This window comes from Balaenoptera borealis (genome assembly GCF_965194805.1).
Source record: "Balaenoptera borealis genome assembly, chromosome: 3".
NCBI lineage: Eukaryota > Metazoa > Chordata > Mammalia > Artiodactyla > Balaenopteridae > Balaenoptera > Balaenoptera borealis.
Window position 1 is genome coordinate 157,693,447 of NC_138866.1, and position 144,179 is coordinate 157,837,625.

At 44.7% G+C, this 144,179-nt stretch overlaps 2 long non-coding RNA genes across 3 annotated transcripts; one reads left to right on the forward strand and one right to left on the reverse strand.

Annotated features, from left to right (window-relative positions):
* The first annotated feature begins 5,356 nt into the window (after positions 1 to 5,356).
* Positions 5,357 to 32,317, forward strand: LOC309625962. Of its 2 annotated transcripts, XR_014242837.1 has the most exons (5): positions 5,357 to 13,814; positions 16,647 to 16,781; positions 18,338 to 20,872; positions 24,349 to 24,467; positions 32,285 to 32,317. It is a non-coding gene; the product is annotated as an uncharacterized lncRNA (long non-coding RNA). The 2 variants fall into 2 exon arrangements; XR_014242838.1 differs by lacking the exon at positions 32,285 to 32,317 and adding an exon at positions 31,148 to 31,852 and having other exon boundaries at positions 18,338 to 24,509.
* A 6,115-nt stretch (positions 32,318 to 38,432) lies between these two features.
* Positions 38,433 to 106,626, reverse strand: LOC309625977. The gene is made up of 6 exons (XR_014242862.1): positions 102,502 to 106,626; positions 84,162 to 84,245; positions 77,544 to 83,505; positions 76,436 to 76,613; positions 53,015 to 53,060; positions 38,433 to 38,512 (listed from the first exon to the last, which is right to left on the reverse strand). It is a non-coding gene; the product is annotated as an uncharacterized lncRNA (long non-coding RNA).
* Positions 106,627 to 144,179: the final 37,553 nt, after the last annotated feature.

Here is a 144,179-nt window from a genome sequence, read left to right on the forward strand (position 1 = left end):
ACCATATTAGCTATCCCCCTCCTTTCTTCAGTATTTGAGTTCAGTATTTAGGATTCACTATGTCTCCCTATTTAGGAGGAAGAGGGTCAAATGTTGGCTCTACCTGGTGGGGGTGGGCTGTGTACTGGGGAGGACTGGAGCCTCACACTGGTTGAGTTTAATCCTCCAGAAGGCAGGGGACGATCTAGATGTCACACCCTCTGTATGGCACCTCGTAGGAGGCCGTGTACGGTTACAGAATTATATAGTCATCATCAAACCACAATAAAGATTACTGATTACTGTGATGATGATATATGTTGCCAGAAATGCTTTCCATCTTTTTTCCCCTCAGTGGGTGGGAAAGAATTGGGAAGAATTTTCATTTTGTAAAAGCAAACAGAAAATACAGCATTTTGAAGCAGAAACAGACTCTATAATATGCCCACAACATAGTACAGCAATAATTAAAAGTTACCAGACTGATTAAAGTGCCAACTGTCTGACAGGAAACAGTAATTACACAGCCTCCAGGGTGAGGAGCCATCGCTGAGCCGGCGGAGGGCGGGGGGTGGGGGTGGGGGATCATTCGTGAGGCTGGTAGGGCAGCCCCCTCCCGTGCAGGCGCTGCCCTGGGGGCGCAGCTGGAGAGAGGCAGCTCTGGGGCTCTTGACATGGTGATGCTTAGAGGGAGGAGGGGGAGATAACACAGCTGGAGGCAGGAGGAATGCACGTAGGAGGTCATCAGGTGTCTCCTCCCTGTTTTCAGAAATCTCCTTTTCACTTCGTTTCTGTTCTTTGCACCAAAACTATGATCACGAACTAAGCTTGCAGGACCACTTGGCTCCTCTTCACCCTGACTCTCTGTTTTGTATTCTTTTATGAGATGGTCCGGCAGGTGCTGCCACAAGAGGACGCAGAGGAGAGGCTCAGGAGAAAACAGATTGCATTACCCTCATGGGTCCTGCAGACAGGAGGCAGGAGGCATGGACGCCACGCAGGGCCAAGTGGGGAAGCAACAGGCTGGTCTGGAGGGAGGGGAGGGCCACAGCCTTGGGCTTTGCTGGGGTGTCTGCAGGAAGCGGAAGGCAGGCAGGTGAACAGCTTAGGGCTGGCTAGTTTGAAGAATTAAGGGGTTTTGGGCTATAGGCGTGGGCCTGGTCACCTGGCTCCTGGTCCTGGATGATGCAGGCAGAGGAGAAGTGCCACCCCGGGGCGCAAGGGCTGGGAGAGGGGGTCTGGCTCTGGGTTGGCTGGTCTGCGTTTCACAGGCTCCTCCCACTGGGCCCTTTGCCATCTCTAAGAACTGGTTCATCCCAGGAGGGCAGTCTCCCCAGCCAGGAAGGTTCTCCAGGATTGCAAAACATCATAGTACACAGAACATTAAAAATATATTCAATACACCCCCTCCCCCAATCAAAATGCCATTCCTCCAGATGGCAGAAGTGAGAACAGGAAATATGACTGTTTAGAAATTCGAGAGACAATTTTTATTCTGCCTCCCTCTAAAGAAGATCTGAGGGTCTCATAATGCTGTAACGTAGTAGATGAGGACGATCAGATGTCAAATGTAAAAAGGATTTTCATGTTTCCGGGGCTCTGAGCAAGCACAGCTTCTCATCCAGCCGGGAGCCAAGGGCAGTGTGGTGGATTTAGGGAACGTGACGGGTAGAGTGTAAGGGCATCTGTGAAGCACTAAATTCTAGGAGGAATTTACCAAGTGGGTCAATGTTTCCACCTGACCGGCAGGAAGACAGGAGGTTCCCGTCCTTCCTCTGAGGGAAGAAAGCAGGGCACTCACTCTGTTCTGCTCCACCCGCTCCCGGCATCACACCTCTGGGTTTGGGGATGGCTTTGCTTCTTGGCCTTGCCACGTGAGATGCAGTGGAGACGGTGCAAACTCCGGAGAGCAGGAGCACAGAGGGCCCTCTGCACATTGAACGGCTGCTTACGTGCCACCAGCCTGGCTTGCAGAGGAGGAAACCGAGACTTGGAAGCCAGTGTGGCTCACGCACAATGCTTGTTCCATCCACAGTGAAGAGGGGGCCGGACCACAGGTGGGCTTCCTGCGGGAACTGCTAGATTCGTCACACCCGACATCCTTCCCCACAATCCACAGTGGCCCCCAGAGCTGGCCTCACCACGTGCCGGGCGCCGTGTGGGTGCCTCATCATTGGATCTTACGGCATGTCCTTGGAGTGTGTGTTCTCACCATCCTCACTTTACAGGTGAGGAAGCTGGGCCGGGGGGTTCCAGACCCCGCTCCATGCGGCACAGGTAGTGGTGGATGTGGGGGTCCCACCTGTGTGGCCAGTGGGCACATGCCGGTCTGTCACGGAGCTCCAAGCTGACCGTCAGGAGTCTGCACCCCGCTGGCTGCCTCTTCTTCTCCCCCCGAGTGTCTCCCACCTTTCCCGGTGCCTCCCACTTGCAATTTCTGTGATTTCTTGGCCCTGGGAGTTCAGGGATGGTGAGGCAGGTCCCTCTGGGCTACCCTCGAGAGCATGAGTGCTCTTATAAAGACACCCAGAAGTGTTTTTACAACAAGACTAGGATCATTTAATTTGGATGCTATTAAATTAATAAAACTCTAAGAGCTGGCCAGTGACAATCTAATTAAACCTACAGAATGCAATTCAATTATGTAACAAGGTAGGCTGACTTTAGGCAGATTAGTTTTGGATGCACATCAGCTGGTTAATCACCTGCCTGCCAGATCACGTGACCGGGAATTAAACGTTTCATCACAGGAGACCCTAAACCCGTCCCAGCTCCACGTCAGGGTCTCTTGTGGGTGCAGGTCAGCTCTCTCTGCTGCAGAGATTATTGGTTAAGTTACGATTGCCACCTGCCCAGTTATGATCTGGAGGCGCCTGCTTGTCCGGGACACATCTAGTCAGGTGTCACTGAGAGCGTCCTGTGAGGTCAGATCGCTGCTCCAGGAAGCAATTTGGTGACACTTAATAGGCTGGAAGGTGCACACCTGTGCGCCAACCAACCGCGGGGCTTCTAGGAACACTCCCCAGAGCGGCACTCACCCGCGCACACTGGGACGTGCCCGAGAGCACTGGCTGCAGCTTTCCCTGTGCTGGATAGAAACTGGGAATGACTTTAAGTGACCGTGGGCAGGAGAATGGGTACTTACAGTTTGGTACATTCACACAATGGAATTTTTTCAATTGTTAAAACGAGTGAATTAGAGCTTAAGTATCCAAATGGATAAATCATAGAAAATATTGAATGAAAAATATACGATGTAGACTGATACAGTATCAGGCCATATACATAAATTGTAACATACTATTCATGAATATGTACCCTCACATAATGCAAAAACATCAAAGCAGTATTGGGGCTAATTAAGCACGAAAACCATGATAAGAGTTATCTTTCAGAAGGGATCAAACGGAAAGAATTGGAGAAGCATATAAGGGAGATTTAAACTGTAATTATAGTGATCTATCTCTTTAAATTAATAAGAACTGAGGTAATGATGCAAAATACTGTTTTTAATGATGTGAGGTTATGAGTCTTCATTCTATTTTTCTCTATGTTTTTTGTGAGCATTGAAATAGTTCGTAATATAGAAAGAGCTTCCTGTGAGCTAAGCATTAGTAAGACCAACACCTGCAAGGAAGGTATAGGCGCCCCAAAAAAGGGCATCACATAAAACACCCATCCAGCCGGTAACACGAGCAGCAAAGGCGAACAATGATTTAATCCTGTCTTTGATACGAGCAGACTTTATATGACAACCTTTCTCTTGAGCAAAATCTATTCCCTAAATAACTCACTTTCCTGAAGTTTTCTCTTTATAAATATGACATACATATGAACTAGCATTCCAAAGAAAGGTCTGGAGAACGGGGTAGAAGTACAGAATGATAGTGGGCTTGGAGAGACGTCCTCCCTGGGGGGTGCCTGGCTGCAAGCCTTTTGATTTTACTGCTCATTTAGAATTAATTTGGCTGGTTATATAAGAAAGAAGAAATCACAGGTGGCTCTGGGATCCTGCCAGGTTTTTGATGGACTGAAATCTTGGCTTGAGGATGTCACTTTCCACAGCAGGTCGCAACGGCTGGTTCAGCTGATGGCACCTGATTCAATGTTTCCTGCTCAGGTTTTTTTCCCCCAGCTATTTAAAAAATGCTTGAAACTCGACTTTTTCAATTCACTTCACGTTTAGATAAATTTGGCAAAAGTCAGAGAAACAGTCGGTAGCCAAACAAATGGGAATAGTGTAAGCCACCAATCCTAAGCACCCAGTGAGTAAGAACGAAGCTGTCATCTGTTCCCCAAAATGTTCAGGAAACATTGTTTGATGCTGATTAGCATGACTCCCAGGGTCCTCTCAGCTCCTGCAGTGACAGGTTTGCCCATGCTGAACAGAATCATTCAAACTTTCTTGATGTTCCCTGGTTCTGTCTAGAATGTTTTGATACTCGTCCAATATAGCATTCTCATACGTGGGCGATGTATGTTATTATTGATTATTAGAGACCTGTTCTCCAAAACAAATGAAGGCCATGACTTTGTGAAGAGGTTAACTGTACACAGAGGTCTAAGATGATATTAGCAGTTTTTTTGTTTTTAGATAACACTTTTTAACGAGTTACGTAGCAAACACGTCTGGTTCCTCGCGTCACATCTCCGTAGCCCATGTGTGATTTTGACTCAGCTGTGGTACACAGGTCACATGAGCTCACCTGCGGTGACAGCATCCCACCTGGAGCACGGGCTGCAAATCTTTCCTCTTTGCTTCAGCATCTTCTCCAGCGTCCTGGGGGCTCGCTGGTCCCAGACTAGTGCAGACCAGATGTCAGAGGGATTCACTTCCTCAACCAATGGTGGATAAACGCTAAGGCCCCACCGTGCATCAGGAAGATGATTCTGGGGGCCATTCTGCACTTAGGTGTGGTTTTGTTTTGATTTTACCTGGTTGGATTCTGTATGACTCTCACACTGTGGCTTGATGTTTTTTCTCAGTTTTGAAAGTTTTTCAGAAAGTTTTCTCTCCCTTTCTCTCTTCTTTCTTACTGGAACTTGACTTACACCCTTGTCTCTTTGTGCTGCAGTTAGCATACTTTTTTCTTGACCTATCTTCCAGCTCACTTCCAGCTTTCTTTCACCTCTCCTCAGCTGCTGTTAAACTCACCAATTCAATTCTTAATTGTGGCTATTGTGTCTTTTTGTTCTAGAATCTCCCTTTGGTTCCTTCTTGATAGTTTCTCCTTTCTTTAACTCTTCTTATGGTTCCTTAAACATGTTGATCATAACTGATAACACCTTCACCTGAATCCCCTGTTTCTATTGTTCATTGTTTCACATTATTTTTCTGTTATGTGCCCTATAATTTTTGACTGAGTGCTAGACATTGTATATGAAAAAATTAAATCCAATCTGATGTCCAGGATATTTTATTTCTCTAAAAAGAATGCACACTGCTGTTTCTCCTGAGGTCTCTCTCCTCAGCTTGCAGATGGCGACCTTCTCACTGTGTCTTCACATGGCCTTTCCTCTGTGTGTATGTATTCCTGGGGTCTCTCTGTGTCCAAATTTCCTGTACTTATAAGATACCATATTGGATTAGGGCCACCCTAATGGCCTCATTTTAACTTAATCTCTTTAAAGACCCTATCTCCAAATACAGTCACATTCTGAGGTACAGGGGGTTAGGGTTTCAACACATAAGTTTGGTGGGGGGGGTCACAATTCAGTCCATAACACTAGTCTGCCATTACTGGAGGGAGAAGTTTCTTACTTGAAATGCAAAGGAACTATTCATCTTATCACCCTAAGTGATTTAATTCCATTTTAATAAAACAACTTGTGTTTGTATATGTGTGTGTGTATGCAAAAGCTAAAAATAGTGTTTAAAGAAAAAATTATTGTAATCTCTGTGTATATAAACTCAGATTTTCTGTATTCATATACATTCCATCTATGTAAAAACATATTTCAATTAAATTTTTGGCAAGATTGACAACTTTGCATAGAGAAAATGAATTCCATTAAGGCAATCTAATTCATTTCTAAACATTGTATAGCATTTAAATAAAAAATATTTATTTTTCATGAAATTATTCTATTTGCTATTATCTTTTTTCCGTGTAAATGCTTATTAAAAGTTGATTCATTGAGCGATGTTTTGTCCATATCAAGTTTTATTGGTTAGAGCCTCTGCATTTTCAATGTCCATGTAAGCATGATTTCTGAGGAATTGAAATAGAGCGCTGCAGTGTGCAGTCCTTAGCACTCGGCCATTGCTGCAAGCCGTTACCACCCCCCAACCCCCCACCCCATTACCAGGCAACGGTTACCCGGAGACCATTAATGCCGGCTGGTTAGAGCAACGTAGAGGTCCAGCTCAGGCACTGGCCGGTGCCACAGTGGGCCCCATTCAGCCATTGGTCGGTGCTGCAGTGGGCCCTGCCCACAAGCAAGCAACTATCAATGAGCGACCGTAGGAGGGGCATTGAGCCAACATCTGCGGAGTGGTGGTCCTCAGGTGGGGAGTGAGGTAAGAGGCAGATCCTGGCCTTCTCCCCAGGGCCCTCCAGCTCACCCAGCCTAGGGCTGGCAGGTGAGCTGGGGGGCCCAGGGAACAGGCTGGGAGTGCGTCCTGCAGGGCTCCAGAGCCCTCACCAAGACTGCCCACTGGCCGGGCCCAGGCCCTGAGGTGGCAGTGAACCTCTCCCCCATCCCTGCCTCTGTGACCTAACGGCAGCAGCAGTCTGCATAAGACACAGTCTGGGGGACCTGGCTCCCACCGTTTGGGTGGCCTGAGGAGCCTGAAGGCCAGTTGGGTCCTCGGCGCCTGGCTCCCTCAGCGATGACAGCTGGGCAGGGTCTGGGGACCTGGTTCTGAGGGAGCGACCAAATGAGATCTGCCTCTTCAGCCAGGCCTGGTTACTGGCAGGAGGACCCAGACTGGGTGCTAGATGAACGCTCCGGGGCAGGGTAACAGCCCCTCGCCCCACCACAGGGACCCCCTTCTCTTAGCCAGGGCTGGACCTCGAAGGGTGAAAGTTGTGCCTTGGGACCTTCCCCTTTTTTGTCAGAACAGAGAGTAACATTTGTTTGGTGGAGATTTACAAGGACATCGTCACCTTTGACCTGACCTCAAGAACAAAGGATCTGACACTAAGAAGTCTGCAACAACTAACCACGCCCCTCCCTCACCTTTCCTATAAAAGGGCTTTGCTAAAAGCTTTCAGGGAGTTTGGGTTTTTTTGTTGTTGTAATTGTTTTTTTTTTTTTTTTGGCTGCGTTGGGTCTTTGTTGCTGCAAATGGGCTTTCTCTAGTTGTGGCAAGCAGGGGCTACTCTTCACTGCAGTGCACGGGCTTCTCATTGCAGTGGCTTCTCTTGTTGCAGAGCACAGGCTCTAAGCACACAGGCTTCAGTAGCTGTGGTGCATGGGCTCAGTAGTTGTGGCTCACGGGCTCTAGAGGTCAGGCTCAGTAGTTGTGGCGCAGGGGCTTAGTTGTTCCATGGCACGTGGGATCTTCCCGGACCAGAGCTCGAACCCATGTCCCCTGCACTGGCAGGCGGATTCTTAATCATTGCACCACCAGGGAAGTCCTGGGGTTTTTAAGGCATGAGCCAACCATCTCCTTGCATGGCCCTGCAATAAATCTTTCTCTGTTCCAAACTCTGGCATTTTGGTATTGTTTGGCCTCACTGTGTGTCAGGCACACAGACTTGCGTTTCGTTAACAGAATTAGTCCGATTTTCCTTTAAGTAACCTATGGAGTTTTAAATTTTTTTGGAATTTGATCTGTTTGTTTTAAGCCAACAAAAACCTTAGCATATGCAATTCTTACTATTGGCATTTTTCTATGTGTTTATTTTATTCAACAACCAATAAATGGCTGAGAATAAATAAATGAGAGTTTTATTAATTTCTTAAATGATCCAGGAGAAAATATTGAACAATGTTATAAGACAGACATACCAAGAAAGAAGGAGAAAGACAGGGACGGATGGAGAAAAGAGATGGAGAGAGAATGGAGGAGACAGAGAAAAGCGGGCGAAGTCAAATCTTGAGTTAAAAGTGTTGGATAACACGTCATTCCTCAGCTGAACCAGTCCTGAGTACCTGTGTCTTCATGTGTACTATGAACCATTAAATAATGTACTGAACTGTCCTTGTGGCCTTTAACAAAGAGCTCCTTCGCCAAGTCTGTCACCTGGCTCTGGGACCCTGCCAGTCTCTCCACAGCAGCAGCAGTTTCAGACGACACGGACTCTGATGGTTTTGTAATAGGAAAATCTGATAAACATCTTTCCCACTTCTCCAACGGTGAGTTAGCAACTTTGAAATGTTTAGAAATGCTGGTATTTCCATGTTTTCCAAGGTTTTATTGTCGCCGTATCCAAATTCACTGGCTCCTGGACCCACATTCTGACACAGAAACTTGACACCCTTCAAAGTGAGCCCCAAGCATTCCTGGCTTGTCAGACATGTGCCGGTCAACAGTTCTGGCCAGCTGTCAGGTCAGATGCTTTGTGACATCTGCTGTTTCTTTAATCTTTTTGGCTGACTTGCTCTTTCACTTGGAACTGCCCTGCCCACTAGCATAACTGCCTCACTCTGGGCATCCCTTCACAGCGAGGCCTATAGACAAGTGGGCACCTGCATGTCCTGACATGACCTGGCTGTGTCTCCCCAGCCCCTGGGAGACCAAGGATACCCAACACCAACAGAGGTCTGGAGGGGGAAAATGATAGGGAAGTGGGTAGATTTGGGTGAATCACCCCAGGGGCTCTTAGAAGTAACTCGAAACAGCCTGGAAACTTAGGTCTAGCCAGTAGAAGTTGAGTTATGACTGCTACATCACCCACACTAGTGTTCAGAGGCTGAGGAGGTCTGGATAAGCTTGAGTGTTAACAGTGTTTGTTGAAACACTTGAGTTTCTGCATACAGGGGCAATGGGCAAGAATATAGACCCGGTTGATGTACACTAGGTCCCCACCTTACTAGCAACCAGAGGTTTGGTTACGAGCACAGCTGCTTGTTTTTGGGACCCTGGTCTACAGGGTGAGTTCTCTCCTAGAAGTCCTCACAGCCCTTCACACAGCTGGGCTTTGGGATGGCCTGGCCAACCAACGTGCCAATGAATCCCCCAGACATGTCTGAATTCTAGCCATGGGTTAACTTAACTCAAGCTATGCTACCCACTCAAGCAATGACTGGAGGCCAAAAAAGGGTCAACAACTTGCTTGATGTTAAACATTTCACTTTGGAATAAGGAATGAGAGGCTCTTCATTATAGAACAAAAAAGGTAAAACTGGAGTTGCTAATATGAGTGTCAGAACATTGTTCTTACATCACTGACGCCCACTCATTTACAGTGGTGATACCCCAGTGTTATTTGATTCCATGGCACCTCCTCCTTTATGAGACTTGCACTTTACGTCTGGTTTTTTTTAATTTAAAATATAATTTCTGTAGAGACTGTTATAACTTTTGTGCCCCTTGTGAAATTTTGGATATCAAGATTCATTGCAGAACTAGGGTAAATACTGAAATTCCATTCCAGGTGTGGACAACAAAGAAGAAAGTCTGAGGTGTCAGAAAATAATTTGTGATTGTTCCGGTTTGTTTAGACATGGTTAAATTGCTAAATCAATGGATTCTCAGCTTTATACTAGTTGCCAAACCCAATCATGGCAAATGTTGGCATCCTTGATAAATAATTTTTCTTATTTTGACACCACTTTTTATTTTAAGGAAAGAAAGTCACTACAGAATATGGTAGCTTGATTACGGGTGACTGACAGAGAAAAAGAGACTGGAGAGGGATTGTAGAGCTTGGGTTGGAAGAGACACAATTTTCAGTGGTAAATGCTGAAACTTCTTGTTTATCATGTTTTACCTTAAGAACAAGTAACAGGGGCTTCCCTGATGGCTCAGTGGTTAAGAATACGCCTGCCAATGCAGGGGACATGGGTTCGAGCCCTGGTCTGGGAGGATTCCACATGCTGTGGAACAACTAAGCCCGTGCGCCACAACTACTGAGCCTGCGTGCCACAACTACTGAAGCCCGCGTGCCTAGAGCCAGTGCTTTGCAATATGAGAAGCCATGGCAATGAGAAGCACGCACACTGCAACGAAGAGTAGCCCCCACTCGCTGCAACTAGAGAAAGCCCGCACGCAGCAATGAAAACCCAATGCAGCCATAAATAAATAAATAACAAAAAACCCACAAGTAACAAATATTGGATTATATTCGAGTAGCTCAGAACACACAAGGCTGATGGAGTTAGATGTTTATGGAGAATATTTTTCTACCCCTTGAAGAATTTGATACGTGACTGTGGCCCCCAAGGCCTCCACCTTTTTTCAGGAGGTAGGATAACTACCCCAGAACCTGGTTCCTTAGAAATTCCTCTTTTAGGGACCCCTCCTGTCACCTGTCTCCTCTCTATTCATCTTCCGGCATATGGGGGCAGGGGTAGATAATACTTTAGGAGTAATGTGTTCTGTATTTAAGCATAGTGTTTCACTTGATATGCGAGTTTGCTTCTTGTTAGCAGGGGCTGTGTTGATTCACTGTCTTTTTCCAGCATCTGACCAGAGGCTGACACATAACACACAGCCAGTTAGTGTCAGGTGACTGAGTGGAGAGATGAACACAGGCACGAACGAATGTGTCCACCTAACCTTTCTATGGGAAGATACTGGATATTGCTCATGAAAGATACCCTGTTCTTAATACATGAACCTCTTCAGGGATGTGTGTACAGTCATTTGGCAAATACTTATTGAACACTTGCTAAGCACCAGGCACAATGCTGGACGCTGGACCTGGAGGAGAGTGAAGGGTTAGTGACTCAGGGGTCTTGGTGTCAGCTTTGGGAGAGTGGATGGCAGGTGCGGGCAGGACAGCAGCTGGCTGCCACACGCAGGTGGCGAGGAAGTGGAGGAGCAAGCGGGCGAGATGCTCTGAATGCACGTGGACATGGGCAGGAGACGTGGGCAGGGGAGTGGCTGCAGAGAACATAGGGCTGGAAGAGGTGAAGTGGGAGGGGCAGAGTATATTTAAGTGCTGATGGGAAGGAGTCAGTAACAAAGAGGAAGTTAAAATTCAGGAGGAGGACCCAAGATGGGAATTGAGAAAAAGGTGCCACTGATGGAGTCAGGGATTGGAGGTGAGGAGGGCACCGATTTTCCATCTGGTGATGTCCATTTTCCCCACAGTAGGAGCCCTGGTAAGAGACAGAGTTAGGGGGATCGAGGCACAAACTTAGGTGTTTTAGGGTGGTTTCTCTGATGAACAGGAGGATGGAACAGAGTGACTGTGCCCACAAACACTGGCTTATGGGGGGTGGACAGCAGTCAGAGCTTGTTCTCTCCTAAAGCAGCACATGGGACAGGGGTGAGCGGGAAGGGAGCCCTGTGGAGGCCAGCAGTCACAGGACACTCAGCTCACCTGGCTGGCTCGCCAATCTCTCCAGCAGCTCTAAGCAGCCTGTGTGTATGTGTGCGTGCAGGCACAACAAAGTGGACAGTTGAGTTCATTCAAAAGTGAGGCATTTCAAATGGACACAATGAAAAGACACTTTAGAATGTTACCAAGAACCTGCTGTCATTGCAATGCCACACAGCCCTGCCGACATGGGCAGCAGAGCGGAAAGTAAGGGGCTATGGAAAGGGATGGAGAGGAAAGTGTACCGACGCCTCCAAGAAGAAGGAAAGAGAGCTGCAAAGGCCTCGAAAAAGCTGGAAGGACAGTTTGTTGTGGGCAGAGCAAGCAGCTTCAGCAAAGCAGTACTTCAGCCCAGTGCCTGCCTACGGGAGGGGAAGAATGAGTCCTGGGCGAGAGCAGGTAACTGGAGAGACGAGGCCAGGATGGAGGGCAAACACTCAGATGAGTTTTCACATGAAAACACAGGTCATGCAAAAGCATGGCTGAACTTGGAGGAGAGAACGTGCCTGTGAAGAGAAGTCCAAGCCTTTCACGAATGAGAAGGTGGGACATGGCTGTAGGTGTGCAGTGGTAAAGCAGCGACAGGGCTGCAGGTGTGCAGTGGTGAAGCAGTGATGGGGCTGTAGGTGTGCAGTGGTGATCATGCAGTGACAGGGCTGCAGGTGTGCAGTGGTGATCATGCAGTGACAGGGCTGCAGGTGTGCAGTGGTGATCATGCACTGTCATGGCTGTGAGCCATGTTGCTAGAAGAGCAGGGTGTTCCCATGAGGGCAGAGGAGTGGAAAAATGAAATGAAATGGACCCAACTCCACATTTTCTTCCTGAAGTACATGAGTGCTATGGACTAAATTGTGTTCCCTCAAAATTCAAATGTTGAAGCCTTAACCCCCAATGTGCTGGTATTTGGAGATGAGGCCTTTGGGAGATAATTGGGGTAATTGAGTTCATGAGGGTGAGGTCCCTGTGATGGATTAGTGCCCTTCTATGAAGAGAAACCACAGAGCTTGCTCTCTTTCTCTCCCCATGAGTGGACACAGTGAGAAGGCGGCCATCTGCAAGCCAAGAAGAGAGTCCTTACCAGACACCATCCCTGTTGACAGCTTGATCTCAGACAGGTATTTAGCTCTGGCAGCCCGACCTGACTAATGCAATGAGAGAACAACCAGTAGCTTCTCCAGGATCATCATCTGCAGAGTTCTAATGAATAACCCAGCGTTTCTTAAGTACTATAAGGTCTCTGAGAGGGTGGAGGACCCTGCAATCCTTAGGGTATATTTCTGGTGGGAACATCAGGTTTGCTAGTAGCCTGCAGAAGCACACGCTCATTATTGCGGGATTTCTGTTACATGGATAGTGAGTCAGGGAGAGGGAGGGAGAGAGCGATTAGGAGGGAAGGTGGGGAAGAATGAAACTGTGTGCTATTCTCATGTGCACAACGACGTGTTTTTCTAGGTGTCTGAGTAATAATACCTTCCACCCACCTACTTTTCAGGTTGTTGTGAAAGTGTATGAGAAAGAATGAGTTTGATCTCCTCTGACACAGGGGTTGTGTTTGCACAAAGCACTGTACTAGCTCAATCCTGGTAAAAATAGTTTTTGTTTTCAACAAGGCCAGAATTGTTAGAGGGAGAAAAGTCTGCCAGGAATGAATTATGCAATTAGGTACCTCTTAATACGCCTGAGAAGAACCCAATTTATGCCTCCAGAAAGGCACAGGCAGACCCTGGAAATGAATCCCTGAGCCCCGCCATGCGCATCTATTTCTGCAGGATGAGCAGAGAGCTGGGGCTGAGCTTCCTGAGAGAGAGGCACGGAGGCTGCATTTACTGTCTGCGCAGGAGCAGAGAAAAGGCACCAGTCCTTGCAACAACTGCTCTGTTCCTTCTCCCTGGCTTTTCTCCTGGAGATGGTTATGCTGATCTCACGGAAACGTAAAGTGGCCTGACTGGTGCCTCCCCTAGCCTCTCAGGTTAAGCCCTATGCAGACAGGAAGCCAGCGATTATCTGAAGAGGCTGCTGCAGAAACAGCCCCCCATCTGCCCCATCCAGGGTGCTCACCACTAGTGACAACTTCCCTCCAGAAGGAGGCCAGTGCCTGGCTGGTTTTCACTTGGGAAGACAGCACATGGGCCAAGCAAGCAGTATTTATGAGTCCCTCTGATCACTGGGGCCCTGAGGAGCTTTAGTGAGACTCTGATCCGTTGGTGCTCACCTTCAAGGAACATGAAACTAATTACACACATGTGATTGCAAGCCCCTCCCATTCAGGTTTTAATTATCTTTGGATCTAGAACTATCCTAGTTCCAGCTGCTCTGGGCAGCTTAAACCACAAACATGTATTTCTCATGGTTCTGGAGTCTGGGAGTTCAAGATCAAGGTGCCGGCAGACTTCGTGTCTGGTGAGAACCCTCTTCCTGGTTCATAAATGGTGTCTTCTTGCTGTGTCCTCACGTGGCAGAAGGGGTGAGGGAGCTGTGTGGGGTCTCTTCTATAAGGACTAATCCCATCATGGGGGCTCCACCCTCATGACCTCATCACCTCCCAAAGGCCCCACCTCCTAACACCATCGCTTTGGGGGTTAAATTTCAACATACAGAATTCGGGGGGACATAAACATTCTGTGTGTAGCAAGGAACAAGTCACAGAACTCTTGGTATCTCCAGAGCCTAGAACTTGGCGTAGTAGGGTCCATCAATCAAGGTTCAACCAGACAAGCAGAACAGTAGGATTTGTTCCAGGGAAATGGTTTACCCAGGGTGGGGCTGGGGAAGCAGTCTCTGTAAGGCTGTGTCTCTATTTCTGAGGCTGGGGTTTGAAGTCCACCGTGCAGGCAGACAGGAAGGGAGGATCTCAAGTAGGCGGAACCCATCTAGTCTTTTTTTCTGTTCCACTTTAACACTTTCTACCATATGACATAACTTACTTACCACATTTACTATTCATTGCCCATCTCCCCTAGTAGCATGTAAGCTCTGGGAACAAGGGACTTTCTCTCTTTTGCCCAGTGGTGTGTCTCATGCATCTAGAACAGTGCCTGGAACACTGTAGGAACACTGTAGGTGCCCCATAAATATCTGCTGAATGAATGGTTGAACAAATGAATGCATCTATAAGTGTGTTTAATAAGACAACTTTGTTCATATACAATGATGTAAATATATCTGTTATAAATATATATATAAGATATAAATATATTTGTTGCATAAATAAAAGATAAAAAGTAAATCCAATTATAATGTTACACCATATTATTCCAAGGGTACCAGTGGCAAAAATTTAAATATTATTGAATATGTATTTATATATATGCTATAGAATATATAAATTTAAATATGATGTATGTAAATTTAATAGATTTTAATCTGCACATTAACTCTGTGGGATGGTTTCTATGAGCTCTGTTTTACAGTTTAGGAAACAAAGACTCAAATAATTTATGTATTTACCCCTAAACATACAATTATAAAGTGATGGGGCTCAGAGTTAACGCTTATCTTTGTATTTACAAAGAGTGAAGTTTTTGTCTAAATCAGTTAAGCAGGACATTTAGTTTTGTTTTTAGTGTGTGTGTCTACTTTACTGAGTTTAGATATAAAGAAAAAAATGAAGTAAGTTTTGATAGCTAATGAAAATCCAGAGTCTAGAATAAGTTTTTAGTTCTATAATCGTTAGAATTATGACTTCTAAATTTCAGATTCAAAAGTCCTTTTGAATTTCATTTTAATCAGATAATCTTTAAATCATTAAAACATTCAAACTGCTCTCCAGAATAGTATTATCTGGTCTTTCTAACAAGCAAAGAAAATATGAAGTCCCATTTTCAAAAGTCAAGTCCAAAAGAAAAATTCAAATTGTATTTAGGAAATCCATAAATAATTCACTATTTTTAATCTTTTTAAAAATGATTCTGCCTTTATGGAAGTTACTGAATGTCAAATTGATTTCTACATAGTTTACTATAGATTTATTTTTAGTAATTGTTCATCTTCTGAAAAGCTCATGCCAAAAGTATGGAAAATGCATTTTCCAATAAATTATATAAAAATAAAGTTTGTTTGGATAATTTCTACATTTTGTAATTTCCAGGACAATTTATGTTTAAACCTAGACTCTTGTAAATTGTTTAAAATCGTCTAGGTTATCTACTTTATCAAGATCTAGTGCTTATGGAAAAAACCCTTAGAAACGCTGGTTGCCTCTACAGCAGTGCCGAGTGAGGAAGGGCACCGGGCGCACGCACCAGGCCGCTCATCTAAGGCAAATGTGCTTCGCTGAAGTGTAACCTAAATGATTTTCCTCAGAAGTGTTCAGGTTGGCAAACTAAAGAGGTCTGCAAAGCTTGGAAATCGGTTGGTCCAAGCACAACAATAGTTAGAAAACTTAGAGAAATGACAGCTCTGAAGAGGAACGTACTGGAAAGCAATTAAAGTCGAGCAAGATACTGGCATCTCAACAAGGGGATGAGAAATAAGTACGTAAGTTCCCACTGGGAAGACTGGGATCCTAGCACCATGGTGTCCAGACAGGGGTTTGCTACGGAACCCTCTCCTCTCATGAGCTCTTACTTGGTATCCCAATATAAGAAGCATAAATTAGTCAGAAAATTGTTTTTTTCCCTCCCTCTCTCCTGCCTTCCTTCTTCCCTTCTTCTCTAGTTTTCTTTTTTATTTCTTTCTAGAATAAGTTGTTTTACATGTTGAAGCTTCTAATATTCCCTTGTTATTTACCACCTATGGATATCAGGATTTACAGATGATGGATATAGTCTTGTATCAACCTCAACCTCCAAATTTTGTCCGCAATGTATTGTTCACACTACATCAAAATAGTCGTGATTCACATGGGCAAGTAGTTACTTACATACTCTATTGTATGGTGGTCATGCTTATCTTAAATTTACACACATGCACACAGATATACACATACCCAGGAGAAAAACTATAAACTTCCTAACCAATGTCCTATTTCAGGAGTTCAAAAATTGAAATAGAAACAGGAAGAAAAGACTGACTTTAGCCTGTGCTTCAAACAAAATGAGGTTAACATGGCAGTATGACAGCGTAAATCCATTACATATTCTCCAATGTGTAAGCTTTGGTGTGTAACATATTCTAATTTGTAACTCAAGTATGTGTATGTTTTCATTTACATGAAAAAGTTAAAGTACATTTTAAAAATATGTAAATTAATGACTGCATAAAAAATAGTGAAAAGAGATGCTTTCCTTACAGAAGAATTCCAAAGAGCAAATGTGGGAGGAACAAAGGAAATAGAAAACCACCATTAGACACCACAGTCATCACTGCACGAGGGAGATGAGCTGAAGAATGCTAGAATCAAGGGGCAAAACTTTAAGGAGAAACACGGTACGTGCACAGCCTCAAGGGTCTCCTTCAGACGTTTATTAAACACGGTGGGGATCGAACACGTGTCCCCAAACTCCGGACACTAGGTCAGTGTGAATTTCTGACACTTTCCTGCGAGCGTGAACTGCACGCCGTGACTCTAGAGAGGAGGGCATGGAAGGGGAAGGACGACTTCACCACCCGCACCCGAGCCAAGTCAGACAAACCCAGACTGAGGGATGTCCTACAAGTCCCCTGAACAGTACCCTCAACACTGTCAAGGTCATCAAACACAAGGGAATTCTGAAGAGAATTCGTCACAGGTGGAAGGGGACATGTGAACGTCAAAAGGACATGAGTGGGAAAATGATGAAATCCCAGAGTCTGCAGTTTAGGGAAATGTATGCATGTTAATTTCTTAGCTTTGATAAATGGACCATGGTTATGTAGATGCTAACATTATGAGGAAATGTACTCATCCATACAATGGAATATTATTCAGCCTTAAAAAGGAAAGAAATTCTAGATATAGAGAATGAACTAGTGGTTACTGGTGGGGAGAAGGAAGGGGGGGGGCAAAATAGGGGTAGGGGATTAAGAGACACAACTACTATGTATAAAATAAATAAGCTACAAGGATATATTGTACAGCACAGGGAATATAGCCAGTGTTTTATAATAACTATAAATGGAGTATAACCTTTAAAAATTGTGAATCACTATATTGTACACCTGTCACTTATATAATATTGTACATCAATTATACTTCAATTAAAAAAAGGAAAGAAATTCTGACACAGGCTACAGCATGGATGAACCTTGAGGACATAATACTAAGTGAAATAAGCGAGATACAGAAAGACAAATGCTGTATGATTCCACTCATGTGGGGTACCTAAAATAGTCAAGTTCATGGGCACAGAAAGCAGTGTGGTGGTTTCTGGGGGTCGGGGGAGGGGGAGGAGGATGGGGAGTTGTTTAATGGGCTCAGAGTTTCAGTTTTTCAAGATGTAAAGGCTCTGGAGATCTTTTGTACAACATGTGCATTTAGGTAACACTGCCACACTATTCACTTAGAATGGTTAAGATGGCAGATTTTACATTATAAGTTTCTTTACCACCAAAAATTTTTTTTAAAAAGTAGTCTCTCTTCCCAAGAAAACAACATAATTTAAAAGCAATAACCCAGGCCCTCTTGCTTCTCACCCCACCCCCGCAAGCTGCATATTGTATATAAAAATCTCAGAGACAAATTCTTGCACGCTGCTGGTAGGAAGAACCACATACCCTCCGCCTGGAGTCCCATGGAGGCCTCTGGATCCCAGACAGCAAGAGCAGCACCCCAGACTTCGCCTTCGGTTCTGCAGCTGCAAATGCTGTGCTCAAAGCCCACCCCCCTCCTGGGCACCGGCCCAGCCCACCTGCCCTGCCTGCGGTCCTAACACCTCCACCAGACAATTCCTGTTTTCATCTTTGTGCCATCGTTCTTTATTTCACTGCGGGTCAACTCAGCTTCCCATCTTTAATCCCATTATTCAAGGAGTCCTAAACTCAACTGCATTTTCTTTCTTTTCCAGGGAAGGTATGTGACCCGAATGCCAGCAGCTTTCATCTCTTCTAGGTACGAAACCACGGGAAAGCAGATACAACCTAAAAATAGCCACACACTTCTTAAATGTCCAGACAGAAATAACACGTCCAAGGGACCAAAATGTTTGTAGTTGGGATATCTAAATAAAGATATTTCGCCTTCCTGTTTTTTGCCCATATGTTTGAGTTTCCAAATTGCCAGATGTTTGGCGTCAGGGGCCCTGACACACCCTTGGAATTGGCACTGACATTCCCCCAGGTGCTCAGACTGGGACTTGGGGCCGTCCTGGAGCCCTCACGACCCTTCCCTCCACAGTCTTTGTCACCATCTCCATTGCTTCCACCTGCGTTTGTTCACCATGAGGATGAAGACCAAAGCCTCCTAACTGCCCCAGTCCCAGGTCCTCATCAGCCGGTCCAAATTCAAACCGTTCTCCTCAAGGAGCCACACAGTCCTCCTAAAATGGAAATGAATCTGGTCAACCCATTTCTTAGAACATTCTGATGAGTTCCCTTTATCTTTTAGCAGGACCGGCATGAGACATACAAGCGCCGCATTTAAGCCTGTAACCTGGCAACCCTCAAATCCACTTTCTTTAAAACTTGTTCAACATTTAATGAGGGAGAAAGAAACCCTGTTAACAAAGATCTTAACAAAGATTATTGCCTGTTCTGTATACAATAAGGGATTTACTAGATGCTCTAAATATTAACGAACTAATCATCTTATATAGAACTGTCCCTATTTTAAACAAAGCTTTTGTTACCTTACTTTAGTGTCCTGTTTTTACATTTTATTTTTATTTTTGGCATGTCCTGCAGTTGTACTGAAAATCCAGAACAAGGCATCACAAAGATGCCTCCGAAGTCTTGGTTTGCGCTGGCTGAGCGGGGGTTGATGACATTTCGCTAAACCATTTTGCCATCAAGGTCGCTTCCCAGTCGCGTAAGGCAGTAAAACAGAGGAAACCAGGGTTAGTGCACAGCGTCTCTCCAGCTTATTCCAAAGATTGTTCCTGGAGCAACTGCTCGCTGGTCCACCCTGTAATCCGCCTCTGGGCTTTAAGGTAAGCTCCCGGCTCCTCAGCAGGGCACCCAGGATCCCCACATGTATCTTGCTGGCTCCCTGGTTTTCCTGGGCCTCATCTGCTCTGTGTCCCAGGCAATGGAATTGCTTGACACCTCACCAGAAGCCGAGCACTCTCCACAGTGAGCTGTGCCCACTGCCCGGCGCCGCCTCTCATCTGCTCATTCTTACCCATCCTGTGGAAACGGGGAGCCACCAGAGCTGCGTAACTAAGGGATGTTTAACAGAGGGGCTGCATGCTGAGGTGTGGAAAGGACAAGGTACCAGCAAGGGGTGGGAGGCACCCGAGGCCAACACTGCAGAGGCAGGGGCGTGAGGAACCCCACGCTCTCGACCCCCAACCCCAGATCTCCCTCCGCCGTCTCTCACTGGGGGCTCCCCCAGAGCCAGGGAGGCCGTTATGGCAGGCCCCAGGCCAAGCTTCCTGGGGCACAGAGCAGGACAGAGAAGGATCCAGAGTGTTTCTGGTGGGCAGGCACCCCCATCCTGTTTCACATCAATATAGTTTCCATAATGCCTGTTCTGTTTGACAAGGTGGCAAAATGCTTTCCCCACGCTCCTTCCATCACTGCAACCTACAAAAATGTATTATGTAATTGCTCACTTGTCGGCCTCCCGCTGGGTTTAAGTTCCTCGAGGGGAGGGTAGCGCTTCATGTTTCCCGGACCTTAGGAGTTGCTGATCTAGTCTGAGGGCAGAGGCAGTGCCATCACACTGCGCCTGCAGAGCCAAGGCCTCAGGGCTGGGAGAGCCCAGGTATTTGAAGACTCAGGAAGGGGGGTCTGGAAAAGATTACACCACAGAGTAGACATCTGAACAGAGTCTTAAAGGGAAGGAATCCTTTTCTCTTAAAAACAAAGTTTGAAAACAAGCTATAAGAGCCCTTATAGAAGAGTGCCATAAATAATTTGTACATAGGATTTTTTTTTTTGCTGAAATTACTTTAGAGGTAATGTGTGTTGTATTTATATACCCCCTTCCCAGTATTTAAGCTCCATATACGACACTCTCTCTTTTCATTCTGTGCCCGTGGGTTCCAAATAATTTCCTGTGCTTCTTCCCATTCGAGCGCAGACCACTTCACTTCCTGTCTTCTTTATGGTGGACCCACATTGTTTCGTATGATGAAATTCATTATGATTCATTAAACTTGTTCATAAAAAGAGCTTGATATCCCCTGGGGCAAGTTCATTAAAAGAATCTCTTTGGTTCAATTATGAATCATTTTCCCCTGTATCCAAAGGCAGCTCTTGAGATACAGCACGGCAAGGAGGCCTCACAAGGCAGATTTAGGAATCCGGCAGCCAAAAATCAGGGCCTGCACGGTAATTTCTGAATAAAAATATCACCGTGGGAGAGGGAACGCCATATGGCTGTCTGGTGGTGCTCTCTGCTCGGCGTCAACTGAATTTCCAAGGATGGACTTGCACAGACGGTAATTATACCCTCGTGTGTTGTGCAGGGCTGTGTTTCATGCAGGGTCTGTGTGAGCTGGTGGTGCGGCTCCCTGCAGATCAGAGACAATCTGCTTTATTATCCACTGAAGGATCGTAGACACTTATCTCCTGAAAACCAGTTTGGAAGACAAAAATTTAGATCCAAGACATTTCTCCTGTATCCCCTTTTCTTCCAAAATTAAAGGGAATCCCCCTCCTTGAGACAGAGATTTCATTCCTGCTTCTATCCCTGGGTCTCTCTTTGCAGAGTAACTGACGTGGGGACATTTCTCCGGTTACTTCTCAGATGAGTTTAATAGTAATATCAATAATAATACATTTTTAAGAGCCACATGCAGACCTAATAGTTGGTTTTCAGAATGCATTTCCCAGGAAGCTCTCTAGGTGACATTTGTATGCCATTTCTGCAACTTGTCTCCACTCTGTAGTAGCCCTGACAATATTTTCACACTTAGTGAAACATGCACCATTTGCCCCTTGCCAAGTGTGTCACATTTCTGAATCAGAAGGTTATTTATTCATCCGATTTAGTGGCCTGTGGCTGCCAGCACAATGGCGGGATACTGCCAGGGGCAGAGGGAGGGGAGAGTGACAGCTGATAATGTGGAGCTGGGGAGCCCCAGGCCAAGTGGATGCCCCCTGGAGGAGCAGAGCAGAGGAAGGGGCTGGAAGGAACCGCCCCCAGCAGAAGGGAAGGGGCACCCCCCTCTGCTGTTCTCTGGAGGGGCTCCTCTCCTGCTGTCGGGTCCCAGCTTAATCTCAGGGTCCTGGAGACCCTGCCCCCAGCCCACGCTCGGCTGTCCTGTGGAACCTTCATCCCCTCCCCTCCACCCCATCCTCTCTGCCACAGCCGCCCCAGGTGGAGCATCCGAAGTAGAAAAGGACACACCCGAGAGAGTCTTGGGAGGCTTGGGTTGTTGTTGTAGAAGCCTTTGAGTACAGCAAAAAGTGGAAAATCCGAATAAATGACCAAAATATTTTTTTCAAGAGGGTCACTTTAGATACGTTAGTAAATAGTATCTGACGCCAAGGAATTGTGCTGTGGGATGTGTCCCGGGGTTTCGGGTTGTGGAAAGTGTCCCGGGGCTTCGGGTTGTGCTGCTGCGGATTTCAGGGCATCAGCCCCACCTCTCCTAAAAATAAAGCTTACCTGGATGTGTTTTGTAAATAACACATTTAAGTTATGTTTTCTTAGGTTTTTTTTTTTGGTTTTATTTTTACAGCTTTATTGAGGTCTCATTGACCCATACAAGTTGTATGAATTTAAGGTGTAAAACGTGATATTTTGATGTAAGTATATATTGTGACGTGGTGACCACAGTCAGGATAATCAGCACATCCCTCACTTCACACAGTTGCCGTGTGTGTGTGTGTGTGTGTGTGTGTGTCCCAGGCCGTCTTCTCCCGTGAATAGTCTCTGTAACCAACACCACAATCACAATCACAGAGAAGCCCCTCCAGCTGCCCCTTTATATCTGCGCCATCGCTGTCCCCTGGCAACCACTGACCTGCTCTTCATCTCTAGGGCCATTTCCAAAAGGTTTCAAAAATGGAATCTTTCAGGAATAGCGCCTTTACAGGTTGACATTTTCCACCAAGCAGGATGCCCCTGGGGTCCATCCAGGCTGCTGCGTGTACCATGGGTTTGTTCCTTTTTATTGGTGCATTGGGTCCCATTCTACAGATGAACTCCAGTGGGTAACCTTTCACCCACTGAAGGAAACTTGGGTTGTTTCCAGTTTTTTGACTCTTACAGAGAAAGCCATCATGAGCATTCACGTACAGCATTTCTGTGCACGTCAGTTTTGATTTCTCTGTGATGAATGCCCAAGAGCACAATTGCTGGGTTTTAGGGAGAGTGCACGCTAGTGTTACAGGGAACAGCCGAGCTGTTTTCCAGCGCAGCCACACGGCATTCATCCCCACCTGCGATGAATGGGATGAATGGGAGTTCAGTTCCTCTCCATCCTTGCCAGCCAGCCTTTGGTGCTATGACTATTTCAATGTAAGTGTCCTACATTGCTTATTTGCCACCCATGCCTCCTCTTCAGTGAATGTCTGTTCACGTCTTTGCTCACTTTCCAAATGGGTTATTTGTTTTTTTCACTGTTGAGACTTGAGAGTTCTTCCCATCTTCCAGATACAAGTCCTTTCTCAGACATGTGGTTTGTAAATAGTATCTCCCAGCCTGTGGTTTGTCTTTTCATCCTCATAAACCGGGATTTTCACAACATAAAAGTTTTGAATTTTGATGAAATCCACTTTATTAATTTTTTCTCTTTATGGCTCATGCTGTTGTAGGTCTCAGAACTCTCTGCCCAGCCCTAGATCCTGAGATGATTGTCTTCTATTTTTTCTCCCTAAAGTCTTACAGTTTTATATTTACATTTAAATCTATGACTCATTTTGTGCTAAATTTTTACACAGCGTGAGGTTTAGGTCAAGGTTTTGTTTTTTATTTTTTCTCTCTCTATATGTTATAGTTCCACCACGTAACATAAAATATACCATCTTAACCATTTTAAAGTGAACAGTTCAGTGGCATTAAGTACATTCGCATTGATGTGCAGCCATTACCACCATCCAGCTCCAGAATTTTTTCATCTTCCCAAACTGAGACTTTGTGCCCATTAAAAAGGATTCCCCATTTCCTCCACCTCCCGGCTCCTGGCAGCCACTATTCCATTTTCTGTCTCTAAGAATTTTACTACTCTGGGTACCTCATGTAAGTGGAATCACACAATATTTGTCCTTTTGTGACTGGATTATTTCACTGAGCATAATGTCCTCAAGGTTTATCCATGTTATAGCCTGTGTCAGAATTTCTTTCCCTTTTAAGGCTGAATAATATTCCATTGTGAGTATATACCATATTTTGCTTATCTAAAAAAACTGAAAGCAGGGTCTGGAAGGGATACGTGCAGACCCATGTTCATAGCAGCATTATTCACAATTGCCAAGAGGTGAAACCAACCCAAATGTCCAGCAGCATTCTTTGAAAAACTACTTTTCCTCCATTAAATTGCTTTTGCTCCTTTAACAAAAATCTGTTTGGTGTGTTTGTGTGGGCCTATTTCTGGGATCTCTACTCCATTTCATTGGTCTATGTGTCCATCCCTCTGCCAACATCATGCTGTCTTGGTTACTGTAGTTTTTTAACAAGTCCTAAAGTCAAGTAATGTGCATACTTTCACTTTATTCTCTTTTTTCAAAATTGTTTTAACTGTTCTAGGTTCTTTTTCTTTCCGTATCAGTTTTAGAGTAAACTTGTCTATATTTACACAACAACGTGCGTGATTTTGATAGGAATTGCAGAGATCAATTTGGGGCCAAATGGTATCTTTACTAGGTTGGATTTTCCAATCCTTGAATACAGCATGGTTTTCCTCTTACTTAGATCTTCTTTGATTTGTAATACAATTTTTGATTACATGTAGCTCCTCTGTTTTTACAGAGAGGTTGAGATTCAGGAGATCCTCAGCAACAGCGCTGGAGTCATATCCAGTGATGTGCTGGAGCTGGTTCACACCAACTCAGGCGGGCCCACGGTGCACGTTCCTTGCCAGCTCTGAGGTCAGTGATGTCACCGTGGTGGCTTGAAATTGGCCATGGACGGTGAGTGGACAAATGCTACAAAACGGGTTTTTCCTTCCTCACTTCCTTCTCTCTGTCTCTCTGTCTCTCTCTCTGGAGGGAATTGTTAAGGGATGGGTGAGAGGCTGAATTTAGGAGTATCCCTTTGATGGAAAATCATTTGAGATTCAGACACTGAATTAATGTGAATCAAACAGTCTGTCTAGCATGTAGCTGGTATTATGTTGGGAATTCTTGAATTCAATGGCCAAGACTTGACCTAAACTAGTGTTCACATTGGCAATTTGTTAAAAACATTTATAATTAGAATAAGGCAAGCCGGTCTTAGCAAAGGTATGGCCATAATTACGCATCCTCTCCCTCTTCAAACCTTAACCCCAGCCCTACTGATTGCTGAATACAATCCTGTTAGCTAAAATTAGATCTTTTGATATTAACACACGTCAAGCTATTTGGTCATTTAGGCAGTAATTCTGATCCCAGTAGGGCATTTGGAAATGGAGAGAAGTGAACTGCACCCTCCTTTCCTCCCCCAACAACCCGTGAGCACATGGCCCAGACAGAGAAGTGTGGCGTGGAAAGACCTACCAATTCAGAATCAGCCCACCCGGGTCTGAACTCAGGTTCAGAATGCTCCCTTGGTCTGACTTTAATCAATCTCTTTATTCAATTTATTGTAGTATTTTAATGATTACAGTATTAATGCTATAACTCCAAAATATGTCCAGAGCTTTCAAAATATGGCAAAAAACCTAACAGATTACCCTCTTACTTCTGGTACCTGGAGCAGTGACGATTAATGTTGGCATGTGTCATCCTCCCACTATACTTTCTCCATATATTTAATTATTTAACTGCCTTGTTTCCCCCTTTTTGCTGGCTTTCCCCCAGAAATATGAGGTTATTTTTTTTTCATTTAACCACATTTTGTGAATATTTTTCTTTGTCATAAAATAACGTTGTATGTGAACACTAGGAGACTTAATCACAGCTGAAGATCAAAATCATGGGCAAGGGGGCTTCCCTGGTGGCACAGCAGTTAAGAATCCGCCTGCCAATGCAGGGGACACGGGTTTGAGCCCTGGTCCGGGAAGATCCCACATGCCACGGAGCAACTGAGCCTGTGCGCCACAACTACTGAGCCTGCGTTCTAGAGCCTGCAAACCACAACTACTGAGCCCGTGTGCCACAACTACTGAGGCCCATGTGCCTGGAGCCCATGCTCCGCAACAAGAGAAGCCACTGCAATGAGATGCCCACACACCACAAGGAAGAGTAGCCCCCGCTCACCACAACCAGAGAAAAGCCCACACGCGGCAACAAAGACCCAACGCAGCCAAAAAAAAAAAAAAAAAAAAAAAATTCATGGGCAAGAGACAGTGAACAAATCCTCTCCACGTATCTGAGCATAAAATAAGAGGACGCTGAGTTAAAATGTAGTAGGAAAGACTATCACAAGATTTTGGCAAGGAATTCCCACAGCTATGATTATGTTTAAGACACAAGAAACATCTGGATTAAAATTTTACAGGTGAGGGTGGAAGAGAGCTTGTGTGGAACTACGGGGAGCTGGAGAGTGTCTGTTCGGTAGCGACTGCTGTGACGGATAATTCATGAGGGATGAGGATGAGGCCAGTCTGTCCCGGACATTTTTGCCTTCCTTTTTCTGAAGTATTCAGTGACTCACTTATAGTTTCAGGTCATACCCATACCTGGAACAACTACATTATTAGCTGACAGTCTCAGAGATAAAAATGAAAGACAAAAACCCTTACTTTGGTCTGCAAGGGAAAAGCAGACACTGCACCCGTCAGTCTCAATGAGGGAGTTCCCTGGTGGCCTACTGGTTAGGATTTGGTGCTGTCACTGCCGTGGCCGGGGTTCGATCCCTGGTCAGGGAACTGAGATCCCGCAAGCCGTGCGGTGTGGCCAAAAAAAAGAAAAAAAAAAAAAAAGAAAAGCTCAATGAGAAAGTCTGTGCATCAGACTTGCAGTCCTATCACTGGAGTCAATGCATTGCGACTCAGGCACTGAGTCAGGCTCTGGTTGGGCTGTAGTGTGTGGAAATGTGGTTAAGAACAGGACCTTATTGCACAGGTTAATGACATAAGAAAGGAGGAGGACAGGGAATTGCTCTCTGGATGAAGGACAGACATACGCTCTCATCAGACATGGACCCAGTTTATTGAAATTGGTTATTTGCACACAGAGGTGTATAGTGGAAATGCCATTCCTATACAAATAATATGTTATAAATAAATTAGCCAGTTAAATAGGCAACTTAAATAAACCTTATTAGGGTTAATGATTTTTTACTTTCTAAAAGCCCACTTGAAAAATATCAAATTAGTCCTATCTTACTTTATTTGGTCATTTGAACAGGGAGATTTTTGCTGCCACAGCTGTTTACAAGGCTATAAAACCTCTTTGTAGATGAGTGGTTTTGGAAGGCCAGCCAGATTCCAGATTCACCTCCAGTATAACTGTCCTGGGGAGTCAGGTCCCCTCCCACTCCCAGAAACTCTACTTCACAAACGGCAGAAATGCAGGAAGCGGGTGGAGAGAAGGACCAATGATTTCCTTCAGAAAAAGAAAAAAAGACAGAATTCTTAAACGTGCCACCATTTTTTGATAAGAAAAGGCAATAAACATTAAAGAATAATTAAAAGGAATGCTTATCAGGAATCAATCCAGCTTAGAAAATGAAAGGCGTTATAGATGTAACAAAGCTTCCTGTTTTTAACAAGGGCAGGAGAAGGAGGAACGGGGGATCTCTCAGCTGGAAGGACGGCCCCGGACTCCTCGGACCAAATTCTAGGAACTGGGCTCATGAGACCTATGCTCTCCTGCTTCCACCTCCCCTCCCTGCAGATGTAGTCGCCTGCATCTGCACCCTTGCTTTCAGAGGGTCACGGTATCAGTCTTTATTTGCTCATTTACAAAAATTTTTCCAAGGTGACTCAATGTATTAAAAAACAAAAAAAAGCATTAGAGCAAGGAATTGAGGATAGGATTTTGCTTGTGAATCAGCTTTTCTCGAGGGCAGGGCAGGTGATGAAAAGCAGAGCTGGATACAGAAAGAACTGGGTTCCGGTCCTGCTGTCACTGAAGACCAGTGAGCTGCTGATGGTGAGCCCATCGCTCAGGGACCACAGATAATTTCTGCATCTGACATGAGACATGTTGGGGGGGCATCGAGTAGAGATTAAACACAGTGCAGGTAGAAAGCTCAGCATAGAAACTGTGGTGTGTTCGAGCTTAGTAAATGAGAGCTGTCTTCACTGTCCTAATTCCCACAGCCCAGTAATGCAGACAGATCATGGGGAATTACGTGGGTGAAGACATGGAGCTGAGGTGGAAAAATCCCTGTGCTGAAGGACACAGGAACCTCAGAGATAGTCCAGGCTTGGTGCAGTGCTCTGCCCTCGCTGTCTGGAGACTCTTAACGCTTTCTGAACAAAGGAACCCACATTTTCACTTTGCTTTGAGCCCTGCGAATTTGGTGGGGATCTCATGGCAAGTAAGAGAAGGTGCCAGCTTCGCATCCAGCTGTCTGGCCTCGAAGCCCAGCTCTTCCATCTCAGTGGCTGATAAGGACCTTTGCAAAGATGGATAGAAGCTGACCCAGGAGCCACCCAACCCAGCCAACTCAGCACCATTCCTGGCCTCTGCTGGGATGGGACTTCATGATCCTGAATGAGTTTAAGGGGCAGATTAGATCTTCCGTTCTCATGGCTGCAGGTGGCTTGGTGAAAAGGGCTGGTTTTTTTTTTTAACATCTTTATTGGAGTATAATTGCTTTACGATGGTGTGTTAGTTTCTGCTTTATAACAAAGCGAATCAGCTATACATATACATATATCCCCATATCTCCTCCCTCTTGCATCTCCCTCCCACCCTCCCTATCCCACCCTTCTAGGTGGTCACAAAGCACCGAGCTGATCTCCCTGTGCTATGTGGCTGTTTCCTACTAGCTATATTTCACATTTGGTAGTGTATATATGTCCTTGCCACTCTCTCACCTTGTCCCAGCTTACCCTTCCCCCTTCCCATGTCCTCAAGTCCATTCTCTACGTCTGTGTCTTTATTCCTGTCCTGCCCCTAGGTTCTTCAGAACCATTTTTTTTTAGACTCCATATATATGTGTTAGCATACGGTATTTGTTTTTCTCTTTCTGACTTACTTCACTCTGTAGGACAGACTCTAGGTCCACCCACCTCACTACAAATAACTCAATTTCATTTCTTTTTATGGCTGAGTAATATTCCATTGTATATACTGCCACATCGTTTTTATCCATTCATCTGTCGATGGACACTGAGGTTGCTTCCATGTCCTGGCTATTGTAAATAGAGCTGCAATGAACATTGTGGTACATGACTCTTTTTTTTTTTTTTTTTTTTAAATTTTATTTATTTTATTTATTTATTTTTGGCTGTGTTGGGTCTTCGTTGCTGTGTGCGGGCTTTCTCTAGTTGCGGCGAGCGGGGGCTACTCTTCATTGCGGTGCGCAGGCTTCTCATTGCGGTGGCTTCTCTTGCTGTGGAGCACGGGCTCTAGGCGCATGGGCTTCAGTAGTTGTGGCACTTGGGCTCAGTAGCTGTGGCTCACGGGCTCTAGAGTGCAGGCTCAGTAGCTGTGGCGCACGAGCTTAGTTGCTCTGCGGCATGTGGGATCTTCCCGGACCAGGGCTCGAACCCGTGTCCCCTGCATTGGCAGGCGGATTCTTAACCACTGCGCCACCAGGGAAGCCCACATGACTCTTTTTGAATTATGGTTTTCTCAGGGTATATGCCCATAGTGGGATTGCTGGGTCTTATGGTAGTTCTATTTTTAGTTTTTTAAGGAACCTCCATACTGTTCTCCATAGTGGCTGTATCAATTTACATTCCAACCAACAGTGCAAGAGGGTTCCCTTTTCTCCACACCCTCTCCAGCATTTATTGTTTGTAGATTTTTTGATGATGGCCATTCTGACCCATGTGAGGTGATACCGCATTATAGTTTTGATTTGCATTTCTGTAATGATTAGTGATGTTGAGCATCCTTTCATGTGCTGGTTGGCAATCTGTGTATCTTCTTTGGAGAAATGTCTATTTAGATCTTCTGCCCATTTTTGGTTTGGGTTTTTTTTTTTTGATATTGAGCTGCATAAGCTGCTTGTAAATTTTGGAGATTAATCCTTTGTCAGTTGCTTCATTTGCAAATATTGTCTCCCATTCTGAGGATTGTCTTTTCATCTTGTTTATGGTTTTCTTTGCTGTGCAAAAGCTTTTAAGTTTCATTAGGTCCCATTTGTTTATTTTTGTTTTCATTTCCATTTCTCTAGGAGGTGGGTCAAATAGGATCTTGCTGTGATTTATGGCATAGAGTGTTCTGCCTATGTTTTCCTCTAAGAGTTTGATAGTGTCTGGCCTTACATTTAGGTCTTTAATCCATTTTGAGCTTATTTTTGTGTATGGTGTTAGGGAGTGTTCTAATTTCATTCTTTTACATGGAGCTGTCCAGTTTTCCCAGCACCACTTATTGAAGAGGCTGTCTTTCCTCCATTGTATATTCTTGCCTCCTTTATCAAAAATAAGGTGACCATATGTATGTGGGTTTATCTCTGGGCTTTCTATCCTGTTCCATTGATCTATATTTCTGTGTTTGTGCCAGTACCATACCGTCTTGATTACTGTAGCTTTGTAGTATAGTCTGAAGTCTGGGAGCCTGATTCTTCCAGCTCCGTTTTTCTTTCTCAAGATTGCTTTGGCTATTCAGGGTCTTTTGTGTTTCCATACAAATTGTGCAATTTTTGTTCTAGTTCTGTGAAAAATGCCATTGGTAGTTTTATAGGAATTGCATTGAATCTGTAGATTGCTTTGGGTAGTATAGTCATTTTCACAATGTTGATTCTTCCGATCCAAGAACAGAAATAAAAGGAATCCAAATTGGAAAAAGAAGAAGTAAAGCTGTCATTGTTTGCAGATAACATGATACCATACACAGAGAATCCTAAAGATGCTACCAGAAAACTACTAGAGCTAATCAATGAATTTGGTAAAGTAGCAGGATACAAAATTAATGAACAGAAATCTCTTGCATTCCTATACACTAATGATGAAAAATCTGAAAGAGAAAATAAGGTAACACTCCCATTTACCACTGCAACAAAAAGAATAAAACACCTAGGAATAAACCTACCTAAGGAGACAAAAGACCTGTATGCAGAAAACTATAAGACACTGATGAAAGAAATTAAAGATGATACAAACAGAGGGCTGGTGTTTTGAAAGGAGGCAAGTGTATGTACAGGATGAGTCATTCTCAAAATAGTTTACTCAAGAGTAGCTTAGGTAGGGATTACTGAGTGTAGCAGAAGGTTCAGGAAAATTCCTTCAAGTGCTTTCCAAATATTTTAGGCTCAGGAAAATCCAAGGTCTTTTGTGCCAATGGCTTTTTTACTTTTAGGCTGAAAGCCATGTTTATTTAAAAAGAAAGGTAATGTAATCCATATATTCATCACTATTGTTTGTCAATGTCTGTTCCTATAAATGTTCTGAGCTTTTTTTTCTTGCTGCAAATCTCACAGAAATTTTTTCTTATATATTTTATGGTGCAAAATATTTATGTCTCCTAAAGAAATTAATACATCAGTTTTCCTCTTTTTGCTGAAGCTCTGCGAATGTAAGCTGTGGTACCACACTACCTGGCAGCGTGCTGTGACTGTCCCCAGTCTTCCGGGGCAGCCTCCCCGAGACACAGCCTCATCCCCCGTCTTTTTCCAGATACACTCTCCAAGTCCCCCCAGCATCTGTACAAATGCAACCCTTACCTCAAGGTTAACTTATGTATTAGGACTTGTGAGACCAATGGAACTATGGGTTTCTAATAATGACTCCTGGAATTCATCTGCTATTTCACACATTCTTTTCCTGTGTTTTAAAATCATTAAATGATCATTTTAAAGACTAGACTGATGGGTTTAGTTATGTTTTAGTTAATTGGGTAAGTTTGTTCTGGTTGTTTTAAGTGTGGGTATCGATGATTTATTACTTAGAAACTATGGATTGTTTAGTACAGGTGTCCCCAACCCCCGGGGCCACAGACCCTGTTTGGAACTGGGCTGCAAAGCAGGAGGTGAGTGGCGGGTGAGCGAGTGAGTGAAGCTTCATCTGCCGCTCCCCACTGCTTGCATTACCGCCTGGACCCACCCTCTCACCCCATCCGTGGAAAAATTGCCTTCCACGAAACTGGTCCCTGGTGCCAAAACGTTTGCGGACCGCTGGTTTAGTAGATCGTAAGGTTGATTAACTGAGTGTTGTAAAGTGCATCACCAGCAGGGCCTGCCTCACTGGTCGCAGCTTCGCCCTCAGGTAACAAACACAGGATCCTTGTGGATTTGTCAGAAGATGCAGTGTGACAGCTAGTTGAGTCTGAATGAGACTGAGCCAAAGATGAAAATATTACTTGACTGGTTTCTGAAACTGTTTACTGTGGAAAACTGGTGTTTCAAGGAAGATTTATAAAAGTTCTACCAAATGGAGTTTAGAGGTGAAGTTGTGGAGGGAAGTGCTGGGTGCCCCATCTTCTAGGGACACGTGAGGCAGTTAGCACGTCAGAGATGCTGCCTGGTAGAAACGCAATGGGATTCACAAATGCCATTTAGGATTTTCTTGTAATCACATTGAAAAAAGTAAAAAAAAGGCGAACGGGTTAAATGACTTTTAATAATATATTTAACCCCAAATCTTATCACCTTAACATGTAATCAATATAAAAATATTAATTTACTTTCCTTTTTTCATATAAAGAAATCTGGTGTCCATCTTTGCACCAGGCACACCTCCATCTGGACTGGCCATGGTTCACGTGTGGCCAGACCCTCTGGGATGCGGCGACCCTTCGCTGAAGAGGCCTGTTTAACGCCTGCCGTTTCACACAGGTGCTTGACCTGAGCAATCTCTGCCATTCCCAACACACTCACCCACTTTGATTTACAAAACTACTGGCATCTCACTAGACCCTCCTGTACACTGAGCTCATTTTCAGGAAGCCACGCAAGGCTGCAAATGTATGAAATTAGAACGTTTAGTCCACCTGACACCTTCCTCTAGTCTCCTTTGCTCTTCAAGCATCAACTATTTTTCTGAGAAACTGGGTGTTTCTGTGCTGCCTTCAGCACCCTTGGGGTCCCCAGAGTGCAGTCTCTTTCATCAGATTTCTTTACTCCCCGCAGTTCTCCGCTGGGTGGTCGGGAGCTGCAACGGGAGGTCCAGGCCCCTGCTCGCATGTAGCTCATATTTTCGGTTCCCTTAAGAGGATGCGCCCAGGATGAAGTGTGGACACCCTCAGGCACCAAGTGTGGATGACCCCAGGGTCGGCTCCTTCTCCAGGCCTGAGGCTGACCAGCTCCACCCCCCGTAGGCAAGGCCCTTCGTGGAGGAAGGCACCCTCAGAGATTTGTATACTGAGTACAGCACCCCCAAAGAAATGGGCTGCTTTCTAAATAGAACTAATCCAGCGTAATTAAAGAAAAAATCAGGGAGAGACTCACTTCACAGATCCAGAGATCTGAGCGCTAACTAACAACTGTTAGGAGAAACCTCGTGTGACAGAACCCTCTGGAAAGTGTTTGAAGATTCTTTTTAAAAAATGCTCTTCATATATGTGTATGTATAACCGAATCACTTTGCTGTACACCTGAAACACAATATTGTATATCAACTATACTTCAATAAAAAAGTTTTTTTTAAATGCTTTTTGACCCAGAAGAAATACAATGAGACTGCTAAACCAGCAGAAAAGGAAGACGCTGAGGAAACTGGTCTCAAATACAGTTCTAAGGTGGCAGGAAGGGCGGGAGGGGAAGACTGAATAATAGGATTACTCAGAGCTGCTAATGATCCTGATTCAATCATTTTCTGCTTATAAAAGGGCACTTCGACACTTTCCAAGCCCAAATATACGTTTCCTGATGGAAGGTCGCTCCCATGCATAAGCTACTGAAGACTAGATTTATCAGAAATTCTGATAGATTCCTAAACCCAGCAGGGGAGGTGGCACTGCTATCATTAATTGAGTCAATGATCTATTTTATCCGGTACTAAGCGTACATGCATATAATGCATAAATTACACAAAACAGTTAGAGCATAGTTAATGAACTTGCCCTAAGGCTAATAAAAAAGCGCTTAGCTAGGTCCTTCTATTTATTTTTTTCCTTTATGCATAACAGCATTTTACTTAACAGCATTAATCAAGCTGAAGGACCATCTGAATTAAGATGTAAAGACCTTTTTTAGGCTGTGTGTCAGCATAAGTGAAGTGCCCAGGTACCAGTCAGGGTTAGGATGCCCTGACACGAAAGGGCTTCCCTGTGACACACATGGCATCATCGGGGGGTCTCTTCTATTTGGGATGATCTAAGTAGGAACGAGCAGTTACGTGGTTGGGGGGTTTGCTTTTTCACGGTGGTGAGTGCCTGTGAGGCTTATCAACACAGTGAGCACAACCTGTTTACCCAAATAAACTATGTTGGTGTCGGAGGCCCAGAGCTTGATTTCCAGCAGGGCTGGGAACTAGTCATGCTGCCTTGGAGAAGTCACTTAGCCTGTGTCACCCTCGTCTATAAAATGGGGACACCAGCATGTGCCACTCCCAGTTTGGGGGAGAATCAAATGAGATGACAGACGCAAAGCTCCAGGCACCAGACTGACAACTGGTCAACATGTAATCGTGTGAGAGTAACAAACCATTCAGGGCAGTAATACAGCGACTAAGTTGTTTGACTAAGAAGTTCAAATAACCATCTGTGGGGCTGACTATCATAAACGCCTCATCAAAAACATAAAGTATTACGGGTGGCCAATGAGAACATGCGGAGATGCTCAACATCACTAACCGTCAGGGAAATGAAAATCAAAACCACAATGAGACACCACCTCACACTCATTAGGATGCTTACTATCAAAACCCAGAAAATAAAAGTGTAGTGAGGACGTGGAGAAATTGGAACGCTGTACACTGTTAGTGGGAATGTAAATCGGTGCAGCCACTACAGAAAACCGTATGGAGGTTCTTCAAAAAATCAAACATAGAATTATTGTATGATCCAGCAATTCCACTTTTGGGTGTTTAACCAAAAGAATCGAAGGCAGGGATTTGAACAGATATTTGAACAACTATCTTCAAAGCAGCATTATTTACAACAGGCAAAAGGTGGAAGCAACCCAAGGTCCAGTGGTTGCCAGGGGCTTGGGGCAGGGAGATGGGGAGTATGTAATGGGGACAGAGTTTCATTTGGGGAAGATGAAAAAGTTCTGGAGATGGATAGTGGTGATGGTCGCACAACAATGTGAATGTACTTAATGCCACTGAGATGTACCCTTAAAAATGGTGAAGATGGTAAATTTTGTGATGTGTATTTTACTACAATTTAAAAATATAAAATATAATAAAATGTTTCCAAGCTTCAAAGGCTGAGATAGTGGTAAGCTCCTTTTGTTGTTTTGTTTTCTAATTGACAATCCATTTCTTCATTCCTGTATTTCTTCATTCATTTATCTCATCATCAAAGCTGTATTGAGCTCCTATATTATATCAGTTACTGTGGATAAAGAAATAAAAGTAGCCTGGTGTCTGATCTCCCCAATCTTAAAATCTAGAAAGAAAAGGATAATCGTAGGATTGATAAGCACAGCATCGTGGGACAAAGGCAATTCATAGAAGCATGTGTAAGATATTGAAATAGTAAAAAGAGAAATACAGGGATGAGAATAAGAAAAGTAACAAAGAAAAAGACATTTTACATAAAAATCAACAGATGACTACAGGCATCTCATTTTTTTCTATATTTTACCAAAAAAAAAAAAAAGACTGGATTTATGTTTTTCTTTCTGCCATGTGGTTTAAACTTTTCTCCTAAGAAAAGACCATTGAATCGCTAAGAATGTTAACTTTAATTTAACCTACTCCTTAGAAGTATTTTGCACAGGAAGAAACTGAGGCCGGTAAAGCTGAAAGGTAGAGTAAAACTTCATGCAATTAAATTAGTGACAAATATGAGTCTTGAATCTAGCTTTTCAGAAGTGCCTGTTTCTTACATACACTAACTTTTCCAAGGCAGCCAGACATACATTTGTGAACGGTGATCCAATACTTACTGACATCACATGATCTCATATTTGTGTAGATAGCACTGTCATAAACTTTTCAAATCATAGTTGATGTCAGAGAGACTCCCTTTATATGAGGGGTTAGGTACGTTTCTTACTTCTGAGAGGACAAATGACTTCATTCTGGTTAGAAAAGACAGTCATGATCTGTGCTGTTCACATGAAGGTCAGGTCCACTTACTTGACTGTAAATGTGTACATTCACCCCTTTAACAAAGAGTCAACACACACTCCGGGTCAGATGCTGTTAAATGCAGTGGGGACACAGTAATGAAAGGACAGACATAATTCTGCCCCCAGGAACCTTACCATCTGGTGAAAGTAAATTTTATCTTTTTAATTGGTTACTGGAGGTGTGCACAGGATCTGGAAGAGATGGTAAACCAGCTGCCAGAAAACCAGAAATGGCAAGAGAAAGCTCACCCATCTTTGTTTTTTAAAAAAGAACTGTTCATAAGGGCCGCCCTGAAGCTTAGGAACAGAAGCAAGATTTAGGAAGGGCTTCTAAGAGATACTTTAAGAAAAATTGTATTTAAAAGAAATTTTGTTTAATATTATGAATGAAACACCTTGATAAAAATTGAAAAAAACATACACTGGATTTCATTTATTTTTAAACATTTACAGAGAGCATTCTAAATATTTTGCTTTGTCTAGTCTTTAACTTTTTATATAAAAAGTAATATTTTATTTTCATGTTTTAAAGGGTAGTAAGGTAGACTGTATTGTATTGACCCAATGACAATGTCCAGAATATAAGTCATTTTATTTAGTAAGTAATTTCTAAGCCTTGCTGGTCATCAGTATCACCTGGGAGAGTTTCTTGTTTTGTGTTTTTCATTACAGATCACGCTTCTCAAGTCCCAAATCTTCTGAATTAGAATCTCAGGGATGGTGCACATTGTGGGGACCTGAGAATCTATGTTTCTTAAAAGAAAAACATGAGATGAAAGAAAAAGGACTCCTCCAGTGATTCTGATGGAAATCCAGTCTCAGAAACTATCTGTTCAGATTATAAGACTATTGTCAAATACTGCTATTACCCATGTCCTAGCTGAAGATAAAGCAAGAGGAAAAGTATCTTTTCAACGCTGAACTGAAGACCTGGGCAGAGAGGTGCACATGAGAGAAGAACATAGCATTCTCGCCGCCTGCGACTAACATTTCAGTAAGTGGCATCTTCCCTCCATTTACATTGATGGAAGGATCATTCAAATGGTGAGGACAGGTCAGTATGAATTTTACAAAGCTAGGATTTCTCAGGGTTTTAAATAGAAACATATGGGAAGAAAACAGCTGCTTTGGGCAATATTTCCCCCCAAATTAAGTCTTCACATACGAAGAGCACCATCATCTTGTGCTGCCATATTCCTGAACTTTAAACATTGGCTGTCCTGTTGTTTTTGTTTGAAATTGGAAGAAAATGAAATTAAGAATAATAAAGCCATATATACTGACAAAGACTGTCTCCTTGACCAAACCTGGGTTGGGCTCCTCTGAGGCCTCTTCTGGACCAGGCCCCAAACTTGGGCTCTGACCCTCGGCAGCTTAGTTCAGTTTTAGCAAGAATCCTGGTGGGTCAGTTTAGTGAAAATCTCCCACCATCAATATCTGGTCAAATTCCTCATTCTCCACCCTTGATATCTTATCACCCTCATCACCAACTATCACCTGCCTTCTGCAAGAATCCGGTCGAGTTGTGCTAGCAAGAGTCCCCCAGCTCTGATGTCGTGTTCCATCCACTGACCCCCACCCTGCTCCTTGCCAGTAAATCTCCACATGTCTTTATTTGGGGTTGAGCCCAATCTCTCTCCCCTACTGCAAAACCCCATTGCAGTGGTCCCTTCTTGAACAGACTTTCTTACCATATTTAACAAGTGTCAGAGTAATTTTTTGGACAATACTCAAGTAGAATTTCACACTTGGTTAAGGGCTTTGGTGTTCCTGATATGTTATCTAGCAACTTTCAGCCCTTCTATAGGTTTCCTTTCCTACTTAGAGCCTGAGAGACCAGAGATTTATGTGAGATGGGAGCTGCAGGAAGCAGAGAAGACATTAAGGGGGAAAAGATGATGAGTTTAGTTTGGGACAAACTTTATTTGGATTTCTAGCAACATGGCATCTGGGAATATTTGACAGGCATTTGAAAACCTGAGTATAATCCAATGAAGAGGTCAAGGCGAGAAACAGAGATTGGAGAGCTGTCCCCCTGGAGATGGGCTGAAGTGCTGTGAGTGACTGAGTGCCCGTGGAGGAGCACGGGGCCCACAGCTTCCAGTCAAAGGCCACCAGGACACCCCTGTGGTCAAAGGAGCTGCAGCGAGGGACAATCCACTCTGGGGGAGGGGGTATCTCAGCAAGAAGGTATTAGAAGGACCCCTAGGATTGGGTTTACGTTAGGTGGTTTTGCGGACCGCTGAAGGGAGTGGGGGTCTACTCTGGACTGGGTGCTGTCAGGAGGCAGGGATAATTTTATGACTGAGGAGATTCACAAATCTTATCTGGAAGCAGAGCAGACAATAATAGTAAGACTAAAGCTATAATTAGTAAAGAAGAAGCAGTCTTGCCTATTTGCCAGGAAAATGGCATTATTGGTCATTTTTGTGGCTTGTATGATGCTCGTACTTTTCAGTGTTCAGAAATAACCACACGGAGGTCTTGCTTTTGTCTTGCTGCATCCTGGTCTCGGGGTGGCCTGGACTGATGCTGACATGCAGTGCAGCTGTTATACTCATGGGGAGAACAGCAAGGCCTGGCTAAGAGTCCCAGACCAGGTCCAGGATGGCAAGGGCTGGCTTTCTTTCTCAGGAGGAAGGAGAGAGAAGGTTCAAGACAGCATCTTGGTCCCTCTCCTCCACGCTGTAATCTGAAGAGTGGCAAAGAAAGTGAAAACAGAATGAGACAAACCTGGGAATGCAACATCAGCTTTTCCCACTTCACATCTTGAAATACTTGTACTCCTATGTGAGGAAACAACAAATGAGACACTACAGCAAAGTGGGATTATTTGGAATTGCCATCTAGTAAGATGGATGTCATCTACTTCTTTTAGGTCATGCAGAAGACTCTGTTAAATCCATTTGATTTAATTAATTGCAGTAGGTTTGTAGTCAAGCAGCACCTACCTAAGAAACCAGAAAGTTGTTAATGGTTTGATCTGTTATCAAGACTTGAGTCATATGTAAGAAGTTGCAGCAAGGTGATAAAATCATGTCCTTTTTTAAAATGTAGTTTTCCTTTTGTCCATAAGTGACTGATTTCTCTTGGTCCATTCTGACCTGGTTGGTTCTTGTTAAAATTGGATTTTAACACTATTGCCTCTTGCTCAGACTCACAAGGGATTCTGTTAGGTCGTCCACCTGGGTAAATGGACCACTGTGCTTTTGAGAGTACTTCCCAGACTTGGTTTTCTCAGACCAGACTTTTAAAGTTCCTACATATGCCATGGTTACGGCTCCATTCTTCGGTAGCTGATTCTACGCGCTTGCACGGGGTGGGGATCTGGCTCCTCAGACAGGATTTTGTGCTGGGTCCTCACTTGCATGTGAACGTCTTCTGACCTTGACCCACACCCTTCCCCTGTTCGGTGTGCCACATCCTGCGCCCTTCATCTCGGCACCACAGGCGTTTGAACATGTGTCTCCTCTCCGCCCTCCAAGGACACAGCCCAGGGACATCCTCATCACAGCGCTCACTGGGATTTGTGAGAGGCCCAGCCACTCCAGCCTCCCTGTCTCCCTGGGAGTCCCCACAACTCCCAGGATGAACTCAGTGAGGGCCACCTGGCACGGAGCGGGCTGCAGCCTTCTTGGCTGTGTCCCAGCCTCCTTCCAGGCCCTTTTCCCCTGGGAAAAGCCCTGATGGGGACTGTGCAATCTGTGGGTGTTTTCAACTCAAGACTTTCAACCGATTTCTTTGATGGCTCCGTTCCTTACGATCCCGTCGACCTAGCATTTGGAGTGTGAGGACAGTAAGCACAGGATTGCCATAATAGAGCCACTGTTGCTATGTTTCTCTAGACCAAGAAAGAGGCCTATGGATCGCTGGTGAGATGCCAGCAACGGCCCTGCAAGGCCTCTCCCTCATCTTGGGTCTCCAAGACATGAAAGTGCAGAGTCAGGAGTGGCCTGGAGCCACCAGGTAGGAAGGTTTCTTCGCAGATTAGGAATCAAATCTGGGCAGTTTGGGAGCCTAACAGATATTCACAGGTGGCCAGTGTCATTTAAATCAGGTCCTTTCTGCAGTGCCCATTGATCCAGCCCTTGAAAGGCTGTGCTTTCCCCACTGACAGAAGCAGTCGTGCAGCATATGCAGAGTTTCCTGCAACGCCAGAATTACATGTAATTTGTCAACAGCTGACACTGCTAATAAAGGGTTTACACATATCATGTGCAACATCTACACACTGCTTAAATGCAAGCCAACTGGATAAATTTAATGTTACAGCAATATATTTTGGAACTCTCCTTTGAGCTTTCCTGGGGTAAATTGGCCCTTAAATGAAAACATATGGACGGTAGAAATCCCAGGTGCTTTAGATCAACAGAGACTTGGCTAATCCCATGGATTTTGGTATATTTGACATAAGCAAAGTTCATTAAACCTGGGGCCAACCTCATACCTGATGTCAGCAGGCTAACTGGAATATGTACTCATAATCCTCACACATGTCTACAACTGGCCCTCGACTGGGCTACTTTGATTTGTTCTCCTTCCTAAAATGCCTGGAATATCATGGGCTTCCAGGTTTACAGTCTTCAAGTTTTTCAGTTGGGAAGTTCAAATTTGGATCCAGCAAATGGAAAAAAGAAACGTGTCCATTTTACGTATCAGGAATATATTTAGGTTCCTATGAATCCATATTAACAAAGACACACAATTTATTCTAATATGGTTGGATGTTTATTTTATGAGAGTCATTCCTGGAGATGCAGTGAATGCAGGTCTGTTACGGTCAGCATCATTAAGTGGAAACCCTGAAACTACCAGGGAACTGGTGTTACAGACAAACGGACCTGTGAGATAAGAAGCAGTGAAAACAGAGACCTACAGCTTTTTCCTCACTAACTCAATGCTGTTTTTCCTGTTTCCTCTCAAAACATGAGAGGGTTTTTCTTTTCATGTATAATAGCTACAGTTAAATTTTATTCCTATAGTGCCACTCTTGGAAAGCATCTCAGTGGATACCAAGTCTAAAGGAGACCACTTGATATTTTAAAGTGGGGAACCTAGATTCACATGGTATCAGAAAATCTACTCTTAGTATCTGAATCCTATGAAATTTGTACATAATCCACGTTTATAGTTCAGAATGCAGAAAATGTTTCTTAAATTAGAAATATATTCTGTAAATGCTGTAGTCTATTCTTTTCCTTTCATTTTACTGGTAGGTTCTGCTTTAGTAAGGCAAAGTTAAAAATAGGGTTAAGGTGAAAAATCTAAATGAATGTTATTATGCACCATGTATTATAGTTTTTTTTCTTAAGCAATAGAAAATGCTTTCTCAAGAGTATCAGTCAAGAAAATCATCAGAATACATCTAAGCAAAAATTAATCTAAATGAAAAAATATATATATATATTCTTTATAGATATGGCAAAAGAATCACATAAATACTTTGTGTAAATGCTTTAAAGCAAGTTTTGGAAATGTTATTTTTTATAAAGATTTTTAAAATTAATTTATTTTATTTTATTTATTTATTTTTGGCTGCGTTGGGTCTTCGTTGCTGTGCGCAGGCTTTCTTCTAGTTGTGGCGAGCGGGGGCCACTCTTCGTTGCAGTGTGTGGGCTTCTCATTGCGACGGCTTCTCTTGTGGAGCATGAGCTCTAGGTGCGTGGGCTTCAGTAGTTGTGGCACGAGGGCTTAGTTGCTCTGCAGCAGGTGGGATCTTCCCAGACCAGGGCTCGAACCTGTGTCCCCTGCATTGGCAGGTGGATTCTTAACCATTGTGCCACCACGGAAGCCCAGGAAATGTTATTTTTTAAATTATGAGAACAACTGTTGTGCATTATCCAAACAATAATGGACTTGCATATCACCACCTACAAAGATTCTGATTTAACATTTTTTCAATCGGAAGGAAATTGATGTAATTACTTTAAAAATACTGATGTTATATTATAAGGCACAGCCATTTTAAACCTTATGTCTTGTAACTTCGTCTCTCTTTAGGGCTGAATCTCAGCACTTCCACTGTAAGTAAATGCTTTGGAAGAAAAAGAAAACATTGCTCCCCAAATCCCAAGACTCTTACATTCTTTTATTATTTCAAGTAATTTGAGGAAAAAACCAAAATCTTCCTTCTAACCTTGGTTGACCACAACTCATTTTTTGTTCCAAATTCTTCTACTGATCCCCTTTCCTCACTGGTCTTTTTGGAAAGGCAAAGATGAGGAAGAGAGGAAGAAGGAAATCCGCATCCAGTGGGGGCTTTGGAGAGCACCCATTCCAACACCTTCAATGGACCTAAACAAACTGTGTTTGCAGAGGGTAAGTGGGCCTTGGAAAGGCAATGGCGAGAGAAGCGGGGGCCCAGGGTGGTTCTGCCCGGTGGGAGTCGCACCTCCCTGTGGACATTAGCTGTGTGTGTGCCATGTGAGTTGGGCACATTGCTACATCTGCCTGCTCACTTCCCCAGCTCTGTGATGAGCATAATGTGACCTGCTCAGAGGCTGCGTGAGAGGACAGGCGAGACAAGACATCATATGGTATCTATTTGTGGCCACTCAGATTTCTAAGGAGGAGAAAACCTGAAGACAGGTTTGTGTGAGCTTAGGAAAGAAGGAATGAAGAAAAAACCACTCAACAACTGAAAATATCCTTCTTCTGCCTCTCTGATCCTTCAAACACCCCCATATCATGCCTCAAATACTGAAATTAGGAGGGTGCCAAGGGAGTGAGGAGTGAGTGGGGCCAACCGGTCACCCCAGGAATTTGCAGAGCCCTGGAAGGAGGCTCAGATATGAGAGGAGTCCAGTGCGGACAGGGATTTTTCTGGGGCCAGGTTGAACCAGCCAGGAAAGAATAAACAGTGTCATTGCCTGAATTTCCACTTTTAGAGACTCAACACCTTAGCTTAGGGATTGATCTTTGACATAAATCGTAGCAATGTTTTATTGGATCTGTCTCATAAGGCAAAAGAAATAAAAGCAAAAATGAACAAATGAGACCTAATTAAACTTAAAAGCTTTTGCACAGCAAAGGAAACCACCAATAAAATGAAAAGACAACCTACGGAATAGGAGTAAGTATTTGCAAATGATGTGACCAACAAGGGATTAATATCCAAAATATACAAACAGATTATACAAATCAATTAAAAAACTGAACAATCCAATCAAAAACGGGCAGAAGACTTCAATAGACATTTTTCCAAAGAGGACACACAGACGGCCAACAGTCACATGAAAAGATGTTCAACGTCATTAATTATTAGAGAAATGCAAACCAAAGCTACAATGAGGTATCACCTCATACCTGTCTGAATGGCCATCATCAAAAATTCTATAAATAACAAGTGTGGGGGAGGACGTGGAGAAAAGGGAGCCCTCCTGCACTGTTGGTGGGAATGTAAATTGGTTCAGTCACTACGGAGAACAATATAGAAGTTCCTTAAAATACTAAAATTAGAACCATTTTACGACCCAGCAATTCCACTCCTGGGTTTACATCCAAAAAAACCAAAAACACTGACTTGAAAAAATATATGCACCCCAACCCCAATGTTCATAGCAGTATTATTTACAATACCTAAGACATGGAAGCAACCCGAGTGTCCATCAATAGATGAATGGATAAAGAAGATGTCGTATATATACACGATGGAATATTACTCAGCCATAAGAGGAAAGAAATTCTGTCATTTGCAGCAACGTGGATGGACCTAGAGAATATTATGCTTAGTGAAATAAGTCAGTACGCTCTCTCTTATATGTGGAATCTAAAAAATAATACAAATGAATGTATACACAAAACAGGAACAGACTCAACAGATATAGAAAACAAACTTTCGGTTACCAAAAGGAAGAGGGATGGGGGAGGGACAAATTAGGGGTATGGGATTAACAGATACAAGCCACTATGTATAAAATAGATAAGTATACTGTATAGCTCAGGATGTATTACCAGTACCTATAATAACCTATAATGGAATATAATCTGCAAAAATACTGAATCACTAACTGAATACTGAAATTAACATAATACTGTGAATCAACTATACTTCCATTAAGAAAAAAAAGTCTTGTCTTTCAAAGTCTTAAGTCTGGTTCTTATCCTACCCGTGCAAGTTTTGTACATCTTCCTGACAGCAGCCCTCCTCTGGTTTTCCGGTTTCCACTTCCTCTGCTCAGCACATCTGAGAGTCTGGAGCTTTTGATCTCCTCCTTCCCCCTTTGAATAACCTTCTCAATCCAACTCATTATTCAAGGATCAGCCCACACCCTGGGCAAACATTCTATCTTCTTGAAATCTTCAACAACTCCAGTCCAAACCTCTCTCTCATCTCTTACATACTGTTGGTATTTATTTTACACACAATTTAGCATTGTATGTGGAAATACGAGGGGATCGATGACTCCAAAGAAAAAGACTGTCTCATTCGCTCCTCTAGGTTTAGCTGTTGGTCTATGAACTGCGGAAGTCACATGCTGAAGTTGAAAAAGCAATTAGATTTTTTTTCTGTTTCCTGAGCACAGAAAATATGTTAGACCCTTAATAAATACTTCATTAGAAAAGAAAAAAAAAAATGAATGGATGGATAAGTGAATGAATGTAAGGCCTGTACCGAGGTACTCTGATTAATTAATTAAATCCAGTTCTTGTCTCAAGGAACTTGCATTATGAAAAGGAAGATAAACTCTTTGCAATTTTCTCTAATACAAAATAGAATGGCCACAATATCATAAATAATCTGGGAGATGACAGGAGAGAAAGACTAATTATGATTTCCTCAGAAAAGCCCTCATAAACAAGACAGGATTTAAGTTCATTTAGAAAGGAGTTAAAAGGTGGAGACAGTCTTGAAGAACATTCCAGAAGGACATTCTGGGAGGATACAAGTATGGGACTGAAGCAAAGACAAGGAGGGCTGGGAGTTCCCTGAAGTCTGAGTCTGTGTCCTCATCCTCACCTCAGTGCCTGGTGTGCCTGGAGCTGCTACGCAAGCTGGCTCTACGTACGTGGGCGTGTTCTGAAAGGCAGGGGTTTGGTTATTAGAGCACTGGGGAGGTGGGGGTGAGTCTCAAACAGTAGGATGAGGGCACAAGGTCTGGGATGCTCGTCTCAGGAAAACAATACCTGATATGGTGGGAAGGGCACTGACTAACTCTGTTCAGGCTGCCATAACACAACACCGGGCAGCTTATAAACAATAGACATTTATTTCTCACAGTTCTGGAGGATGGGAGGTCAAGATCAAGGCACCTGAAGATTCAGTGTCTGGTGAGGACCTGCTTCCTGGTTCACAGACGGCATCTTCTCGCCGTGTCCTCACGTGGAGGAAGGGGTGAGGGAGTTCTCTGGGGTCTCCTTTAAAAGGGCACTGATCCCATCATGGGGGCTCCATCCTCATCACCTCCCAAAGCCCCCACCTCCTGACACCATTCCCTTGGGGGTTAGGACTCAACATGTGAATTTGAGGGGGACACAGACACTCAGACCACAGCCAGCAGCTTTTCAATGTGCACTTCACTGCATCTGATGTCTCGAGCTCCTGACTGCTTGAGCTCCTCTTGTAAACTGTGTATGTGCTGGCCATACGGGGCTGAAAGAGCATAGTTACGGCACTTGCTTTTAAGGAACTTATATCTGAACACACGAAGCTATGTTATGTGATTTACTGAGTAAATGCACAAAGCATGAGATACATGCATAACTTCTGGAATGAGCAGGGTGTAACTGTAGAACTTCGCAGACTCTTGAGTTACTTGTTTCGGGGGAATGGCATGGCACCTGACAAGCAAAGGTAGACTGATGCTCAGGCAGCCCTGCTGAACCACCAGTCCCAATGGGAGGGTGTAGCTCCCACCGGCATCAGCAAACTCATCCAAGCTGTGTGTGTGTAGGGACGTGACGCAGCATCCAACTTACTGAGTCTGCTCCTTGGGCACATTTCTGCTTAAAATGTATTTTGGAAAATAAACGGTTGATGCCCATGTAATTAGAGGTTTAGGAGGTGCGGTAGGCACCGAACGGTACAAACCAGATTTTAGAGAATCTGGTCCAAGTGTGACTATTCCGCCTCGACTGTGCCCCTCAGTTGGGTTATACAAAATCAAAAGCTATTCTTTATCAAGTGACTCCTCTTAAGAGAGTGCAAGAAGGGACTTCCCTGGTGGTGCAGTGAATAAGACTCCATGCTCCCAATGTAGGGGGCCCAGGTTCGGTCCCTGGTCAGGGAACTAGATCCCACATGCATGCCGCTACTAAGAGTGCACATGCCACAGCTAAGGAGCCCATGAGCCACAACTAAGGAGCCCGCCTGCCGCAACTAAGACCTGGTGCAACCAAATAAAAAATAAATTAAAAAAATTAAAAAAGAAAAAAGAGAGTGCAAGAAGAAAATGTTGCCTTTTGCATAAAAGTGCTGGTGCTTCCAACTTATGGCAAATTTTGCTAAAAGCAGAGGTTCTATTTTTATTCCTCACACTCTGGCCCCTTTGGTGTCATTTCCGCTGCCGAAACTGGGAGATGGGCGCCACATCTGCACAGACACCCACCCCCAGCTGAAGGGTCCCAGCGCCCTCCCACGGGCGTTTTCTCTATTGTTTTCTATCAGGTTATCCTTCCCCACAGAGGCGGTACAAAGGGCTTATTTTTTATTCTGTAAAAATGTGCCTAACATACAATTTACCATTTTAAGTGTACACTTCAGTTGCACACATTCACGGTGTTGTGGAGCATCACAACCATCCATCTCCAGAACTTTTTCATTTCCCAAGTGAAACTCCACACTCATTAAACAACACCTCCCCACCCCCTCTCCCAGCCCCTGGCAACCCCCCTTCTACTTTCTGTCTCTATGAATTAGAATACTCTGGGTACCTCACGTAAGTGGAATCATATGGCATTTGTCCTTTTGTGACTGGCTTACTTCACTCAGCATAATGTCCTCAAGATTCATCCACACTGTAGCCTGTGTCAGAATCTCTTTCTTCTTTAAGGCTGAATAACATGCCACTGTATGGATGGACCACACTCTGTTTATCCATTCATCCACCTGTGGATACTTGGGTTGTTTCCATCTTTTGGCTGTTGTGAATCATGCTGCTATGAAATGGGGGTATAAATACCATCTCGAGATGCTGCTTTCAGTTCTTTTGGGCATCTACCCAGGAGTGGAGTTGCTGGATCATATGGTAGTTCTGTTTAGTTTTTGAGGAACCTCCATACGGTTTCCCACAGCAGCTGCACCATTCTACATTCTCAGCAACAGCACCCAGGGGTTCCAATTTTCTACATCCGCACCAAAACTTATTATTTTCTATTTTTGATATTAGTCATCCTGATGGGTGTGAGGTGGTATCTCACTGCAGTTTTGATTTGCATTTCCCCAGTGAGCAATGACGTGTGTCAGGATTTTTAACTCTGAGTCTCTGGTTTGAAAGTGGCCTTTTCCTGGACAGTTGAGGGTGGGCTGACATCCCGATGTGGAGCTGTGACCACGCCCGGCCCGAGGAGCCCTGTCCCAGCTGCGGGGCAGGGCTCATCCCCCTGAGTTAAGGCCTCTTACAGCTGTGCCCACACTGTTTACCGGTGACCTCTCTGACGTGCTCTGCCCGTGCAGGAAGTGGGTCAGAACCCCAGTCCTCTGAGGACTCTGATTAGGATCCCTGTGCCGCGGCAGCAATGTGCCATCATAACTGTAACACGCACGCCAGGAGCTGAGGGACTAGGGGTCACCTAGACCATGGTTTGTGGACCTTCCAATTTTCTGTGCAAGCGTCTTTCTAAATGAGATGGTGGCGGGACCGTGCTGGGTGGAGCAGGGATGGGACAGCTCTGCCGTGGTGAGGCTGGGGCTGGTTTGCTCCCCGCCCGCTGGCCACCGGGGCCCCAGGATGAGCTCCAGGGTCTCCGTCAGGGAACCGCACTGCTGGAAACCACACCGCTGGACTACCTTTACAGATGGGCACCATCCTAGGCTAAGGTGACACGGCCCGTTAGTGACAGAGGGAGGACCAGAATCCACCTCCCAAATTCGCTCAGCTGGCAGCACCCAGGGCGACAAGAGTTGGGGGAGAGAGAGGGATTGCTACATTGTCCGTATGCTGAGAACAGGATCTACACAGTTGGTGATGCTGAAACGGTCTCCAGATGAAACCTGAATGAATCTGATGTTTATTTAGAAAGAACTAAGCACTAGGTACTCTGGAGAATATAAACGTTAATGAAATATAGATCTAACTGCATACATACTCACAGCAGGGGAAGGAAAACCGTATGGGAGTTCGTAAAGGCTTGGGAGTATGGAGTGGAGTGGGCTCAGGGGGCCCTGGCGCACGTGGCAACAGGGGTGCCACGGAGGCTGCTGGGTGGAAAACGGCGGAGAACTCAAACCACCTGGGCTGACTGCTGAAGAAGGCCACGGTCTGCAGCGACAGGTGGTTGGAGTGAGAACAGAGGGGAACCTTGAGGCAGGAAGACCCGCCAAGACCTGATGAAGGTGGAGATTGAGGCAGGGGTGGGCACAAGGGACGTGGCCCCGCCTGCGGGGAGAAAGACAAAAGTTCAAGACGAGAGTACTGCCGACTCACTAAAAAATTCTCTACTAATATTACCAGTAATATTCTCTAGTAAACTAGGACTGCAGCCAAATGTCTCAGGCACCGGGCCAGGGAGCAGATTACATTTACACACGGTTGATGGAGCTACTGCGCTGACTCCAGGTCTGAGTTATGAAAACCCAAATGCTAGGACGAGCTCACATTCAAACAGCAGCACGGTTTCCCTGAAAACTGTCTCGCTAACCGACGGGATGGGGCTTGCTTCCTCTCCAACATCCTCTTTCCCTTCCCCCAGCCTCCTCCAGGGTGGAAATCTTCAGTAGGGTGGAATTCTAAACAACCGGAAGTCTCCAGGGAAGTGTTAGGTTGGTGTTTACAATATCTGTGCTGCTCCTGTAGCATGGAGCAAGGATCAAGATCAGAGATGTAGAGATGAACTTCAAGGGACCCTGGGGTGAGAGGAGAGACCCCTCGACGTCCACATGGAGTGAATTCTGAATGGACCAGTGGGTGATGGACGGAGAAAAGTGGAGAACATCTGTGCGTCGTGATCTGAACGCTCTGTGTACTCATGATGGTCCAGTAACAAGATTTTTCTGCTGGAAAAGGAGGTGCTTACATACCTTCCCAGGTGCTTATGGATGTTTCGAGTAAGTTCTAAGATACAATGGAGTGATTTGGGGCATTCCTGGCCAATGAACTAAGGAGAAGCAGTGATGGTCCAGGAAATGACAGCATTAGCATCCTACACCCAGTCAGGACCACCGTAGAGAAATGTGATGTTTGACAGGGAAGAAAGTTTAAAAATCCTTTAATCCTACCCACCCCTCTGAAAGATGGAAAATCCCCACTATTCTGACAGATGAAAAGAGAGTTGTTTCTTGCTCAGGATCAAAGAGCTATCTACGGGCAGAGCTCCTGTTAAAATCCAGGCCTTCTGACTCTTAGCCACTGCCTTTCCACTGTGCCACCGCCCGGTGGCCCACCAGTGGGGTCAAGAAGCCCATCTCCTCCTGTGATCGGTCAGCTCATGCCATGTTCCCTCCACGTGAAGCATGCTTGAACCAGGCACCATCGGCTCTGGTGACATGGGGAAATGAATTAAGCACCACCAGCGTCTAGCCATCATTTACCAAAAAATCACTGTTCAGATTTTGGGGTTCTCTAGGTGACCATGAATATATCTCAGTGCAGCTAATACTGGGTGATAATTTTATTCTTGCACGTTCAATGGTTCCTCCTAGGTTTGCTTTACAATCTGGTGGATGTTAAGTTGTTATTACAGCAGGCCTTCCTCCACTTCATTTTATTTCACTACCACGGTTATGGGCTCAGTGTTGTAGTTACATTTAATTTCACTCACAATCAGGGTCTGTTTTGGTCATTTGTTGGCTTCCTCCAGCTTTGCAGACCGGCTTCTTTACACAGGGCCAAGTGAGGGCAGGCTGGAGCGCGGTAGCCGGCTCCGTGCCGTCTTTCCAGGGGAGGCGGCTCTCTGCTATTTCAGTAGTTACCCAGACCTTCTAAAGGTGGACTAGTTATGTTCATACAGTCATCTTGCCTTGTTCCTTTCTCCGTACTCCCTAACAGCCGAGTGTCGATGCCATTGTGTTAACCGTGTGTCTAGCATTTGTAAACTTTGTGCTTTGACATCTGCCCTTACAAAGCTTGATACTAAAAAGTTACTAGAAATTAAGAGGGAGTATAAGGCTTACTAGTCACACAGAAATGCATGTTTCCATCTACCGCAGGTTTGTTGTAAGAGGCGTACGCCCAATTTAGTGTGGTAACCTCTGCATTGCAATGTGACGTCCAAAGCATATTCACCTACAGATCTGTGCATACGGGGCTTGTTCTGATGGACGTCTTGTCCCAATAGAATGTACTCCACTCTACGAAACTCAGGTCAGTGAAACAGAAAACTTACTCCAAGGATTTCACTTTCTCCAAATATAGGTCTTGTTTAAAACAAGCCTTTTTAGAAGCACACGAAAGGAACATTTACAATTGGAGCACAGCAAATGCGGCCTTTTGTCTTGCTAGCAGCAACGGGGAGCGATGCCAAGGCTCTTGCCACGAGACTTACCCACGAGGAACAGAGTATTTTACACCAGGTGAACTCCGGCTGAAGTGGCAGTTCCCCTCCGCTCATTCACTTTCGGCTGCATTTGCTTGGGGAGGCTGCCCAGTGTCATCGTCTCCTGCGTGTCAGTGAACTAACCAGCTAGACCAGTTCCTCCCCCTTTTCTCCTGAATCCTGATTTGGGACCAACGGCTGACCCAGAAAATCCTGCGCACGGGGACGTCACCATGTGGCTGGTCATGGGAGAGAAATGTGAGTCCAGCATCCTTCCACCAGCTCTCACACCTTTCTTTCCTTGCCGTGAAAAACCCCCGTTTCCTCCACCAACTCAGCATCACCTGGAGCTACAGACGCCATCTGGGTCACCGGAACACCTCTAACACGACCCACTCGGCGGACTCCACGTTCAGTCTGTCATGACAGCACACATCCCATAGCCTCTGGGATACTCCTCCATACATTCACGAGACAGTGAGAGTGGAAAGACAAAAGGAGTCTTGGGATCATTGTAAAAATGGTTTTAACCTGACAGGCCTCCTGAACGTGTCTGAGGGATCCCCAGGGGTCCCCACTGCTCCAGTCCAAGTCCCAAACTGACCAGCAAGTCATGGAGCAGTAGACTCAACACAGATTCCATCTCTCTGAGTCCCACCTCTAACCCGGGTACCTTCCCCTCCATTACTCTGGGAGACAGACCAGAAGACACTCAGCAAATTCAGTTGATTTGTCCAACTAGTGAAAAGCTGGAGTTCAAAGACAGATTCTCTGAATCTCAGTCCTACCTTGTAGAGTTATAGGGATTATTTGTAAACTCTAAGTTGATAAAGTGCTTTAACGTAACTGCCAAGTATTGCTATGCATAGTGTCTTAAAAACTCCTACCAGCTAGTCGGTTTAAAATGGCAGACTCCACTGTGAAGGGCTGAGCAGAAAGAAAGGCACAGCCCTGCAAGAACTCGATGGAGAAGGATTGTGTTTTAATTCGCTGGGGGCACATAAGACTCTGGGTAAGTGCCAGGAGCAAAGAGAACCCATGCCTGTGCCTGAACCAGTGCTGCAGGGAGAGACACGGCCATGATCCGGCTGCTGGAGAGGGCAAAGCGTGGTAGAAAATCGGCTCTGGCCATGGAAGTAGAAAGCATGATGTTTTGGTTTTAGTAAAATTGGAGAAAGTGAAATTTTGTTGGTTTGAAGCAAGATTATTCAGTTTATTATTCCAAAGCCAACTCTGGAATCAACACAGAGGCTAAATCAGGAGAAATGGTAGCCAAGGTGCGGGTCGTGGCCGTTCCAGGGAGTTTCTGCGTGAAGTCACCGCGTAGGCAGGTGCCGTGGGGCAGCATGAGGGCAGCTCAGCCATAGCCCGTTGGGCGGGCACACCTCTCCCTGGGTCACAGTTCATGTTCTTTGACTCCTTTGCTACAACTCTCTTTGGCTGAAGAGCTGGCTTCCTCCTCTCCCTTTCAATAAGTCTGCTTTGCCAAAGGGTAATGATTAACCCACCCTGTCTACTGGTGCATCAGACAGTCCTTCCAAAAGGAGAGAGTGAGGAAAGGTTTCGGATATGTCAAGCTAAATGGAAGGTGTAAGAATCATTTTAAAATTGTCAGACCCTGCGCTATGCTGTGTGTTAAATACCCAACAGAAGATTTCACCTCAAAGTTTCACACCCAGAACATGTCGAAATGATTGTTATGTTTCCAGAGCAACTAAAATTTAGGTTTGGCTATAATAGATATGTAAACACGTGATGTCACTGGTGATTTTGTCAGCTCTTGTTTGTGGTATTTTAACAATTTACCTTTCATTGGCACATATGGTCTATAACACAAGGTCTCCTGAAAAGTGGGACAGCTGTTTGAGTCAGAAAAGATAAATATATCCTGAAATGACTATTGTTTCCAGCCCCTGAATCATTTCAAAGGACATTTCCAGTGCAAATAGATGATGTAACTCCATGTGCCCTCAGTAATACACCTGCAAGTCATGTGATTTCCCAGGATCATATTAAGTCTGCAAACAATACTGTAAATGAGATCCAAATAGTCCATGTTCTATGAAAAGAACATTCACCTGTGTTTTGAGCTAGAGTAATGTTCATTTTCTTGAGGGAACACACCTCATTTTATTTCACTAAAGCTTTTATCACAAACTTCCCACACATAAAATGCACTAGTAAAAATTCTTTTGGTATACCAGCAGCCTGCATTACATAAAACCGATAAAAAATAGATTAAAAATTAAACATTTATGACCCAAGGAACTGAACAGACTACAGTGAGAAGAACATCTGTAACCATAAAACCCAGAGTCTTGAAATCTGAAGTTGCCTGTTGTGCTTACTTAATTATGGTACAGAGTAACTTGTTGGGTCCCAATAGGGCAATGACTGGGCTGTGGAAATTATTATTCTCTCAGGGATTTTCCTGTGCAAATTCTAGAGAGAAAAATTCTCTTTCCAATATCCAAGTGTGACTCCCATTACTATTATATGGAGTTGTGTACACTGTGCACAAATCGTGAATCCCAGAATAGAGAGACAAAACAATAGTACTAACCTCCTGTACCATGTCAGTAGTATTCTTTAACTTTTAATTTCTTAACCTGTGAAAAAAGAACAAAACTTGTTTCTACTAAGTGAATAATGCAGTTTGTAGGTACTTTCATTAATAGGAATGTAAATTTATGACTTGATGGTAAGTTAGGGCTTCTTCCTCCCCAAATCCATCCCATCCACCCAGACTACAAGTGTCTAGCAATTAGAAACCATGTTTCAGTCATTTCTGTGTCCTCCACGTCTTGGTACAGCAGGGAGCAGACCCTCAATACATGCTTACTAAAATGAACTGTGGAAGATTACCCAGCTTTTGCTTGATTCTGTTAGAATGTTTATGATTTCACTTCCAAGTGGCAAATTCAAAATATTCAAGGTTTGAAACTGCAAGTTTACCAAAGTTCTTGATTAGAGACAATGTAAGTCTTCCACATGTGAGTTTCCAGATGGCTGCGTTTAGTGGGTTTCTGGGCTCAGTGGGAAAAAGAAACCATCATGATGGAAGAATAAGGAACAATGAGCCAGAAAAGCAGGTTTTAGTTCCACTCCTGACACCAAATATCTGCACTGTCTCAAGTTCTCGACTGCAGTTCATTTTACTCATCTTGGCATGAAAATACTTATCTCAGAGGGTGTCATGAAGATGAAACAAGACAAGAGGTACAAAACTATTTTCAAAAGTTTAGTGTAGACTGCACACATTTGTAACATCTTTATTATTTGCATAAAGAAGTATTTTCATGTTGCTGAATTATGCATAAATTATAGGAAATGCATCTGAGATAACAAATCTTATCCAGAGGTTGGAAATGACAGTCAAATCATTCTCCTAGATTTGTTTCCAGAAACAAACAGAAGTTTGCAAATAATATTAATACACTAAATAATAACCTGCCACATCAGTATAGTAACACAGGGACGGTAAAGTGAATCAATCTCTAGTGCAAAGATAATGACGATCATCATGAAATGGTACAGGGTAAGTTATTGGAATCTTACATAGAGATGAATATGGAACATTATTAAACACCTTTACATTTATTCTCTCACTCCATCATGGAAACCACACTGGATTGTACAAGCTATTATTTGGAGTTATATACTGTTTTGACCCATTCTCATTCATCAGAAAGTGGCATCCTAATAGTGGCATTTGATAGAGTAATTCTTGATTAAGCAGAGAGTACCTAGTTGATATAATTAGCTTATTTGTCCATCTTGCTCCATAACTGAGAGGTGCCTTTCAGAAAAGTTTCAGATGTGCTACAGGCTGCCACAATTCAGAATCAACTACAGGTAATCTGAGTTTGGGCCATATCATACACTCATGAAATCTGGAGATTCAAGGAAAGCAGGGAAACCTTGTGAGGACGGCAGCTGTGGCCAACATGCCTGAAAAGATTGTGTGTGAAGTCATCTCAACTCCGGTTGCTAGAGAGCTAAACATAATGATCACCATCGTCCATGCAGAGATCATTATTCTTAGTCCATATTTATGCTCAAATTGGCTTTCATCATGTATGGTGTGTTATTTTGGACTCTTTCCTCTTATAGCCATCAACTGGGTCACCTGAGGGGAAAACCAATGTGTTCTTTGAGACCAGTGGTACTCCCAGAGCAACATCAGCACCACAGGGCGGCCTGACAGACATGCAGATCCTGGTCCAGCCCAGATCTACTGAACCAGGGTTGTTCAGCAAGTTCTCGAGGTGATTCTGTTGTAACATCAAGTTCAAATGATCTACTTGAGGTGACAGAAATGAGCAGTCTTCCTCCCTTCCCACCTTAGTAATGCATAGGACACTCCCTTTTTTCTTTCTGCGAAAATCAGAGAAGTGCAGGTAGGGAAAAAGAGAGGAAATCAAAATGAAATCAAACTCAAGTTCCTCAAAATCAATTTTTTTCTTACATCAATGCTTCTTGAACATGCAACAGCATTAGAACCACCTGGAGGGGTTGTTGAAACATAGCTCCTGGGCTTCAGTTCACAGTATCTGACGCAGGCCTGGGTGGGGCCTGAGAATGTGCGTTTCTAGTAAGTTCTCATGTGAGGCTGGTCCAGGAAGCACACTTTGAGAACAAAAGTGTCTGGGAAGAATATGAAACTTTTAACTCAGCTCTTCTTAACTTCAGGGTTGGAGAACACACTTTAATCAACAAACACAAAATGTGCTAAATGGTCTTATCAGGTAGGGAGTAATGGCTGGTGGAAAAAGGAGCAGAAATCTGAGTGGTGGGAGAGTGAAAGTAAACAGATCCCCAGGAGACAGGAGTGTGTGGAGAGTGAGAGTGCAGGCAGGAAAGCTTTTCCCGAAGAAAGAGCATAAGAGAAAAAGAAAGAAAAAGCAAAACTTCTGAGGTGCTAGAGAAGCAGAGGTTTTGGGTTAGAAATGAGAGCAGGTGGAAATGTGAAAGCTGTTCATCAGGGGGTATAGGCCCTTTGAAATGTTGATTGGAGCCATGGACTGAACGTTTGTGTCCCCCCAAAATCCACATGTTGAATCCCTGACCCCCAGTGGGATGATGTTTGGAGGTGGGGTCTTTGGGAGGTGATGAGGTTTAGATACGGTCATGAGGGTGGGGCCCCCAGGATGGTATTAGTACCCTTATAAGAAGAGGGAGAGACCAGAGCTCCCTCTCCCTCCACCAGGTGAGGACACAGGAGAAGACGCCATCTATGGACCAGGACGGGGTCTCACCAGACAGTGTCAGTGCCTTGATCTCAGACTGCAGCCTCCAGAACTGTGAGGAATAAATGTCTGTTGTTTAAGCTCCTGTCTGTGGTGTTTTGTTGCAGCAGCCTGAACAGACTAAGATAAATGGTTTATTAACCATTATTCACAGATCAACCTGCTAATTCTTAATCTTTATAAATTGAGAATAAAATTTTTGCTTAATCTTCCTCTTTAAAAAATAAAATGGACAGTGCCAGAGTGCACATAAAAAAGTGTATTTTTATATGTATTTTTTTTTCTATAAACCCTCCACACTAAAAGTGATTTAGGTCATTTAAACTGTTTTTATACATTTATTTGTTTTCTATCAAGTCCTTAAATTCACACAGATTTTTATTTAGCAGAAAACAGATGTGACCACATTTTCCAATAAAATCTATTTCTATGAATATTGAGACGTAATGAAGACACATACTTAAGTGTGTATTTTACTGGCCCGTTGGAAACACTCATCCAAAAAGTTCTCATCACTGACCCTGTACATTTCAATAGCTCTCTTTAGCTTCAATTGGTTCATGGAATTTTTTAATAGACAGGCTTAAGTCAACTACTATATTCTATGTTAAAGTTGAAAAAATATATATTTATGTCTTGAATAAAGGAACAATTTGGGTGCTTCATGTTTCCACACTGGCCCTAGTATCAAAGGTGGGGACTGTCATTTAATGAAAAGAAACAGCTATTGAACTACTGAAGAAAATGCATGCTATTCCAAACAAAATGCTTCCATCTGATATATACAGACAGGTTTTAATATTGTATTTTTTGCTTATTTAAATATTGACATGGCTGCTGCTGGCCTGGGTTGGTACAGCCATCAGGAGTGGAGCCGTGGGCCGGAGCCCTCGTGGCCTGGTCCAGACATGGGCTAGAGGGACAAGCCATGGTTACTCAGGCTCCATTCTCCTGTCCCGGGCACTCACCTCACAGGGATGCCACCAGGACAAGTGTGCACACAGCACTGAGCGCACGAGTGATATGGGTGGTGGAGACCACAGTGGTGATCAGTCACCAAGGCTGCCCTGTACCTTTAGGAGTCACGTACACCTGCATGGGTCTGGGTAACATCACCTGAGTCCGAAGGACAGCACCAGGCACAGAGCGGTGGAAAGGGTGACGGAAGCTTAGATCTGAGGTCTCACTTTGGCTGTGTAACCTCGTGCCTGGTGCCGAGGGTTACACTTGGTGGGGAGTGGCCATGTGTCGGGTTTAGATCCTGGGTCCTGCATTTGAGTTTCAGCTCTCATGAAACTGAAATTTGACGACCATGACCTTGGGAAGTTTTGTAGGGGAGGAAAGAGTTCCCTCTACCCTCCTGTGTGTCTATGAAATAAACTGACAACAGGTAATTAACAGGAGAAATGTTATATGCATTTATTCATTTTTAGTATTATGTGCTTGGGGGCATCACAGGGAAAAACAAGTAAATACCCAAATGGTGGTAAAATTTGAGAGCTTATATAACATCTTAACAGGGGACAGGGGAAGGGGAGGGGGTGCAGGCCTCTCTGGGGACAGTACATGTTTTCCAGGGAAGATGAGTGGCCCTTAGAGGATGGATGGGAGGGTGGCAGTTGGTGATGGTCTGTCTGGGGGTGGGGTCCACTTCTAGGCTCCTCTCCTGGGACAAGAGTGAGTCTTCCTGGTGGCGAAGCTCCTGGGGAGGGGACCTGTGACCCCTGAGTTCCTGTGGAGGCTCTGTGTTCAGGCAGATGAGGGGGTTGAGGGGAAGCTCCCCCTGCATCTGCTGCCCTTCAAATGCCTTCAGCTCAAAGTAATCAGTACATCTGAAATGGAACAGGACCCTATGGTCCCCGCCCACGCCCCGGCCATGTCCTCTGCCAGCCTTTTGCCTGTGGATAAACTTTAGCCAAACAAGAAGTTGAATCAAGAAGTGAGAAAATGCAGAAGCAGAGAAAAGCAGTCAAACAGGACAAAACAATAATAGTTTAGTCAGTAAGCAAAGTCAAGGACCTTTAGTTCCTTCTCAAGGGCTATAGATAATGTTCTGAGCCATATCTGTGAGCTGTCTTATAGATACTGAAACCCCCACCAGGTGGAAGCAGTTAACTACACGATGACCAGATTGTAGCCATGACATAAGCTGCCACAATTCTGAGAACTGGCTTCAAGTAAAATGGGAACAAACTGAACCTGGAACTAAAGATGAACTACACTTAAAACAATCAGGATGACGCTGATCAGACCACTGCATGACCAATATCAAGATGACTGCCAGAGCTGACTGGCCCTGCAGTAGCTCTGACCACTCTCCAAGTAACCTGTGCTCCCAGGGCCCGGCAGTTTCCATCCTCTCCACCCAGCTGGCTCAGCCCGTTTGCACCTTCACAAGAAAATACTGTAGACTGTGCAGCTTATGAACAGCAAGTATTTCTCACAATTCTGGAGGCTGGAAGTCCAAGATCAAGGTGCCGGCAGATTGGGTGTCTGGTGAGGGCTCCTCCTGATTCCTAGAAGGCATCTTCTCCCTGTGTCCCCACGTGGAGGAAGGGGCAAGGGAGCTCTCTGGAATCTCTTCTATAAGGACACTAATCCCATCGTGGGGGCTCCACCCTCATGACCTCATCACCTCCCAGAGGCCCCACCTCCTGACACCATCCCCTTGGGGGTTAGGACTCAACACAGGAATCTGGGGGGGCACACAGGCATTCAGTCCATAGCACCTCCTCAGTCATCCATGCTTTCTTCCTGCCCTCTGGAGGCAATGATGCCTCTCCTGCTTCAACGGCTCTGCCCTGAAACAGGAGGAGGAGCTGTCTCATCAGGGGGATGCCTGTTTCCAGTCAACGCTACCCTCCCCAGTCCCTCCCCAATCCTTGGAGAGCAGGCACAGCTTAGGGCTCATTGGAAAATTTGGGCAAAGTAGGAAAGTATATCTCCTAGTTACTGGGTAAAAGTTTGAGATAGAAGAAGAGTGATATTCACCCAAAATATAATCAGGACTATTTTTCTTTCTCCCTTTTCCCTCCCCTCAGTCCCTGCTGCAAGGATCGTATCCATCTGATCCTCACCTGCACCTGCTCTCTCACTGGAGCGGGGGCGTGGAGCCCTGAACTGGGGAGCTGAGTCCACGTCCCCACCTTTGTCTGCCTTTGCAAAGTGTCGGTTGCCAGCACCCAAAATAAAACAAACTTTCGTTTCCACCAAACGTGCCTCTTTATTGGCTTTTGAGCGGTGAGCAGCCAGACCCCACTTTTGGTTACACATCAAAGTGGCACATTTGCGGTTGGCAGGTCCTGAACCCCTTCATTTACTTATCTCCTCCTTACTTCCCTCATCTCACAAATGACTATTAGATTAAATGACCTGAAGATCCCTTCCTGCTCTAAAATAAACATTTTAAAGGCACCATTCAACCAAATAATGAGAGTAAGTTCATAGCCTTTTAACTTTCCATAGATACAAATGGGAGCATGTCATGGAAGGAAAAAACTCTATTAACTAAATAGCCATCCAATATAAAAATTGTTTCCAGTGTCTTATTTTTTTAGAAGCAATATACGCCCAAGTAAAAAGAGTAACACAATACTCTTCTATATTTTTTTCTATGAAATAGATGGCAAATGTAAATAAAAGTGTTCTATATATTTTAAAAATAAAAGGGAAAATCTCATCATAAAAAGAATATCCACTCTCAGGCCAAGATCTTTTGAGGTCTTTTTACGCCGATGTTGTCCTCAGCTGGTTCAAATTTGCTTTACAGCTGATCACTTATGAGGCGTTTGTAATGGGGATGCTGAAATCTCCATAAATGTTGTGATCCTGGTTGGCACTGCTGAAAGCAAGGAGCCTTTAATCACTACCTGTGTAGAGATGCAAAGAGAAGGCTCTTGGAACCTTGGAACCTTTGCATCTCTTGGAACAGACAGACAGTATGGAAAATCCCTGGAGGAGAAACAAGCATTTTGGGGATATTAGTGAAGTATTTCACCAGTGACCTTTAGTCAGTATAGCCGTGTCCACAAAAACAAGAAGTCTGTTTTACGTGCGATAAATGGAGACTCGTTCCACATAGGTACATCGGTATTGGAGCAATTATTCCATACTGCATTAGTCCACACTTGTTAAGGTTACTAAGATAACAGTACTTTGTTATTTCATATGGATTTTCCTAATTGCAAAACACCTTATGATTTATATGCAGTCTATGATTAGACGAGGCTGAACCAGTCGATATTCTATTAATTACTAGTCGCTGTTTTACATGCGCTCTAAAAATATCTGACTTCAGAAAGCTGTTATGTTATCTCAGCCAATGGCCAAAATTATACACATTTTTCTTAAGTACAAAAGGCTCATTTCATCTACAGAGGAAGCCATTATGCCAAGAAAAATTGAATGCTGTTTACATGAGAGCAGACAGATTACTCTGTGTTAAAGAGAAAATCATTCACTTTGTTGATCACATCCTGTTCTTGAGGAGTTTGGACAGAAACTGTTTGTGAGACCAGCACTTGCTCCCAGTAGATAATATTTCATAAAAACGAGCAGGGCCCGCTTTTCCTGAAGATGTCATTATTCAATTGAACACCAATGTCTTCCAACTGATAAAACCAATACCAATAGGTCCCCTAGAATTGGGCATGTGCATTCTGGTGGTCATATTAAATTATGCCCTCACTAGACAGGAGCAATTTGAGTCTTAGGAATTTTAAAACAAATCTCTTTTAAGACAAATTATCCCCCCTAATGAGGCCAACTACAGTGGTGGGGATGGAGGCTTTTGTAGCTGTGAACTAATAATTCGACTTGCACTCAATTAAGCTAAGTGTCCGACTGGACAAATGAGGGGTGTGAGCTGCACTGCGTCTCCAGGAGGCTTTTGTAGGGGAGCCAATTTTGCCACCTGAAAGTGTGTCTCTTTGGCATATTAATTATTTTAAGCTGGTTATTTTCTAAGAAACAGCATACATGTGAAAAACTCTGAAAACCAAGTAGGAATTACTCTTTTGTAAGAAACATTTGCATTTAGAAGGGAAGGCTCTGTTTGTAAGGATATCTCCCTCTCCGCAGCAGGAAGAAGAGGATGACCAAACCTCTAGAAACTCTCATCACTGGAGAAGGCAGGACTTCAATCTGCATAAGAACCTCACCCAGTCGCCTCCCATAACTGACTCTCCCCATGCTCAGCATCCTCTTCTGTCTTTAGCTGAAGGTGGTAGGTAAGGTGAGGGCTTCAGGCATTTTGGTGCTTTACTCAGTTTTCCTGGGTCACTCCCATGTATATGTGTTATTAAACTTTCGTTTGCTTTTCTCCTGTTCATCTGTCTCATGTCAGTGCAATTCTTAAACCAGCCAGAAGAACCCGGAAGGCAGAGGAAAGCACCTTCCTCTCCAACGCTTTGCAAAGGCAGACAAAGGTGGGGACGTGGACTCAGCTCCCCAGTTCAGGGCTCCATGCCCCGCTCCAGTGAGAGAGCAGGTGCAGGTGAGGATCAGATGGATACGATCCTTGCAGCAGGGACTGAGGGGAGGGAAAAGGGAGAAAGAAAAATAGTCCTGATTATATTTTGGGTGAATATCACTCTTCTTCTATCTCAAACTTTTACCCAGTAACTAGGAGATATACTTTCCTACTTTGCCCAAATTTTCCAATGAGCCCTAAGCTGTGCCTGCTCTCCAAGGATTGGGGAGGGACTGGGGAGGGTAGTGTTGACTGGAAACAGGCATCCCCCTGATGAGACAGCTCCTCTTCCTGTTTCAGGGCAGAGCCGTTGAAGCAGGAGAGGCATCATTGCCTCCAGAGGGCAGGAAGAAAGCATGGATGACTGAGGAGGTGCTATGGACTGAATGCCTGTGTGCCCCCCCAGATTCCTGTGTTGAGTCCTAACCCCCAAGGGGATGGTGTCAGGAGGTGGGGCCTCTGGGAGGTGATGAGGTCATGAGGGTGGAGCCCCCACGATGGGATTAGTGTCCCTATAGAAGAGATTCCAGAGAGCTCCCTTGCCCCTTCCTCCACGTGGGGACACAGGGAGAAGATGCCTTCTAGGAGTCAGGAGGAGCCCTCACCAGACACCCAATCTGCCAGCACCCTGATCTTGGACTTCTAGCCTCCAGAATTGTGAGAAATACTTGCTGTTCATAAGCTGCACAGTCTACGGTATTTTCTTGTGAAGGTGCAAACGGGCTGAGCCAGCTGGGCGGAGAGGATGGAAACTGCCGGGCCCTGGGAGCACAGGTTACTTGGAGAGTGGTCAGAGTTACTGCAGGGGCAGTCCTCTCCAAGCTGGTTCAAGGTCCTTACTTTTGATATTTCAGAAGGAGCTGGAAATGTAGATTTTCACATGAAATTGTATGCTTTTTAAATGCTGTGTGAACCCAGTAAAATAAAACTACTGTGTTTACATGACCTATGGCTTCCTGGTTTTGAAACTCAGAAGGACTCTGTGGGGCCCTCCCAGGTACAAAAGCCTTTCCATGTCCCCCATTTCTTGTTTGTAGGCCTTCCCTGAGTTCCAAAGGTTACTTATTAGGGAAGTGAGGGAATGCAGAAACAAAGGAAAAGCAGTCAAGAAACAATAATGCAGCAATAAAGCAGAATCCTAGTTCCTCCCCAGTGGATATACATATTAATCTGGTACAGGTCTCTGAGTTCTTCTACAGGAACTAAGGCCCCCACCCGGTGGAGGGTGGTAACTTCAGGCTGAGCACAAGATTCCTGAAACATCACCCTGTTACCTCATCACCAATCAGAAGAAAGCATGCATTCTGCACCCCTCCACCTAAAATTTACATTAAAAACTCTTCCCTGAAAACCATCAGGGAGTTTGGGTCCTTACAGCACGAGCTGCCTGTACTCCTTGCTTGACCCTTGCAATAAAACTTTTCTCTGCTCCAAAGTCTGAGGTTTCGGTTTGTTTGTCCTCACTGTGTGAGGGGCATAAGAACTTGGGTTCAACAACAGTTTTGCCATTCTTCAGCCACTATTATTATAGAACAATTCCACAGGTAGAGCCATAAAGGTATCAAATGCCTTACAATGATGAGGCATCTTGACTCCAGGAAAATGTATCTTCCCAACCCAGGACATATTTCCATTCCCATGGCTTTGGGCCATCTGTCCCAGGAGACGGTGTACGGTTAACCCAGTGCTGTCCCTGCACCTGGCCAATGCTCTCTCTGCTGTTGCTGTCTTGAGATTCTTTATGATTCTTGAACAAAGCCCTCCATTTTAATTTTGCACTGGGCCCCACAAGATCTGTAGCTGGTCCTGGGTTAACAGGCTCACCAGTTAAAGGAAGCGGCATGGTGGCAGTCCGCCACACTGAGAATATGAAAAAGGAGATCTTATCAGGTGACTCCCAACCTTTGGTCATGGAACCTGGACCTTCCTGGACAGCAGTGCCCAAGATTCCCAGAGTCAGTGAAGGGAATTCCAACCCCTGGAGACTCTGGTCCCTGTGGTGTCTCACAAGACAGTGAGAAGAAAGTCTATGCTGGGAGACTGGAAAGAGGCTCCTGGGGTCACAGAGCTGCCTGGGCCTCAGGTCTCAGGTCTTGAGGAGGCCAGTGAGGTGGAAGGTGTGGCCTGCCTCTCACAGGTACAGAACAATCAGAAATGCAATGCCTGTACTTTAGGCCTTTGCGGCTGGGAGAGGTTTGCTTGTTATGCAGCCAGGACTCACCTACAGTGACCTGCGGGGACGGAAGAAGGTGTCCAGCATGAGGAAGGGTTTGCCCCACCCTGCTCCCCCCAGTGGTTGTGTGGACCAGTCTGCTGGCCCCGCAGCAGCCAGCTCTGCCACGCGTGCGTGGCGGGTGGCGCTGACCCTGGGCAGGGCTCCCGGGAGGCGAGCACAGAAGACAGCAGTTCCAAAGCTCCTGCTTGTCGCCAGAAGAAGCTGCCTCTGAGACAGAAGCAGGGAAGTAGGGACGTGCTGGCATCCGGGTGACGGTCCAGCAGGGACAGAAGAGAGAGATGGGGGATGCTGGGGCCTGTTCTCAGCCAGAGGGCATCCTCACAGCCTTCTGAAAGCAAGCCACGGCCTGCGCCCTTCCCACATCCTCCCCCTCAAGAGAGGTCTCCCCGTGACAGCAAACCCAAACCTCTAACAAAGCAGATGCCTAAGTCTTCTATTAATATTTTTCAAATGACCATAAAGCATACCTGTTTTCTTTTTTTTTTAACAGAAACATCTGGGAAAAGAGATAAACTTGACTGTATTTTTTTTTAAACAGAATTTGAGGATAAGCATCAAGAAATGGGACCTTCAATGACTTGTTAATTATTAAGATTTAAGTAACGGCAGTTTTTTTGGGTGGGAGTCTGCTTTTCAGTTTAACCACTTTGCTCTAAAATAGTTCTTTTTAAGTTTAAATTCTCTTAGAAAAAGAAAAAAAACCTCAAACCTTTAAATTATGTTTGCCTAACAGATTGAGTTATGGTTACGGGTGCCAAACAGAAGCATCATTTTCTATGAGAAAGTGTTTTTAGAGAATATTTTAGGCATTGCCATTCTCCAACTCCTCGTCCTCAGAACCTTGATATCATTGTTTAAATAAAGCACTGACTAGGGTGCTAATTTTAAGCTTAGAAAAGATTATGGTAAATGTGTCTTTTTTCTCAAAAGTTATGCAGTCTTGTTGGTGAGCTTGATAACTATTACTCTCCTGGGGAAAAGACCTAAAGTTTTGCTGGGAGATACATGCCAGAGAATATACAGAATTCTGTTAGGAAAGTTCATAAAACCCCAGAAGTGTCACAGGTTTCCCCCTTCACGAGGAATCATTTATGCTCTGGAACCTGGGGTGAAGTCAAGTCTCTCTTTGCCGACTCTCAAGGTGCTGGACTGCCCTGTGGGAACGAATATCCAAGCCCATCCCCTGGTGGGACCTGACCTGAGATGTGACCACACAGAAGGACCCCGGAGAGAAATAGCCCTGGGCCACGTGGACAGTGAGATCGGAAGACTGAGAGCAGGTTTGAGAATCCAATGAGCACCAGCTATTAACAGATGGGAAAAGCCGGGAGAGACAGGGGAGCCACAGGTGACGAGGATTGGGAGGGACCCATGTGACTGGCGGCTGCCTGGGTAAGTGACTGAGCTTCTTGTGCCCAAAGGATCCTGCAGACAGTCTGAGGGTAACTCAGCTCTGATCTCACAATTCTGTGTTTCCCTATATATTGTTTCAAATGAGTAAAGACATTTTTAGACCAAAAAAGAGAAAAGAAAAGAAAGACAAGGCAGGAAAGAAGGAAAGACGGACAGAAGAGGTTCTACAACTCACAGACCTTTGCTGAAAGAACTACCAAAGGGAAAGAAATTGATTCCAGGAGAAAGAATAGGAATGAAAGGGGAAAAAAATGGTGATCAAAGATACTGCAAATATGTGACTAGAATTGAAATAAATATACTTTGACTCTTGTAAAAACAGTAAGTTCTGATTCTGGGGGTTCTGAAATCAAGGTGGAAGCAAAATATGACCCAATCATAACATGTAAGAAAGGAGGAGGTAATTTTCTGAAGTCAATTTATTTTAAGACTCTTGCATTGTTTTCTAAAAATGTAGGTAAATTGATTAAGGTTAGGTATTATTAAGTCAAGTGTGCAAGGAGAAGGTTTAAGGGTACAGAAAATTAAAGCACTCATACATTTTCGGTGGAATATAAAATGGTGGAGGTGCTTTGGAAAACAGTTTTCATTTCCCCAAAATGTTAAGAGTTATGCTATGAGTCAGCAATCATGCCCCTAGGTGTTTACGTCCACAGAAAAACTTGTAGACAAATGCTTTAGCGGAATTACTTGTAATGGTCCCCAAAGTGGAAACAATACAAATGCCCATCAATCTATGAATGGGTAAATAAAATATGGTATATCCATATAGTGGAATGTAATTTGTCAATAAAAAGGAATGAGGGCTTCCCTGGTGGCGCAGTGGTTAAGAATCCGCCTGCCAATGCAGGGAACATGGGTTCGATCCCTGGTCCGGGAAGATCCCACATGCCGCGGAGCAACAGAGCCCGTGAGCCACAGCTACTGAAGCCTGTGCGCCTAGAGCCCGTGCTCTGCACCAAGAGAAGCCACCGCAATGAGAAGCCCGCGCACGACAAGGAAGAGTAGCCTCTGCTCGCCGCAACTAGAGAAAGCCCGCGTGCAGCAATGAAGACCCAATGCAGCCAAAGATAAATAAAAAAAAAAAAAAAAAGGAATGAAGTACTGATACACACTACAACACAAATGAACTCTGAAAACATGCTATGTGTAAAGAGCCAGACACAAAAGACCATGTGTTGTTATGTAATCCCATGTACGTGAAATGTCCAGGACAGGCAAATTTATAGAGACAGCAGGAAGGTAAGTAGTAACCTAGGGCTGTAGGAGGTGGAATGGGGAGTGACTGCTCATAGGAACAGGCTTTCTTTTGGGAGGAATAAAAATATTCTAAATTTAGATTGTGGTGATGGTTGCTCAACCCTGTGAATATAAGTTTAAAAACATTGTGCACTTTCAACCGGTAAGCTGAATGGTATGTGAATTACATTTCAATAAAGCTCTTTAAGTGTTTGCTTTCTCAGCATATTCTTTCAACCCTCTTACTATAACCTTTCGTGTCACGCCTGTGGTGTATGCCTGGTGGACGGCAGGGTTGCGGGCTGCCTCTAGGAGCGTGCCCCACTCTGGTCTCTGAGCGGTGGCTCCGAGACCCATCTGCTACTACCTGCTCCCTTCGGGGCAGGTGCACCAGGGCAGGTCCATGCTGGGTGCTGGGGGGTGGTTGGGACGGAGGAACGCCCACAACCAGACTCCCCCAGAGCTGCGGTCTAAGATGCATTCCCCCAACCTCCCTCCTGCTTCCCTCACCTGCGGTCAGACCTGCCCCCAGGGCAGCTCTGCCAGCCTCCCCCCACCCCAGCTCCTCCCTCCTTCCCCTTCACAGTCGTCGCCCCTGATGAATCTCTTCGTGGCTAACCCTGTCTCACCACATGCTTTTAGGAGATCCCCAACAAAACACATACATAGGCAGATTTTTTAATGTAACCTGAGAATGATGGTGATACATTTATTATAACTATATGATTCTGTTTATATCTAACATCTATTTGGGGTTGCCTACCTATCATTTACAATGATCTATTCATGGCGATTTTTCTTTTTTTCTGCTTTTCTACCTTTTTATGGATTGATGAAATATTCTTCATTTTCTTTTTTAATTCACACTGATTTGGAAGTTACACAATCTAATTCTTCGCTTTTTTTTGGCCAGGAGCAACTGGACCTAGTTAGTGAGAAGTGGCAAATGGTCTAGACTTTTTGGTAAGACATTTGCATGTCAGAGGATGGGAAATAAATCCAACAAAAATCCAGCAGCCTTGTACTTCAGTAAAATTTCTAGAGGCCCAGCGGTGTGGGGGCATGTCGAGATATCCCTTCTAGAGTGAAGGATCTGCTGCTGCATTCAATCACATTTCAGTGGTTGAATGCTTTGAGTAGACATAGTACCTACAGGTAGGTAATGACCACCATTTGGGCAGTGTTCATTATTTAAATAGGCTTGGACCAAAATAAGGTTTGGCACAGGTATTGAGAAAGATGAGAGATAACACACCTGCTCCCGGGATATGTTAGGTTTCTCTCCAAACTTCTTATGAATTAATTCTTTGGTACAATGCCCTAGGTGACGGGGTTTAAAGAAAAATAGCCTGCTCAGGTCAGTTTAAGTGCCATGTCATAGTGAATTCAGCTGTCTGTAAACGGAGCCTCTGCTTTTGCTCAGCCGTATGTTTTTGGCTCACTCCTACTGCATTTATCTTTCTAATACTGCATTTTCCCTCCAGCTCTCTATTGCTGCCAGGATACGGACAGTGGCTCCCTCTCCCAGGCTCTCTGTACTCACTCAGGCATTAACAGACTGTACATGTCAGTTTCCAGTGAGAAGGCGGGAGCCGCCCGCTGCTGGACCTGACACGCGAGCAAGGACTGTGTCTGCAACCAGGCCCTGCTGATCTGAGAAACGAGGCCTTGGCTTTCCTCCTTTCAGACCTCGGGGCTGACGTTCTGTTCCCAGAAATCTGGGTTACAAAAACAACACAGTTTTTGCTTGATGTTCTTTTAAATGAAGCAGAGAAAACAGATGAATAAGTTATAGAATATTTCTTGAGACAGTCTACCAACCTGTGGTTATCCTGCCTCTTCCCCATTCTCCATGCTGACACACCCACACACACCCTTACACACTCACACACACACCCTTACACATACACACATGCACCCACCCTATACACATACTCACTCTCTCATAATTCAGAGGAGGTTTTCTTTGCAAATGAGCTCCTAAATCATACAAATAACAAGTCAACTTGCCCCTCCATTCTTTGGAGAGCTTGAAATAGATCATTTGAAAGGTTCTTCTTTAAAATAAGAATATAAAATTGCAAATAAAAATAAGTATACATACAAATATAATCAATTAATAACAAATATAAATATATAAATATAATAAATGAAAAATGAAAAAAGAATATATAAATATAATTAGTAATTTCTTAGCAATAAGAAAAAAAGACCCGGATCAAAATGGTCAAAAGACTGTAGACATTTCACAACAGAAGATCTATGAATGGCTAACAAACACATGGAACATGCTTGGCATCACTGGTTATCAGAGAAATGCAAATGAGACCCCTAAGGAGATACTGCTGTGCCCACTGAAACGGCTAAACATGAAAAGAATGGCAAATCCAAGTGCCGGTGAAGATGTGGAATAAATGGAACACCCACTCATTGATGGTGGAAACGCAAAATGGTGCGGCTATTTGGAAAGAGGTGAGGCAGAATATTGTAAAGATAAATATGCACTTACTTACTTATGACCCAGCAATCTCACTCCTACGTCTCCCCCCATGAGAAATGAAACATATGTCTACATAAAGCATTACTCCTAATAGCCACATACTGGAAGCAACCCAAATACCCTTGGGCTGATGAATGGATAAGCACACTGTAATATCCATCCTACCACAGAATACTGTTCGGCCACAGAAAGGAGCAATATAGTAATACACACCACAACATGGATGAAAAATCAAACGGAAGACACTACAGAGTGTATTGTTTCGTTCATACGAAACTCCATAAACAGCAAAGTGACAGTGACAGGAAGCAGGTCATTGTTGGTCTGGGTTGGGGGTTGGGGGAGGGAATCAGCCGCAAAAGGAAACAGGAAACATTTGGAACAATGGGACTGTTCTAGATCTTGACTGTGGTGGTGGTTATACAGCTGTATTCAATTACCCAAATATATCCAATCACGCACTTAAAAAAGCATAGTTGAGATTAAACCATTCAGAGGTGTAACAATAGAATTCAAAAATATGCATAGAAGTCAGTTAGTCTTGGAATACTAGCAGTTTCCTGAGTAACATTTTCTATCTCTAGGTCAGTCTAATGCTTTATAATATCATTCACATTATATTTTGGTTTGGAAAAAACATTGACCTTTGACAGGAGCTATAAATGCACCAAATCTTAAATCATAAACCACTAAGGAAGAATATAAGCTATTGACAATTGTCCTATTGGGGAGCAGTACACTTATTCTAAAAAAATCAGTCAAAATATTTTGGAGCTATTTTTTGAAACTGCTTTTAGGACTCTGAGTACATTCTTCTGTTTCTTCTCAAGAATAGAAAGTCTTTGTATTGGAAATTGAGTTTAGCTTTTGCAAATAATTAAAAGTTATTTGGAGCTTAGTCTATTGAATGAAGTGGGTACTGACTATTTTAAAAGAGTGACACTCATCTGGAGGCTCAGGCTCTGAGATGCTTGTGATCAACAGCCTCAGACTTTAGAGTTCCTCCTCATCTCCATGAGCTCCAGGTGTTCTCAAGACGCAGGCAGAGACAGGACGGCGTGCCCACACCTGTCTGTGGGATCTGTCTTTGCTTTGTTCATGGTGCACATATTTTCAGTGTGTACAAAGCAAGGACTGTTAGAGCAATGGTGAGTGGATGTGGAAAGAAAACATCATTTAGGGGTTTTGAGGCTTTTGAAGATGGTGCCATTGATAAACGGGGAATTTTAGGGTGAGACTTGGGTTCTGGAGATTAACCTTGAGTTTGGCTGTAGTCACTTTAGTAAAGTTCAATGGAAGAGTCAGGAAGGTGGTTAGAACCTGCACGTGATCTGGAATGAATTCAGTTCTGAAAATAGAGATTTGCCACATAGTAGTAAGAGCAGAATAAATCTTCAAGGGAAAAGCCATACAAAGAGAAAGAGGGTGCACACCGGATTCTAGGGAGACGCCACATTGCTCAGCCGTCCTATTACCTGTCCTACCCAACAGCCCTAAAGTGGCAGCTGGAATTTGAAATAAAAACACTCTGATTTCATTTATATATTTTCTGGGAGAAAGGATGTTTATCTACCTAGGGACCACGTGAAAGTACAGTAAGAAAGATTGCCTTTGTCGGGTATTTGCCGCACATCCCTTGCTAGACTATAGACCGACTGCCTCATGTGTAATGTTGTCTATAGACAGGACTACCCAACAGAGCTCTTACTATGGAGAAGCCCATGTCTGTGATCAGACACTAGACTCACACTTGGACCAAGTTACTTTAAGACAGGAACCACAGGGATGCAATCAGCCAAACCCGGAGTGTGGGAAATTCCACAGGACAAATGAGCCAGTTTCTTCAAATGACCCAGCAAACAGATGCCAGGAAAATAAGGTGGGAGGGTCATGGGAGTGTTACAGACTAAAAGAGATAAAGGAAACCCACCAACCAAATGCACAGTGTGGTCTGTCTTTGGATCATGGTATAAACAAACCAACAATAAAAGGACATTCATTTGAGACAATCAGTGAAAACTGAGCCCAGAATGGGTATTAGATATTAGTAAGGAATTACGGCCAAATTTATTGGGAGTGATAATGGAATTGCAGTTAAATACAAAAAATAAATAGTAAAGCATTTATGGATGAAATGATGTGTTGAGATTTGCTTTAACGTTTTATAGTTAAAAAATGGTAGAGATTGAGGAAATAAGAAAATTGTCATAAATGGGTTAAGAGTGCATGGAAATTTACGACATTACTTTCCCTAATATATGTGTCTTTAAAATGGTCTATAATAATGTGTTCTTTAAAATGGCAAATAAATCAAATTACGTCTGTCTGGTAACCGTAGTTACCCTTACTCAGCTGGGATGTGGTGGGAACCATTGCTCCAGGAGAGTGGGGACCAAGGGTGAGACCTTGGCATCGGACTGACAGGGGGTCTAATACCGGCTCTTCCAGGACAAACTGCTGGGCCCGAATTGCATTTCTTAACATCTCTGAACTTCTCCCAGCACCTCAAACCATGCCCAGAACACGGCAGGCACTCTGTACTTGTTGAATGAATGTATGAAGGAATGAATGTATAGAGGGATGGCTGAAATAACAGATAAAAGCTTTCAGCAAAATACTGGCAATAGTAGTATTTTGTAAATATTCACTTAGAGCAAATAAACGACAAAGGTGTGGAGCTGGGCTGGCCCTCTACACTCAGGCCTCCGCCCTCACCGGCAAACCTTTATGTTAAAGCAGAGTCTGGGGTGAGTGCGAGATGAGGGGCAGGGTTTACCGCATATTCAACAAGACCTCCACGTGCCGATTACTGTTTAGACTGGGGAAATTGGGCCACATTTACATTAAGTGTATATTTTGAGCGTAAGGAAGGCCCTTCCCATTTGAAATTGATGGCAGGTGTCAGCGATTCTCTGCAGGTGTCTGCGATATTTAGCTCAGCGCCTGGCGTTTAGTTGTCACAAAATACTGAACAGACCTTATCTAATCCCTCTGATCGAAGATCCTCGGATTGCAGTTTGCTTCCAAGAAAGGTTCTCAAGGGGAGTGGGAGCTGCAAATCACTTGGGGGGCTTTTCAAAAGGCACCCCCATCATGATATACACACATGCATGCACACACACACATGCGGACACACACACACGAACACGGATGGCTGACCTGGTGAACCACAGTCGCTGAGTGACAGGCGCTCCACCCTCTGGAGCATCAGCTCATGAGGAAGGTTGGAGGCACAGCTTGCAGGGACTCCAGCTGAGGAACTCCCACTTCTATGTCACAAAACCTGGCACTGCTTCATTCCAGCCTTATGGCTCAAGAGCAAAGTCTGTGCAACACTTTTGAAGGCAGGTTGGACGTGTTAACAGTCTCTACACCGATACTTAACAAACACTGCTGCTCTGGGGGCTCAAACTTCTCAATGGTCCAGCGCTGAGGGCTCACGCTTGCTGGCTTCAGGAACACCATGACACCCACCCTGCCAGGTGCCCTGGCCTCCTGCTTTGGGTGTATGGGGAGAGCACCCACTTGGGGTTTATATGAGACCTAGGGGCACCCTAATGTGCCATGGGGCACAATTCTACTCTAAAGGGTGGGAGTGGTAACTGGTAAGGTAGGCTGGGGTGTGTGTCCGGGATTCTAGAAGCTGCTGGGCATTTGAGCAAAGCTCGCCACCTCTGCCCTTCTGCCTGCATTTCCTTAGTATTTCCAGGTAGTGGCTTCTGCCCCCATTGCCATCTTCCTCGACACCAGCACCAGACCCTCTAAGACTCTACCTGGTCATTCCCTCACTTGCTCAGCCTGGCCTCTCCTGGTCCCGTCTCTGCTTACTCTATACCTCACTCAAGAAGTACCCTATTCCCTTCCTTCCTAATCCTTGACAGTTCAAAGTTAATGGCCCATAAAAGTTAGAGATTCATACAACTCATTACCAAAAACAAACAATCCAACCAAAAAATGGGCAGAAGACTTGAATAAACTTTCTTCCGAAGAAGACATACAGATGGCTAACAGGCACATGAGAAGATATTCAACATCACTAATTATTAGAGAAATGCAAATCAAAACCACAATGAGGTATCACCTCACACCTGTCAGAATGGCCATTAACAAAGTCTACAAAGAAAACCCAAATGTTGGACAGGATGTGGAGAAAAGGAAACCCTCATACACTGTTTGTGGGAGTGTAAGTTGGTGCAGCCACTATGGAAAACAGTATGGAGGTTCCTTAAAAAAATAAAAATAGAGTTACCATATGATCTAGCAATCCTACTCCTGGGTTTACATCGGGAAAAAACAATACACTAATTTGAAAAGACACATGCACCCCAATGTTCACAGCAGCACTATTTACAATAGCCAAGACATGGAAGCAACCTAAGTGTCCATCAACAGATGAATGGATAAAGAAGATGTGGTGTATGTACAATGGAATATTACTCAGCCATAAAAAGAAATGAAATAATGCCATTTGCAGCCATTTGGATGGACCTACACATTATCATACTAAGCCAAGTAAGTCAGATGGAAAAAGATAAATATCATATGGTATCACTTATATGTGGAATCTAAAAACAATACAAATGAATGTATATGCAAAACAGAAACAGACTCACAGATATAGAAAACAAACCTACGGTTACCAAAGGCGAGGGGTGAAGGAGGGACAAATTAGGAGTATGGGATTAACAGATACAAATTACTATACATAAAATAGATAAGCAACAAGGATTTACTGTATAACACAGGGAATTATACCCAATATCTTGTAATAACCTATAATGGAATATAATCTGCAAAAAAACTGAATCACCACACTATACACCTGAAACTAACACATACTGTAAATAAACTATACTTCAATAGAAAAAGTCAGAGCTTAAATCTCCCATCAACAAGAGGAAAGGTTTCTCTTTCCCTAGAAGGCAGGCAGTCTGACCCCCTGAATTTTAGAAGAGGGAGGAAGAGCTGGGAGCCGTGGATGATGGAGTGTGGGAATGGGTGTGGGCTTTCCCTCTCAAATAGGTTGACAACTTGCACAAGGAACAGGAAGAAAGATCGTGGCATCCCTGGTACACTACTGCTTGCACAGCACGCTGAACTGAGCTTTTACCATCAACCTTCCCCAACTCATGGAGAGGCAGCTGTACACGTGGAAAGCTCTGGCTCTCGTGCAAGTGAGGGGTAGAGAGGTAGCCAAAGGTGTTCAAGGGTGAGAGCATGACTATTTGAGGAGAGATTCCCTCATCTGGGTGCTGCCCTGATACCTCCAATGAGACTGTGTTTGTTGTCCCCCTGAATGATGCCAGACCACGTCCTAAAGAGGTTTCTGGAAGCCGTAAAGGGAACGGGTAACAGTGTGCTCTGTAGGGTCAGGCAGTCCTGGATTAAAATCCAGCTTCATTGCCTTTCACATGTGTAACAACAGGTAAGTTATTTAACTTCTACAAACCTCATCTTAAAAATGGCATTAACAACAGTTATTTACTTTGTTCACAGTAATTGCTCCATATATGTTAAAGGAAGGAAAGGAGGGAAGGAGGAAGAAAAAAGAAAAGGGAATCAAAGTAAAGTCCACTACTGGCCTCCACGTGGGCCACACTTGGCAGGCAGTGAGCGTCTCCTGGTAAAATGCAACATGCAGAAGACACGTTCTCTCCAGCCTGTTATCAGAGAACATTTTGCGAGCAATCTTACAAGCATTCAGAGGGAAAGGCTGGGCTCGATATTCCTTCCACTCTGTAGAGCAACAATGGAAACTGATGCTTATAAAGTGGGGAGACGGTAAACACTAAATATTGCTCATTAATCTAGAGAGAGTGGAATGTGTACCAACAAATGCTTTAGAAAGGCTATTCAGTGGCTCTCATTCACCTGCCTGATACTGTAAGGACAAAAGGCAGCTGATTAGATGAGAAGGCATCCCATTTCAAACAGATAAAGGGAACATTGTATTGCTCACTCACCACATAATTATCTTGTACAAGTCCTCACTACAGGACACTATTGTGACAGATAGTTTCAACTAAGGATTAGGCATTTATAATAAGGAGAACGTGCATCTTTACAATGTTCAAAGGGAACTGTAAGCCTGATCAAGCTGTAGACTGCCGCATGGAAGTTGGTAAGGAAACTGGAAGAAGTGGGGAACACTTCCCAGACAATCCAAAGCCTGAGACTCCCCCCCTACTGTCCTCCAAACACTCATAGCTTAACTTCTGATGTGCAAGAAAAAATGTTTTCCTTGTGTGTTTTTTATTTTTTCTGTCCTGGATTATTTCCATTATGTGAAAACATAGGATTATATTCAGATGCAATCTTTCCCTAAGATTTTTGGCTAAATTAATTAATTCATGTGAGAACTGACAGCAGATAGCACAGTAGGCATTAAACATGATCAAGCACCGTTGTATTGGTCACAGAATTGGATAATTTACTGTCCTAAGTACTTTGGTGGTAGTGAATGTTCCAGACTGATCGTTACTAAACTGCTATTTCTCCTTTTCTCATGTGGTATAGCCAGTAGAAATCGTATGCTTTCCTCTAAAACATCTGGATCTAGGTTTTATTAGGGATATGATGAACCATTAGCTTATACTGGCTGACAGTTGGAATAAACATTTTTTCCATGTAGTTTGCCTATAACAATGCCAAAGTGGTGAGAATTTTAATCGGACCAGTTGCTTGACATTATAAAAACCAGAGCAGTAACAGGCAAAATCCCAAATATTTGTTTTTGTAGAACTCAAATCTGTTATACTCAATTAATTTAGTTAAAGCCCTTTGTAAATGTAGCTATAACTTCACCAAGCCTGGTATTCCTAAATCTTTGCATAAGTGCCTTATGTCAAGCAATAAAGTACCTTATTCGGAAAGAGCTTATGGAGTTGTGAATGGGAAATTTAAATGTACATATACAAATGTATTTGTTACAAAGTATAAATTTGCATGGTTCCTTCAAATCTAGTTTTAATATTGACCAAATGAAAATAGCATCTTTTTATCAGAAAGTTTATAATACCTTGCATTGCTATTTGAACATTGTTTTCCCTGTTAAAGTGCATATAAACTAATTCCAAACAGTCACAGAAATAAACTGATTTTTAAAAAATTTAACACATTTTAAGTTGGCTCTATATCTTTAGGAATTGCGTTGGCTTTGTAAGTGAACGGTTTGCCATGGATATAAATATTCTTTTTGTTTTCACAGATTTCAGAGAGGGAAAAGAACGAGCAAGGACTGTATTTCTATACTGGTTCAATGAATATTTCTGAGTGGATTTAAAGCACTGCAGTCTACCAGCTTTTTGGGGAACCACAGCTAACTTGAAGGACACACACACACATACACACACAATGCCTGACCCAGCGTGCTACCCTCTGAGACCAACAGGGGGGCATTCGTGGAGGTGAAAGGGCTACTACCCCTTTATCAGTCTCTCCCGGCACTGATTTCCAGTTGTCCTTCCAACTTGTCACTTCATTCTCAGGCTCATGCTTATCCTATTTGGGCAACTAATGTTGACTCAACTTCCAACCCTGAATCTTCTCCAGTTTTGCTTGGAAAGAAATGCAAATCCTACTAGACGAGGGACGCAGAGAGGAACCTCGTGAATAGGCCTAGCTGTCCCTCCAGCGCACCACCCTGAACTCAGACTCTTTGCCTATCACATCTTCCCATGACCCTCCACTCTTATCACACCCAGTATAAAAACTCTCAGGTTTAACCATTTCTTCAGGTCATCATTTCCTTATGAGTCACATAAAACTTATGTTAGACAAACATGTTTGCATTTCTCTTGTTAATCTGTCTTTTGTTGCTGGGGTCCCAGTCGAGAACTTAGAAGACATTTCTCCTCCCCTAAAATATGTTACCTAACCTTGGGTCTTTGCCGTCTCTTAACCTATTGCCTCGTCAAGATGGTGTGAACGATTGCTACCTCTCAAGGTTAATGTGAGGATGAGGTGAGATACTTCATGGGAGATTCTGGCACAGTGCTGTCTCAGGCCAGAAAAGCAGGTTCTTGTGTCAATCTCTTCCACAGGAGATTTCACCAGCTGACGTGTAAAAACAGACATTGGTAATTGGTAACATGTTTCAGATGAGCAAGTGAGTCCAAGACCACTAATTCTTACTGGGAGGAAAGCTTCCTCTACCACCTTGGGTCAATGACCGGGGGCCTTCAGATTCATGGACGACAGGCAGATTCACAGGAAACGTGGCAAGCTTGACTGGCATGTGTCTGTGTACACCCGTGTGTGCTCCGTAATGGATAAAGGTCCATATACCAGCTTAAACAAAGGGAGAGCCTAGGACTTCAGTGGGAAAGTGTGGAGGGTTCTGGAGGGCCGCTGAATTCTCACTTCCAGGTGCTAAGTCAGCTTTCTTCCTAACAGGAAACTCCCCTGGAGGGGATGAATAGAAGTGTGTTTTCTGGAGTATCTGCTTAAATTTAGATGACATTTCTTTCTGTGGCTGCTGATTGTTCAGATGTTTTCAGTTCTAAGTCATTTTAATCCCTTCATCCTCAACATGAGCAGGCATCAGAGTCCCTGGAGGCATTCTCAGAACACTGAGTGCTGGCCCCAACCGCAGAGTTTCTGATTCAGTGGGTCTCGGGGCTATAAAACAGCATTTCCACACTTGGAGAACCACTGACCGGTGATAACCTTTGCCTGATGGACAGAGATATGGCCTCAGAAATTAATACTTAATCTCTGCAATGTCTTCAGCGGAGCTGCTGTCATGACGCATCAACTGCTGGGATGTGCTGGAAAGAGTCGGCTGAGCCGAGCACCCTGGGCTCCTGGTGCCTGGTGTGGAAGGACCACAGACACTCCTGTGTGTGTGTGCACGTGTGCGCATGCGTTTGGGGTTGGGGATCTGAGGGCCGGACATGCTCCATCAACCGTGAGCTCCCGCTGACTGCCGACTGGGTGGTCAGAACAGAGCCCAGGCTGCCTGCCGCCCTCACGCCTGCCACTCACCCCGCAGGATGACAGCCCTGCTGGTACACGAAGCCTTCTCAGCCCAACTCAACTGCAGCCCTGCTGTGGAGAACACCGACTATGACAAAGAAACAGGGAAAACAGTTGAAAAGGATGCTCTTCATAAAGAGAGTAGACGTAAGAGACACTGTCTGTCTAGAAACCCATCTGTGTGAGGTTGTGCTGATCCGAGATTCACGAAGGTGCCTGATGAAAACCTCAACTGGATTCACTGCACAGACCACCACCCAAGCACCCAAGTACACTGTGTACTTCCATGTAGAGTACTGGCCACCAAGATTCATAAATGATAAAGCAAATTCAGAAGTGCCACAAGGAAGGAAAGTACCAGAACCGCAGAGGCAAGTTCACAGAGCTCTCCGATGGTGATCACTTTTCAGGACACATCACTGCACCAATCCCACCCCTGGCAGGGACGGGGTAAATGTGGAAGAGCTCTGAAATCGTGTTCAGAGGAATGAGAGCTCATCTTTGAAAAGAAGTTCTTTCTTTTCATTAAAAAAAGTTCACACCAGTGGAAAGAGTTTATTCAAATACATTTCATTACGTCACCTCCAAAGCATCTCTGTCTGGCCAGCAAAGCCCTGTGAGCAGAAGCAGTTCAGTGTTGTAAACAAAGCGGTTTCCTGTTAGCGCCATTCAGAGCTGTGTGTGATCCAGACCCCTTGCGTGTTCAGGCCCATCCAGCAAGGGGAGGGGGCAGTGGAGGCGGGCGGAGGTGCTGGGCTGCTTTGTGGTGTGCCTCCCTCTCTTTATTTTTGGTTTGCTAGGTTCAGAGATATGAGGCAAAGAGACTCTTCTTACCCCTGACCCCCAATTACACCCTGAGGGAACTAAATTCCATCCACAGTGGATGCTAAGGTAGCAGGCCACTGCCCTGGGGACCAGATCCACTGATCCCCGGATCCCGTGCCTGCCCTTTGCCTCACAGGCTCCACACCTCTCAAGGAGCGAGCCCATGGGGTGACTGTCCTTGGGTTCATTTGAGTTAACAGTTACATCTCAGACAATTAAGTAACATCTCCTTCCAAACCCCAACCAAAAAAGTCACATTCACAACAAAAATTGTAAGAAACTGGGCTTTGGTATCTGCTCGCTAAGAGTCTACGTTTGTCCTTCAAAAATAACACCTAAGGGCTTCCCTGGTGGCGCAGTGGTTGAGAGTCTGCCTGCCAATGCAGGGGACACGGGTTCGAGCCCTGGTCTGGGAAGATCCCACGTGCCACGGAGCAGCTGGGCCCGTGAGCCACAATTACTGAGCCTGCGCGTCTGGAGCCTGTGCTCCGCAAGGAGAGGCCGCGATAGTGAGAGGCCTGTGCACCGCGATGAAGAGTGGCCCCCGCTTGCCACAACTAGAGAAAGCCCTCGCACAGAAACGAAGACCCAACACAGCCATAAACAAACAAACAAACAACAACAAAATAACACCTAAGAAATATCATTTTTGAAAGAGATTCTATACTGTCTCTTGGGGAAAAGTTTAGATTAGCAAATGAAAATCCATTTGTCATCCTTCAGTTTAGTTGGAGTACACATATTTGGGGGACGGGGGGGGTGGCTTGTAAACGTGGGCCTTATCCCCTCGTTCTGTAATCTCAGGCCCACGCAACGATACGTCTTCTTCCTCAGCCTTTGTAACCTTGGAATCCTAAACTTTTTCTCCTCTTTACCTCACAAATCCTGCCTCAAGCTCAACTGGGGTGTCCTAGATCTGGAAGGCTGAAAGAGAAAACTGTTTGGCGTTATTATTCTGTTATCCAAATAAAGACTATAACATATGAGTACACAACTCCTGAGCGAGTCTCATAAATGACACACGATTATCCAAAGGAGAGTGGCCTCTGAGTGTGGGCTGAGTAGGGTGTCCCTCTGGAATGAGACTCTGGATCCTCCCGGTCCCCACTCTTGTGAGAGAACCCCCAGGGAAGAGTGACCGTACAGGGTGGGTGAGCCCTTCACTAATCGTGGAAAGAAACTAGGCGGGAATCCCTTATAGAGTATGCTATGTTCCACAGGGGTTTCCTTGGCTATGATTCTTTATGACACATAATAATGGGGTGACAATGATGGGAGTTTAAAAAGAAACATCTGTGAGATGTGAGAAAAGTACTCAGATGAGCTGAACCATAAAAAAGGAGGCAGCAGCGCGACCCCAGGAGCAGGATTAAGCTGTTCTTCAGGATCAGTTCTGAGTAGTGCCCTTGGGGAGGTCATGTAGCTTATCAATGCCTCAGGTTAGCATATAAAGAAACTCACCTCTCAGAGCTGTGATAAAGCTAAATAATTTAGCTTCTGTAAAGCCCTCGAAAATGAAAGGCACCATAGAAATGCAAATTATTATTTTATTAGGAGACACCAACAATAGAAGGGAAAGTAAAATTTTCCCTTTGATGGAAATCCAGATCAGCTGACCCAGAGCTCTGTGCTTCTAGCCAGGGACCAGGACATCTGACTGCCCAGATAACCGCTCACCCTCCCACTTGGTCTCATCTGTTCTACCTAAGAATTGTCCTTGGTAGTTTCTCTTTGGGGTTACCCCTCCTTTCAGTCTCACATTCCTCAGCAAATTGAACAAAATAAGTCGCCATAAATCCCCAAAGAGAAGCAATGCATCTTCATTACAATAATTATGCTTTATGAGCAGACTTGTTCATAAAAAGCAATAGGCATCAAAATTTTAATTTAAGTTCAAAAGGCAGTAAATTGCTTGTGGCAGTAACTTTAGCTGAAGCCCAGTTGTTAGGAAGGGATCTTGTCTTTTAACCTAGGACAACTTTTTCAGCAGGCTGACCTCAATGGCAAACAAGATCAGAACCCCACAATGCAGTTCCCCCAATCAGGAAGCAGGTCCTTCAAATCGGCTGCAGGTCCACAGGCTCTGGTCAGCCAGTTACCAAATTAGGGAGAAAACCTAATTGCTTTTCCACCTTAGAATGTGACCAAGTGGGAAGGGATTTCACAACTTCTGCAGCTCGTAATTCTCACCTCTATCAATGATCACATTTTCTTTAAATCTGGATGATGGCTCGACAAAGAATCTTTATGATATTTCCTATACTAGGTAGTCTAGGGGGAAATTTTTACTTTTTTAAAATTGGATTTTCTGGATTATTTTTATTTATTTGGACAATAGGACAAATGTTTATTTTAGGAATATTTGGGAAAAAATATATGTGGCCCCATATATATAAGAATCCCAGGGAAAAAAAAGATGAAGGTAACCTTGACAAGCATACTGAATAATACAAATTGTCTTAGTCTATTAAGGCTACTACAAAACAGGGCCACAGACTGACTGGCTTATAGACAGTAGGAATTTCTCTCTCACAGCTCTGGAGGAGGGAAGTCCGAGACCCTGGGACCACACAGTCGACTCTGGTGAGAGCCCTCCTCTGGGTTGCAGATGGTCACCTTGTCCTATGTCCTCTGTGTCCTCACATGCTGAAGAGCTCTTTGGGGTCCCCTTTATAAGGACACTAATCCCATCACGGGGGCTCCACCCTCATGACCTCATCACCTCCCAAACACCAACCTCCTGATAACCTCACATTGGGGTTTAGATATCCATATATGAATTCTGGGCAGGGTGGGGGGCACACAGACATTTGGTCCATTACACAAATGCTATGACCCTGTGTAAATACTTGCTATTTTGTGACATATATACTACTATGTATAAAATAGAGACCCTACTGTATAGCTCAGGGAACTCTACTCAATACTCTGTGGTGACCTAAATGAGAAGGAAATCCGAAAAAGAGGGGATATATGTATACATATAGCTGATTCACTTTGCTGTACAGCAGAAACTAACACAACATTGTAAAGCACCTATACTCCAATAAAAATTAATTAAAAAAAAATAAGAATCTGCTTGTTCCTAGTCTTGGGAGGCAGAGTGGAATCCGGGCTGTCACTCTCGTGGGCAGGGGCTGAGCCGATGACAGAGGCAGCCCAGCCTCAGTTTCCTCACTGCCAGACCTACAGGGTGTCCTGTGTGAAATGCACGGTGCCATACGTGGCGCCAAGTGGACAGCTGATAAACGTTACTGCCCTCGCTTTTCTATCAGCACGAGAGAAGTAAAAATGCAGACATTGTTAAATAGCCTGTGAATTATTTTATGAGGGAGATTTTGAAATTGAATGCCTCACATTTATCAGAGCCTATATCAGTCTGTGGCACCCGAGGACATTTATTCCAGGCGTTTCTGAAGGTGGAAGTTTATGATCATCTAGAGGAATGTTATTAAGGTAATTGCCAGATATGGTATTTCATTAGGAAAGCTAGTTATTACATTCATGCTGTTTATAATATGGGTGATAAAAGCCAGAGAGCCAAGGAATTAGCGTTCTGCTCTTTGCTTATTGCTTGTAATATTAAAAATTTCTTTTACCTGGGTACCTTCTACCTAAAGGACACAAATATACCTAAAACTACCTTATGTCTGTATAGTTCTTACCTTACGGTTTTTCAAAGCTTATAATTTAATTTAATTTTACCCTAACAACACCATTGTGATTTGAAGGGGGAGTTTTATTCTTCTCTTGTTTGGGATGAGGAAAGGTGGATTCAGGAAGGTTAAATGATTTTCAAGAACTGCTGGGCAAGTTGGGGGCACAGCTGGACCCAAATCTATACCACCTCACTCCACTGCTGGTATACTCTTCATTCTTTCAGGGATCCTGATTTAGAAAGCTGGCATGATGAGGAAGATGCATTTTACCCATGGGAAACTGCTAACTTCCACTGTGACTGCTACTCTAAACAGGATTTAGAATAGAATTGACATTTATGGGTTTACTGTAATGGATATTTGTATGTCTATGTACACATATATACATGGGCATTTTAACCCCTGCTTCTTGCTAAAATGGTTTTGAAATACAACATAATTAAACTGAGGACAATAAAGCTGTTATGATAAGACAGATATAGGATATAACCTTGATTCTTGTTTAAAATAGACTGAATTATTAAGAAGGGCGTCTGGGCTAGCAGGTCTGTGATCCAAGGATGATGATAAATTCTGTGTTTTAAGTTAGCGACATTGCTTGAGCTTGTGGGAGCTTGCAGTTGGGGACCCAAAACAATGAGCTTTGATCATGTGTGTGGTTAAATAGACCATCTTATGACATTACATTATGGTTGAATTTCTAAGTCGTTTGTGTTTTGGATCCTATGAAATGTGACCAACTTCTTGAGCACTGTGTCAAATGTTTTCCATACATTATGTCATTTATTTTCATTTTCATTGGCACCTTATGATATAGGAATAATCATTATTTTACTGACCAACATACCAAAGCTTCAACAGATCAATAACTTGCCAAGGATCAGAGCAGGTAATTCAGAGCTGGAATTCTAATCCAGATCTTTCTGTATCCAAAGCCCTCTTCCCTCCTAAAAAACACCCTCTTTGTCATCGGCTAGAAAGTAGGACCTTTTGAGATGTACACTGCAGGGGGGGAAAGACTTTCCCTCTACCCTCTGAGGTTCCATGGCTCAGTCTATGAAACAAACTGACAACAGGCAGATTAACAGGAGAAAAGGTATATACATTTATCAAATTTTAATATTATGTGCATGAGGGCTTTACAGGACAAAAGGTGACTGCCCAAAGGGGCAGTGAGATTTGAGAGCTTGTCTACAGCCTCAGTAGGGGGAGGAGAGGGGGTGCAGGCCTCTCCGGGGAGAGAACATGGTTTCCAGGGAAGATGAGTGGCCCTTAGAGGACAGATGGGAGGATGGCAGTTGGTGACAGGGTCTGTCTGGGGGTGAGATCCACTTCTAGGCTCCTCTCCTGTGACAAGAGTCAGTCTTCCTGGTGGCGAAGCTCCTGGGGAGGGGACCTGTGACCCCTGAGTTCCTTGGAGGCTCTGTGTTCAGGCAGATGAGGGGGTTCAGAGGAAGCTCCCCCCGCATCTGCTGTTTCTCATGTGCCTTCGGGTAAATACAGAGAGCATGACTCCTGGGTCGTAGAGTAGGATTTGTAGTTTGCAGTTTGGGTAGAAACCACCAAACTGTCTCCCAAAGTGGCTGTACCTTTTTGCATCCCACCAGCAAGGAATGAAGTTTCAACTGTCCTAAAAGTCCTCTGTGCTCTGTCTATTCATCCTTCCCTCCCCGCTACCTCTTGGCAACCACTGATCTTTTTACCGTCTCCATAGCTTTACCTTTTCCAGAATGTTCTAGAGTTGGAATAATGCACACGTGTGTGTGTGTGTGTCTGTGACTCTGTGTGTGTTTATCCATGTGTGAGTATGTGCCTGTGTAGCTCCATTTACTTGTTGCAATCACTGAGGACGCAGGAGGCTTGGATGGTCATGGAACTCGCCACAGGCTGTGTGCGCTGGCAGAACCAGGATGTGAAGCCAGCTGGTCACCCACACTCGTACTGGACGGAAAAATGACTCAGATGCCACTCATTCTTTTTTCCCAGTTTGAGCAAGAGGCATCGACACCCCTAACTAATCAATGAATGTGGCCCTCTTTCCATATATTTTGGTAATATCACCAGTTAATAATATATGAAAAGACACTTTTTTTCTATTATTGCAATCCACCTCTGTGCCCTATTTAGGAGGCAGCAGTTTTACCTTAGTGATGAAGAATCGCATGCTGGTAAAGGCGATGCCCACAGCGCCAGACTCCTCCAGGGCTGCCTCCTGAGCCTCCTGCATCTAAAGGAAGAACACGATCCATTCAGGGCCCACGATCCATTCAGGGCCCCGCTCACAGGGAGTAGGCTTCAGCTTCGGTTAACTCTCCACCTGGAATCCAGGACCACAGGGCGCCAGCTCAGCACAGATGGCCTCTGGGACACAGAGGGGCTTGCATGGGGGCCAGTCGAGCTGGGCTGGTCCCGATCCTCTGCCCTCCCCTGCCCCACCAAATGCCCAGCCCAAAACGAGGACGAGGAGCTGACCAGCCACCCCGACGCCACCTGGGAGATTCGCTGACACGGCGACACCATGATGCCTCGCAGCCTGGACCCTGAGGGCGACTCCATCTCCTCCCCCCCGGGGCTCCCCTCCTGTGGCCAGGAGGGGCCTTGTCCCTAGGCTCCCTGTCACCCAGAAGGCTGAGTCCCCAGAGGCTCCGCCTCAGTGAGTTGAGCTGCTGTCCCAGAACCACAGACTTGTGTTGGCGGGGGTTGTTTATAAACAGCAGACATTGATTCCTCTCGGTTCTGGAGGCTGGACGTCCAGGATCAAGACAGGCAGATTCTGTCCTCACCTGGAGGAAGGGGTGATGGGACTCTCTAATCCCATCGTGAGGGTCCACCCTCATGACCTCATCACCTCCCAGAGGACTCACTTCCTCACTCCATCACCTGGGGAGATGGGATTTCAATATAGGGAATTTGGGGGGACATAAAAACATCCAGTCAAGAGCACTTGGGGAGTAGCTGGCTCTCCATGGGAGGAAGGGGGGTCTAAACCACCCCACCATCTTCCTGTGGGGAGCATGTTCCAGCCCAGAGTGGGCCTTTCCAGGGTGAAAGTGCTTCAGGGAAATGCCTGGGTGACTCGGGACCAGGGTGAAGAACTGGGGTGCAGGCGTGTGGGGCCTGAGAGACACCCAGAGACTCCCCAGCCCCATCACCACAGCCCCCCACCTCAGGGTCCCCTGGGGGGTCCACCTGCAGGGAACAATGGGTGAGGATGGCAAGACAGCACTCACACCACGCAGGCCTGTGGCAGACACTACAGTTTACAAGTTCAAACTAGCTCTCCCATTTCATTGAGGAGAACACATGAGGACGGAACCATGCTCCTTATTACTCAGAAGAAAAACAAAACCAAGCAGACTCGGGGACAGAAAGTGTAAAGGACCTGCTTAGAATCACAAAGCTGGTGTAACATAATCATAACGCCAGACGGGCTCTGGCTGTGTATATGTGTGTGTGTGTGTGTGTGTGTGTGTCTGTGTGTGTGTGTGTGTGTGTGTGTGTGTCTGTGTGTGTGTGTGTGTGTGTGTGTTTGTCCTCCCGAAGGGCTCTTCCCTCCCCCCACCCCGACCTCTCCACTCCAGGCAACATCCACCTCTTTCCTTAAACTCCGAACCATGCGATCATGCCCTAACTAAAGATGCTCCTTGCATGAATCTCTGAATTGCTGGTGTGACTGTATGTGTAGATTTACATAATCAGCAAAATTACAATCTCTGGGAGGTCACAGACCAAGTCGAGGTGATAAGCACCTTCTAAGCATTTAATAAATCAGTAATTGATCGTTCCTCAGTATGAAGTATGAAAAGCAACTGAATGCACCTTAAAGGAGATGAGAGTTCACTATCTTCACATCTCTGCTGTTTATGGGGATATCTCGTCATAAAAACTATAACCTTTTTTCTTTTCGTGAAAAAAGCAATACCTCTCAACAATAAGAAGATTAAAAATGGGCCAAAGATCTTAACAGACGCCTCACCAGAGAAGATATACAGATGTATACAGATGGCAACCAAGCATATGAAAAGATGCTCCACACTATATGTCTGCAGGGAAATACAAATTAAAACAACAAGATACCACTACACTCCTATTAGAATGACACCGACAACACCAAATGCTGGTGAGGATGTGGAGCAACGAACACAGGCACAGACACCTCAGAAGGTGACGGTATTTGGTGATAGGGTCGATAGGGTCTTTACAGAGGAGACTAAGGTAAAATGAGGTCATGTAGGTGGGGCCCTAATCCCATAGGACTGGTGTCCTTATAAGAAGAGGAGATGCAGACACAGACACACACACAGGGACAACCATGTGAGGACACAGGGAGAAGATGGTGTCTACACCGCAAGGAGAGAGGCCTCAGGAGGAACCAGCCCTTGCTGGTGATGCCTTGATCACGGACTTCAGCCTCCAGGTCTGGGAGAGAATATATGTCTGTCGTTTAAGCCACCATTTGTGGTGTCTGTTACGCAGCTTGACTTGACTAACACCCTTGGATGGCACAAAGCTTGGGAGGTCTAGCGTAACCAGCAGGTGAGAGGTCCCACCAGGCAGGCTGGGTCCCCAGCTCCTTAGGGAAACAGACTGGCAGTCACAGCCTCCATGCCTCCCCTTCGATCACAGCGTGGACACCCCACCAGAGTGGGGTCAGGACCAGCTTCTTGCAGAGCTGTCTGTGTGGCAGCAGGAAGCCAACCCTTCCTGTAGAGGAAACATGAGAAGCAGCCAAAGTGGCCAAGTCTAATGATGCTCTGCTCGATTCCTTCTTCCTCCATGGCGTGCCTTTCACTGCCTGGGCACTTGCAGCAGGAGACCACCATCCTCTGACCTGTGTTCGCTCCACACTGTTGAGGGTCAGTCACCAGGCCATCCGGGGAGATAAGCATTAGGCCCAACTGTGTGAAGGAAGGGGAAAGTAACTGCCGCATCAGCTGAGCAGGAGCGGTGCATGGTGCGCTGCGAACCCCATGTCCACGCACATCTGATACGGAGCAGGGAGGGGAGAGGAGAAGAGGGAGGGGAGAGGAGGAAGTGGGAGGGGTGGGACACGACGTCTCCAGCCAGCAGGGAGGACGGCTCCGGAAGTGCTGGTCCAGTCTCAGCCGAGATGTCCCCATCATGGTGCCCTGGGGCCCAGCTATGGTGCATTGTCTGCTCTGCCAGGGCCCGGGGGCGCCTAATGGACACATTGCAAACCCTGAGTGCGATTTCGTGCTTCCAAAATGAGGAATGGCTTAGATCAGGGTCTTTCAGACGGCATTCCAAGAAGTGCCAGGGTTCCTTGGGGGTGTCTGGGGAGAGCAGGGGGTGCCCAGAGAGTGCGGTCAGCTCGGGTGGCCATAACAAGGCTCCTGTGACTGAGGGTTTCACCACCAGTCCTGGAGGCTGGAAATCCGAGGTCCGGGGGTCAGCAGGGCTGCTTTCCTCTGAGGCCTCTCTTGGGTGTGTAGACGCCGTCTTCTCCCTGCATCCTCACGTGGTCATCCCTCTGTGTGTGTCTGTATCCTGATCTCCTCTTATAAGGGCACCAGCCCTACGGGATCAGGGCCCATCCTAGTGGCCTCATTAATCACCTCCTTAAATCCAGTCACATTCTGAGCTAGTAGGGGTTAGACTTCAGCTGATGAGTATGGGGAGGACACAAATTCAGCCTCAAACATCCCCTTTTGTATCCTTCTCTTTAAAAAGAACCTCTGGGGACTTCCCTGGTGGCACAGTGGTTAAGAATCCGCCTGCCAATGCAGGGGACACTGTGCGATCCCTGGTCCAGGAAGATCCCACATGCCGCAGAGCAACTAAGCCTGTGCGCCACAACTACTGAGCCTGCGTGCTGCAACTACTGAAGCCCACTCGCCTAGAGCCCGTGCTCTGCAACAAGAGAAGCCACTGCAGTGAGAAGCCCGTGCACCGCAACGAAGAGTAGCCTCCGTTTGCTGCAACCAGAGAAAGCTGGTACACAGCAACAAAGACCCAACGCAGCCAAAAATAAATGAATTCATAAATAAATTTTAAAAAAGTAAAAAGAAGCTCTGTGGTCATCTGTGTTCACAGGCTGAGGTTTGGGGTTAAACTCTGTCTGTGAGAAAGGCTTGGCTCAGCACCAGCCTGTGAAGCAGCGAGATGAATGGACTCTGCTTCTCCTGCGGGCCTTCAGCAAATGCTCCTCACCTTCCTCCACCCTCTGCCCCCTTCTCCTGAGACTCAGGAGGACGGAGGTCTGGGACAGGACATGTGGCATCTCCAGTAACCGCAGGGAACCTGCCCTTGGGTGGTTGGCTGGGGCCCCACCGGGAAATCCCGAGGCATCAGCCACACATGCCCACACAGACCTCTCCCAGACTTGAACTCCGGGTGGTAGGAGACGGAGGCGATTTCCACTTTTTGTCTAATTCAGCCAGAGAATGAGGCTGTCTTCCCCTGATGTCAGTTTTGGCTTTTTGTAGCTATGACGGGACAGCTTCCTACACTCCTGAACATCCTAATTCAGGAGAAGCGTGCATTTCAGAAGGCCAAGTTCACCCTCCAATTTGCTGGGTGCTGGGGGCCACGTGGGCTCTGCTTCTGGAAGGTTCTGAGCCACAGTGGGAGTAGGACTCAGTCACGGGAGTTGGGGGGCTCCCCTTAAAGGGGCCATGGAGGACTTGTGTCATCACCCTCAACAAGCTGCATCCCCTACCCAAACGACCTGCCGACAGGGGGCTGAGCTGGACAGCTGTGGCTGCAGGGCCCCCGGCAGGCCCTTATCAACCACCTCCGGGGTTTTACCGAACAACAAAAAGAGGGGGAGGAGCCTCAGTCTCTCTCATCATCTAAGCCCAGAGGCCAGGGCTTCCCTCCCGGCACACGGGGAGCTTCTCCCGCCTGGACACATGGACAGGGAGGACCAGAAGGCGACAGGAAATGAGGCCCATGTCCAGTCCACACGGCCTTGGGGACGCTGCAAAATAAACAGAAATGCTATCACGGCCACTCGCACGTTCTGCGTCTGTCCCACTGTCACCCTGCCTGGCCCCTCTCCCTTTCCCGGGTTCCCTGAGGGTGTGGTGCTGCTGGGACCCTTGACGCCTGGCAGCTGGATGGCTTCCTGGTGGCCTCACCCAATCCATGTGGGCCCCGCGCCCCGGACAGGTGCATGGCCAACAGCACGTGCAGGGCCGCAGACTCTGCCTCCGAGGCCAGGGGACACCAGCACCACCCTGGCACCCGATCCCCCTAGTAGTGGGGACTTCTCTAGTCCTACCGGGAAATTTCTTCCTAATCCCCTACTAGCCAGGACACTATTGGGGGTCTTATTTTAGAATCTGTTCTGTTTGAATTTGAGCCCTGACCCCCCTAGGACTACAAGCAAAGACTCCTGAAGGGACAGACAGGCCCTTACAGGCCCATCTCAGGAAGATCCCCTCCGCGTCTGTAAGAACTGATTATCATTCAGTTAATATCTCTTCATACAATTATTGTCTCTTCTAGTTTAATTTTCTTTCTTATACTCTTTGCAGGAGGGACTAATCGTATTTTCCTTTAAAAATACGGTGTGTGAAGCACAGCCTTGTGCAGAGTCCCTGTGTGGAACAGAGACCGACCAGGCTCCCCGATCCAGGACACTGAACGTGGCCCTGTGGGGAGGTGGGCCCTGCGTGAGGAGAACAGATGGACTGGACAGAGATTCTGAAGGTGGAGCCACGAAGGCTTTGTCACACGGAGAGAGAAGGACAAAATATGAGTGAGGAAGGACTCCTACATTTGTGGCTTGAGCCTGTGGGGCTGTGGGGTGAATTCTGTCATCCTAAGGTCACATTTTGCATGTTTTCAGCTCAGTTTCTCACCGTGCCCTACTGTTTGTCACTTGGAAATGAAAGGCAGAAGCAGCAATGCCATGGTGAGAGGTTATTATTGCCTTTTTGGAGAAGTTCTGAAATACAAAAACTGAAATGACAAGCGAAGTATCCCCCCTTCTCCACCCTGTGGATTTCTATTTCACACACAACAGATTTTCTAACTTCGTATATGTCAATTCTGAGTAGCTGGGCAAAGACACTGCTGGCCAAAGAATCTCATCTGAAATCCTGGTTGTTCTTATGGCCTTAAGTGGTAACCAAGTCGATAAGCTACTTTTCCAGCAGCTCATAAAGCAGCTGAATATTCCAGGGGTGTTGAGTTGAAACCCTTGGCAAGATGAGACTCAAGATGAGACTGATGGTTGGGCAGGAGGGCAACAGGTTTCATTATCTGGAAGCCTTCCCTCCTGCTGCACAGAGGCTAAAAACCTAGTGATTTACTGCAGCAGTATTTATACTGCAGGAACACCATACCAGGCAAGCAAAACTTACGGTGGGTCAGAAAGACCAGCAAATAAATTAAAAGTTAAATTGGGTTTTCACTGAAATTTAGAAAAAGCTTTTACAATGTGCTTTTTCTGCCTTACTTTTTATTTTTTTAAATACTGAACAGTGTTTTCAAAATGATGCCAAATTAAAAAACAAAAAAACCCCTGGTACTATCATTATTTTATTTTGCTTTGTCTACTTTTGGCATTTTTCAAGAATGTATCTAAACAGCTCCTATTTGAGGCCTGAGTCGTATCTTGTTAAAATGCAGATCTCGGTCCAGCAGGTCTGGAAGAGGGGTTGGGTCTGCATTTCTAACCAGCTTACAGGAGGTGCCCTGCTGCTGGTCCTCAGGCAACACTCAGGACAGCAAAGAGGGGGGCCGTGGGCTCTGGGTAAGGACACACACCCAGGCAGCGGGAGACAGCAGATACAATACAGTTGTCACTGCCCCCGGGGAGCCCATGGAGTGGGAGGGCCCTTCAGAGCGGTCCCCTGTCTCCAGTGCAGGTTGGGTGCGCTCCCCGGAGGGCAGTCCCCTGGCTGAGCACGGCAGCTGCGGGTGGGTGCCTGGGTCCTGAGTGGGCTCCACACACCACTGGGTGAGGGCCTGGGGTGGAGGTCCACTGGGTGTCCAGTATCCGCTCACCCACAGCAGCAGGAGCAAGAGCCCTTCAGGGGGCGCTCCACGGGGATGACTCTTCACGGACGTTGGAGTTACCAAGTTCTGTGCCCAAAGCTTAGCCCTTCACTTGACTGCTGTGCAGCTTTGTACCAATCCCCAACTCTCGGAATCTCTTTTCCTCACTGTAAATAAAATTCAGTATCATAACAACTCCTGCCTCCTGGTCATGGGAAGACTGAAGTAAGATCTAGTCCCGGAAGTCAGCGATGAGGTTTCCTTTTTTGCCTTTCCCTTCCTGATCTAAGAGAAAGGGATCAGGAGGTCAAGAGGGAGACGCCGGCCAGGCCGAGGAAAGTGTGTGGCGCCCGCACGTGTGCTGGGACAGGGCGGCCCCACTGCCCAGGGCACGCGGGCGGCATCGGGCTCTGGGATTGGGTTCTGCCCTGGGATCCGGGACCCTTAATCCCCGCGATTAGGGAATACCAGCCCCTCCTTGATGGGATCAGGACCCTTCAGCACTGAGCTTGGCCCTGTTCTATCCCACCAGTCATGCCCTCAGGGTCGGGGTGGGGGGGCAGAGCCCCGCTCGCTCCTGGCGCTTTGCCCAGGGAGGCCTGGGAGCCAGAGGAGGACTCTCCTCCCCGGGCACGACGCCCATGGGCCAGCGCCCGGGTCCAGGCTGTGGCGGACCAGCACCCATGGCCTCAAACACTTAACGAGCCACCTCTTCTCTCTCTTCCTGCTCAGCTTTCTGCCAGGAAGCTTTTGAGCAGGAATTATTTACACTGAAAAGTAAGAAAAGGAATGACTTGGTCCTTAGTCCCAGAACAAATGAGTCTATTTTCGTGTTTGTTTTTTTTCTCCTTTGAATTTGAAAGTAAATTGGTTGCCAGCTACTATTTCGGTGTAAAAAGGGTCATTATTATCCAACTGTTGCATTAATACAATTCTTGAAAATTGATGAAAGGATGGTTAGGATAAGTGCTTTGTACTGAAAAAGCATTAATTTTAGTTGAGATGGAATTTTAAGTTTTAGAGAAGAGGGAAAACAGAGCTGGATAATGCCACAATGAGAATGCAAATACAGCTCTAAGCCAGCAGGACTAGACGACACAGGCCTGGCCCTCGGACAGTGAGCCAGCGTCTCCACATGCAGGGCTGCCAGATTCCACCAGGACAGTGTTGATGAGCTCTCTGTGGAGGCTTTGTTCCTGCTGGGACCTCCCTTGCTGGTCACGTATCCTAATGTCCCTGAAAAAGCAGGGCGTACAGACCCATGCAGCAACGCTGTCCATGTTCACACTGATGTCCCAGACGACAGCCACCGGCTTCCAAACCTGCTCCAGATCCTTCCAGATCCCATTTGAAATACAACCCAGAGATAAATGGACTCGCCTAAGAAGTATGGTTTTTATGTTCCCTACCAACAGCACCGCCCTTGTTTCGTATTTGAAACATTTCCTGAGGTCACAGCTACATTTCAGAATTCACTGTATCTGAATTATTTAGAGTGATTCTAGACTGTTGACCCCAGGGTCTAATGTAACTTGATATTTTTAGAAAATGAACAGCATGGTACCAGCAACTCCTACTTTTATTGATGGTCTGAGAATCAGTCAAGTAGTTCAGTCGAAGTCTGCGCAAGGAGAGCTCATGATGTGGCTCTTAGAGAGGGAACCACAGGCCAAACACTTAAGCAGATCCCTAAGAGACGGACTCAGCCCCCTCCATGGGGGGACATGACACGTGTCTGCACACACAGAGAGACATGGCGAATGAAATAACTCAGGGAGTGGCCAGGGCTTTGCGAGTGGCACAGGTCGTAAGCTCTCAGAGGTTCAGAGGAGAGATGGACAGAGGGCTCTGAGACCAGACCAGCTTCGGGGAGAAGCAAGAGAGAGCAGGCCTGGAGAAAGCAGGAGAGTTCAGAGGGCACGAGGGGAGTGGGGATCTCCAGGAGGAGCAGGGGAGAGCCCAGCCGTGTAGGAGGAGGGCCAGGCATGCGACTGTGTGTCCTGATCTCGCCCTTGATTTTGGCCTGGCCACTCTCTGCTTGGTTTTTCACATAATATTGAAGGAGATGGTCATGAATAAGCGGACCTGCTTTCAGCTGTCTGTGTTGGGGCAGACATGCTCCCGGAGGCAGAGAGTGATGTGCCTGTGAAGTCCTCCCTCCCTGGACTCAGCAGCCCCGCTGCCTCCCCCGAGCCCCGTCCATCCATTACTGTCCATTACGGTAGCGGTCCAGCCCCCGAGTGAGGAGCGAGAGCACTAACGTCCACATGGGCAGAGAACGACTGACCATGAACTGAGGAAATGTATTTTCCTCTCCTTCCTCCTGTGACTGGACTGACTAATTAGAGCAACATGAAACTGAAATGATTTCAAGACTGAAATGCTTGGGGAAGGATCTCTTGAAGTCCGTTTTTCATCACTGAGCTGAGACTAAATTATGCTGTCGAAATGCCATATTATTTCAAATTAGCCAAATTAATTAATCTAATTCAGTCCTTGGCTGTATTAATCATCTGTTTTAGAATTTTATGAGAGAAAGAATGTGACTTTTTCAGGTTACTGTGTGCAGATGAACCTCACTGACAGGTGGCTTTTCTTCTGCTCTCAAATGGTATTTTAAAATCTCTGCAGTAGTATCAATAGAATTCCCTCAAATACGCTAATACTGTTTCACAGTTTCTCACTTTATTTTGTTTGCATTTGAAAATATCTACCTTCTTGCTCTTAAGATTGTAAGAAGTATGTGGTGTTTTGTTTTTCATTTTTTTTAAAGCACTCAAATGTGTTAAAAAGACTGGCTTCTGAACATTCCTTTTTTTTATAATTCTCTCTTAAATGCCAGAAATCCATAAGTATATGCTTAAGAAGGGATTTCTATTGAACTTGTTTATGGACCTCGGAATTCTGGGTTCTCCAGAGAGCGCCCAGAGCTGGATGAAGGCAACGTGAATTATACCAACTCCTCTTGAGTCCTCACTCACTGTCTCAGATGAACCCAGGACAATGGACTCTTCCTGCTTACGTCCTCATTTTGCATACTGCCCTGTATCCTCGATCTATTGCTCACAGTTTATCAGAAAATGCTATCCATGGAAAAATACTGCTGATTTATAATAGCAACGATTTAACAGCAGTGGTGCTGTGAGCAGGCACCTGCATAAAGTGGGTTCCATGATGATCACCATCTTACAGACTAGAAGACCGAGGCTACGTGCCCGAGGTCATGGCACTCTCATCATGACTGAATGGCACAATAATAATGGAAAAACAGAGAAGTCAAACATTTGCTATTGCTCCAAAAGTCTGAATTTCTAGGTGGTCAGGTGAAACTGGATCTCCCCACACCTCTCACTTCCAGTAGGCGTGGTCCCTCACAGCATGTGGAACGAGGGCCTGTGCATCTCCCACTGCCTTCGACATCTAAGGAGGCGGGTGTGAGGAGGGCGACAGAAGCAGCTGTGGGGACCGCCACAGGCTGAGCATCACTGCGCGGCTCCGGCGGGGTCTGAGCCAGGAGCCCTGACCTCTTTCCCTGGCACAGCTGTTATCACGGTTCACTTCTCTGGACCTCAGTTAACTCAGAATGAGAGGTATTGACTTAGAAACCTGCCAAGTCCACGATTCTGGTCTTGTAGGACCTGAGGAGTTGGGGAGTGGGTACGTTTTCTCTGCTGTCACTTTCCCAGACATTCTCACTCACGTGACAAGGGCATAAAACCCAGGGCTCGCTCTATTACTGTGACTGCTAGTGAAACTGAAGAGAACAGTGTGAACTCCTCTTGCACGTTTCCTGGAAGGGGCCCAGCTTTTATTATTCTTGCTTATTTCTGCACTTCCATGTTCGGGCTGAGACCCAGCCAAGAAGTGGAAAAATACTGTGAGAAAGGTAGCACTTGTGGTCTTTCTGGCTTGACTGGATACAGGAAGTACAGCAATCGCAGGGAAAACATGTTTACGTAGCTTTCTGGGTAGGTATCTGTATCTCTCCCAGAGTTGGGAGGGTTGATGTTTACTGAAATGTTTGAAATTAGCCTCAAATGACTGACCCACATCAGGTTTCTCAAAATCGGTTCGGCTACCACCCAAGCAGTTCCTGTCTTATTTTGGGAGCCAGAAAAGATGGCCTGTGCCCCAGTCTCCAGAGGCCATGGGAGGCTTTTCTGGGAGGCAGTGGGCGGGAATGGGGACCCAGCAGTCTTGCTGAGAAGCAAAGCTGGTGGTTCCCCTGCGGGTGGTCAATATTTGTCTGGGCAAGGACCAGATGATGAAATCTGTAAATATCAAAAAAGGATTCTGGGATTTTGTTTGGCTTATGCCAGGAAGAGCCTGAGAAGATGCCTTTTGAGGACTCACAGGCAGGTGGGACTTAGAGTGGCCACAGATGGAGTTATCCTAACGAAGCCCTACCTCTCTCTGCGCTCAGTTTCCTTTCACTCAGTAATCATGTTTTATTACATCTAGCTCAAAACTCCTACAAGTCTTCCTGGACCAATCCCACCTTTCCTTGGTTATTTCTGTTATTTATTCTGATCTTGACATATGAGTGACTTTCTGTTCCCTGTTATCTTGTTCATATTTGAATCATGGTTCAGGTATATTTTTGATGAAAACACTGGTTGCAAGATGTTGGTTTGGCATTAAGTATCTGCTCTGATAACTCTGCTTTATAACCCAAGGCAAGCATTCCAGAGTTGTGCACAAAACACATGCTTCCTGAAGAAATGATGAACCACATAATTTTTTGGCGAAATCATGCTTTCACTGGAATCTTAATGATACCAATATTTTGAAAAAAGCATGTCAACAGTTTGAGAACTCTTTAGAGACTAGATCCCTCATATGGGCCACCCAGCTGAGGCCAAGACTGGCAGTGATAAGAGAGACACAAAAAGGGACTAAATATGCTTTTCTCTAAAGGTACTGGAATCACAGCAAATTTGGGCTACCTATGGTACGGTTACAAAAGAATAATGTGACATTTCTGAAGCATTCCTGAAGCTGGCCCACACTTTTCACTGTCAAGCTCACATTTCATTAGATGATGTTGCTTTATCTATTTTAATAGCTGTATGTTCAATGGCTTCATAAATCTTATTCCTGTGTATCTCACCGATTTCACCAACTATTGGTAAAAGGTAATTTAATGATGCCTGGGTTATGGGAATAAAGAACTAGTGTACCCACCATGAAGAATTTTACATTAGATCACTCTTCTTTTACACAGCAATGCGTCTGAAAGTTAGGATGATGTCTGTGCTGTACACACACACACACACACACACACACTATACACAAGCTGGCACACACAGACATAGGAAATTTCAGCCGTACAGGATCTTGACCCCTTCCCAAGGCTGAGGAACTCCCCACTGTGTGAGCTTTGCAGACAGGAAAGCCAACCTTCCACTAAAGAAGACCCAAAGTCTGCATCTACCCTTTCTCCACGTCACCCTCGCCAAACTAGGGAACAGGCCAGGGATCATATAATACCTGTTAGACACTTTGCATATGGAACTAGTGTTATGGGTTGTGCTCCCCCCAACCCAATTCATAGGCTGAGGTCCTAGGTTCGCTATCTCAGAATGGGACCCTATTTGGAGGTAAGATCATTACAGAGGTAATTAATTACAGTGAGGTCATTACTATGGGCCTCAATCCAATATAATTGGCATCCTTATAAAAACGGGAAATCTGGACACAGACAGGCACAGAGGGAAGAGATGTCTACAGCCGTCCACAAGCCAAGGAGAGAGGCCTGGAACAGCTTCTCCCTTACAGCCTCAGATGGAACCAATCCTGCAGACATGCTGACCTCAGACATCTGCCTCCGAGTGTAGACAATAAATTACTGTTGTTCAAGCCCCCCAGTCCCCAGCATGGCTTCACGGCAGCCCCAGCTGCTAACACGGCGGGAGATGCAAAGAAGCCAGAGAAAGGAGAAGGGATCCAGTAGCCGCAGAGCAACACTCAGCCCCAGGGCCACCAGCACCACCGGCAGCCTCCTGCGGCCGGCGTTGGTGATGCTGGACGACAAGCCAGGGCCCCGCGGGCAGGTGGTGTTGGCAGTGCCCCGTGGACCGGTTCTGCAGGACACGTTTGTCTGAGGCTCTGGCTCCTAGCCTCTGGTTGCTCTTGCCCACTTTCTAACCACCCAATGGCCCTTCAAAAATTTATTTTCTTTTTAAACCATTGAGAGAGTTTGCTGGTTGCAACTAACCACTTTGACTGATACGGAAATTGGTACCAAGGGTGGTTATTCCGGCAGCAGGCTCCAGGGAAATCTGGGGAGTCTGGAGTTGTTTTTCTGAGGCAGAAAGGCATAAATATACAACTTGTATTAAGGGATTTTAAAGCAAAAAACGCTAGTTTCCTTTCCTCACAGAACACTTCTGACACCAAATGTGTGGGTTTTTCTTGCACCAGCTAATTCTCCAACTGCTCAGACACCAGCCAGGTGTCTACAATTCAATTCGATTATGACACGAAGTATGTGAATGTAGTGAAGACCCAGCAGGTGAAGGGTTCAGTCCCGCAAGACTTCCCCCACTTCAGACACCCACCACAAGCCCCAGGTTGTCCCCTGGGCTTCCGAGAGACTGGCTATAATCCGGATATTCCACAACCCCCTCCTTAGGCTCCATAAATTTGCTATAAATCGAGGGAAACACATTTACCAGTTTATTGTAAAGGATATGATAAAGGATCCAGATGAACAGCCAGATGAAGAGGTACATAGGGTATGGTCTAGAAGGGTCCCAAGTGCAAGAGCTTCTGTCCCCGTGGAGTTGGAGTATGTCACCCTTCCAGAGTGGATGTGCTCACCAGCCCAGAAGTTCTCCGAACCCCTTGCTTTAGGGTTTTTATGGAGGTTCTATTATGTAGGTGTGACTGAATCGATTGTTGGCCACTGGTGGTTAACTTAACCTCCAGCTCCTCTCCCCTCCCCAGAGGTTGCAGGGGAGAGTTCCAGCCCTCTAATCATATGGCTGGCTTCCCTGGAGACCAGTCCCCATCCTTAGGCGCTTCTAAAAGTCACCTCAGCACAAACTCAGATATGGTTGAAAGGGGCTTGTTATGAATAACAGAAATGCTTTCACCTTTATCACCATGGAGCTATTTCAGCAACTGGGCACAAAAAGCAAATATGACCAAAGACGCTCTGACTGCTCTTATCACTTAGGCAATCACAAGGGTTTTAGGAGCTCTGGTCAGGAGCCAGGGACAAAGACCAAAATATGTATGTCTTATTACATCACAATACCACAGGTATGAATTCGGCAGCCCCTGACATGCAGTGACAGAGCAGCTCAGTAAATGATGTTTGGGTTTCACCTAGAAAAGAGTATCCCTTGATGGTCTGGCTTTGGGGAACTCAGTTGCTGCTATTGTAGAACTGAATTAGGGCATAAGGAGTTCAAGGACACTTGGGTTGGATGGCTGACTACTTGCACTTGGAGACAGAGGGAAACAAGCCCAAATCTTTAAATCTTAACTTGAGGAAACTCATGAGATTCTGGTGTCTGTGCTAAAAGAGTATCTGTTCTCTTGTAGCTACAGAGCTACGATGACTGAAAACCAAAAGCACACTTTCATTTAGTGTGCTATTACATTACAATGCTTGATAAATTCGCAACTGATCCACATACTTTTTGTATAAGAGTGGTAACCCAAGAACTGGGGTGGAGCTACGTTTGCATATTTGAGTGTCCTGCGCCCTCCAACTCCGCTGAGCCTGCCTTGCCAGCCACACCAGTCCTCCTCCCCTCCTCTGATAAGACTGAAAAAAAACCAAATTATTTATTTTAATTATTTTTGGTTTCTTTTTTTTTTTTAACATCTTTATTGGAGTATAATTGCTTTACAATGGTGTGTTAGTTTCTGCTGTATTACAAAGTTAATCAGCTATACATATACATATATCCCCATATCTCTTCCCTCTTGCGTCTCCCTCCCTCCCACTCTCCCTATCCCACCCCTCTGGTGGTCACAAAGCACTTTTTTAAAGAGCAGCTTTTGAGCAGCCCTCACCTGCCAATGGTGTGGAAGGCAAGGCCCCTAACATGGGCAGCAACACCAGGATCAGGGAGAATGGCTTCACCCTCAGGGACTTCAGTGGTGGCTAATTAATGAAAGATGGACAGCCCCTGAAGTCACACTTTATCCGAAGAAATGAAAGTGCTTCTCTCTGACAAACTGATGCCTGATTCCAGGGACCATGCTCGACAGTGCTCATTCTCACCCAATCCTCAGGCTTGGATCAGGTCACAGACTCTGGGCCATGTGCCTGAGTGCCAAGTACACAATCCAGAAGCATCTGAGGTAACATAACACGTATGCCCAGAGAATATTGTTCCCAGCCTTCCCCTAGGCAGACCTGAAAGCATGCTCCAGGGTAATGCTGTCTGTGAAAGCGGGAGCTTCAGAGAACCACAGAGGCAGGTTCTAGTGAGTACGAATCCCTGGGTACCCAGGACTCCACTGTGGTTCACCAGTCAGACTGGAGACCCGGTGACCATCTTGCCAAGGACTCACTAGAGTGAATGTGGAAAAAACACCCCCAGCCATCCTCAGAAACCCCACATTGGCTTTCTGACCTACAGCGTACACACTGCTATGAGAACAAGATAAATCAACGTGTTCATCAAGAAAATTGGTTTAAAAAAGAGGGCAAAGAGGCAGGTTTGCTGCTGGGATGCACAGCTCTCCACCAGCCAGCGTGACCCCTACACTGACGAGGAAAGAGGGGGAAGGGAAGATTAGTTGCTGTGACTTTCTTTTCTACTTGGAAGATCTTTACAGAGCTTGACTGGGATTCCAAAGTCTCTCTTGGCTTTTTTTTTTTTTTTGGTTTTGGTCTTTTGCTCTGTTTCTCTGTGTTTTCTTAGGAGGAGGAGGAGGCAATCTAGTTAAAACTTGGTGACACAGTGAACCTTAAAAAGAGCTGCCTGGCATGGATTAAAGCCTGCGAAGCCCCATGCCACGAGGAATTCATCTGAGTTCTCAGAGCCGCATCCCCAGCTGAACCGGCTTCTGTGGGGACTCATCATGGTAACTCCCTAAAGTCTCTCTCCCCTCTGATTTCTCAGGGTTTCACTAAGGATGTACTAGGTCATCCCCCACCTGGATCTGCAGAATCAATTTCAGGAAGTGATACTTGGCAGGTATTACCCTGTTGAGAAATGCAGCCACAGCCCATCTTCATGGCATTGTTCTGAGGACCAATGGAGGCCACATTTATGAAAAAATGTTCTGGGCACAAAAAATGTTCTGGGTAGACCCATAAGTATATTTATACATGCTCGCAGATGCTCATCTTTGTCTCAAGAGTGAGTGACAATAAACATTTTAAGACAAACAGGGACAGACCTGTTTGGGAGGATTTTAGTTTAATTACGTGTGTTCTGGAAAAGCCGTCATGAGAAGAATAAAGTATGCAGGATAACAGTTCTGAGGTGTCGTGTGCACGAGCAGCTGCAGTGGGGAGGAGATGGAGGTGGTTAGAACAGATGAGGCCAAGGAAGCGCTGGAGAGGGTGTTGGAAGGATTATCACTGAGAATTCAAGGGTCACCTCGAATCACCGAAGAATGAAATCAGGGAAAAAAGCAGAGAGGAAAATTATAATCCTGGTGCTAAATTCATTGTGAAAATTAGAAGCATGCCCTACAGTTTCCAGCAAAAAGAACCATGAGTGTCTGGTATCAGTGGGGTTTTGGACTTCAAAGAGGGCTGGGGTCCGCCCCGCATCAAAGCACTGCGGCCTCCATGACTCGGTCTCCACAGCGTCTCCGTCCTGATGGCGCTGCTGAGCTACCGCTCTGGGTCTCCAAGGTCACTAAAGAAACTCGGTGACCCACCTGCACCTCAAGTCTAAGAGCTCCAAGCCAAACGCATCACATCCCCCCTGCTCTGTCCACCCCGTTAACCGTACTCGGTTTCTCATCAACCACTCAAGCCCCAGGGCCTCCTCTGGCTTTCCTACCACTCGTCTCCACAAGCCAGGCACTTGCTGAGTCCCGTACATTCGACTGCTACAACCTCTGTTCCATCGGCCTCTATTTTTTTTTTTCTGTTAATGCTCTCATAAGTCATGCCTCTTTAGGTGGTGTCTTTTTCTCCCTCCTCTTCCTTCTCCTGTTTTACTTATATATAAATTATAGAATAATCTCCCAAAAAACAACTTAATAATGACCCTCAATTGCTGAAAATCTTTGAATGGCTCCCCATTCTTGAAAATAAAATACATACTCCTTTGCTCAGCATTTCAAAGTACTTCAAGATCGCACCCTGCCTAACTTTGTAACGACTTCCCTTCGTGTATTCCGTAGCACAGTTAAACTGAATTATTCATGTTTCTCCATATATGCAAAGTGTTTTCTCCCTGCTCTAGGCCTCTGTTACTTGTGCAAGCTGGAATGCATGCTCTTTCTATCTCGCTTTCTACACGACTGAACGTCTAACCTTTCTGCAAATAGAGCCTCAATACTGCCTGCTCTATAAGCCTGCTTTGATAGCTCCCTCCTATGGGAGAGATTTCTTTTCTTCCTTTGAAGTACAAAACGCTGCATACAATGATCTCTTACAGCTCTCAACATTCATTAATCATCTACTTTTTGGTGTGGTTATTTCTATATAGTCCTCAAGAATTAAGAATTTTTATTTAGTATTTGACAAAGCAACTAGTTTGACACATCGCACATAGAAGATGTTCATTTAATGTTATAAAGCAAATAGCCCAGCAGCAGGTCACACATAATAAATGTTTATTCACATATAATCAAATGAATTTTTAAAATCTGTGGAATATGAGATGCTGTTAAAGTAATGCATATCTAATACTATATAAATATAACTGAAGACATATTTTACCAAAGAAGGTACACCAATGGCCAAGAAGCACATATAAAGACACTCAACATTATTAGTTATCAGGAGAATGAAATTTACACCACAAGGAGGTACTACTGCACAACGACTAGAATGGTTACAATCAAAAAGTCAGACAGTAACAAATGTCAGTGAGGACACAGGGAAACTTGAACCTCTCATATGTTACTAATGGGAATATGAATTGTAGTGCCACTTTGGAAAACAGTTTGGCAATTACTTAATAAGTCAAACATAAATATATCATAAGACCCAGTAATTCTAACCCTAGGAATCTATCAAAGAGAATTAAAAATATATGTTCAGGGGCTTCCCTGGTGGCGCAGTGGTTGAGAATCTGCCTGCCAATGCAGGGGACATGGGTTCAAGCCCTGGTCTGGGAAGATCTCACATGTCGTGGAACAACTAGGCCTGTGAGCCACAATTACTGAGCCTGCGTGTCTGGAGCCTGTGCTCTGCAACAAGAGAGGTCACGATAATGAGAGGCCCGCGCACCACGATGAAGAGTGGCCCCCACTTGCCGCAACTAGAGAAAGCCCTCGCACAGAAACGAAGACCCAACACAGCCATAAATAAATAAATTAATAAATAAAGATACATGAAATTGCTAAAAAAAAAAATATGTTCATACCAAGACAGATGTTCAGATGTTCACTGCAGCTTTCTTCATAATGGCCCAAAACTGGAAACAACCCAAATGTACAACTAGTGATTGGATAAACAAAATGAGCAATATCCATATAGTGAAACATTATTCAGCAATTTAAAAAAATGAACTACATATGCATGCTACAACTTGGATGAACCTTAAAAACATTATGCTAAGGAAAAGAATCCAGACACAAAAGACCACATAGTATATGATTCCCTTTATATGAAATATCAAAAAAAGGGCAAATCAATAGAGATAGAAAATAGATTCCCAAGAACAAAGCTGAAAGTATCATGCTCCCTGATTTCAAACTACACTACAAAGCTTCAGTAATCAAAACAATATGGTACTGGCACAAAAACAAACATACAGAACAATGGAACAGAATTGAGAGCCTGGAAATAAATCCACACATATTTAGATAATCAACTTACAACAAAGGAGCAAAGAACACACAATGAAGGTAAGACAGTCTCTTCAATAAACAGTGTTGGGAAAACTCTACAGCCACATGCGAAAGAATGCAACTAGACCACTGTCATACACCATACACAAAAATTAACTCAAAATGGATTAAAGATTTGAATATAAGACCTGAAACCATAAAATTACTAGATGAAAACATGAGAAGTAATCTCATTGACATCGGTCTTAGCAATGTTTTTGTGCATCAGACTCCACAAAACAAAAGTAAAAATTAATGAATGTAATTAAAAATTACATCAAACTAAAAAAGCTCTTGCACCCTGAAGAAAACCATCATCAAAACAAAAAAGCTGCTTACTGAATGGGAGAAGATATTTGCAAATCATTTCCCCAATAAGGGGATAATATCCAAAATATATAAAGAACTCAGACAACTCAACAGCAACAAAACAAACAACCTGATTTAAAAAAATGGGCAGAGGACCTGAATAGACATTTTCCAAAGAAGACAGAGATGGCCAACAGATACATGAAAAAGTGCTCAACCTCCCTAATCATCAGGGAAATGCAAATCAACCACAATATCACCTCACAACTGTTAGAATGGCTATCATCAAAAAGACTGCAAACAAAGATTGGTGAAGATGTGGAGAAAAGGGAACCCTCATACACTGTTGGCAGGAATGTAAATTTGTGTAGCCACTACACAACAGTAGAAACAGTAGAGATTCCTCAAAAAATTAAGAAGAGAACTACTATTCGACTCCGGGCATTTATGTGAAGAACACAAAAACACCAATTTGAAAAGATATATGCATCCCTATGCTCATTGCAGCATTATTAACAATAGTCAAGACAGGGAAACAATATAAGTGTCCAAAGATGGATGAATGGCTAAAGGAGATGTGGCTATATATATATATATATATATATATATATAATGGAATATTACTCAACCATAAAAAAGAATGAAATCCTGCCATTGGCAACAACATGGGTGAATCTTGAGGGTATTATGCTTAGTGAAATAAGTCAGATGGAGAAAGACAAAAGCATATGATTTCACTCATATGTGGAATCTAAAAAGAACCCCAAAACAAACAAAATAAAACAAAAGCAAACTCATAGATACAGAGAACAGATTAGTGGTTACCAGAGGGAGAGGGTTGGAGGATGGGTGAAATGGCTGAAGGGTGTGAACTGTATGGGCTGGAGGGCAACAAGACTTGTGGTGGCGATGACACTGCAGTGTGTACAGATGTTGAACTACAATGCTCTACACCTGAAACTTATATAATAAAAAAAGAAAAAAAGCAGTGAGATGGCAAAGTTTATGTTATGTGTATTTTACCGTGTTTAAAAGTATAAACATTTTTAAAAGGAAAAAAGATTCCTGGTGCGTGGAGCTGCGGGTGGGAAAGAGGAGTGAGATACTTTAGCAATTCTAAAACTGGACTGTGGGGATGGTTTCACAACTCTGTAAATTTATTAAAAATCATTGAACGGCAATGGGTGAGTTTTATGGTATGTAAATTAGACCCCCATAAAACTGTTAAAAAATAACTGGACTTCCAGATTATACAATTTTTATCCATGGGAAGAATAAAATAAAACCTAAGTTGTTTTAAACAACATTCTAGCAGAAACAAGTACCACAAAGGGATAAAATACAGAATCTGTCTAATTCTAGTTTATCATGTTTTAATAGGACAGCCGTTTGGACTAATGTAACAAAATAAAAAGAATATCTTCTTTATACAAGCCATTGAAATAGAAATAAATTTTTAAAGAAAAATCACACAGAGTGTGATTATTTTTTTAAACAACAGTTTTGTAGATATCTTAAATCTTTAACAATTAGGTTAGAAAAAATTGCTTTCACTGAGACTTTATTGGGTCTGATCTATTAATCTGGTCACATAAATGTCAGTACACAGCAGTCTTTTACTAATTAATTATTCACCCTAAAGTCTATTAACAAATATTTACCACTTATAGCCTAATTAAAATTGAACCCAGGTTACTATTAAATAGAGGTCATTCTAAAGCTCTTCTCAAGAGAAATATAGTGTTGTTAATAGGAGAATTGCCAAGAAAGTCCCACTCAAAGGGTAGTTATTCAGAGATCGATAAGAAATTCAGGGACACAGGTAACATTCAACAGGTCTATTGTTGTTCATTTTAATCAAGTATCAGATTCATTGAAGCTGGGTGATGACATATATCTGGCAAGAGAAAGGTGGGTTTTCAGGCAGTAATGAGTAAATCAACACTTCCACCATAAAGCAGCACTACTGTAAGTGTAAACGATGCCATTTTCTTTGGGGAGGGCATCTCTTCCCTGTTTAGCCTGGCTCCTTGAGAAAGTCATAGGCGAATAAGAGGGCAACTTCCTGATTTCACAATGCGAGGTTGTCTGCCCCTGGGAACCATAACCCGGACCTCTGGACTAAGCTCCCAGCTCTCTAAGGGAGGCCATCTCAACATCCGTCCTTTCACAGCTCAAGGAGACAAGAGGAGTTTTAATTGTTCTTTCTTCTACTTTACCATATAAATGTCTGCAATCCTGTCCAGACTTTGTCGTCACTTTTGTGCTGTCCTGCACGCCTGTAAATTTGATAATGAATTGTTCTATAATAAATTACTCCTCTCATCTATATTGGTGCAGAGTGGTCTTTCATTGGCAGGATTGTTTTATTTCCCCAACACTAAATGTCAACGTGTTTCTCAATGAAAGTAGCGACCCTTAATATTTTTTTCTGGTCAGATATTGAACTTTCCCTTAAATTCATACTGTCAGTGCTCCTAAAGCAGCTCTTTGGAGTGTGCCCATTGATCCCTCCAGGGCCAGCTCTCCCACCCTGCAGAGTGTCAAGGGCTCTTATCTCTCAGTATCTCCCCACATGACCTCAGGGCATCTTCTTGGAGGGGGTCATCGGAGGTTGTACTTATATCCAAACAAAGGTTGTCATGTTGATGTGCTAAGGGAGGGGTGTGGAGATTTCCAAACTATTGCCAAAGATTATTTTCCTCCTTCCTTCCTGAAATGCAGTTTTATAAAGGCAAAGTCTTATTTTAAATTCTGACTCTTGTCTTTGTACACTAGCCACTCATTGAAAAGGAGACTTGGAATTAAAAATGACCCTAAAAATCAAAATAAGCAGCACCAAAAACTTCTAAAAGCTCATAGAGATGTCACTGTAGACAACATGCATGGTGCAGAAGGACTATTAGGTAGGTGGGTACAAGACAGGAAGAGATCCAGAGAACTCAGAGAGGAAGAGACATTTCCAGTAACTTTATAGTGTAGTAAACAGTGATCATGGGAGGAAATCAAGACAATTTGTCAATCAAGACAAAATGATCAACCCATTTTTTTGCCTATCAAATTTGAACATGAAAAAATCTTAAGGCATAGTTTTGGTGAGTGTGTTAGTTTTCCATTGCTACTGTAACAATTTACCACAAATTTAGTAGCTGAAAACAGTATACATTTACCATCATATGGTTCTGGAATTCAGAATCTGACACAGGTCTCATTGGGCTAAACTCAAGGTATCTGCAGGTCTGTGCTCTTTCTGGAGGCTCTAGAGAAGAACACATTTCTTTACATCTTCCATTCATTTAAAATGGTGTTGCAAAAACGCATCCAAGGCAACTTAAACGTTTTATATATATATATATGTTCATCATATGTATATCTAGTCACTAGACCAGCTTCCGACTCTCTGAACCTTTCATTAACATATTATATATACAACCTAAGACCCCCTCCAAAGGGAAATAATTCAAGAATGGCAGATGACTATTTCCTCTGAGTGTGTGTGATTTGAAGTTTCTTCTTATTTGGCATTTTGCTAGTTTGCATTTTCTGATATTTTCATATTGAGTTTGATGTGAGGTGTATGACACTGCAATACAGAGCACCAGCTCTGGAGTCACACCTCCTGGATGTGAAGTTCAGCTTTGCACTTACTCACTGTGCAGACTTGAGAAAGTTAATTATCCTGCCTGTGCCTCAATTTTCTCACCTGCAAAATGCAGGCAATAATAGTACAATCTTCAAAAACCAGTCAAGCTGACTTCCACCCTCATGCACTCTGATTCAGTCAGTGTAGGTTGCTGGCCGGACATCAGGACTCCTAGATACCCCACAGGAGAGGCTTCCCCTCAGTTGAGTTTGGAAACTAGAGATGAGCGTCCTCCCCACTTCTGCCTACCCACCCTCCCCCCACTACATCTGGGTTTCTTTAAATAGGTTGTGTTTTCATCCGCATGACACACATTGAATCCGAATTGGTGATCTTTAGTGGTCCTTTCTTGCTAATTTTATAGAAAGAGAAAATAGCCACTTAGGACAAAAGTTAAATACCAATACATTATTGCAACGTATAAACCATTTACCTCTAATGCAACTGCCTCTAATACGACTGTCATTGTTAGGCAATGGCTCAACATCTGAAAAGTGTGTCTTTTGATGGGCTCCTCAGGACAGATAAATACGATGTACTACTATATGCCGAGTTTATATTATAGGTATTTTGAAATTGTGCTGTTGCTCTTGACCGACTAAAGTACATTCCAAATAAGATTTATATTTAAGTGAATGAGCACAAAACACAATACTGAGATTGACTTTGGGCATTCCTAATTGTTTTGAGTTTAAATGTTGTAGAGAATTATTTGTGTACATTGGCTATGGAGCATATAAGCCTGGATGCTGAGCCTGTCTTGGGCATGACAGAATGTCCCTTTCTTGTGACAAGTTGTGATGAGGTTGCATAATCCTTACTGAGCAAAACGAAATAAAAGAAACTCAACACCACACCATAAAATCATGGAATTGTACCACTTTAGAGCTGGAAAATCCCTAAGAGATGATCTAGTTTAACTACCTAATTTTATGGATGGAGAATCCAGTAAAATACAGTTTCCATTTATCAGAAAATGTCTTTAACTGAGTAGAGCTGCCAGGAAATAGTCTCCCAGTTCAGCTTAGAGGGAGTGGGGGGTGAAAAACGTATATCCCTAGGCAAATAGCCACTCTTAGGTCTTGTGTATTAGAAGGACGTGTCTCTGGAACCCGCTCCAATTAGTCCTCTCCCAGGTAAGGTAAACCGAGGTAAACTGAGGTTCCTCCGGGGACAGAAGGCGTGGGTGGCTGGGGGCCCACAGCAGAACGTGTCTTCCTTGAGTGACAGTCATATGATTTCACTGGGACCCAACCGGAAGAAAAAAGGGTCTGACAAAATGGATGTGAAGTCAGAATTTTAAGAATATGTTCAAGTTTGTCTTTCCTGTAGTAATGCTTGACCGTTTGGAATTTTATAAACAATTTCCTTTCCCTTTCCATTCTGGATTATTTTCCCAGGATGATATACAACTGTCCTCTAAACATTAGTAACCAACCCACAGCTGATGAGTCATCTTACAGAGACGGAGCAGATCCTACTGGCTGGGACTGTGGTGGGGCCTAAGAGAGAAGGTCCCAGGAAGAATGGTGGTGGGTTCCTTGGAGGTTTCCTAGGAGAAGAAAGTCACAGCGGGAGGCTGGCGGTGACTCCTGGGGAGTGTCTTCGTTGGGGTCCTGGAGGCTTATCTGAGGCCATGCACGGTTGACCCACCAACTGCCCCGCCTTGCTCAGAGTCTGTGTCAGCCAGACCTCCTGCTGACTGCCGTGCACATCTCCAAACACCAGCCCGGTGGGACCTGATGTCTTGTCCCACAGACGACACCATTGGTAGTAAGACAAGAATCCACCCCAACCTCTAGCAGTTAGGTTGATGAGTCTGCCCTTGAAGAAAGAAGCCTTCAGACAAATCAGGCGTCTGATCCTGCCTGCAAAAGAGTAGCCCCAAGGTGGAATGACCGAAGTGACAGTGCTCCAGGGCTCTCTGGGGACTTGGCTTTGCCAGTCTCACCCCAGAGATGCCTGTCCCCATCTCACTTGTACAGTTTCTATTTTGGGCTGGGAGGGGAGGAAGGTAGACATGCCCCTCTGAGGAGAAAGGAGGAAGGCTGGCTTCGTGAGAATTTTGAGACTTCTGAGGGGAAGGGTCAGAAGTGTAAAGGAACAAAAGTTTACCTCTGCCCTCACAGGGTTTTCACCTGGGCCTGAGAATTAAACTGACATAAGACAAATCAAGAGGAGAAAAGCATACAGGTTCATTTACTATAGGTTTAGGTAAGCCTTCACGGGCAGCAAAGACGCAAAGAAGCGACAAGGCTGAATGCTTTTATACTGGGTTGAACAAAGAGAAGGAATTGCGGAAAAGTAACTAAAATACATGGGGAGGCTGAGAAATGTGAGAGTTATTTTTAAAAGGTCTGTTTGTACAGAGTGCCCTCAGCTTGACTCCCTGTCCTGCAGGATGAGATCGTTACTTCCCTCCAGGCACAGGGGGGTCATCTTCCATGTGGAGTCTTCTCTTGGGCTTCCAGGAAGAGCACCCTTCTTGCACCTGGTGTTATTTTAAGTGCATTTTGCTCAAAATAGTCCTTACGCTCAGGTGGCATATTGTGGGGTTGCATGTCCTGCTACCCTTCGGAAGAATATAAACAATACTTCACATTTGTTTCATGGCTTATGCTTTTTCAGGTACCTGAATATACATCTTTGCATTTGCTCTTCACAACTATCCCATTAGACTGACCAGGAACGTATCGCTATTTCCATTCTCCAGCTCAGAAAATGAGGCTTGCTGAGGTCAGAAAGTGGAGCTACATTGAGAACCCAGTGCTGTCCCTATGACGAAGACAAACATTCCTTTTACAATATGCTGCAATAGAGCATAAAATGATCACACCAGAGGATCACACCAGAGGTGTCTATCAAGGCTCAGTGAAGTGCATTCACTGGTCTGAGTTGGACGAAAAGGCGGAGAAGGCAGGATTCTAGTCCTCTGGGCCCTGTGTGCAGATGTGCTGATGCAGCACCACGACGGTAGCACAAAGGTCCCTGCGGGAGGCGTCTACTGATCCAGAGGATGACCCATCAGAGGATGGATGAGCAAACCAGGGTGCCAGGTGCCTCCACTTTCCACAGATGCCCAAGGGCAGCTGGTTTCAAAGGTTACTCATTATTTACAGATGACTGTCTGCTCTTTAAACCCAGGCAGGCTGGGTTTCCTTTGGATCGTCTCACCCTCATCCAGCAAGTTCTAGCCCTCCTGGGCTTTTTTTTTTTTTTTAACATCTTTATTGGAGTATAATTGCTTTACAATGGTGTGTTAGTTTCTGCTTTATAACAAAGTGAATCAGTTATACATATACGTATGTTCCCATATCTCTTCCCTCTTGCATCTCCCTCCCTCCCACCCTCCCTATCCCACCCCTCTAGGTGGTCACAAAGCACCGAGCTGATCTCCCTGTGCTATGCGGCTGCTTCCCACTAGCTATCTATTTTATGTTTGGTAGTGTATATATGTCCATGCTACTCTCTCACTTTGTCACATCTTACCCTTCCCCCTCCCCATATCCTCCTGGGCTTTTAATGAGAGGGAGTGGTCACTTGGCTACAAAGGATAAGAGAAATGATGAATAAGGGCTTGAGCACACGATCGCCAGGAAGTGACGGGAATGGACTTTCACAGCAGACTTTCTCACCACCTCCTTGACCCTTGGAAGAGAAGAACTCATTCTTTTTTTTTTTTAAATAAATTTATTTATTTATTTATTTATTTTTGGCTGTGTTGGGTCTTCGTTTCTGTGTGAGGGCTTTCTCTAGTTGCGGCGAGCGGGGGCCACTCTTCATCGCGGTGCGCGGGCCTCTCACTATCGCGGCCTATCTTGTTGCGGAGCACAAGCTCCAGACGCGCAGGCTCAGTAGTTGTGGCTCACGGGCCCAGTTGCTCTGCGGCATGTGGGATCTTCCCAGACCAGGGCTCGAACCCGTGTCCCCTGCATTGGCAGGTGGATTCTCAACCACTGCACCACCAGGGAAGCCCGAACTCATTCTTTTTAAGTAGCCAAAATGTTTGACACTGTTTTTGTTCTAACAATAAATAAACATGACCCTCCCCAAACCCAAGATATTCCTCACTGGTAAAACAGGGCACACCAATATTAAACTTGCACTCCTAGAGTGGCTGGTACAGAATTCCAGGGAAGATGCTAACATCCCATGCGTGCCACGAGAAGGGGGCCTGTCATTTATTACAGGGATTCCCATTAACTGCTGCTGTCAACAGGACTCCAGCTGGCTCAGTGCTAATGCATTATTAGGAGACTTTGGACATTTCATAAACATTGTAAATAGCTTCAGTATAACTGATTGCTCTTCATAATGACATTATTAAAATTGAAAAAATCGCCTTTGATGAAAGAGGCTAATAGACAGCATTCGGTGGAGAACGTTCACTTGTCGGCTTGTGTTTCGGGCTCTGTAATTAGCAATTTCAGGTAAGAACTGCAGTGGAGCCCATGATGGGCTTAGCGTTCTGTGACTCCAGTGGTAACATCTGGACCTAAGCATCTTCGGGGTGCGCTGCTGAGAAAAGCTGAAGCCTCCTGGTCAAATGATGTCTCTCATTTGAAAGGAAGAATCAAGCTAATTATCCTCTTCCGTATAAAGGAAAAAAAGTTGCCCCCAATTCAATGAAAGGGTCACTAACCAACACCCAAAATTTCTTTATGTGCAGAAGCTTCGATTCATCCATTTTCTTGAAATACTGACTGCATCTTACCTTTGGATTTTGCAGAACACTCTTTGTTGTAAAGCTTAAACTAAAACGGCAGATGGATGAGAAGCAGCAGAGGAGAACCTATTCAGAAAGACTATTCCTGTATCTGCACAGAGATCCCTGATGGGTGACGGCCTGGAAAACAGGCAGCTTGGAATGCACCAACCTCTCCTGGACAACTAGGAAACGTGTGCAACCATGAGGCCATCATATTCGGGGTGATTAAAAACCAGATTAATGATAATAGGGAAGGAATAAAGAAAACAGAAAAAAAAACACCTAGGTCTTTTTATTCTAGGAAAGCTTTAGAGTGAGACTCTAAATCTCTAGATAATTTTTATCATTATCACTTAACATATATGAAGCCCTCACTGAATCATTGTCTGGCTACAGAATTCCAGGGAGACAGAAGGTTACGTGGTATCTATCCTAATCTCAGAACTACATTTTAGTTGATAATATAAAATTTCATCTCATCAAATCTTGGCTGGAGCTGTTAAGTGCAGCATATTTGGGTGGTTTAATGCTATTTTCCTTCTCAAGGTTGACCTTATATCTGCTTGGGGTTGAGGGATACTAAAAAGAAGTCATCTTCAATCAAAGTTCTTTGTATATTTACCTGCCTCTCTTTTTCTGTTAAAAGTTCACCTGTGGGGCTTCCCTGGTGGCGCAGTGGTTGAGAATCCGCCTGCCAATGCAGGGGACACGGGTTTGAGCCCTGGTCTGGGAAGATCCCACATGCCGCGGAGCAACTGGGCCCGTGAGCCACAACTACTGAGCCTGCGCGTCTGGAGCTTGTGCTCCGCAACAAGAGAGGCCGCGATAGTGAGAGGCCCGCGCACCATGATGAAGAGTGGCCCCCGCTTGCTGCAGCTAGAGGAAACCCTCGCACAGAAACAAAGACCCAACACAGCCAAAAAAAATAAAATAAAATAAATAAATAATAATTAAAGGTGCTAATAATTTAAAAAAAAACTTGTAATAATCTATAATAGAAAAGAATCTGAGAAATTATAAAAAAAAAGTTCACCTGTGGACATTGGGTTTTTTTTTTTTTTTAGTTGCTGCAAGAGTGTACTGTTAAAAAATTATTCCTCTGGAAAGTATGCATTGTAAGACGTTATTAGCAATTATAATATTTATTATTCTTGTTACTATGAATAGAAACAATGGTTAAAGTTGTGTGCCAATCAGTAGGCTAGAAGTATATATGTCATTTTTCATATCATATAGATCATATATCACCATATATTATATATCATATTATGACTATATATATGACTATATATATGATATGACTGTACATCATATCATATATATAGCAAATGATTATAATTTTCATTTTACTGATGAAGAAACCGAGACTAGAGAGAAGCTGTATAACTTGGTCAAACAGGTAGGAAGTGGCAGACACCCCCCCAAACTTCTTAAACACTCTCCACAGCCATTCAGCTACCCTCCTTCTTCCTTTTCTTCCCTCTCTCCCTCTCTTCCTTTTCTCCTTCTTCCTTTCCTTCCTTCCTTCCTTTTTTTTCTCTTTCTGTTTTCTTCTCTCTCTTTCCTTCCTCCCTTTCCCTTTCTTTTCTTCCTTTCTTTCTTTGGACCCACAGCAGGCCCTCAGGTTAACAGAAGCCGGGGCTACACGTCTTGGAAGGGAGGGAGAAGTATGACCGGAAGGCCGCCTGATGCTGAGCTTGGGCCTCGAGTCCGGGTCTGGTACACTGGTTCCCCAGGAATGTAAACGAACCATGAAACAAGTGTGCGAATACAAAGACTTCCCGAACCTCCACATCAGTTTTTTCCATCACTTTCCCCTTGTGTCTCCATCTCTTTCCCCCTGAAGATAGATGACTCAATGAATCATCCTTTTCTTAACCTTGTTAATGTCAATAGAATAGTTTTAAAAACTGGATTCAAATAATACTCCTTTTTTTTTTTTCCAGTGTACTGCTGTCCCCAGACTAATAAGGGACTGGAGGTCAACGTGCTCAGGTTCTTGGTTCATCACTAACCCCTACGAGGAAGTCCCTGAGGTGCGGAGAGTTGAGATGGATCGTGGCTCGTGTGGTCACTGCAAAGGCACAAGGTGGTGGAGCTAATGATGCTGGAGGTGCCGCACGTTCCTCAGGTGACAGTCACTGCAAAGGAGCATGGCGTCATTACAGTAACCACAGCTGTAAGACACACACTTTTTCTCAGAGGATCACAAACTCATGACTTGAGTCACATCGTGGAGAACGGGATTAGCCTTACGAAGCTGGGCGCGGTGGCTCACTGCATCCTCACATGCCCTAACTTTCTGGGATCCCGAGGAACAAAGAGCCGCGGGCAGGTTCCAGCAGCATCTCAGGGGATGGCTCTTCTTCCCACACCTCTTTGCAAAGACCTGCTGGGCCTTGAACATCGCTCGGTCCCCACAGCGAAGCTCCGCCGGGTGACACCTGCCTGGAGTCGTGCGAAGGAACCTCACAGAGCGCAGTGGCCAGAGGACACTCCAAATACTAGGAGGTCGCCCCTGCCCCTCCTCCTCCCCCCACCCCCTCCCTCCCAGTTCCATGTCTGCCTGTTTCCAGGCCGCCAACTCTAGCTCAGAACTCACCCGACGCCCCAAGAGAACAGGGCTGGTCTGCGATCCCAGCGAAGAGGTGAGCACTTGAAGAGGCTGCACCATGAAAAGCACCATAAATGCCCCCCACCCCCACCCCCACCCTTCCCCCGCCTTGGGCTGTTTTCCGGGCTGTCATGTGTTGAGCTGTGGATATGACAGAGTCACTCTCGGCACACAGAGTCTGGGCTGTGTTGGTTAGGGGCTCGAGCCCACCAGTTGGCACGCTGGCTGCCCACATAGAGCAGGGATTCCTGCTGCTTCGCTCCACGTCCTCGCTGAGCTCTCTGGGGAAGCCCCCAACGTCCGCCGCCCTCCCCTGCCGCCCTGCCCTCGTGTAGGCACAGGACCCCCAGGGAATGAGCACCTGCTTTCCCATTTATCAGCGAGGATGCTTAGCATACTTGACTTACAAAATCTCGCTGGAAGATGTCGAGCTTCTGCTTGGAGGCTAAGCCGGCCCACTTTGAGGGGAGATCAAAGGGCTGGAGCTTTCCAAAGTGCAGTTAAATTTAACATTCCAAGAGTCAGGAGGGCGGATTAAAATAGGATTTTGCCTGCAATAACACTCAGGGCCTGTTTCGCATTGCTGAGGGGACTCAGCCAGGAAGGTGCTTTGCAGGGAGCTTCCGTGGCTCCTCTGCTCCCCGCCTCATCTCAACAGCCACAGGCTTTTCTCTGCGGTGGGTGGTGCCAGGCAGGGCCTGTTCCTTCCTTCCAGGAGGGAGCCCAGCCCGCTGCAGATCAGCGCTTTCTTCTCTGCAGCAATGGCTGCAGGACAATACAAACACCCAGCTTGGGGAAAGGGATTTACAAACAAGTCTAACAGGATAATCTGAAAACGGGTGTAGAGAGAATCACCTCATTCAACACCCACTATTTGAGATATTCGTGTCATGTTGGCAACTCACTCCAATGAGGATCTTTGCTTTCTTCATCATCATTATTTTACTACTATTATCACTATTAATTTGCCATCTGTCACTGAGAAGGCCAGAAATGGTGAATTCATTAGAACTTGGGGAAAGAAGTGGCCCTGAGGCCATCTTGTCCCTGCCTGTGTTGGCAGGACCACTCAGCCAGAGAGGTGCCAGGGCCTCCTTTCCAAAGGTTTGGGAGTCTGTTATCTGTAAACCGAATTTCTCTTTCTTTCGTGTGATCCAACGTAATTTAAGGAAACTAGATACACAGTACTGTGTACGAACAAGAAACACACAAATGCTACTTCAAAGAGCTCTGGCTCCAGAAAGAGTGTGTCCTCTGGCGAGCTCGGTGTTTCCCTCTGACCGGTGTCAACAGGATACCTTTCACTTCCAGCCAGAGGTTTGGACCTTGGCTATATACAGGGGCACGTCTTACCTTTCCTAACCCCACCTTGATATCCTGAACAGACATTGATTAGTAATGCCCATTTGCCTGTGAGGAAACTGATTAAAAGATTGGCCCAAGGTCACGCAGCTACTAGCTGGGAACGTGAGGGTTAAATTCTGGTTAAGTCTAATTCTAAACCTAAAACCTGGGCTACTCATGGGCAACCCTGACACCAAAACAAAAAGTTATACTCATGTCCAAACTCAATGGCAGCAAAAACTAACCAGAATTTACATCATGTTCCTAGTAATCTATATGTCATTTATCCTGAATATGAACACAATTAGGTAAAAAATACTGTATTTTCAAAACAGAATACTGCCTCAGCCCCTGCTGGGGGTGTTATACAAAATATGATGAATATACTATATTACCTTCCTAAAATCAGACAAAAAATGTACTTTGAAACATGTATCTCAGGGTTTTGCTCAGGGGGCGGTGGACCTTTTCAAGTGGAAGGTTCACAGCAGTGCCGTGTAATATCGTCTGTATGTTATGAAACATGTGCATTAAATATCAGAACCTAGTAGAACTTTAAGTGAATGTAATTCAGTTTCCTACTCAACAGAAAAAGAACCTCCCTCTGCATCTTTGACAGCTGCTTGCTCAGCTGGTCTGGCCACCTCCACAGGTAGACTGTTCCTCTGACTGTCAGCGAGGTGGTTAGAGAATCCTTCCCGCTTCTCAGCCAAGCTTTCCTTCTCCATGACGCCCCTCGGCTCCCCTTCTGTTTCATGGCCAAGCAGCACAAGGACCCCATATGTATACTCTTTCCAACAGTGCTGACGTTTTACAGCACCAACACTTCAAATGATTGTTTTAAAACATAATCACTTATCTAAACATTTTAAAGTGACTTGAGATCTTTGAATCAAAATTTTGGCCCCAAAATTCTATGCCATTCAATAGATGCTTTTCGTTTTTTTTGTAGCTCTGATTCCCCCTCACCAATTTTAGAGATGAAACTTTTAAAATACTCTACATATTTAAAAGAAAGTAGTATGCTGCGAAGTACGAAGTCGATGCTGAATAAATTCAACTGTTTTTCCTCCTTTACATCTCCATATGGGGGTTGGCAGGGGGGGTTAAGCTTCTCTGGCAGAATGTAGAGAGTGTGTCTTCCTCAATAATTGGGTTGAGAGTGGCGTTTACCATTCAGGGAACCGTTGCCCTGGGAGAAGCTGGATCTGGCTGCAAGTCTAGAGACGAACGTTTTCAAAATATTCTTAGACCAAACTAAGCTATTCACATCTGAACTAGACTTTTATTTTTAACTTAAAGAAAGAAAATGGATTTAAGAAATGCAAGAGAGCTACATTAACAAAGAAGCTGTAGAGCCTGAGAACCATGTCCTGGCAGCACTGGACCATGTACATGCCCTGACGGCTCCGCGAGGGTACTGTGTCTCGGGGCATCTCTTCCTCTCGCCCACGGGCTTGAGGGGATCATTCCAGTGACGGGAAACACAGTCCAACCTGGTTGACAGGATGCCACACCATGACTCCCTAAATCATGGCCAGTTCTGAGACCTGAAAGCCCTGAACGGGGATCGGTCCCAGTCTCCTTCTGCCTTGTCCCTCTGCCATTAGGTGACATGCGTTTGTGTTTCCTGTGACTCCTGTGCTCACCACCCTGCCTCAGACTCAAACCCCACAGCTCTTTCCAGAGAGGAAGCAGGCACCAAACACCAGGCTTCTCCCTCACCTTGTTGTCACCTGCCACTATGGTATTTGCTCTTTACTTTCAACCTGTCACCTTCCTGCATCGTACGTCATTTTCCAAGTACACGAGGCAGTTTCACCGAGTACCAGGCTGCAGTTCTGTAATTCCTGAGCTTGAAACCTCCAACTTAACATGCCGCTTCTTTACTCCCGAAGTGCATTCACACATCTAGTTACTCAAGAGCTCCCCTGGCTGAAGGCTCCGCCCAGTTTCTCTGACACCCTCTGGGAGGTGCCCCTGAGAGGCCCTGGAAGATGACAGCCCACCCGACGCTCCTGTAGGGACCCATCCTCAGCTCTCATGGGTGCTGAAGACACAGCACTCTCCTGACTTGATTCCAAACAGGACCATCAGGTGCCTGTCCATACTGCACTCGCCCACAGCCCGCTAACTCCTAAAGAATTCAGCCTGGTTGATGCTGCTTCTCCCGCTGAAGAAATGCCCAAAGAATTGCCTGAGTGAGGCCACAGACCAGGGCTGCCCGAACAGCCTCTCAGTCTCTGGTGACCCAACACTTTCTCTTTGTACAAGGTAATCTTCATCGGGCAAGTCAGGGGTCTGTCAACTCCAGAGACAGCAAATGACTATGAGCTTAAATTCCCAACCTTTTCCCATTTTCCTGGTATTTCCCTGTCATCTTGTCCAATACCACAGTTCCGTTTCTCCAGAGGTGTCCTCTGCTCTTCCCTGTTCCAGGCTCCTGTTGCTTAGGAGGCAGAAGCACGTGTATGTAAGTCTTGTCTCTGACACCTAGTAATCATCCTGTGTCTGTTTCTATTGGTAACGTGGGGTAACCACAGTGCGTACTTCTCAGGTTTGCTGGGGAATCTCTACTTCATAGTGACAGACAATCTGATCAATGGCGATGCTGTGTTAGATTTGACAAAAATTAGGCAGTAGACTTAGGAAAACTTGAGCATCTTCCAGTTGTTATTTCCCACTCAAGGTGACACTGGTAGGAATCTGTCGTGGTGAATGCTCATTGTTTCTGGAGATGCTAAAGGGGTGTTCATTGAAAGAGAGATGTGTGCTTCGGTCTCAGTTACTCAGGACTGATGGTAATAGCTTCGATTTATAAATACACATGTCCTGGCTCTGTGACGATAAGCTCACAGTTGTCTTATCTAGTGATTACACAAACTGGAAAGGGCCATAGTATAGCCAAAAATACCAAGACACATGAGCTGAATGTGATTTTTATATGCTGGCATAATATGATGTTTCTGACTTTGGAAAGTACCTGCATGATTAAACCTCTTCACTTTTACTGAAGAATGATAATTTGCTTCAGATTAGAGTCAAAACAATGAAACTGATTATAGAAAACTGACCTTTCTTATACCTACACGTATCAAGTAGATTCTTAGGGAAGCAAGCCCAGCAGGTAATCCATTTAACTAACTGACTGAGTCCACGAGACGCTAAGAAGCCATTTTTACTTTTATTACCCTAAGCCAGTTCCATCACTGGGAGCCCACGAGTTTTCCTGAGTCACCTTGGTGAGATAACATGTGTTGTATTTGGCCTGGAGACATCAGCCTTTTTAATTTTTTTTTTACTCAAAGTTTGTATTTCCACATTTAACATTTAGCAAGATCCTTGTTTTGATGTAATGTCATCAGCATCTGATACTGTCGGGACTGAGAACTTGGTTTAGAATCTTGCTCCCACTCCTCAGATAAGGCTGAACACTCAGGGCACGTGACGATATATCTTGGTCTGCTATTTGCTTCCTTCCGGAGAGAGGTGGTCCTGCAGCCATTCCAGGTTTTTAGTATTCCTGTGTATTTTTACACGTTCTTAGGTAAGTCCATGGTTAAGATGCATTATGGGTAAGCAAATTTTATTAACTTCTGAAGAACCATCTGGAATCATATGTGTGGCTGATATATATAAAAGTGTAATAGAGAAATATAAATATGAAAATAATAGACTTAGTCTAAATAAGTAATCTTGGATAACTGGCTGCCTCTAAACCAAGAATATATAGCAAGAAATATGTTTGCAACAAGGTTTGCTTCTCTGCCCTTATGTGCAGGAGGTGGACCTAGGCTCTTACATGAAAGGGTGCAGATAATAAATGTACTCATTGCACATTTATCCTAAAACTGGTGCAAGGCTAGTCTGGCTCTAGGTAACGATTTAAAATAAAAAAGATCTCCTTTCTCTGTCACTTGTTTCTATTTCTGTGATGATTTCTTCTTGTCAAAAGCTATGAAAGGTCTGTGATTCTACCTTCCTTGCAAGCTAAAATGTTAGCCTCCCACAGTTTCATGGGCGCAGGCAGAAGATGTGAGATTCCTGGGTCAGAGGTAAAGGACAATCTATTACTCACAGAAATTGCAGTTGCCTGAATATCACCATTTCTCCTGTGCTGGTTCCTTAAAGTTCCAGTCCCCATGGAGCACCATGAAGTGGGCCAGGTGATACAGGCACATGCATCAGGTTGCTGGATTAGTCAGGGTTCTCTAATAGGTGGTATCTATATCCATATCTGTATCTACATCATCTATATCAATAGACAGGTAGATAGATGATAGATTTATTATAGAAATAGGCTTGTGTGATTGTGCAGGCTGAGAAGCCCACCATCTGCTGTCTGCAAGCTGGAGACCCAGGAGAGCCGGGGGTGTGACAGTCTGAGTCCGAAGGCGCGAGAACCAGGGAACTAATGGTGTAAGTCCCAGTCCCAGTCCAAGGTCAGAAGAAGATTAGAGGGCAGGTCCCAACTCAATCAGTCAGGCAGGATACAAGGGGTGAATTTCTCCTTCCTGTGCCTTTTGTTCTCTTCAGACCCTCAGTGGATTGGATGGTGTCCACCCACATAGGGGAGGACCATCTACTCTACTCAGTCTATGAATTAAAATGCCAATCCCTTCCAGAAACACCCTCATAGACACACTCAGAAATGATATTTAAAATGGACACTACATGGCTAGTCAGGTCCAAACATAAGATTAACCAGCACAGTTGGGTTACAAGAGTGGAACCCAAAGCTTGGAATCCCTAATCTTTCATAAGGGGCATGCCTGCCCTGTGCTCCAGAGGGGGATCCCGTCCGTGCTCCTGTAAGCAAACTTGCCCCTTTCTCAGAGAGAGACATTGTCACTGTCTCCCAAAGCTCTTCACTCTACAAACATCCATCAAGAGCGTCCAGAACAAATGCTCACAGGGCATGCAAAAACAGAAGGGGTGCACAAAGAATTGTCTCCCAGCATTTCTTTCTTCCCCTTTAAATCCATGGAATCACATCAAAACACAAAGCTAAAATAAGTTATTTGCACCATGATGAGAATTATTTCCTATCATTGTCTCTCCTCTTCAGGCATGTTTGTATTTTAAAATCAGTATTGCTAATTGCAGAGTTGGAGACATCGTGTTGCTGTTACAGAAATCTCAAGCTTTATTGGGTAAGCTGGAAATGGCTTTGGGAGCCAGGAGAACTGCCTGTACCGGGGGTGCAGAGGCAGAAGTGAGAGCATCACTAATAGCGTCCGTCCATATTCCCCACCCACATTAGGAGCTGCCCTTAGTTGGGACCACATTTTCTAGTCCATCTTGCAGTCAGAGGCATCCATACTAGTGTAGTTTAGTAAGGAATACGAGCAGAACTGTACCCATAAGACCCTCCCCTGAGGCCCCTCCACACTCTTTTCCCTTTTGAAAAAATGAGGATGGTCAAAGGATGACCTTAGAAGCTACACGCAAAAGATGGCAGTCTTTGTGTAGAAGTTGGACAACTATGAACACACTCACTGACTTAGTTCTGTGTGTTCTTATGCTACTTTCTGTGTTGAAGCTATTACATATTTCGGGATATTATTTACATTTATTTTAGGGTTGCTTGTTATAGCAACTAGCCCACACTATTACAAGTAAGTTGTATTGATTAGGAGTGATCTTGGAGAAACGTGGAACAGTTTCTCAGATGCCCCAAGAGCATCCGCTCTGACCTTTGTAATTTGGGTGACATCTTTTTTAGAGATTTTAGACTTCTATATTCTGTCTTGTGGCAGAATATAAAGTTGATTAAAATGAAGAATACAAGGATGATGAAGATAACATAAATGCTATCACTCAAATGTGTTCCATACACTTGAAGGCATATAATTTATGCCATCCAAGACTGATGAATTACCTAAATATGCTCTTCATAGAAGAGATCCCACAGTTAGACTAATATCTCCAAAGATCTTAGACAGCAATATCTTTGTTTGCCAACTTGTTAAAACTAAAACATTTAGCAAAATTCAAGATATAATAAAAAGAGTTGGTGGCAGCTTATTATGTTTAATGACAATCACAAACTTTTAGCTTATTGGAGGCAAAACTCCACTGCAAAGAAGAATGTCTGGATACACTTTAACTAAGAAATAAATGCACAATTAGCTAAATATGGTCTAGAATTCTGTGTATTAATATAAAGCAAGGGCTGGCAAAGTTTTTCTATAAAGGGTCAAACAGGAAATATCTTAGGCTTTGTGGGCCAGACAGTCTCAGTAGAAACTGCCCAAATGTGCTGTGGCACCAAAAGCAGCCTCAGATAGGACATAAATGAGCAGACATGGCTGGCTGCCAATAAAACATTATTTACGAAAACAGTCTCTGCACTGGATTTGGCCCATGTGCCTGAGTTTGCCAGTCCCTGATGTAAAGAATCTATATTCTTGTGTGTGTAGAGAAAGTTTTGTATCTTATAGAGCACATCCTTATAGAGCACATCCTTCAGGGTTATCAGATTCTAACTCTGTGCATTGTCTGAGGTTTTTTGTAATTTTTTGTAAGTTAGAAGTAACTGATTATATGCAAATTCTTTCCTTTCTGGTAGTGATTTAACTGGCTTCCTTCCCCCCCCATCCTCTACAGTCTTGTGCCCACTTCCAATAGATCTCAACCGTCCCTTATTCCACGTGCATTTGTGCTGTTTAGACTTTTCCTTTGAATGGGTTGTCACATCTGCCTGGTTCCCTCACAGCATATGAGTTACATAAATTCTTATTTATTTATTTATTTATTGGCTGCATTGGGTCTACGTTGCTGCGTGCCGGCTCTCTCTAGTTGCGGCGAGCAGGGGTTACTCTTCATTGCAGTGCACGGGTTTCTCATCCCGGTGGCTTCTCTTGTTGCGGGGCACGGGGTCTAGGCACACAGGCTTCAGTAGTTGAGGCGTGCGGGCTCCGTAGTTGTGGCTCTCAGGCCCTAGAGCGCAGGCTCAATAGCTGTGGCACATGGGCTTAGTTGTTCCGAGGCATGTGGGATCTTCCTGGAACAGGGATCGAACCCATGTACCCTGCGTTGGCAGGTGGATTCTCAACCACTGCGTCACCAGGGAAGTCCCTACATAAATTCTTTAACATGATTCTCTTTCAATCAGTGTAGAGTAATGATTTTATCTTTTTCTGAAAAGTATTTCTTAATTGCGTGCGTACTGTATGTGTTCGTGCACATGTGTGTGTGTGTTTTTTTTAATTATGTCATTATTCAGTAACTCTTTGTTTTCTACTTTTTTTTTTTTTTAAGGTGTAGGCTTATTTATTTATTTATTTTTGGTTGTGTTGGGTCTTCGTTTCTGTGCGAGGGCTTTCTCTAGTTGCAGCAAGTGGGGGCCACTCTTCATCGTGGTGCACGGGCCTCTATCGCGGCCTCTCTTGTTGCGGAGCACAGGCTCCAGACGCGCAGGCTCAGTAGTTGTGGCTCACAGGCCCAGTTGCTCCGCGGCATGTGGGATCTTCCCAGACCAGGGCTCGAACCCGTGTCCCCTGCATTGGCAGGCAGATTCTCAACCACTGCGCCACCAGGGAAGCCCCACATGTGTGTGTTTAATGATCAGAAGTGATCAGTAGCTCGGACACAAAATTCTAAGTGAAGGTATTTCCAGACACATGAAACCAGGCGCTCCCTCCCCAACCTCACAAATAGATGGTTACAGCACTGTATTTCTATAGCTTCTCCCAAAAGTGCTTTCACAGCCATTAGCTCATTTGTTTCTTTCAACACCTTTCCAGGCTTTGTTAAGACAAATGATTATTAAAATCTCATCAAGAAGGAAAGGGTGACACATAGAAACTTCACAAATGAATTTCTGTGTCTGCTTGGAAAGAAGAGCTAATTAAAGATCAGCACATAATCACTCATTTACTTTACTGTCCTTCATGCCCACTCAGAGGAATATTCCTCCTCCTGTTCCACACCGGCTTTACAGTTTGCTTAACCCACCATCTTTTTCTAAGCAGCAGGAAGACTGTAATGACAGTTGAGCTCTGGAGTTAACTTGGATTGGTTTGTTTATCTGACTAGTATGGGATGCGTTCAAAAGTTAGCAAAGATTTACTTTTCAAATTCTAAGTTTCTGTCATCAGCAAAATGACATTATGAATATTATAGTCTTATGACTATCAAGCTGATATGCATTTTTAACAACCTCTTCCTGACAAACTTTCTCTTGGTCACACAGATAGAAGGCAATCCGACACTTAGAAGCTGCCACCAGACAGAAGTCCACTGAGAGAAAAGGAGCTGCCACTGGCCCGTGAGTAGAGCTTGCAGCAGCTGCTAATTTCAAGGCAGGAAGTCTTTTTCAATGTTGCTTGTAAAAATTTAACTTCAGCATTAAACAAACTTCAGGAACAGAAACTCAACAGGGCAGACATGAATGTATATAAATAGAGGGCCTTGTAAAAGCCAATTAAAGCCTACCCTAGAATCTGCACAGGAGATAAGAATGATAGAACACAAATGGGAAAATTCAGGGTCACTCCAGCTAACAGCATTGCCACAGAGTATTTGCATCTCCTCTGTTTTTAAGCAGGGAGGTAGCCAGAAGAGTATCTTCATCTTTCACAGGACTATGCTGCTATAACAATAGGTGACACGTCTGAGCATTTTCCAGAAAAATTATAGGGTGACTTATCAAGGAAAGCATACAGTGTTTCTATTTTAGATTCTAAGTTTGATGGAGGAAATTTCTAGAGTAGATGGTCTTGCTCATAAGGCTATATTTCAACTAATTTTAGTACTAACTTCCTTGGGGATTTGAAAGAAGAAGTAAGCAGATTTCAGACTTGAGACCAACTTCTTTGGGAGTTTCTATAGCATTCAATTTTATGTCAATGAGAGTCTGTGTTTGCATTTGTTTCTGTATTCAGAGACAACTAACTAACTATATATATATATTAATCTTTGAGGAGCCATTAGAGACTTTGCTCTTAAATATATAAAAATAACCACTTGTTTGCTGTTTTCCCTCTATGACTACTAAAGCATTATATTACATAGTAGGTATGTGATTATATATTCTAGCATTTGTACATGGCTGAAGACCATATGAAATGAAAATTAAGATATTTAGGTTTCTATTGACTTAAGTCATTTTAAATATAAGATATTTAATATAACTTTTTAGCTGTTCACAGACTATTAAATGTCAGAAATTATTTTCCTACATTCAACAATAAAATGAAATTCTTTATACACTTTTTGGTGGTTTTTCCCCCTTCATGATAAAGAGATAAATAGTTAAAGGGAAACTGAGTGCATATAGTTTCAGATCCAGTGAGTCCAGCTCACAAAGAATTGTATTTAAAAAGCACAGCGTAAAAGACCCCAAATAGCCAAACAAATCTTGAGAAAGAAGAAAAGAGCTGGAGGTATCACTCTCCATGACTTCAGACTACACTACAAAGTTACAGTAATCAAAACAGCATGGTACTGGCACAAAAACAGACACATAAATCAATGGAACAGAATAGAGCGCCCAGACATAAACCCACGCACTTATGGTCAATTGATCTACAACAAAGGAGGCAAGAATATACAATGGAGGAAAGGTAGTCTGTTCCATAATCAGTGCTGGGAAAACTGGACAGCTACATGTAAAAGAATGAAATTAGGACATTTTCTAACACCATACACAAAGATAAACTCAAAATGGATAAAAGATCTAAATGTAAAACCAGAAACCATAAAATTCCTAGAAGAAAACATAGGCAGAACACTCTTACTCTTTGATATAAATAGTATTAATATTTTTTTGGATCTGTCTACTAAGGCAAAGGAAACAAAACAAAAATAAACAAATGGGACCCAATTAAACTTAAAAGCCTTTACACAGCAAAGGAAACCATCAACAAAATGAAAAGACAATCTAGTGAATGGGAGAAAATATTTGCAAATGATATGACAGATAAAGGGTTAATATCCAATATATGTAAACAGCTCATACAACTCAACATCAAAAAAACAAACAACCTGATTTAAAAATGGGCAGAAGAACAGAATAGACATTATTCCAAAGAAGATATACAGATGGCCAACAGGCACATGAAAAGATGCTCAACATCACTAGATATTAGAGAAATGCAAATCAAAACCACAATGAGACACCACCTCATACTTGCCAGAATGGCCATCATTATAAAGTCCGCAAATAACAAATGCTGAAGAGGGTGTGGAGAAAAGGGAACCCCCCTACACTGTTGGTAGGAATGTAAATTGGTGCAGCCACTATGGAGAAAAGTATGGAGGTTCCTCAGAAAACTAAAAACAGAACTACCATATGATTCAGCAATTCCACTCCTGGGGATATATCCAAAGAAAAGGAAAACATTAATTCAAAAAGATATATGCACCCCAATGTTCATAGCAGCACTATTTACAACAGCCAAAATACAGAAGCAACCTAAGTGTCCATCAGCAGATGACTAGATAAAGAAGATGTGGTATATATACACAATGGAATACTACTCAGCTATAAAAAGAAATGAAATTTTACTGTTTGCAACAACATGGATGAACTTGGAGGATATTATGCTAACTGAAATAAGTCAGACAGAGAAAGACAAATACTGTATGATATCATTTATATGTGGAATCTAAAAAATAAAACCAACTAGTGAATATAACAAAAAAGAAAAAGACTCACAGGTATAGAGAACAAACTAGTGGTTACCAGTGGGGAGAGGGAAGGAGAAGGGGCAATATAGGGGTAGGAGAATAACAGACACAAACTACTATTCATAAAATAAATAAGCTACAAGGATATATTGTACAGCACAGGTAATATAGGCAAGATTTGATAATGACTAGAAATGGAGTATATAACCTTTAAAAATTGTGAATCACTATGTTGTACACCAGAAACTTATATAATACTGTAAATCAACTATACCTCAATTTTAAAAAAAGGAAAAAAAGCACTATGTAGTTTTTATAAGAAGCCCGCTGAATGTCTTTCATAAATCCTTAGAGAAGTCAGAAATAGAAAGCTCCATATTTCCAGGAACATGGAAAACTTGACCCAAAAAGGTAAAGTTACATCCTAGACTTGGAAAACAGGAAATTCTAGATGGTTTTTGGCAAAACACATGGTGCTCCGCCTCTCTCAGTGTGTGTGCTAAAGTTTTCCGAGTCTGTGCATTCCTTCTAACTTGGGAATTCTCTAAAGGCTGAAATTCCTGTTTCTGAAGAGGAACAGTGATATCAAGAGCAGCAACAAAACAACTTTCACAAGAACAAGCAAAGAGTATTGTCATTGTGGTTCTTCGCAGAATCACACATTTCAGAACTCACCCTGTAGGACAGGACATCTCCCAGACACTGGGGAATCACCTCCCCAGTGGGGAGGAAGGTAATTATTGTGCAGAAAAGGAAGTTGTGTGTGTGAATGAGCGCATTTGTGTCTTAGGCGTGATGGCTGGATAAACCACATCACTGGGTTGGGCAGGGCTGTGCATCTTGGAAATAGATGTTTCTTTGTTGTGATGGTTCCCCGAGAGATAAGAGAGAGCATGGAGCATCCCTCCTCTTCAGACCAAGGAAAACACCCAACGACAACATCAACATCAACAAGAAGGGCATAATGAGTGGGTGTGCTAGAAATTCCATCTGCATGAAGTGTGCTGGGAAAAGCCTGGCTGGTGAAAAACAGATTTGGCGCTTATTGTTTTGCTCAGTGAGTAAGCTGGCGAAGAAATGTGGGTGTGTGCTGCCGGGAAGAAAACAGACTGCAACAAAATGTAGGAATCATTTTTTAATCAAGGAAAATGTATATAAAATGATGTTTGGCTCCTAAAATTAAAGCAAAATAAAAAAACAAGCACACATCCCTCCACCTCCCAATCCGTTTAAAACTGAAGCTGGCCAAACAGTGCATCCGGGTACAGTCAGCTGAGGAGGCGTGTGAATATAAAGACACAGTGGAGTGGTCCTGGGGGCTATTAAAAATGTAACCAACCCTCCCTCCAGCTTCCAATACGCCCCAGAGAGGGCTGCGGTGAGCTGGCATTTGAGGAAGTTAGAATTTAACTGATGATCATCCCTGGCTTCTCCTCCTCCACAGTAGGGCCCGGTGAATCAGAGTTTTTGTGGTTATGCTATTCAAACAGGCAGACACTTGGTGGTTTGCCTTTTGTTTAATTTGTTACAAGATCACACAGATATTTTCAACAGAGTTTCAGAAAGCATCTTGGGAAATCCACAAAAATGAGCTGAATCATCTAACCCAAAACAGCCGGTACCACATCTGACTGGATCTTGCTCTTCTTTCTCTGCGGAGAAAGTTCTCATCCTCAGTTAGATGTAAGAGCAAGGATGCAGAGATTGACTTAGGGTCAGACAGGACAGCCTAAGCAGAATATGAGCCCTGGAAACCCGAGGACTTTTCCTTGTGAGGGGAATGCACATGTGACACAACTCTCTACACGCTCTAGGAGCCCTGGATGGTTATGGAAAGACTCAAACCCAAAGGGAGAAGCCCCGATGGAAAAGTGACTGTATTAGGTATTAGGCGTCTGGGGCTAAAAACAACAAGGTGCCGGAGAGCTGCATTCCATCCATCTCCAGGTCAGCACATCACAAGGTACAGGCCAAGCCAGTATTCCTCTTTTTTTTCTTTTCTTTTTTAAAGCTCAGGTTCAGCGCATTTCTATCTAAATCTGCAAAGCTAGTTGTGTTTCTTTTGGCCTGGGACCTGATCCTTAGATTAGGTGAGGTGGTAATTTGTTTGTTCACAGGCAAGCACAAAGAGAACTTGGCTTCTTGCTTTACAACTGGATTGGGTTTCAGGCTTCAAACAGTTAAAACTAGTCTTCAAAAGAGACTCAATCAGGAAGAATGAAAGGAACCCAGGAGTGGAGGAATTGTTTGGTGTTTTGACACTGTCTCTTTTCACTTGAGAGTCACATTTCAAATAGGGAGGTGTTTCCCCTTTTTAAAAAATGCTCGTGAAATGCATGACTCACCGTGCTATTGCAAACAGCCAAAAACGTTCCGCGGAGTCTGGGGCTCGACCAACCACAGTAGCCAAGGATTTTAGACATTGCTGAGCCAGCTTTTCCCGCTCGGGCCAGGAGGGGTGGAAGCAGAGGGTCCTGCTTCTGTTCCCAAAGGCACTGGTCTATCCCCGCCTTGAACAGAAACGGGTCCAGCAGGGGATTCTACGCCACAGCTGCCGTTCGACCGTATCCCGCCTCTAACACTCTGGAAATGTTAAGTTTTACTGAGTCTGCCAACGTCTTTCTCTTCTTTGAAGAATTTGGCTCAGAGCATGATGTGGGCAGAGAAGGGGAGGAATACTACCAGCTCAACCACTGAGAGAAAAAGACAAACAGGCTTTCTATAGCAGTGAACCTGAAGTAAGGAAGGGCTTGTCTCTAGCGCCAAAAGAAAAAAAAGGGGCGAAGTCGACCTTTCTTTCCCACCACTGGACACCACCTTGAAAAGTGGGTGTGGGCCAAATGCAGTTCAGGTTTGGACATGAACAGATGGCTGCCCCGTGCTGGCAGGGACCTGGGTTTCCCTGTTTGAAACTCCCTGTTTTCCCTGGGTTTCACTGTGTCAACAGGGACGCGAGAGCCATCCCTCCTCAGAGTGACTGATGTAGCCCAGAATGGGAAGAGTAACTCAAATGCCCACAAAGCAGCGCCTGCACTCATGGAAAGCTGGCTGCTGAAGGCCAGTCATAGCCACACAGTGATGGCCCTGTGGTGGGGACAAACCACGGCAGACCCCTGCCATTGGGATTTAGGTTCCAGCTGTGTACAAGGATCTGTTCTAGGAAAGCTCATACCTTTGGCGAGTAAAGCCAGAGAAAGGGGCTCCTGTCGCCTAGCCCCAGAACGGGGACCTCAGGGCCTAAGGAGCAACAGATCCTTGATGGTATTATTAGACTTTTTCTGGTTCAAGGTAGATAATGAGTTTCAAAGGGAATCTTTATTTTTTTCTTTTACTAAACAACAAAAAAAATTTTTGGAGTGTGTGTGTGTGTGTGTGTGTGTGTGTGTGCGTGTGTAGTGAAAGCTACAGAATAATTAACATGTGCATTTTAGAAATCTTGAATCTTAGAACCAAGGTACAAAACAACCTGACCAGGGCCCAGGACGACTCACCACTAAACGCCACCAACTGACCAAAACGGGGTCCTGTCCGTCTATAGGAGGTTTTCCCGGGGGGAGTCCAGACTCCTCCAAGCTTGTCACCTCTGTTCTGTTTTCCACACCACATCACATGCCCCACATCGTGGTTTCCCCCTATTCTAATGGATTCTCCACCAAGCCTCTTTTCTGATCAAAACTTTTTTGATTATGTTCTTAGTCATTTTTTAAAAACAAATCCAAAAATGTTTTGTTTACAGGCATGCCGCAGTATCTCAAAAACTATAAGTAGGCACCAGAAAGCCGGAAGCCTGCCCTCCTGCTGTTTCTACACAAAAACCCCTCTATGTGTCTCAGAGCTGCCATATCCCTTTCAAGGCACACACCAACATTGTTTTTTTTAAAAAATTGGTTTGCTGTACTTAATTTCCATTTGTTATTAAAAACAGTATTTTTCTTCTTGTACCCCTGGATCCTCACTTCCAGGAGGGCGTTTTTCTGTCTCTGCAAACAGCGGAAAGAAGTAAGTTGTTTTTACTTGGTATATTTCTGCTCTCCAACCTGAAAGTGTTCAGCTATATAATTGTGAGCTATACGCAGCATGCCCGCTCCAGGAAAACATTATAGTTATTAGGAGATGAAGCTGGCATTTTGCCTTTTAAGGGACTCAATAAACTCACCCTGAATATGTTTATTAACCCACCACCAGGACTGAAAATCCTCAGCACAAATTTCTGCCGGGAGTCAGGGTTGGGGGGGATGTCTGAATATGGAAACTGTGCACACACTGGCTTAGCTGGTTCTCCCTGGAGAGGTATGCCGAGCAGGCAGGCTCTGGAGGGAGAGAAGCACCGTGCTGAAATAGTGTTGGCGGAAACAGGGCTGCTCGGTGTGTGGAGGATTTCCACTGTTACTAGGGGTGGAAACAATGAGAGGTCTAGGAGGCTTGTTTACACACCAGAAAATACATCTAGCTTTCAGAAGCAGAGTGCTGTGGCACACAACTGACATTCAGTGACTGCCCCCAAACAGTTCCCCCTCAATGGCTCAGCATGTTCTGGAAGTCCTCCTTGGTTTCAAGGTACCAAGAGCCATAAATCCATATTTAATTAGCTCTGAATGAAATACTGAAGATGATAGGATCTTTGTGCTAAAAATGAAACCCAAACGGGTCTGGTTGATTTATGTCTAATTCAGAGTTGTAATTTAATTAAAACTACATACTGAATTAAAAAAAAAAAAAAAAAAAAAGCCTCTCTGGCAGAGTCCTTCCCACGTGAAATTCAAATTCACTGTCTTACGGCTTAGGAGCCTCATGTTCTATTTCATTGTAACATTGCTTAATATGTTTATTCACTCCTCTTCCAACAGCTTACTTTCTTAACTGGCTTGTTTCGCATTAAATCACTGAATTTCTTAGTGAGTCAGAGTTATAAAGCTGAAGTTTGCATACAAACACATCTTTCTATCTTACTGGATGACTTATGTGACAGCTCTTTGAAGATTAACTCTCTTCTTCACCAGGCTTATATTTATGGGAGGTTAGTTTTGAGTTTAAGAACAGGATATTGAGGCAAAGTTACAAATAAAAGATATAAAAATGATGGATTTTGTGTGTGTGTCAGAAGGTGAAATTGAGAAATTAATATGAAAGTGAAATTTTACTAGTACACCTGGAAAATAAAAATTTCTCATCAAAACCTTAATTATGCCATCTTTAAAAGAAAAAAAAAAAGGAATTCCAGTAAATTAAAGCTTCTTTCTTCCTCCATTCTAGTAAGTGCAAAATGTTATAAGTAAAATTAAGTTACAAAATATCATAGCAGTTAATTTATTATTAAATAATTTGAAAAATTTACTTGTACTTTTATAGATGCTCCACTTCCAGCTTCCAGGATGCCCAATACTTTGCTTTTACTGACATGTAAGTTATAATAGTGCTGTGTGAGGACCCTCTGGGCAGCCATCACTCCAAACAGCACACGGGACATTTCCATCTCCATGGAAAGTTCTCCTGTGCCCCTTTCCAGCGAATCCCTCCAAACCATCACTTCTGGCATTCTTCCTGTTGGCTTTCTTTGGCTGGGAGGGTGCTGAAGGCCCCCATGCTCCTGCGCCCTGGGGAGCGTATTCCCTCTCCCTGTGGTGTGGGGCTTGAGGCAGGGCGGTGGCCAGTGGGCGCAGCTGGGCTGGGTTCACCTGGGATTTGGGCCTATCAGGCCAGCCCACTCCAGCCACCAATGCAGGAGAAACCCAGCCGGTGGCTCCTCCTGCACGTGTAGGGTGGCTTCACCTCATCTCCCCTCTGTGCAGGGGAGAGCAGCCCACGTGGGGCAGGGCTTTTCACTTTCTGGAATCTACTTCATTTAGGTTCTTCTGTGTCCTCAGTTCTCTAAAGGGTTTTAAAATCCTACGATTCTGTAGATGATGTGGCTATTTTTCACTGAGGATGAATGTGACTCTCTTAGGACTCCCACATCCTCACCAGAAGGGGGCGTCCTCCCCCAATACGTCTGATTCCCCCGCCTCCAGCAAGTCTGTCGGCGCCATTTTTCCAACTGCATTTGCTCCCTTTGTGTCTCTGTCACATTTTGGTAATCCTCACAATATTTCAAGCTTTTAAATTCTTACTATATTTGTTATGGTGATGTGTGTTCAGTGATCTTTGACATTATTACTGAAACTTGCTGAAGGCTCAGATGATGATTAGCATCAAACTTTAGTCGATCAAATTGTAAATATTCTTATTAAGAATTAATAACCAACTTGTAAGGAAAATCAGGAGAATTTTGGTTTAAGGTTGGTTTCACAAAACTGTGATTTAAATTTTTCCTCTTGAGCCAAATTTTTTAATTTCTGCCCCAAGGAGTTTTTCAGCTTCACTTAGAGACCATTTTTCCTTTACTCCCAGCTGTAAAGAAAGGAAATACATTCCTAGAATTGTAGGAAGTTGAGGCAGGAGTCCAAGAGGTCACTGCTTTGCCAGTCCAGCATTTTCCTCTAGGATTTGGGTCTTTCTCCCTCAGGCATCTCGTCCTGTATTGGGTGACTCTGCTCCCCATCAACAAACCACCACATCGGAATGTTCGCTCTCAAGCTCTGAGGTCTGAAATCTTCCACCTGTGTCTGGCTAGACTGGGCATATCTGCTTCAAGCATAAAGTTTAAAGAGGTGGCAAGCAACTCAGTAATCTAGATAAATAATATTGTAATGCAATTTTTAAAAATCACAATTAATGCAAAAACATTCATGATGAACAAAATGTCAAAATTTTAACTAAAGACAGGGTCATCACCCTGTCCTAGTTATGCTTCCAAATTCTCTAGTTATAATAAATGTCAATATTTAAAATATTTTATTCTGTTTTCTATTTCTATATTATGTATACATTTTAATCTTACATCCTTAACTTTGTTCTTTTCTGTGTGTTTGTGGTGTGTGTGTGTGTGTGTGTGTGTGCGCGTGGTGTCTCCCCTTTACTTTTTCATCTTTTGCTACCAGCTGCGACCTTCAGCAAGTTTCACTGTCTTTCTGTTCCTCAATTTCTCCATATATAAAATGGAGATAAGAATATTTGCCATGTAAGGTTGTTGGAAGAATCATTGAATTTATATATATTAAGAACCTAGAACTACGCTTTGCAAAAGTCAGGGCTCTGTCTGTTGACTGTCACTGTGGCTGTTGTTTTGCTGCTGTTGTTTTTGTTGTCAGTTAAAGTGAAATTCCTCTGTGTGTCCATCACCCATGGTGTCTGGGGTGAGGATAAAGCTCATCACATGCGATTGCCAGGTGCTCACCCCCCTTCTCTCCCCCCTTCGTGACCGGAGTGCCAGTAGCTGCCATGTAAGTCGCACAGGACCCACTCTGATTGAGCGTGGTCTCCAATGCTGTGGGAGTGAGGGCGGAACAAAGTAGCTGCCTCTAACCTGCGGCTGCCGCTCCCCCCTCTCATGCTTCCCAGCTAAAGCCCCTTCAGGGAACCAACTGAACTGAAAATCCAGAGATTCTGGAAAGCTGTCTCCAGGGTGGTGCTCACTTATCCAGCATTCCCTTTAGGCTAAAGCATTACATTTTCCACCCAATTCTCCTTTCAAATGCCCAAACCAATGAGACCTTTACTGTTTTAATCTCTCGGCATGAAAACAATGTACCAGGCAGCTTGGATCTGGGAGATTAACAGAGGGAGAGGGATCTAGGAGTTCAAGAGAATAATTATCCAACTATGGCACAAATATGTATTAAGCATCTACCAAGTGCCCAGCACTGTACCAGCGCCAGAAGATACAAAGAAACAGGCACCGTGACTCTCCCTCTCAGAGTCTAGTGGGTAAGACACCCGCGAAAAGTGACAGCAGCTGTGGGCTGAGCCGGTACGCCGGCTTTTCTGCACTCCGGGTTCCCGAAGACAGTGCCTGGAGCACACTAAGTCCTCAGGAAACCTAAGCTATTATTATTATTATCATTGTCTGAGGCAGAGGACAGCTCTTACATGAGCAGGAAGCATGCAGACTCTCGTAGCAGGTGGGTTTTGAAGAATAAGTAGGAGATTGCTAGGTAAATAGGAAGCAGGGGAGGGAAGAGAGCTCCGACAGAGGAAAGAGCAACGGCAGAAACTGAGCGGTGAACGGGCTGGGGCGTCAGGAGCCACGGAGAGAAGGAGCCCGGGTGAACACCGTTGCGACTGCCCCTGACACACACAGGAGGACCACAGGCCTCCGGACGCTCTGAGGAAGAGCCAGGGAGCCACTCCCACCTGGGGCTTCAAAAGTAGCATCTAAGCAACCCTCCTCCTTTCCCCTTCTCTTCTGACTCTCCTCCTCACCCTCTCTCCTCTTGCAGGAAGTAGGGGGTAATTCAGAAACAAACCCTGTTCTTCCCCATACACCAGACTGCAAGTCTCGTGAAGGTGGGGCTGTGTGTTTCTCAGTGTGGTCCCCATTGCATGTAGGACAACATCACACATGGAACAAACACTAGAATCCTTTCATTTGCACAACAAACATCTATGGCTCAAGCACTGAGTCAGGCACTGTTCTAGTTCTTTGGCTACATCATCATACAAAGGAGTCAAAAATCCCTGTCTTCCCGAGTTTATATTTCGTCAGGTAGAGTGAGGAAGCAATGGTGATGGAAGTAGATGAACAATAAACATAATATATGAGTAAGTTATATGGTTTATGGCATGAGAGAAAACCTATTTACGTTTCCCAGTTAACTATTTTATAAATAATATTTCAAAGGCTTGGTACTGAAGGGAGAAATTTTATGAGGGGCCTGAAGAGTAAAGCCACCATATATTTGTGATGTGTATTTGCGCACCTTGAGAAATATTCCTTGAAATCAAATGATTCTCAAACTCTAAGCAGACATTTTGCCAACAGGCCCCATGTACGCAGAGGGTCTGGGGGTTGAGTGAGTGAGCTTCCTGACTTAATACTTGGGCAACAGGAGACAGAGGCCAGCGAATGCACTGACACAGAGAGCAGAGGAAGTACGCCCAGCCTCACAGGCAGGAGGTGGTCTCACAAACTGCCGTCACCAGCTACAGACGTGACCTTTACAAATTCGCTCACCCCGGATGGCGTCCGCCTCCATGGATTGGGAAGCACGGACGAACGTCTGCTCCCCGCTTCTTCACAAGCCCTCGTGTTGCCTGGCCGTCAGCCACTGCTTGCTTCCTCGGGAAACCTCCACAGACATCTACTAGATGTGTTTTGACTAAAACACACATCACGTGTTTAATTAACTAACCAACGAACCAAGCCCCTGAGGGGTGCCAGGCGTGGTTAGAGAGGTGGAGATTCGGAAACCGATGCCCTCGAGCTTTCATTCCAGTAGGAAATCTGTAGAAATCAGGTTCCTGCCGCTAACTCAAGGTTAGATGGTTTCCTCTCTTCGCTGCCGCACGCCCTGCCGGCCGACTGTACCGAGAATCGGTTGTGTGGTTCTTCCCATTTGCCCACTCCCGCCCCTCCTCCATCCTCCACGATCGCTGTCCTCATCCCTGTCCTGCGAGGCTGCCCTTAAGGTCAGTGTGGCCAGTGCAATTCCTGGAGATGGGAGGACGGGGAAAGCGAGCATGTGGACCCTCCCCGGCTTTAGCTCCCACTAGGGGCCCCTTCTCTGAGGCCGAGCTGGTAACACTGTCTCCTGCTGCTGCTGCTTGTCTCCAGGGCCTCAATGTCCCTTTTGGTGTCCCTGTTGGTGTCCCTTTGGTACTCTTCACTCTGCCCACGTGTCTGCAGACAGCCTTTTCACTCAGACTCTTAGCTGAATGATCCAAGTGGAATTCCAGCGGAACCTCTGACCTATATTCCAGTTTTGTACCAAGTTATGAATCCTGGTGAAGAGAGGAGTGAACATGAGCTCTAAGCATCAGAATCGAAGTCGTGTTGATACAGATATATGTTGATACAGATGGTGTCAACAATTGAACATAGTAACAAGAACGCACACTGAGAATCTGTTCCGGGACACCATCTGCTCACGACCACGGAGCCTCAGAGAGCTTCACTAGGGAAATGGGCTTTTGGGAATTACTTGGTTAAATAAAGTTGAGGGCTCAGTAAGTCAGTATTCCACTGAAATGTTCAAAGTTCAGAGACAGAAAAAAATGACATCACTCAAAGCTTAAAGTGACCTGATTCCCTGGAGTGAAGACGAATGCATAACCTACAGATTACAACCACGAAAGGAAGATTGAGGCTCATGCCACTTTAGTGGCAGGCGTGAGTTGTTCAGTATTGGGGACTTTATGGAAAGGGTGCATGAAAAGTCCGCGGGCCAGGAAAGAGCAGCATCCTCTCAGTTCTGTGGGTCTTACAAATAACTGATGCTACTGTCTGGCTGGGAAAGTGGCTGGAAGGAAACAGGGATGATCACGGCCCCTGGGCCGCTCGGGCAAGGCTTTGAATGGGTCTAGCACAGCTTAAATGGGAAGGGCTGGACTTGAATAGCAGGTAAATGGAGATTAGGTGTGGCAACCCAGTGGATTCCAGAACAGGGGACAAAGTCACATTGTGGGAAGAGTCTCAGTGTCTCATTGGGGAGGGGGTTTCCTAGTCATGTTAGTGGGTTCTTAGGATCAAGATGCATCAAGGAAGGCAGGGGATTACATCTGCCTCCAGCCTGTGGGCTCTCGGCCCTGGAGTGTATTTCCAAGCAGACTTGTGGGTAAGCTATTAGAAAGAACACAGCCGGTGAAGACAAATTGTTTGAACATGTGATTTTGTTCCTTGAACTCTTCTAGAACCCACTGTATTTACAATGTCTTCCATTGCAAGAGCAAGGCCTTGAGGTGGCTTGGGCCCCAGGATGGCACAGTTCTGCCATGACCAGCCATGCAGCTCTGGGAAAGCTGCTGGGCTTTAGTTGACCGGGGTGTAAAGTAGGGATATTACAGCAGCATCACAGAACAAATGCCATCCGGTGAACCTCCGATGCTGAGCAGGTACCCCCAGGTATCAGTTTCACTTTGGAAACAAAATCCAAACTCTGCAGTGCTTAGTGCATATGCTTTATTTTTGCTTCAACCCCCAATCCCCCATGAACTGTCCATACCTTAGGCTCCAAGGACATACTTGTTGGATTGGATCCGATTTACACTCATCAGCCTGGCACTCACAGAAGCTAGGCTGTTTGAGGAGACATGTAAAGCATCCTCTGAGTCCACTGGGAGCAGGTGGCTTCATTGGGATGGTCCTGAGCAGACATTCTCCACCATGGCTGTTCGTCAGAATTTCCCAGGGAAGGTTTAAGCATCCGACGCCCAGGCCTTCTCCAGAGTGGTCAGATCCGGGTCTCTGGGGCAGAAGCTGGCATCAGCATTGCTACAGCTCCCGGGGATTTCAATCTGTAGCACGGCTGAGAACCAATGTCTAGTCCCCAGTATAACCAGGAGGAACACAGGAATTACGGCTTTGTCAGAACACCAATTCGATGGAACCAGCTGCCTTCCCATGAGGTCACTGACCACTGCCTTTTTGTAAGTCACCAGTGATAGGAAGCACCCAGATGACTCCTCTGGGCAGAGAAGTAGACTGTGACTTCACTTTCAAGATCTCACTGATGAATTCTGTGAGTTGTAAAATAAATTCAGGGGACAGGGTGTCTTAGTTCATCTGAGCTGCCGCCTCGGATACCACAGACCGGGTGGCTGATAAACAACACACACTGATACTGATTTCTACCAGTTCTGGAGGCTGGAAGCCTGAGGCCAAGGTTCCAGCAGATTCTATGTCTGGTGAGGACCTGCTTCCTGGTTCACAGACAGCTGTGTCCTCAGGTGGAGGAAGGGGTATGTAGGGGAAATAATGAATGAATGAATGAATGAAAATGTCTGTAATAATGAAATTGGATAAGATTGTGAAAATTCATTTGGGACAGTTGTTAGATTCCGAAGAGAGCAGGTTTGAGGCAGAAATGATGGAAATTTCGTGAAGCAAGCTGCCTTTATTCTTCACCCCTCTGTTCCTGGGAGAAGATATACGTCAGCCCATCCCATGAGGAATTTGACAGGAGAGAAGATCAAGGAAAACTTTGTCACCTTCCAAAGACTGCAAAGGAGAAGAGTGATGGCCCATCTGCCCACATGTACAGAGGAGGACCCTCCTCTCCAAGCAGCACGATCCAGGACGTCAGTGAACGAGCAGAAGAGCCAGCGGTTGTGTCCATTTACCCCTCAGAGTTCACACTGTCAGGCCGAGAGTGACAAGAACAATGGGAAACTCCGCTCACACCCTGGTGGCACCAAGACGTGTAAGAACACTGTGCTCACAGTCAGCTGCTTCTTAGTTATGATCGCACAAGTCAGAAAAGTGTGCCCAGGTCTTGTCTGCAAGATTAATAACCCGCCACCACCTGCCTGTCTGTGCACTGTGTTTGTAATTAGACCTTTGCGTCCACAAACCTGAAAAACTTGTCATGGATGATCAGGCACAAAAAGAAAACTGATGTAAGAGAAATCTCATTAAAATATTATAGCACAGGGACTTGCCTGGTGGTGCAGTGGTTAAGAATCCACCTGCCAATGCAGGGGACACAGGTTCGAGCCCTGGTCTGGGAAGATCCCACATGCCACGGAGCAACTAAGCCTGTGCGCCACAATTACTGAGCCTGTGCTCTAAAGCCTGTGAGCCACAACTACTGAGCCTGGGTGCCACAACTACTGAAGCCTGCATGCCTAGAGCCCGTGCTCCAAAACAAGAGAAGCCACTGCAATGAGAAGTCCGCACACCACAACGAAGAGTAGCCCCCCGCTCGCCGCAACTAGAGGAAGCCTGCGCACAGCAACGAAGACCCGATGCAGCCAAAAATAAATAAATTTATTAAAAAAAAATTACAGCGCAATATTTATTTGAGATTATTTATTACGTGCCCCAGTCAAGAGAGGGAAGAAAACCCTCAGTGGGTTATGCTTCCTTTAAACCTAAGTCCCTGAGTATCTTAGGTCCCCTTTTAACAAAATCACATAATATCATCAATGAGAGTGCATATGGTTGCACTGTTGTTGCCCTGTCCTTGACTGGATAAATACTTGAGTCAGCACTTGCTCAGGAAATAATCATGTGCTTTCCTTAATCGTGGTATATTTATGTAGTGAATTTATGGGCACATAAATTGTTGTAGAGCCACTAAGGTCATCCAAGAGCTTCCCATAGCCAAGTGACTGGAGATGAAAGGTGAGGTTACTCTACCAGCTCAGAAGCTTCCACGGCTCATTTATGATGGGTGAGTTAGAGATCCCTTGCTTATGAGATGGGAAATTAGGAGGCAAGCTGACGGTTAAGCAAACACTTACTAGTAGAAGTCAAGTTAATATAAAGAATTAGAGGTCTCCTTTTGGCATGGGGGGAGTTGATACTCGGGACCGGTCAGCTTGAATGCTGTGTGTGTAGATTTCCAACAGGGAGCTGTGACACTGGGCATGCCACCCCCACGCCATGTATGGGAGTCCCTCAGGCAGAGAAGAAAAGTCCGTGGAAAGCTCCAGAGCATCTACCACCCTGGTGCCATCGGGCCTTGGGGAACAGTCCTGCCTAGAAGGATCTCACGGAGGGATGACTGCCTCACTAACACTCTGCAGGTGAAGGGGCGATTCCCCTCTGAACCCCTGGCTCCAGCTCTTTCCTGAAAGTGTGTCTTCTTCCCGCTGGGCTGCTCTGCCAACACATAGACCCCCTTCAAGCTGTGGCGTGAGTGGCTTGGGAGGAGGGGAGTGGACTGTAAGGCTGCGTGTCCGGGACAAACTCGGCCATTGTCCACTTTCTCCACCGGGGCCACCAAGCAACCCCTCCTGGCTCTGAGCCTCCCTTCTCTAGGTCCTTCCTCTGCACACTCTACTGCTGAAGGTTCCAAAGGGCCTGTCATCTATACCCATAAAGCACTGCCCACTGACATCAGCCACTATTTCATCAGACCCTCCCAACGCACAGCTAGGATTCAAATTCTGGATTCTCTGGCTCCAAACCCCAGCCTGTTTGAGTGCACCGCCCCCCACCAGCTCTGGTTTCCTCCACCTTCTGGTTTCTAATAAAACGAGTTCCAATCCTACTATCACCACGGTCAACGTTCGATTGAAACCACTGGCTGAGAGTCCCCGGGCTCATACCCTCCACTGGTGCTCATGATTATTCCAGATATATTCCAGGAGAACGACAGAGAAACAGCACTGTTTGCTTATTTTTATAAAGATACTGCCACTCAGAGGCTGGTGATCGAGGGCTTAGGCCAGAATCAACCTGGGAAGCCTTCTTCCCCGCAGGAGGACGGTGAGGGCACAGCTGTTTCCAGGAATTGCCCCAGGCAAACCTTTACGCACATAATCCCAGAGGAGGTGTGGGGCTCTGAGAACACTGGTAGTTACAGTTCCAACCCCAGCATTTTCAGCGATCAAGCCTTTGGAATGTAATCTTTGCATGGCCTCCTTAAACTCCTGAGGAATAAACAACCGTTCTGATAACTGCCACTCCTCCATCTTGGAGAGGCTGTGTGGTACAAGTTCTGAGTTTTTGCCTCCAGGAAAAGGGTGGTTTGACCAAATCCCTTATCCGTCTTGGCTGCCATTTCTGCATCTGAGAAAAGAGACTCTGCCATCGGCCGCCACCCGCTCTGCGCTGCTCAAAAGCCACCTTCCGGGACACACATTCCTCAAGGCGGAGCAGCATCTATTTTTGTTTCCTCTCTTCCTCTCAACACCCAGTCAATGTGATCCCACAAATACGGCTAGCTGTTTGCAATGATTTAAAGAACTGAACACTGAAGACAAGCTCCAACCTTCCCGGGCATATTTGGAGTATTTTACCAGAAATGTCAAGATTTTATGCATTATGGCATGCTCATGCTATCTTCCCTGGGTTTTATTTTGGGCATCATGAAATCTGCAGCAATTAGTTTCTCACAAGTCTATTTTGTGCTGAAGACTCTGTCATTTCCCGTTCCTGTGATTTCTTTGGTTCTACCTTTACCATGACTGGCTTCACTCCCAGTCTGATCGGACCACTTTCAATTTGGCAGTTTCTTTCTGCTTCTGCCTTCTGGGCTCTGCTCAGCCCTTTAAATGCTATTTGGTAAGAAACCAAGTGCAAATTAGGAAGATGCCGTAAGTTAGCGAGCTGTAAACATGACTTAAATAGAAAAGTGTTTCTACCTACAGGGAATGGGAGAATGTGTGTATAAAGATAACAATATTGTAATTTCATACTTTAATATTGTCTGAAATATGTACATTTCTATCGCAGGGGCCAGTGATAGAAATAGAAATAGGTAGATGAACTGGGAGATTGGGATTGACATATATATGTCATATTGACTAATATGTATAAAATGGATAACTAATAAGAACCTGCTGTATAAAAAAAAAATAAAATAAAATAAAAAGAAATAGATATAGGTAGCAGGAGCCTCTAAGTAGATCCTGTTAACGAAGGAGAAAACGAATGATTTGCATAAAGTGCCCAGAGGCAGCACCCTGCCTCCCTTCGCGTCCTCCCCAATCCCTTAGTTTTACTCCATTCAGCCACTTTTAAAACCTTGGTAAGACTGTTGTTTGAGACATGAATCCCCTTTTAGGTATCTCTTATATAGAATTGCAGAAAGGAAATAAACATTCTGTCCCTCTGAAGTTAGGAAGAACAGGAGGAATATCAGGAGGGTTTAAGGTAGACAATCTAATGAGCGTGGAAAGGTTCCTTCTTTAAAACAAGAGAGGCTGCATTAAAATTGTTGTGGTCTGGTCCTCAAAAAGCTGGTAATTTTACTTAGCTAAATAGGAAACATAGTAAGCTCTGGAAAGAAAGTCCATAGCTCCGTGGAGTTGCCCCCTCAGAGAGACCCTGGAGCTGCTGATGGAAGGTTTGTTTGCTATAATGAGCAGGAGGTTGTGACACTACAGGCTCTGGTTAGGAAGTGTTTCTGGCAAAGATTATCTTCCATGGCTAGAGGTGCCGTGGAGCTTTGGCCTTAAGCTTCCGTGTGTGGGGCTGGTCCCTGCTTTCCTGAGGAATCACCCTGGTTGGGGGAACCTCAGGGTGGGGCCTCCTGCTCATTATCCAGAGATTCTGGAAGTACCTGCCCACACTGAACACAGGAACATTCTCACACATCCCAATTCTGAGTTCCTCTTGTTCTTATCATTAGGCCAAATTATCATTGTCTGTACTCTTTCCTGCCTATTTTACTCTTCAAATTTTCGAATAAGTAGCATCTTGTGTCCTGCCCCCTGCAAAGTGGAGACCAGGTGGGGAAATCACCTGCTTAGCACGATGTCATCACAGCCACCTTCCACGGGAGTATCTCCACCTGCTTGGTCTGTGCTCAGACAGCAAAGCCACCTACAGCATGCGGCTGCCCTCCCTCACCCCGCAGATGGGAGGAGGCGCACAGGGCGACAAGGCCTTCCTCTCCGTCCTGGACGTGGCTCGGGACACCTGGGTCCCACTTTCTTGCTTGAACACTGGCTTGTGGCCACATGGAGACTGACAATGCCACTGTGCATGTTCCAGTCAGGCTGAGTTGCAGCTAGAGATGAATGTTAAATTCTCACTTGGTGTTGTCTAAATGCAGCAAACAAAAACCTGCTCTTCTGTTTACGTATAAACCATAGCCCATGCTCTTGCCAGTCTATTTGCATTTGTTCATCCCTACTCTTCCTACGTGATGAGGAATCTCACTGGCAAAAATGCAGCCCTCAGTAGATGGTGGAATGGGGAGGGGGGGAGTCCAGTCATGTTTTCTCTGAGCTAAAGTGAAGTTGGGGACATTGCAGTGACAGCTCAAGGCTGCCCTCCCCAGCTTTGAGGCGGGTCAGGCCTTCAGAGCATAGATTTAGGAGGTGAATGAGTTTGAGATTCTTAATGCAGGATTCGGTCACAGTACCTCATCAGGCTAACACTGGATTATTGACCTAAGTGGGTCCTTGTCCAAACAAAGATAGGAAAAATTTCAGATTAGATTCTTAAAAATATATTGCTTCCAACAAGCTATTGTTTACCACCTTTCTTTTAAGATAGTATTTAGCAGAGTTGTCTGGTGAACACAAAGGATACCTTACTATTTAAAATACCCTGATCATACTTATATCAAATCTCTATTTGAGAATGTTGTAAACACAGACATCTTAAGTAACAGATTGGGTTCTTACTTGATTAAAATGCAGAGTGACACCCATGTCCAAAACACCTTATATTTTTATTTCTTGGAGAGAAATACATTTTTCTTCCTAGGAGAGTGGGATTTCTGACTGAGCAGTGAGCACGCGATTTGGAAGCTCTCTGCATGATTCTGATTAAAATGAGTTCTGTTTAGGTATATTTTAAGGAAAGGGAATGGGGAAATGGTAAAAACCAACCAACCAACCAACCAACCAACCAAGAACAGTTGTATGTGGAGCAACAGAAACTTTCATCCACTGCTGGTGGAAATGCAAAATGGTACAGCCTCTTTGCAAGACGCTGTGGCAAAACTAAACGTACTCATACGGTCCAGCAATGAAGCTCCTTGGTATTTACTCAAATAAGGTGACTATTTACGTCCACATAAAAAACTTGCACATGGATATTTATAGCAGCTTTATTCGCAACTGCCAAAACCTGGAAGCAACCAAGATATCCTTCAGTAGGTGAAAGGATAAACTGTGGTCCATCAGATAATGGAATATTGTTCAGTGATAAAAAGAAATGAGCTACCAAACTATGAAAAGACATGGAGGAAACTTAAATGCATGTTACTAAGTGAAAGAAACTAATCTGAAAAGGCTACACACTTTATGATTCCAACTATAAGACATTCTAGAAAAGGCAAAACTGTAGACACAGTAAAAAGATCAGTGGTTGCCGGGGTCTGGGGGGAAGGGATACACAGGAGGAGCACAGAGGATTTTTAGGGCAGTGAAACTACCCTGCGTGATACAATAATGGTAGATACATGTCATTATACATTTGTCCAAACCCATAGAATGACAACACCAAGACTGAATCCTGATGTAA